Here is a 119,858-nt window from a genome sequence, read left to right on the forward strand (position 1 = left end):
TATGTGTAAGATTCTACAATATCTTTTAAAAAGTTTCATAGTTGTAAATGTATTACTTGGAGAACAAAGATTTCTCTCTCTCTTACACTATGTTTAGATAAGCGAAATAATCTTGGAATTTGGCTAAAAGTCAGAATTTATAATTGACATACATCAATTCCCTTGTTTCAATTCATAAACTTAGAAATTTAAAATTTTCGCATGAAAAAAAAAAAACTTGAAATTTGAGACCTTCAATTCTCAAGTTTAAATTCGATGTAAATATGTGTTATTTTCCAATTTTTACTATTGAGGCTTAAAAAGGGAAGCGACTTCCACGCCTTTGGCCACGCCTCTGGCTTCCACTCTCTCGTTCTCTCCCTTTCTCTCTCTAAGTCGTCGCCTCCCTCTCCCTCTCTCTAAATGCTGTGAGAAATAAGTGAGAGAAAGTGTGGAAATGGAGAAGTACTTGAAGGACTTCGAGGTGGAGAACAAGAATCCGTCGGAGGAGACTATAAGGAGATGGAGAAACGCCGTCGCGCTCGTCAAAAACCCTCGCAGAAGGTTCCGATTCGTCGCCGATCTCGCCAAACGATCTGAAGCCGAGAAGAAGAAGCTTCAAATCCAGGTCTCTCCCTCTCTAAGTATTTTTTTACTCTTCTCTTTTACGAAACGAAAAATTGAAAACGAAGCGTTTTGAAGATCTGTTTGGTAGCCTGGTTGTTTGGTTGCCGAGAAAATATGGTCGGAAAACGAAAGAAACTGAAACGATTTTCTGCATTTTGCTTTTGCCTGATATTATTATTCCTGTTTGATTTGCTAATTTTGACCGATCGTTAGTCTTAAACACGTAGTTTCTGAATTAAATCGTCATGGTGAACCGAACGGCTGAGATTTAGGATAGCATTTGGAGGACTCGGAGTTTCTTAATTTCTTTGATTTTCTCGGCTCCCAAATAGGTTGGGGAGCTATGGATTTCTTTGGGCCTTGTTGGCATCACATGCTTGAACAAATTTGTGACAGTAGAAAGCTCCGGCTCACAATGCGCTAAGCGTAGGTGGTCCCACATGCATTAGTCCAAGAGTGATGTTTTGATCCCCTTCCGTTTTGCGAACCCATCCCTATTGGTATTTCCCCGCCACGCCTGGTGGGGCCCACATTCGTCTGAGTGTGGCAAAAGTTCTTGGATGCTCCGGAGTATCTAGGACTCCGGCTGTTTTAACTATTAGTTCTTAATTTTTGTATTTTTAAACAAATATGTAACAGTCAAGATATTTGGATTACCCCTAAGAAAGTTCGGTATTGAACCACATTATTGCTAACTCATTGTAAGGCTAACCAATGTCCCTCTCCTTATTGTAGACAATATCGTTTGTTAAAAAACAAAAATGGAGAAACAGATCAGCCTGCATTCAAAGTTTTCGAACTTCAGAAACCTACCATCGTTGAAGAAAAAATTTCTTTTGAGAAACAGAAGGGGAGGCTAACTTTATTGGTGATGCTGGTATTTTGCTAGGCCGTTTGGTCTCATTCGATTCCATTATCCGTTGACACATTCTTTTCATTTTGGTCCATTTGGTGGGTGTTGCATGGATTTTTCTCGTTCATTAGTTTCGTTTTCCTTTTTGGTTAAATGAAAATTATTATAGAACAAAAGAGAAGACGCACTCGATTGCTGGTAGATATAATAAAGCGACTTTCTGAGTCCATCTTCCAATAACGGCAACGCAGGAAATTTCTGGGAACTTTCGTGAGGAACTAAATGTACTTCAATTGAAAAGATGACTTAAGGGTAGGGGCAACAACAATGGTTGTTGACCGTGGAAATAGTTGGTGGTAGCTATCGAATAAGATTGGCTTTCTCTCTGTCCATTTTTTATCCTTAGAAAGTGGGGTATCATCACGGGCTCATTTTCCTACCCCTCAAATTACGTAGTGACAGACCCACTTCCCAATTTTTTTTTTTTGATGCTATTCACCCACTTGGACACCCTATATATTACGATAAGATTTGTTTATGTCGGATGACGTGTACTTGGTCATCTTCTAATTATTATATAATAATTGATATGTTAATTCATTTTGTTATTGAGTGTAAACTTGCATCGCGATAATTTTTTCATTGTGACTAGAACACGGATAGTACGCTACGTGTTTTTATATAAGTGGTGAAAAATTGTATGTTTTAAGTTATTAAGTTTTTAGCATACATATCCCACCATTTATATAGTGACACGGGATGTACTATCCTGTGTTCCGGTTACATTGAAAAATCTCTCTTACATCACGATGTGAGTTGAACTCCATCGACTTCTTAATATAATATCTAATCTAACAAATCTACCGTTTAATAAAAAGTACAAGACATTCCAAATGTGGGTTTGTTAGTTGGCCAAGGTAGAATGGGCCGTTGCCTTATATTCGGAGTTTCAATTTTTCTCTTGATAGACTATAATGATTTAGAATATCGCAAGATTAAAAGGCTTATTTATAACACCGGCCTCTAAAACTTGACATTGGTCTCACTCAATGTCGTTGTAACATTGAGTTTTAGTAGCAATTATATTAGTTCATTCTTTGACATTTCGATTGATAACTAAACTAAAATATTAGTAGTCACAAGGTTCTAAAAGATATTAGGCGCTAAACGGGCGACGGGCTTGGGTCTAGTGCCTAGGCGGATTTAAGTAAATCTATTGTATTTTGTGTAAATAAGTGTTTGTTTATACTTAAAATATATATAATTTCATTATAAACTAGAAAATAGAATGACGTATATATTATGAAGTATTGGAACATAATGAAAACATGGGGAGCAAACATATAATGTGTGTTTGTTTAAGTGTTTAATAAGTTTCTTACAATTTATTGGAAACAATAAAATGCAAAAGGAAAGTTATCTATTTTCTATCTAAGCGAGTTGCAACCTAGACAGTCTAGGCGGGCGCCTCAGTAGGTCTAGGTGCCCTTTCTTGATTTTCAAACGCCTAAGCATTAATCGGGACGGTGGCCAACCGCCTAGCGCCTAGACGGCGCTAGGTGGGGATTTTTAGAACAGTGAGAAGTCATAATTAAAAGGTATTTAATTTTAGAGCTCCCAAACATTTTCTCTTTCTGTAGTGAGGAATCACATGCATACCATGTATATTTCCAATTTTATGTACTTTTTTTTTTAGTCAATAGAAATTGTATGTACTTGTTATGACTAATTGTGTTAATTTTGAATGGGACAGTTATACTTTTTCTTCTGTTGTCACGTGCTGTCCTTCATATTAAATTCCTAAAAGTAATTGTTTTCACATTAAGGTCGTGTGTAATTATAACCGTAAAACGGGTTGCAAGTGTTGGGTCATGCTCAACTATTATTTTGTTCAAATTTCAGGAAGATAATGGTTTTCACACAAACACGCTGCAGACACTGCTTTGGTAGTTTTAGTACTGAATAATAGATTGTCGGCATCTACATGTTAAAAAACAATACTTGAAACCAACATGAAATTAACATATTACGGTTGACTATTACTTGACACAAAACTTGTATGTAATGCGACCTGCCAACATGGATTATTTTGACATGACATTCTTCTCACTACAATGTAGAAAGAAATGTTCAATTTTTTTTCATTTCTAATACGTATTGTATGAATCCCTGTAGAAGAACAGATCATTTCTGATTGATTTGTTAGTAGCAAGGCAAACAGATTTACTTATTTACAATGTATTGCTTGGTTTGGTTTAAAATTATAGTAACTTAGTTTTGTTCTAGTTCTCAACAGTTGATCTCCATTTGGTGATATCAATTTTTTTTTCATACTTCTGTCAATGTTTGTGTTCGCAGACCTGACAACAAGTTTTATTACCCAGTATACAAAAAATTTCTCATAAGTTCCTTAAAGGAGGTTATGTTTCTCATGTATAGACAGCTGAGTTGCATTGAGAGTAGCCATATATGATTTAACAACTGCTAGTGTGACTTCGTTGACGATTTTATTTAAGGACCATATGAGAGAAATAACTGCATATAATGTGTGTAGAACTGCAGACACACACATGTAGTTATAAGCTATGTATTTTTGAAGATTACTAATTTATATATCTATGTAGGTATACAGCTGCCGGTTACTATTCTTGTCCGTTGAAATTTTTGGTCTTTTAATTGTTCCTACAAATATAGCTCTGAATGACATGATTATCATTACTTTTTTTGACTTTTTTGTTCTAATTTGATTTACCAGGAAAAGATTCGAGTTGCTCTTTATGTTCAAAAAGCAGCACTGCAGTTCATTGATGGTATCATCCTTAAATTTAGAGGTCAAGTGAAAATTGATTGTGTGTGTGCTGATCTCTTGTATTGAATACTCTTTGTCTCTTTGTTTTGTGATGTTGTGAAGCTGTTGATCGTGGAGCTGATGCAAAGCCAGGTCTGCATGAATTCAAGCTGTCAGAAGATGCCAGAATGGCAGGTTTCAGCATTCACCCAGATGAACTTGCATCTATTACACGTGCCCATGATATTAAGGCCTTGAAAAGCCATGGTGGAATTCATGGGATTTTAAGGAAAGTCTCTGTCTCGGTAGATGAAGGTGTCAAAGATAGTAATATAGCAATCAGGCAAAATGTTTATGGCTTAAACCGTTACAAGGAGAAACCTCCTCGAACTTTTTTGGTGTTTGTATGGGAAGCACTACAGGACTTAACATTAATGATCCTTATGGTCTGTGCTGTGGTTTCAATTGGAGTTGGAATTGCCACTGAAGGCTGGCCCAAAGGCACGTACGATGGTCTGGGAATTTTAATTAGTATAATTTTAGTGGTTACAGTTACCGCCATTAGTGACTACAAGCAGTCTTTGCAATTCAAGGATTTGGACAGGGAGAAGAAAAAGATTTCTGTTCAGGTCACTAGGGATGGAAAAAGACAAAAAGTTTCCATTCACGACTTGGTTGTTGGAGATATTGTGCATTTGTCGGTTGGGGATGTAGTTCCAGCTGATGGACTTTTCATATCAGGGTACAGTTTGCTGATTGATGAGTCAAGCTTGTCAGGTGAGAGTGAGCCGGTGAATATATATGAAGAGAAGCCTTTTCTTCTTTCCGGAACTACAGTGCAGGATGGATCAGGTAAAATGCTAGTGACTGCAGTTGGTATGAGGACTGAATGGGGAAAATTGATGGAAACACTGAGCGAAGGAGGAGAAGATGAGACCCCACTGCAGGTGAAGCTTAATGGTGTTGCTACAATTATTGGTAAAATTGGTTTGACTTTTGCAGTGTTGACATTTTTGGTATTGACGGTAAGATTTTTGGTGACAAAAGGACTTAACAACGAGATCACTGATTGGTCTTCAACTGACGCCGTAACACTTTTGAACTACTTTGCTATTGCGGTAACTATAATTGTTGTTGCAGTTCCCGAAGGATTACCATTGGCAGTGACGCTGAGTCTTGCTTTTGCAATGAAAAAATTGATGAATGATAGGGCACTTGTAAGGCATCTCTCAGCATGTGAGACAATGGGTTCTGCTGGTTGTATTTGCACAGATAAAACAGGAACATTAACTACAAATCATATGGTAGTTACCAAAGTATGGATATGTGAAAAATCTGTAGATGTTAAAGAAAATGACAGTAAAGAAACATTGACATCAGAAATATCTGGAGCATCAAGCATCCTTTTGCAGGTTATATTTCAAAATACAAGTTCTGAGGTTATTAAGGATGATGGAAAGACCTCTATTTTGGGAACACCAACGGAGTCAGCATTGCTAGAGTTTGGTTTACTTTTAGGTGGCGATTTTGATGCCCTGCGCAGAGAGGTAAGGATTCTTAAGATTGAACCTTTTAATTCTGTCAGGAAGAAAATGTCTGTTCTTGTAGCTCATCCTCATGGTGGAAAACGAGCGTTTTGCAAAGGTGCATCAGAACTAGTACTGGGAATATGTAACAAGTACATTGACTCTAATGGAGAGCCTGTTCATCTCTCCGAAGAAATGGTAAAGAATATCACGAATGTCATAAATACTTTTGCCTGTGAAGCTTTGAGAACTCTCTGCTTAGCTTTCAAGGATATAGATGACTCTTCCATCGAAAGTGGCATCCCAGATGACGGCTATACATTGGTAGCAGTTGTTGGTATTAAGGATCCTGTGCGCCCGGGGGTCAAGGAGGCAGTTGAGACTTGTTTAGCTGCTGGAATCACTGTACGTATGGTAACTGGTGATAATATAAATACAGCTAAAGCCATTGCTAAAGAATGTGGCATACTCACAGAGGGTGGTATAGCCATAGAAGGACCTGCGTTTCGTAGCATGTCTCTTGAGCAGATGAAAACTGTGATACCGAAGATTCAGGTTAGTAAACAATTGCATTGAAAATTTTGACCCTCAATATATATCCAAGGATGCTTCAAATTTTCTAAATGTTCCGTGTGGATACAGGTAATGGCCCGGTCTTTACCTTTGGATAAGCACACATTGGTAAAAACTTTGAGGGATGAATTTGGTGAGGTAGTTGCAGTGACTGGTGATGGGACTAATGACGCTCCTGCTTTGAAAGAGTCAGACATTGGACTTGCTATGGGCATAGCAGGAACAGAGGTTTGTATTCTGCCACATGAGATTTTTTTTCTTCAATTCTGTGATGTTTTGCTTCTAATTATTTCTTTTTATGTTACCTCTTATCATTTCCACATCCATTTACATGTAGTTCAGAGAGCTTAGTCTGGACTAAATATACTGATAGTTATTGTGGGTGCGTGAGCTACTAATAATTAAAAATCTCCAATCTTTCGAAAAATGCTCTTATTTTACCTGTTACTGTATCGTTTTCACTAAATATTAATGGGGTTTTACTGAATACTAGAAGTGCATAATATTAACTTCCATTTTGTGTCATTTTGCATCATTTGAGCTTTAGAATTTATGTTCTGTCACATTGCTTGATAATTGAATGTTTTCAATTCTAAATTATTCATGGATATGTTGCAGGTTGCCAAAGAAAGTGCCGATGTCATCATATTGGATGACAATTTTAAAACTATAGTAAATGTGGCCAGATGGGGACGTTCAGTATACATAAACATTCAGAAGTTTGTGCAGTTCCAGTTAACTGTTAACGTTGTTGCTCTAATAATCAATTTTGTTTCTGCATGTGTCTCAGGTTTGTTGTGCAGCAGATTTTTCTTATATGAAATTCCGTTATATTTGTTTGGAGGTGAACTGACATGAAATAATGACAAATTCCACATCTCTTTCAGGATCTACTCCCCTTACAGCAGTGCAACTGCTTTGGGTGAACATGATTATGGACACTCTTGGTGCTTTGGCACTGGCAACAGAGCCTCCAAATGATGGACTTATGAAAAGGCCCCCAGTTGGGAGGGGTACAAGCTTCATCACCAAGGCTATGTGGAGGAATATCATTGGTCAGAGTATCTATCAACTGGCTGTCCTTGGAGTTCTTGATTTCTCTGGGAAGAAGCTACTAGGACTTACTGGTTCAGATGCAACTGAGGTTCTTAACACTGTGATATTCAACGCATTTGTGTTTTGCCAGGTACATTTTACTGGTTTGACCAGTACCCTAGTTTTCTCCGTGCATCTTCCACTTGGTTACGTTTAATACTTACCGGCATATAACTTCTAGTTTTGATTTTATTATTCCTAATTAATACACACACGCACACACACACAAAATTTTGGTGTCAATGTCAGTTATATTGTGGTTAGGAAATTAAGCAGATGGTATCGGGCCTGTGTTTGTTATTTCCTGTCGTGTTTGTTTTCTGAGGTTGAACTAATGCTTCTCAAAAGCTTGTAGTAGAAATACTCAAATCCCACATATGTATGATCTTGCTTTTCTTTTGTTCTAACAGGTGTTTAATCAGATAAACAGTCGTGACATAGAGAGGATAAACATATTCCGTGGAATGTTTGATAGCTGGATATTCCTAGGCGTCATGGTTTGCACAGTGGTCTTCCAGGCTATCATAGTAGAGTTCTTGGGAGATTTTGCTAGCACTGTACCACTAAGCTGGCAACTATGGGTACTCAGCGTTTTACTTGGATCTGTTAGCATGCTTGTTGCAGTTGTGCTCAAATTAATACCTGTCGAAAGAACAATTAAGCACCATGACGGATATGAAGCACTTCCTTCTGGTCCTCCGGAGGGCATAGTATGAATAGGGCCGTGTGAAATGCCCTTTTTTCCTTGGAACTTGCTGAGGTTGATGACTTGTACTGCTGAATCTAGCACAACGTCTTGGGTTGGTCAAAAGGCCAATTTTTGAAGGTGAAGAACTTAAGACGGTTCGGTGAAATACTCAACAGATCTGATTGGTATTTTGTTTTTGTTTTCCAAAAGCGAGAAAGGGTTGGTTCAGTCAGCAGATTGGTAGCATCTTTCCTTATACGAGTTCCCCACTCGCGGAGTAATTTGAAGCACATTGTGATGCTTGAAATGAATCTTCAAAGTCATGTATTGAGAATCTTTGGTTATCTGATTGAACCTCGGTATAGTTGGTTAGAAAGAGAGATTTATGCTGTTCTTAAACATACATCAGCAGTATCTGCATGTCATTTGCCTTGTGATTTGGTATTTCAGTGAAGGTTATAAATTGAAATTGCTGATCTAAGAGAATTATAATTTTGTGAATCTGTTCTATTTCACTGCGTTAGCTGCTGATTACACCTTTAGATTGGCAAGGCAACAGTTGTTTCACATGCGGTTAAGTTTCACTAGAAAAACAGAAATTATGTGTTACTTTCTCAACAAAAAGAACATGCCTGGTTCATTTCAAAAACTTATTCTCAACTACTAAAAATAACATTAGGCTCGACTCACAAACATAAATTTTAACTAATTGAAAGCTTCAAAAATTCAATGCAGTTATTCAAATCCATAAAAAGAGGGAGTTGAAATGTTTGAAATAACTTTGAAATTTCCAATAGGAAAATTTTATTGGAACTCAACATTTCTCTTTCTAAACTCAACTTATGATTTTATTTTGAAATTCCTGTTTTACCCCATATACTAAATGAGTTTAGAAAGAAAAAGCCAAAAGAAATCCCATTAGTGAAAGTACCCCCGATCACCCCATCTCCACCCCTCCACGAAAACATCCTCGACTGCCTAAACCTTTTGTCATTCCTATTGAATGATTTAAACTCGTTGAGTTTCAATCTCAAATTGGTTTTATCACAAACTAGTCGAATTTTTGTGAAAATGAAGAATGAAGAACTAGAATTCAGCACACATACTCATTGAACTAGTTTTAATGGTTCAGATTAAACAAATTGGCTTAATTAGATGTTATCTCTTAATTGATTTATCATTATGGTGATGAAGTATTGCTTCTATATTATGGTGGATGAGATGGAAGGGAAATTATGAGATTTAATTGGGATTTCTAGTGACTAGCATGCATATACAATTCTAAATTTATATACATAAGCAACGGAAACATATTATCACATATTATCAAAGTAATAGTCATGCAAATCCCATTCAAGAAGCATAGGTTGCATCAAACAAAATATTGAAGAACAAAGTGAAGGTTGAGTTTTATACCTCTTGATCTAGACTTTAGACCAATGATGGACCACCTCCAAGCTCCTTGTTCTTGGAACTCCTTAAGTCTAACCTCCCTCCTTGTTTCCTCTACCTTGATAGATTTGGAACTCATTTGATTCTCCTCTAGTCTCTAAAGTAGAAGACCTCTAAAGATCCACAGCCACTAGTATAGTGAGATGGATGTTGGAATAACCAAAAGGAGAAGAGATGATTAGCTATATCCCCTCTTGGTGGCCGGCTATGAATGTGTGAAGAGAGAGAGACTTGTTTTTCTCTTGTTGAAAAGAACACACAAAAAAGCCCTAATGAAACTTTTTCATCTCTTTATAAAGGTAAAAGAAGTCAACTAATTGACTCTTTCTCTCTCTTCTTTCCTCATCTTTGGCCGGCCCCTTAGTGTAGGTTTGGATTTTGGTTTTTTATCATTTCAAGTCATCCTATGCTTGAATAAAAAATCCAATGGGCCCGAATGAACCCGAACTTTGTTCTTTAAGCCCGAAACGATCTTTCATCGCTTCTATGATTTCTTTAGACTTTCTAATTAATCATAGCACTTAATTAATCCAATTAATTAATTCAATCATCCTTTAGTTGTCTCACCACAAGAGTGTATTGGTGTACAATCATTTTAGGTTCTAATTAGTGAGGCAATGAAGTGATTGGTACCAATCCAATTGATTAGTATTTATCCAATCATTCAGTGAATTAAAGCTTACTTTTAATTCTTCTTCTTCTTTGAAGACTACTTATTTAATCATCTAGAAGAACCCACAAGCCATGAGTGACATCTAACCATATATCATGGCTACCCAAGCTAATGTAGAATTTGGTCAGAGAACCTATTCAGTTGGAATTACAATGTAATTCGATCATTCTCTAATACAATACTCACAATCACATTACTAGGATATGGATACTTAATGTCAAACCCCTAATGTGATTATACCAAGTTATATGATTCAATTGAGTAGTATAGGAACGCATTCCATCATTACGCTTGATACTTCGGCCGAAGATTCCCGAATCATATCTAAGAGTATTCTTCCTCTTATAACGAGGATTAGAGATCCCTTGTTGATCATTCACATGCCTCTGAGAATAAATCACTGACCCCAACAATGCATAGAACACATCTAAGATGAGATGTGGTCATGTCTCATTATCAAATGATCAGCAACGTATCCCCAAGACAACTATGATGTCTCAGGTCAAAGGATTACTTACATTATTCCAACCAGTAGAGTTACTTGCTTGACATGTGAGTAAACCTCCATGCAAGTACTTTCGTTTGATTGTGTTCAGTGAACTCATTCCCTTAATGAGCACTTACATACTTGTCTTAGTGTCACTACACGAATGACTTGAGACTTTCCATCCTTCCCATTTGAAGGGGACATAGTATGTACTGGTCTATGTATTATCAGTATCCCTCTGACAATCCTATAACCTGGAACCTTTTGGACATTATGGTTATGTGAAAAAGGTCTTTGCTGTCTAACATCATTAGATTACTTTTTCCATCAATCCATTGTCCATGGATTCACTATTTTGGATGTATATCATTTTATTGAGGTATTCCTAATGAGTGACTTTGCCTTTTTGTTGTATTAGAGTTATCTACGCATATAGACATTGTCTTGAAATGTTTCTTCCAAAGATTGACTTTCAGGGCATATCTCCAACATGAGATTTGGATATTTGATTGTGGGTGGTAAGGGAGGTGCAAGTGGCGTGGCTGGGTGGTTGGTAAGGGGTGATGAACATTCAGTTCTCGTTTGGCAGCCAGTATAAAGGATCAGATAGGATAAGTAATACATTCCCGAGTGTTTGGTGTGATTATGTACTAAATAGTACTAGTATAATTTATTTGGTCTCATATTTTTAGTCCAATTCACACCCGTTTATTTATCCATTCTAAAGGCTCGGTATAATTAGTCGGGCCAATGATACGCTCTCTTTACCTTCCTTCGTGTCTCTCGTTATCTCTATTTCCTTCTCCAGTTTGTCTTCTGCGCATCAGAAACGCAAACAATCAGCTACCCACCTTACCTCGCAGGTGACTGCGAGAGTACCATCCTCTATCTTTCTCCATCAGCCTAACCCCGACTTCTCCCATCCTGAGATCTACTCTCTCAAACTCTTCACACATCGACGTCGGCTATGAATCAAACCCATTCTTCCTCATCTCTCTAACTGTGTTCTTTATCATCTACCATTCATGGTGTTCTTGTTAACCCATCAGCAACAATCCGACAAGAGATGTGGGTAAAAGGATTTCCTCTTTTCAGATCTGCTTTGAGTTTTGAGTTTCAATTCTTGGTAAAGATTGAGCAATTGTAATTTTTGGTTGTATTTGAGTGGAGGTTGATGAGTTGGGTTTGGATTTGGCTGGGTGAAAAGCAAAGGTGCTGCGAGGAAGATGAAGAATTTTTGGCTTTTCTATGTGAGAAGTAAAGGTCTAGGCAAATCTAGAAGTATCATGACAAAGTTTTTGTTTTGGGTGAAATTAATGAAAGTTGAGGCACCCAAATTTCTATCTAAAATTAGTTTTATAATTACAGTATGATGATCGGTACAATATCAAACTTAGTACTAAATAGTCAATGTTTTAATCCGGTAGAGTACCAAACATCTAACTAATTTAGTCAGTACTATTCGGTGACTAATTATCTTATCCGATGGAAATAGTCACTACAATCCGAGTTGCCAAATGAGGATGTCTTTTTGTATGGAAAGGTAGGGGTGGATGTTAGACGTGACTTTGGCTGGGTTTCTATTTCTTTCTCTTCTTTTTCTTTCCAAACCCATTTTGTATGTGTGATAAAATAGAGATTTCAAAGTAAAAGACTTATAAGTTTGGTTTAGAAAGAATTTTTTTGGGTCTGAATCAAATTTCACTTTCCGAAATAATCTTGAAGGGGAGGGGAATTGAAATGTTCAAAACAACCTTGAAAATAAGTAATGTGTAAGCCACATAACTTATTTTGAATGGAAACTTAATGAAGTAACAGTGAGATGACAAATTAATGATTTAGAAAAAATAAAATGACAAATTACTTAAAATTGTAGTTTAGATGACAAATTGAAAAGAATTACAAAAGTTTGTATGACATTTAAAAAAAAATTCCGAGTCTAATCAGTAGTTTGGGCTATGAATCAAGTTGGGAAGACTAGTGCTACATTCCTTCAAGCCTAATCACAGCATGGCAATGCAGCTATATGAATTCGACAACGCCCACTGCAGGATATGCCCAAATGAAATTGGACACAAAAAGCCCCTATGGTGACATTATTTAAACATGGCTCAAATTTTAAATAGATTATTTAGTTGTATTCTTCTTCACTTATAAGTGAGATATTTGAGATTTGAATTTCGTTAATGACGAGTTTAATATCGACTTATTCCCCACTTTTAATGTAAATGTATTTTTATCAAAAAAAATAAAATAAAATAAAAACTATTTTTTCACAAGGGCGTTGTGTGAAGTGAATAAGTATCCCGGGGATCTTTCAATCACATCCGTTCATCGTATATCATGCGGTAAAAAATCATTGTAATTTTTTAATTTAAAATGAAATATAAACAGTACATAACGAAAACTAGCCGCACGATGTATGATGAACGAATGTGATTGAAGGATCCCTGAGATCCTCGTTCATGTGAAGTGGATTTAACTAATTGATGGTCAAGACCATAAGACTTTTGTAGGTTGGGTTCATAAAAACAGTTTTATTACTAACATTATTTATTGCCACTCAGTACTATGGTTTGGTGATATTTCTTTTCACTTGTAAGTGAAAGGTCTTAAGCTCGAATCTCGTGGATGATGAAGTCGTTACTGGATTAGGTTACCCATTGTGTGGCTTAGCCAAACTCCCCTTTTATTTAATATAACATATATCATTATACTAACAAAAAAAAAATATCTTTAGCATATCCTAATTCCACATCAATTTTTATCTTCTTTTAAATTGATCTTGAGCATAAAACATAAGAACTATTACTTATAGGTGGAGAAAAATACACCATAATGCTAGGGACAGACTTATAAATTATGCATCACCATCCTTCACCAACCTACATACAATTCAATTGGACAGGCGGCCTTCTTATTAGGTACCTATTTATGGATCACCCCCACAAAATATTAATTGGCACTATTTAATTAGGGTAGTGTTATTCACATTCACTTGAATTTTTTACTTCTCACACCCTCTTGTTAAACTTTGTTCATTGATCTTCTTCAATTCATTCTTTCCGACGGTCGAAAATTAAGAGTGAGTATGAGAGGTAAAATTGAGTGTGTGGATAACACCACCCTTTAGTTATTTAACTATGACCAAATAAATTGACAAATAAAGTATTATGTGCATGTACTGTAGGACATCCCTAGTGGAGAAATACACATTCGAGATTATAAAACCACATTTACATCTCGTTTTGCATTTCTGAAAGATTTGATGTGAATACTACTATAATGGAGGAAATGTAAATTTGATATTTCATTTACTTCTCTCTATAACTCACAGGCCACACCTTCAAAAGATGTAGATGTATATTTACATTTTTATTTTCATTTCTAACGAAAATAAATACTTCTTTAAATCTTTCCATTGGCCTGCTTCCGGCCAACTAAAACTATAAAATGTCCATTTCAAAGCATTTTGCATTGAAGAAGATCTTATGATAACCAAATGCTCTTAATAATCTTAAATAGAGATTTAAACCCTTATTTTTTGTCAAAGAGATTTATAACTTAGGCAGTCCTAAGCATGAGCCCCAACAATACCACACTTCGGAGTGGCCATGCGATCCTTCCACTCTCAAAAGGGGATCCCTCTCAACAAGGGAATACATTAATACCATCATGCAAGTTTTAGGCACAAAATAATATCCCCAACAATCATATTTGCAACTGTAATACGATCATGTGGTATTATCAGTTGACTAAAAAAAGAGCATTTTTAATAATACTGCATGTGAGATGAAAAATTAAAAATAATCATTTGACTCGTATCTGCGTCAGCTTATATATCCCATGTCAGATTTAATTATTTTTTATGAATTTATTATATTTTTGGTTTGCCTATATTACCCTTAGGTACAATTGTTTTAACGTTTTGGCATTATTTACTACTCACTTCTCAAATTTATCTGTTACAATACAGGTTTCTCCATTCGGGCATTAATGAAGTTTTTTCATTAACTGGTGATTAGCTCATACTAATCTTTTTGTCGTTCGGGTTTTAAATCCCAATTCCAACCAATCCATCCATTCTGAGGTAAGTTATGCAAAATTGTAAAAATGTCAGTTCTTTATTAGGTCCGTGTTATATGCGGCTTAGATTGTGGTTAGAAAATTAAGCAGTTGGTATTAGGCCCGTGTTTCTTATTTCCCCTCGTGTCATTTTTCTGAGATCGAGCTAATGCTTCTCAAAAGCTTGTAGTAGAAATACTCAAATCCCACATACGTATGATCTTGCTTTTCTTTTGTTCTAACAGGTGTTTAATCAGGTAAACAGTCGTGACATAGAGAAGATAAACATATTCTGCGGAATGTTTGACAGCTGGATATTCCTAGGCGTCATGGTTTGCACAGCGGCTTTCCAGGTTATCATAGTAGAGTTCTTGGGAGCGTTTGCTAGTACTGTTCCACTAAGCTGGCAACTATGGTTACTCAGCATTTTACTTGGATCAGTTAGCATGCTTGTTGCAGTTGTGCTCAAATTAATACCTGTCGAAGGGACAATTAAGCGCCATGACGGATATGAAGCACTTCCTTCTGGTCCTCCAGAGGGCATAGTTTGAATAGGACCGTGTCAAACGCCCTTTTTTCCTTGGAACTTCCTGAGGTGGACGACTTGTAGTGCTGAATCTAGCACAACGTCTTGAGGTTGCGTCTTCGGTTATCTGATTGAACGTCGGTGTAGTTGGTTAGAAAGAGAAATTTATGCTGTTCTTAAACATACATCAGTAATATCTGCATATATATCATTTGCGTTGTGATTTTGTATTTCAGTGAAGATTATAAATTGAAATTGTGTTCATCTAAGAGAATTGATTGTGTTGGTATAATTTTGTGAATCTGTTCGATTTCACTGCGTTAGCTGCTGATTGTCTACTTTTTGATTGGCAAAATTTGTTTCAGATGCAGTGGAGTTATGAAGTTTCACTAGAAAAAACTGAAATTGTGTGTATTTTCTCTACAAAACTTAAATTATTGGTTTGTGTATTGAAAAGGTTAGGGAATTAATTCTCCCACTCTCATTTTTCTTCCCTTCACACTTTGTTGATTTCTAGCATTTAAATTGGATAACTTAGAGAAAAGTGTGAGACACAAATAAACGAGGGTGTGCAGAATCATTTCCTAAATTATTATTCAAAAATGCTTTTGTTGATGTAATAACGGAATATCCTTTTCGAAAAAGAAAAAAAAGTATAACGGAATCTCTTTGGACTTTACACATATGAAATGTCGTATGAACTTATTCATTTTTTTTAATTGTCATGTGAATTAAAAATTTTGGCTAGTACAAACCGAAACTTCTGGCTGGTAAAAAGAACATGCGTAGTTCTTTTCAAAAAACTTATTGTCAACTACTAAAAATGCCATTAGGCTCACAAACATGAATTTTAACTAATCGCAAGATTTGAGAATTCAACAGTGTCATTCATGTCCCTAAAGAGAGAGAGTTGAGATGTCTGAAATAACTTTGAACTTTTCAAAAGAAAATTTTTATTTGAACCCAACATTTCTCTTTCTAAACACAACTTATAATACTTTTTATTTTGAAATCCCTGTTTTACCCCATATACTAAATGAGTTTAGAAAGAAATGGCCGAAAAAATCCCATTAGTGAAAGTATCTCTAATTACCTCATCCCCCCTCCACGAAAACACCCTCGACCGCCTAAACCTTTTGTCATTCCTATTGAATGATTTAAACTCATTGAGTTTCAACCTCAAATTGGTTTATCACAAAATAGTTGAATTTTGTGAAAAGGAAGAATGAAGAATTAGGATTCTGCACACATACTCATTGAACTAGTTTTAATGGTTATTAGATGATATCTCTTAATTGATTTATCATTATGGTGCTGAAGTATTGCCTCTATATTATAGTGGATGAGATTTGGGTTTGTGAGTGGTGGGGAGGTGCGAGTGGCGTGGCTGGGTTGTTGGTAAGGGGGTGAAGAACATTGGACGTTTTGGGTTTGGAGAGGTAGGGGTGGTGTGGGATGACTTTGGCTGGGTTTCTTTTTCGTTTTCTTCTTTTTCATTCTAAACCCATTTTCTATGGAAGTAAAACAAAGATTTCAAAGTAAAAAAGTTACAAGTTTGGTTTAGAAAGAAAATTTTGGGTCCAAATTAAATTTCACTTTCCAAAATAATCTTGAAGGGGATATGAATTGAAATGTCCAAAATAACCTTGAAAATAAGTCATGTGCAAAGTAATGTCATATGACTTATTTTGGATGAAAAACTTAATGGAGTTATAGTGAAATAACAAATTAATGATTTAGAAAAATTGATATACCAAATCTCGTGAATTGTAGTTCATATGACAAACTGAAGAAAATATATAACTTCATATGACATTTTTAAAATTTTCCCTAGTCTAATTAGTAGTTTGGGCTTTGAATCAAGTTGGGAAGGATATCCCTAAATGAAATTGGACACGTAAGCTCCTATTGTGACATTTATTTAACATGACTTGAATTTTAAATAACTTATTTAACGGTATTCTTCTTCACTTATAAATGAAAAAAAGATAAAGACACTTAGACAATATTTTCAGGTCTTATTTTTTTACTGTGTGAATGTGAAATGTAAAAAACTATATTTACATCTCATTTTGCGTTTCCGAGAGAAGTGAATGTGGATTCTACTCTAATGGAGGAAATGTAAATTTGATATCTCATTATTTTTCTCTGTATAACTCAAGGAGCTCACCTTCTAAGAGCAACTCCACCCCCACTAAGGTAATTACTGCTTGGGCTATTAAGCAAATACAATTACTGTTTTAGTGAACAGTAACTGCTCTAGTGCATCTCCACCCTTAAAAAGTAGTAGGATTCTTTCCCCTCACATTCTCTCCCTTTCTCTCTTACTTTCGTCTTTGACTCTCTTTGTGTGTAAAGAAGTCAACACAAAATGTTGATGTGGTTTAATTATGATCATTCAAATAGGAGGAGAGGAAATAGGAGGGGAATTTAGACTACCTACGTTAGAGAGGAGAGAATCCTACTCTTGTAAAAATAAAAAAAAATAAAAAAAAGATGTTTATTTTACATTTTTATTTACATTTCTAATGAGAATAAATATTTTACATCTTTTCATTTGAACAACTTCCGGCCAACCAAAACTATAAAATGTCCATGTAAAAGCATTTTGCGTTGAAGATGCTCTTAATGATAACGAAATGCTCTTAATGATCTTAGATAGAGATGTAAACCTTTATTGTTTGTCAATGAGATTTATAACTTAGGCGGTCCTAAGCATGAACCCCCACACTACCACATTTCGAAGTGGCCCCAACAATGTAATCCTATGCACTACGACATTTCGGAGTGGCCCCAACAATGTGATCCTTCCACTCTTTTTAAAAGGGGTCCCAAACAATAGGCTTGGCAATTCCTGACACGACCTGATAACCCGACACGACCTGACATGAAATTAATAAGTGTTCGGGTCGACACGATAACGAATCGAATCATTATCGGGTAACTCAATAAGCACCTGTTAAGATAACGAGTTGGTTCGGGTTTACACATGGGTAACACGATACACGATAAGCAAAATATTAATTTTATAATTTTATAACACTAAAAAAATACTATAATAATTATATATATATATATATATATTAAATTAAATATTAAAAATTGGTGACCATTGGATCGGCTTAAAAATACATACCATTCAATTTCTTAAGTGTTATATGTACAAAATAAATACATTTAAATCTACATAATATATATATATATATATATACTATTGAACTTGATGGGATACGAATTTTATGAAACTAATTTCAATGATCCAACCGTCAAACTTATTTGTATATGCTTCGAGATTGCATCAGCAAAAAATCGCAAAAAACCGCAAAAAACAAACATTCAGAGATCAAGTAACGGGACAAACTTTTCGACGGTTATCAACGAAAAATCACTATTTAACGGTTATTTTAACTCTGATTTTGATGATTTTTTATAGCTACACTCATTGACCCTATATGAATACAATGAATTAACTCGATCTTCAATTTAAAATATTTACATTAGTGGATACCACAAAATCTTATGTTATACTTAATGAAAGTTTGAATAAACTCTCAAGTGTTAGTTCATCTATTGTTTAGATGAGATACGCATTATACGAAACTAGTTTCAACGATCCAACCGTCAAACATGTTTGTATATACTTTGAGATTGCATACGCCAAAAATTGGAAAAAATAAATATTCAGAGATCAAGTAACAGGACAAAACTTTTCGACGGTTATCAACGGAAAATCATAATTTAACGGTTATTTTAACTCTGATTTTGATGATTTTTTACAGCTATACTCATTGACCTTATATGAATACAATGAATGAACTCGATCTTCAATTTAAAATATATACATTGGTGGATACCACAAAATCTTATGTTATACTTAATGAAAGTTTGAATAAACTCTCAAGTGTTAGTTCATCTATTGTTTAGATGTGATACGCATTATACGAAACTAGTTTCAACGATCCAACCGTCAAACATGTTTGTATATACTTTGAGATCGCATACACCAAAAATTGCAAAAAATCAATATTCAGAGATCAAGTAACAGGACAAAACTTTTCGACGGTTATCAACGGAAAATCACAATTTAACGGTTATTTTAACTCTGATTTTGATGATTTTTTACAGCTATACTCCTTGACCTTATATGAATACAATAAATGAATTCGATCTTCAATTTAAAATATTAACACTAGTGGATACCACAAAATCTTATGTTATACTTAATGAAAGTATAAATAAACTTCAAGTGTTAGTGAATCTATTGTTTTGATGGGAAACGCATTCTACAAAACTAGTTTCAACGATCCAACCGTCAAACATGTTTGTATATACTTCGAGATCGCATACGACAAAATTTGCAGAAAACAAACATTTAGAAATCAAGTAATGGGACAAAACTTTTCGATGGTTATCAACGAAAAATCACTATTTAACGGTTATTTTAACTCCGATTTTGATGATTTTTTTATAGTTACACTCCTTGACCCTATATGAATACAATGAATGAACTCGAGCTTCAATTTAAAATATTTATACTAGTAAATACCACAAAATCTTATGTTATACTTAATGAAAGTATGAATAAACTCGTAAGTGTTAGTGAATCTATTGTTTTGATGGGAAACGCATTCTACGAAACTAGTTTTAATGATCTAACCGTCAAATATGTTTGTATATACTTCGAGATCGCATACGCCAAAAATTGCAAAAAACAAACATTCAGAGATCAAGTAACGGGACAAAACTTTTTGACGGTTATCAACGAAAAATCACAATTTAACGGTTATTTTAACTTCGATTTTGATGATTTTTTTACAGCTACACTTCTTGATCCTATATGAATACAACGAATGAATTCGATCTTCAATTTAAAATATTTACACTAGTGAATACCATAAAATCTTATGTTATACTTAATGAAAGTATAAATAAACTCAAGTGTTAGTGAATCTATCGTTTTGATGGGATACGCATTCTACGAAACTAATTTCAACGATCCAATTGTCAAATTTGTTTGTATATGCTTCAAGATCGTATATGTAAAAAATCGCAAAAACAAACATTCATAGATCAAGTACCGGGACAAAACTTTTCTACAGCTATCAACTAAATATCATGATTTAACGATTATTTTAACTCCGGTTTTGATGATTTTTTTTACAGCTACACTCTTTGACCCTATATGAATACAATGAATGAATTCGATCTTCAATTTAAAATATTTACATTATTGGATACCACAAAATCTTATGTCATGATGATTGATGAAAATTAAGGATTTTGTAAAAGGAATAACATGCAAGCTTTGAGTTCCATTGGTAAGGTTTAAACTTTTGAGAAAGACTTCACAACATTGAAAACAAAAGCTCTTTCATTTTGCATGTCCTTACATATTTAATATTTTGTAATAGATTAGTAGTGTATGGATGTTTGTTTATTAGGCTCTTATTTTCGAGTGTGGATGTAGTACTTAAACGACAACTGTGTTTTAATGTTTTGAAGTAATATTTATGTGGCAATGTGTGGTATGTGCAAATTTAAGAAAACAAAATATTTTTCTTAATGGGTCGGGTCACTTTACCTGTCACATCCCGGCTCAAGGTGGACCACTTCCCGGGCCTGCTTCACCACCGTAGCACGATATTGTCTGCTTTGGGTCCCGTCCACGCCCTCACGGTTTTGTTTTTGGGAACTCACGAGCAACATCCCAGTGGGTCACCCATCATGGGAGTGCCCTAACCCCCTTCTCGCTTAACTTTGGAGTTCCAACGGAACCCAAAGCCAGTGAGCTCCCAAAAGGTCTCGTGCTGCTAGGTAGGGATGAAAAAATACATTTAAGGATCACTCCCTTGGGCGATGTGGGATGTCACATTACCCGTTGGATAAAGTGACCCGACCTGTTAAGGACCCGTTAAGATAACGAGTGTGACACGACACGACCCGTTTGCCAGGCTTACCTCTCAACAAGGGAAAACATTAATACCATCATCCAATTTTTTTTTTTTAACAAATGATATTATCTACACTAAGGGAAAAGGGATGAGCTTAGCTTCACAATGAGTTAGCAATAATGTGGTTTAAATTTGTTTTCGGTGAAAATCGAGCCGAAGACCTCTCACTTACGAGTGAAGAAGAATATCACTAGACTGTAGTACTAAGTGACACCATTATCCAAGTTTTAAGCACAAACTAATATTCCCAACATTCATCTGTGCAACCACAACAAATGGTCCAGTAGTAAGGGTCCAAACTGCGGCTCCCTAATAAACAAAAAAAATGTAGGAGGTCTCGGGTTTGATGTTCCCAGCTGGTGAGTCTGCTTAACTGTGGCCATGAGCAGGGTGAAATTCCCTATAGCCTCTCTGAGCCTGGAAGGGGTGGATAATTGTGATTTGCCACTAGTTGTCCCTTTTAATAAAAAAACAACAAAAACATTCATTTGTGCAACTGTGACACAGTCATGTAGTATTATCAGTTGACTTTATATTACAACAGGTGTATACAAACTCTATTTTAATCCCTAAAAAAATCACTTTTTTAATAATATTGTATGTAAGATGAAAAACTAAAAATAGTCATTTGACTTGTATCCACGTCAACTTATATATTCCAAGTCAAATTTGATTTTGATTTTTTTTTTTATGAATTTAGGGTAAATTACACAGTAGCCCCTCAGGTTTTGAGATTTATTACAACCCCATACAACAACTTTAAAACATTTCACTTTCATACCTCAAGTACTATTTTATTTCAATATAATACATCCGTTAGATTTTCCATCCATTAATCCGTTAAATGTTGACGTGGCTGCCACATTTGTGCCACATGGCTACCAAATATCTGCCATGTGGCAAAAAAAAATAATTTTTTCATTTTTTTAAAAAAACCTGAATTTTCTCAACCAAAAAAAAAAAAAAAATGAAACCCACATCTGCAACCAGTGATCAAAAGGAGGAAAAGAAGGAGAAGAAGGAGGAAAAGAAAGAAAAAAAAAAATTTTGTCCCTCCCCCAACGACCAGAAGAAGAAGAAGAAGAAGAAGAAGAAGAAGAAAGAAGAAGAACCCCCTCCCGTCCCCCCCTCGTGCCCAGCGACCCTCCCCCCACCCCAACCCAGCTCCCTTCCTCCCTCTTTTTCTTCTTCTTCTTCTTGCAGATCTGGGTTTTTTTTTTTTTTTTTTTTTATTTTCTTCCTCCGACGACCCTCCTCCTGTCCCCCCCGGGGCCCAGCGACCCTCCCCCCACCTCGACCCAGCTCCCTTCCTCCCTCTTCTTCTTCTTCTTCTTCTTGTAGATCTGGGTTTCTATTTTTTTTTCTTCCTCCGACGACCTTCCTCCCGTCTCCCCCCCCCCTCCCGCGCCCAGCGACCCTCCCCCCACCCCGATCTCTTCTTCCTCTTCTTCTTCTTCCTCTTCCTCTTCTTCTTGCAGTGGGTTTCTATTTTTTTTTCTTTTTCTTTCTTCCTCCCTCCTCTTCTTCTTCTTGCAGATGTGGGTTTCAAATTTTTTTTTGTTGAGAAAATTCAGGTTTTTTAAAAAAATTTAAAAATTATTTTATTTGCCATGTGGCAGACATTTGGCAGCCACGTGACATATATGTGGCAGCCATGTCAGCATTTAACATATCAATTGATGGAAAATGTAACAGATGTATTATTTTGAAATAAAATAGTACTTAATGTATGAAAGTGAAATGTTTTAAAGATGTTGTAAGGAATTGAAATAGACCCTAAACCTGAGGTATGAAAATGTAATTTACCCATGAATTTATTATATGTTTAGTTTGCCTATATACCCTTAGGTACAATTATTTTAATGTTTCGACATTATTTACTATTCACTTCTCAAATTTATCGGTTACAATACAAGTTTCTCCATTCCGGCATTAATGAAGTTTTTTCATTAACTGGCGATTAGTTCATACAATCTTTTTGTCCTTCGGGTCTTCAGTAAACCAATCCATCCATTCTGAGGTAAGTTATGCAAAATTGTAAAAATAATAATTCTTTATTAGGGATGGACGCACACCTTAATATCGTTTTGGCCATTTCCAAATATTGGCAGGCCTGATATTGATGGAGCTGAAGAAATTGGAGTTGAAGAGATTGCTGTGGAACCGCTATTGGCCGAAAAACAATCTAGGAGGCCAAAGTCTAAGAGGATGAAATCACTTGGCCAACAATCAAGGCCGATAACATTTGGAAGGTGTCATCGACTTGGTCGGCATAATTCCCTCACATGTGAAATCCAAATTTGAGAGTTTATATTTTTAATTCATCTTGGCGCTAACATATATATATATTTTTTTAAGTAATCTTAGAACTAGTTTGAGATTGTTTAATTTTTTTTTAAAAGAAGCTTTTTAAAAAGTTGGGCCATAAATTGTGTTCAATAAATAAAATAAAAAGTCCTTTTTTTTTTCTTTTAAAATTATGGGTCAAAATAGCAGAAAGCAAAAGCAGGTTTACCCCGATTTAGTTTTCAATGAAATGGTGTTTCATTTTGGTCATCTAAACCTATTGAACTGTACCTACAAAAGTATATTATCAACTCGTACCAAATTTATCGGACCTAAACTACATAACGTATTTAATAGAAATCATAGTCTAATTGATTGTACGAAACTAACTGTAGATATCGAAATTTCAGTGAAATAAATGTTGACCAATGCATTAAAATTACAACCTTTATTCATTTCACCTACAACCTCCACTCATTTCACCAACATCATACACTCACTTCACCTACAACATCCACTTACTTCACCAAAAAAATGGATGGTGATTCATTCTCAAAGCTTATAAATAGGCTTCTCCATCAAGGGATAGAAAACGAGGAGAGATCACACTAAAACCTTGAAGCTTTGAAACTCTAAAGCTCTAAAGCTCTAAAGCAAATCCTGAAGGATCAAGAAAGCCTTCTTCGTTCTTCGTCAAATCCTCCTTCAAGATCAAGCCCTAACGGCCCTTAAGGAACTTCCACCAAATCCTCCTTCAAGATCAAGCCCCAATGACCATTGAAGAACTTTCACCAATTCAAAGTCAAGCCCCAACGGCTCCTTGAAGAAAGTGTTCATCGTTCATCACATGTTCATCATAAGATCAAGCCTCAAAGGCCCTGGGATCAACATCACAATGCATAAATTTACACATTACGAAGATCGAATCAGAGGCTAAGTTTGTAGAGGAGATTGTAACCCTTAAATCATTAATACAAATATTATTTTGTACACGTGTTCTTGTCTCATTCATTGCAGGAATTTCTGTGTTTACACTAACATACCTAATTGAATACATACTCAATTGAAATTAGAGCCTAATTGATTGTACAATACTAACATACTTAATTGAAATTAGAGCCTAATTTACCGTATTAAAACTGGCGGACCTAAACTAATACAGGATACCTAATTGTTATTTACAACACATAACCAAACGTATTGAATCAACCGAGCCTAACCGACCGTGCCAAAAAGTCAAAAGAGTGCTTCACCAACATATATTATGATGCTGAAAGTGAAAGGTGCCTGGAGATCTCAAGAATGGAATTGCATCCTCTCCTAGATCAAGATTCTCCTGATCCAATAACACGGGATTTTGATCCAACGGTTACAAAGGGGGTCTCTTTGAAAGTTATAATAATTGTAGTTGTTGGATCAAAATCTAATGGCTCGTGTTAGTGGGTCAGGAAGATCCTAATCTCCTGCTCATGAGAGGATCCAATTCCCTCAAAAATGATTATTATTATTTATAGGTGTGCTATTTACACGCATTTTTTATTTCATACCAATCTTCTTAATTTTTGGTCGTCGGATCGACTGAATTAAAGAAGATCAAAAGATAAAATTAACAAGAGACGAGTGAGAAGTAAAAATGAATGTATAGAAAACACACCCTATTATTTAATAAGAGGATTACTCAGGGAACGAAAATATGAAAATTATTTTTAGGAATTAATCAACTGAAAAGAGAAAAAAAAAGAATTTTCCAGAAACTGCGAAAATTTGTAAAAGAAAAAGGGAAAGTTGATTAAGGTACAATCACATAATTGAGTTCCCGCTTTTACGTTCGCATGTTTTGAATTATGGGTGATAATAAATTTATCTTTACGTTTTTTACATTTTGATGATAGAGGTTACATTGTAGAAAATAAAGATGACATTTCTTATTAATAGTGATAAAATATCTGGTATTGTTACAAATGATATGTCATAGTGTATTAAAATAAAGAATTTTTCTAGATATGGAAAACCGTTCAGGTTATATTTTAAACATAATCTTATTTACATCCTGATATCTAAAAGTCCCTTATTAATATTACATCTAACACCAACTGATATTATAACACGTGAATTAGTAACACTATAATAAACATGTGAATTAGCAACGTCGTACCATAATTTGTATCAACCTTTTAAAGCTCTCTTCCACGATCCTTCAAGCAAAATATAAACGGGAAAATAAATATCGTTTAGTCATTTAATTATAACAAAAACGTAAGGTGAAAAATAAGTAAAGGGGGAAGGTAGACATTTCTCGTTTATCAAATTTCACATCGACTGTCACCGAGAAGTTTGTATAAAAATGCAAATCTTGCAAAGCACTTTCCACAGCACGGTTAACCTGATTTCATCAAACCTCAAATAAACTTCACTTTCAGTCGACAATATCTGGACTAAACCAGTAATAACCACCGCGGTTCGAAGAGTTTTACTTCGAACGAACCGGATAGACCGGAAATACATTGGTTCTATGAATAATTAGGATAGATTCTGGTACAAAGAAGTTGCTTGAATACATAATAATACACCACCACAGTGGATTCTCTTTCTTTCTCTAATACAACACCACAATGAATTCTCTCTCTCTCTCTCTCTCTCTCTCTCTCTCTCTCTCCCCCCTAAAACAATAACAATATTCACTAAGAATCTATGCGCACATAATCTCACTAACTACTTGAGCCTTCAAAGACGAAGAATTTGGTAAATGCCAAGGATCACTTATCGGAACCTCCGTTTTGCTTCTCCATAGGCGACGACCCCCATAACAGTTACCATGTAACCACCAATGCCGACAACAGTCACAGGGTTCTTGAACAAAAGAATTGAGATAACAACAGCCACAGCGCCTTTTGCATTGCCTAATACCTGGTTGTAACATAATTTCCATCGAAGAAATTATATGAAAGTCCAAGAACAAGAGCTAAAAATAAATAAGCATGTTCACCTACAAAACATTGATTCAACTGCATTCGGAGTGTGTTTGTACTGCATTTAAGGCTTGAATAGTTCAATGATTATGTGCAGACACAATTGCCATATGACTGGCCCTTTATACTTTAGGCTTAGAGTCATAACTAGCTTCGACCGACAGCAGTTTAATCAATGTTTTGATACTATTCCCAATAGAGTTGATACTTTAGCGGTGTACAATCACACTAGGAGTTGGATTTGGGGTTCTGATTACTGGGGTTTGGGGTAGACAGTGTTTTCCTATAAGATGAAATATATAATTTCTAAATTAGCGGATATTTGTGAAGATGTCCCTTGAAGGACCTATGATATAGACCGTTCTGAATTGTGAAGTAGCTTCTAGGGTGAATGTTTGTATTCTTTTCTAAAATGAGTAATCTGGTCACAATTCATAAATCAAGAAATGTTCTTATGCTGCAAGATTGTCAATCTGGACCACACATTCAAAAGAAACAAAAAACCAACCTGATCAATGGGGTGTGTGTGTGTTGGGTTTTTATACACTAAATTAGAACAATCAACACAGTAATTCGAGAAAGAATTAGCTAAGGCAATATGAATTAGGAAAATCAAGGTGAAAGAAGTCCAAACCTGAAGCGTTAATGCACTTGTATGTTTGGTAACCAAAAAATTTGACAAATTAGCAGAATATGCCATTACTGAATTAACCAAAACAAGTAACCACATGAATTTATGCTCCCGTCCAAGTGACAGAGTGACATCTACGACATTGGGTTCCATTATAAGTGCAGCAGGCAACAACACTAGAATAGCAATCGGAGACATGTACAGCAGCAAATTCATTGAGTTCAACTTCTCCCTGTTAAGCAGCAGACAGAGAAACAGAAGAAGTAGTAAGAAAACACCAGAGCCAGACAAGAGTAATTTAATTTGGCTTGAGATAAAGATGGCATTGAGACGTAGAGACATACAAATTGAACATATATCACAACTATTTCGAAAATTATAGGTTTGACTGCAGAATGTCCATTGTTTGCCAATCAAATAAAGCAAGGGGAGCATATCTAAATGCATATCAAAGAAAAAGTTAAGAAACAAGAAATAGAAGAACTGCCTTCAAACTTAAAGAGAACGTATGTAACACGTGTGTGTAGGCTCTAGTAACTAGTAAGTAACGAAACTAAATAAGCAATTAGGAATACAACACTTAATGGCCGATATTCAAACACCCATTAGTCCTCAGGGTCCTAATTTTAAAAGCGTTCAGATGACAGATTATACAGTGAAAAGCTTTAAAGTTTTACCCTTCGGAAGAAAGTAGAATACCCTGAAGAACAGACTTAAAGGCCCTTGCAGCAGTTGCACTAATGCACATAACAAATCCAAAGAAGTGAAAACTTGGCTCGCCCTGCCACCAACCGAGAGATTTCAGTCATTCCACTAAACTAGAAAAACACAGAGTACAATGTAGGCCATAGCAGTAAACTAGAAAAACAGGCTGTTGCATTCTTAAAATTCTTCAGAAACATTTATCATATGCCAACACGAACTTTAAACACCAGCTTTGCATCATAACTACATTATCCATACATGGTATTGATTCGTTGTTTCTCAAACTGTTTACTTCAGCCATGAAAGAGGTAGCATTATCCATTACCAATTACAAGTTACACTGTTTTAAAAGAACGACGCTTCTCCAGTAATTGTAATCGTCTATACCAAATCTCGAGCCAAATGCATTTCTGATTTCAAGTATAAACCAGATAGAATATCTAGAACAAGCCATCACTGGTTAACCCTTGCAGCTGATTACAGATCTGGATCAGTAAGTACCATATCTTAACTATATTTTCGACCGAACACTATTGAAACCAGCTAAATCAATCAATCTCATACAAAATTCAGCAAATTCACAGCAATATAAACCCGGAAATTAACAGCATTGTACAGATATCAAATCAAAATTATCCGAAAAACTAAACTCCTCAGAAGCAGATAAAAAACAATGTTAAACAATTAAATTGCGATTAAAATCCATGATCCAATGAACAAAAACAAGCATTACCCCGCTAGCAATCACCACCCCAGCAACAACAGGCACAAGAGCAGCATAGGTAACCCAGGCCTCCCTCTTCAAGGTCGCCAAATACGCAAACAGGGCGGTGAAAAACGGCGTCGTCGCACCCACAGCCTGATTGAAAGACACAGCAAGGTACCTGAGAGAAATGTTGCCCCCCACAACCGACCCACAAAAGACAACGCTCAAAGTGGCAATCTTGACGAACTGGGACTTAGATTTGATGGTCTGGAGAGGCACAATCTTGAGGAAGACGATGGAGAAATAGCTGAGAATTGCGCAGGCGGCCATGTGGCACATTGTGAGGAAGATGGGGAACCGAAAGCCATAGTTGGAGAGTAAGAACTTGTTGAGTAGGAGGACGCCGATGTTGGATGAGTACCAGAGGATTACGAGGGATGATATGAAAATGGCTTGCTTCTTTGACGACATTGTCCAAATGGGTTGAAGGAGGAGGAGAGATTTTAGGTGGAACAGGTGCTTGGATTTGTTTGGAGAAGCTCTCGTCTGAGCTTCAATGGAAAATTATTATTATTTCTGCAACTCTTGCTCTTTGGGTTTTTGTTTTTTTTTTTTTAATATTTATTTATAATTTGTGTACGTGGGTTTGTGCAGGGAACAATTATTGTGTTGACGCGTAGGTGGAAGGAACATGCAATCGTGGCAAGAAACAAAAACCACACCCAGTGTTTTTTTTTTTTTTTTTTTAATTTTTTTTTTATGTATTTTGTTTGTGAATAATTTTGATCTCCTGCTTCAAGTGATGATGATTCTTATTATTTTATTAAATATCATTGAATGATTTAAATTTCAAAATTTGTATAGTGAATAGACATAAATTTTCAAATTAAACACATTCAATAATAATAAATAAAGTGATGGGCATTACCAACACTTGAGGCTAGTGAGCAAAAATATAACCGCTTAGTCGAAACAACCACGAGGTTCGGCTGACAATTTGTGATCCACAAAATAAATCATTTTATTTAAAAAAAATTAACCATTGATTTAAGAAGTAGGATTTTCTTTCCTTTTTTTTCCCTCCCTTCTCCCCTCTTATTTAAATGATCACGATTAAATCACGTCAATATCTTATATTAATTTTTTTATAGAGAGAAAAAGATAAAATCGAAAGTATGAGAGGAGGGAAAGAAAAGGAAGAGAATCTTACTCCTTGATTTGAGGATTTATATCCTCTTCGGATCCCTGCACTAGGGATTCTAGATATCAATGCATAATAACTGTTCATCAAAGATCGCGTGATCATAATTTTTTTAAAAATATTTTTTACGTAAAATGAGACTGCTTTACTTTTAAAAATATAAAAAAATTATTTAATTGTGGCCGCATGATTTTTGATGAACTGTTGTGATGCATTGATCTCTGGGATTCCCAATGAGGGGATCCAGAGACCATCGTAAACAAGTGTCAAACGCCTAGGCGATCGACTAATATTATTCAAGACATTTGTTGCCTTTCAGCATGTATATATTTGGGACAAGGATTGTCTGCCCTCCACTTCCGGTGCCCTCCCTGTGCCCTCCTATTTGTGTGGTCACGGTTAAGCCACGTCAACATTTTATATTACTATTCATTTTTATTTTATTATATCTATAAAAAAATAATATAAAATGTTGACGTGGCTTAACCGTGACCACACAAAATAAGAGGGCACGGAGAAGGCACCGGAAGTGGAGGGCAGACAATCCTTGTCCATATATTTGATCTCCTAGAGTCTTTTTTTTTATAGAGGCAAAATTTCTCAATTATGATGTTAGCGTGACGTTGTAGTTTAATAATGTAATAAATAATAGGAAGTGTTATTGACACTTCAAAAATCTCGTTCTACACTTTTTATAAGTGTATTAATATAGAAAGTTTGAAATGTAGAAAGAGATTTTTAAATGTTAATAACAATTCCTTAAACAATAATACAAATGTCATATCCTTATTACAAAATCTCACGTCATATTAGTGACTTCATTTACTTCAGTACGTACACTCAAGAATAATTTTTGAAGTTTGAACTACAGGTTCATTTATTTAACGTTATTTAATGGTACTCAAAAAGGAAATTTGTCTCTTTCCATTTACTTGACCATTTTACATTTTTGTCATGATTATGTATAGCCTTGATGATGATGATATGAGTAGTTACTGTAATCAAAATTATTGATTATCAATTTGTGACCCAATAATTCCCATTTTGCATGTGTATACGTAATATATATATCTCATTGTTTGAGTAACACAGTTCATTTGAGGCTTTCATTGTCACTATTAGACTATCTCTAATGATGGGCTAAAACTTAAAATTTCTCTTTTTCCCCCTCTAAAATCCACTCCAACCCATGACCTAAAATTAACCTAAAACCTAAAACCCAAATGGAGGGCAAATACCGGCCCAATTTTAGGCCACAAAGCAAAATGGGCCCCACCAACTGAGATTGAAACCGGGGCTGTGAAGCCCATTGCCCAGTCCCTACTTGCCTACGCGTTGCACGCGCTAGGCTTTCTCAAAATTTTGTACCAACCCACGTGGGGTTGTTCCCCCACTGTCAGACCATCAAGTAGCCGTTGGGCTACTTTTCTTCATCCAACGGTTCCATTTAAATGGGTTGTTGGTTAATCCAACGGTCCAAGTTCAAATTAATTTTTTTTTAGTTTTATATTTATATATTTATTAAATCCAATAGCTTAGATCGAATATAATCAAATCTAACGGTAAAAAAAAAAATCTAAGTTTATGTGGTTTATTAAATGTCGTTTGTATTAAGTTTATGTGGTTTATCATGATTTTCATGTATTGATTTAGTGATTTTTCAAAATTTATCGGAATTTAAATATTTTTAGGTTAAAATATTCATATAATCAATTTAGGATAGTCTACCTAATTTTTTTAAAAAGTTAATTTAAAAAAAAAATTAGCCTTAATTCATTCTTTGATAATTTCGGGCTAAAATTTTAGGCTAGAAGGGTTGGAGCAAGAAAGCTATTTCTGGGCTAAAACCTAAATTTTCTGGGTTAAATATTTTTAGGTTTTAGGTCACCATTGAAGATAGTCTTAAATCATCTCCAACCCTGACCTAAAACCTAAAAATATTTAGCCTAGAAAATTTAGGTTTTAGCCCAGAAACAGCTTTTCTACTCCAACCCTTTTGGCCTAAAATTTGAGCCCCAGATTATCAAAAAATGAATTAAGGCTATTTTTTTTAAATCAATTTTTAAAAAAAAAAAAATTATGTAGACTATCCTAAATTAATTTTATGAACATTTTAACCTAAAAATATTTAAATTCCGATAAATTTTGAAAAATCACTAAATCAATACATGAAAATCATGATAAACCACATAAACTTAAAAAAAAAAAAGACAATTAATAAACCACATAAACTTAATACAATCGAAAACTCATAGACTACATAAACCTAATAATGATATCCATCATCTTGACTTGGTGGTGGACTTGGGTGATAGTCTTGAGATGAATCATCATCTTGAAATATACTTCTTGTGGCATTCCTTCGTAAAATTTCTTTTTGCTTACCACGTAAGTATCTCTTCCTCTCTGGAGTGTATTTATCGAGGTCCTCCATTATCAAATTAGTTTCGTACCTTTCTTGCTCCCTATCCCCTTCTTGCTTCATGGCCAAAAACCTTTGGGCCGATTCTTCTTGCCGACGACACTGGTTTTCATTCATTCTTGCCATTTCGCTAACAAATTGTGCATGTATCGGATCTTGGGACTTCCCTTTTCTCTTTGCTTCCTTTTGCTTATCTCTACCCGAGGGCCTTGGCAAAGAAGAAGTTGGGCTAATTTGGTCGATACCTTCATTGTCGGCAAAATTCACAGCTTCATTGACATCATTTGGAGGTGGGGCTTCATTATGAAATAATCTTCCACATTGTTGATTTGCATCGGTTCTCCACCTCGGACAATCCTTGAGGATGTTCCAAGCATGATGCAACTTAAAAGCTTGATTTTTTGGTGTAGTTCTTGTTTTGTAAATTGCCATTGCTTTGTCACCCTATGCAACAAATACATAAAAATAATTAGTTGCAAAATACTATTATGTACATGACAAGTAAAATATCAACAAAGAAACTCACAATTTCTGAGGCGCCCCTTCCACTAGGCATGTCAACCATGGCTCTCTCCAAGCTTCCCTTCCACAAAGTGCACGCTTTGTTGATAATCTTCCACCGATCATAAACACCACCAACTTCCCTTCGACCGGTGTTGGAGTTTTCATGGAACTTATCAACGATTTTACCCCACAAATCCTTTCTATTTTGATTGGTGCCGACGGCACCATCTTCACTAACAGAAATCCATGCCAAACATAAAGCTACTTCATCAAAGGTCCAATTACGACCTCTAACATGCTCTTTTGCCATCTTGAAAATTTTGGAAATGAGAAGAAATGGTAGAAAGAAAAATTGGAAGAATTGTAGGAGAAAAATGAGTTTTGTGTGGATGTTTGAACAAATACATAGGTATTTATAGAGTTTTTGGTTGAATTTTAAGTTAAATAATTTTTTTTAATTATTTTAGCCGTTAGATTTAAATTTGGACCGTTAGATATTTTTTTTACCGTTAGATTTGATTATATTGGATCTAAACCGTTGAATTCAATAAATAAATAAATATAAAACTAAAAAAAATTAAATTTGAACCTGGACCGTTGGATTAACCAACGGCCCATTTAAACCTGCCGTTAGATTACAAAAAGTAGCCGTTGGGCTACTTATTGCCCAGACAGCGCCTGACAGGCAGGGGAACACCCCCACGTGGGCCTGTTGGCTTTCTGAAAATGCCTAGCGCGTGAAGCGCGTAGGCGAGTTGGGAAAGGGAACTGGGCTTCACAGCCCCGGTTTCAGTCTCAGTTGATGGGGCCCATTTTGCTTTGTGGCCTAAAATTGGGCTGGTATTTGACCCTCAAATGAGTTTTAGGTTTTAGGTTAATTTTGGGTCATGGGTTGGAGTGGATTTTGGGGAGAAAAAAAGGGGAAATTTTAGGTTATAGGGCAGGGTTGGAGATGGTCTTACAAGTTCAAAGTTTGGAACATATAAGTCTGGCATTCATCAAGCATGCAACAAATTAGTTATTATAGTCACATATAAATCGTGTATAATTTGGATGAAACAAAAGTAGATGTATCAATGCCAATTCATGATGTTCTTAAATATTATCATTTCCCCCTAACAATCATTTAGAGAGAAAGTATTTATTACAACATATCCAACCGACTACAAATGAGAGGGAAAATATATTTATACAAGGTATTTTGAAGACTACTTAATTCTAAAGCTATCGCTGACATGGCAATTGCCTACGTGACATGTATATCCAATATAATTCACCTATTCACAACCCACTTCTCCCCGTCAACTCATCATTGTAAGATGCATGACGCACCACAACTGTTCTTATGCATGAACTCCATGCCCCAAAAAAATTTCGACTTGCTCTAGAACCAAATCATGGTTCAATTTCAGTTGATTGACTTATGAGTTGCTTGGAAAAAGTTATTCTAGGCTTATTTCTTCTTTTTTGGGAGGGGATGCAGAAAGGTTTTGAATGAAGTTTGAGTTATGTGAAACTATTTCGTATAACGGACAACAATAAATCATGGACTGAGTGAAATTATCTTGGTTACTATCAGACACGGTAGATTCAGATAGTGGATTTAATGGACAGAGTTAAAGAGAGCAGAGTAGTAGAGTACAAACCTGAAGGAACGAGAGCAAGAAGAGAGTGAAGTTCTGATTGCTGTGCAGTGCAGATTCAGATTCAGAAACTAGAGTGCAGTGCAAAAGAGAGTTGATCGATGTCGACGCCGTAAGGAACGAGAGCGGACCTTGTTGTGTGAAGGATTTGGTAACGAGAACGAAGAGAGTTGAACGATTTGGTAAAGTGAAGTTCTAAACTTCTGATTGCTGTGTGAAGGGGCTGTCTGAGGGTTCTCACGTGAGTGAGTAGTGAGGTTTTAAATTTTTTTTAATGACTTGGCTCAAAACAACGTCGTTTTGGCCAAGTCATTTTAAAAAAAAAATTGGCTTTCTTCTTCCTCATTCTGAAATGCACAGCGACCAGAGCAGCCATGGCTGCTGTTCTTCTCCATCATTGCCCAGACTTGGGTGGTCCTTGAAGATCCTCACAGCCATTTTTCCAAGCTTTGGGTGGTCCCGGACCACCCTGGTCCCTTAATAGATCCGCCCCTGACTGTAGGTGTCCACAACTTCATCGCTACTTGCACTTGTGCTACATTCCGCTCGTTTACTTCTCTCGCCGCTCCACTTAATTCCATGACCACAATAAAAAACATGGCTGCTCCCTCCACTCTGATTGCTACATTCCGTAGCTCTTTGAACCAAAACAATTGCCAAGTGAAGCTGATTGCCATTAGCCCTGAATGACCAAACCTGGATTACATCACCAGCAACCAGCTTGTTCTTCTTAACAACCTTACCCCAACTAGTTTTCAACGCATAGGATTTTCTGTCTGAGTTCGACAGCGTCCACAGACTCAAGTTGATCCCTTTCTTTTCTTTAAGCTTGAGCCTTGGATCGATAAATGGAATATTAAGGAAACCCAGATCACGACTTTTCTGACTCCGCTTCGGATTAAGGGTTTCAATCTCATTAGATGTGAGGAAACTGCCGGACAAAACTTGAAGCGGAGGCAAAGACAACCTGTTATGGTTGGGGTTGACGTCAGTGGGGTACAACTTCTTCTGTATGAGCAGGGTCAACTCTGTCCCGTTCATCTTGCCGATGATCAATTTCTTGTATTCTTCCGGCAAATCAGGCGGAGGACAGAGATAACTAGTCTTGTTGTTCTTGGTGTACACCCTCTTCTTCGTCTTCGTCTTCTTCTTGGAAGCAGACCAATCTTCATCACCATCATATTTTCTTTTCAACGTCGAATCAATATTACTCTTCAGATCAACATATTCATGAGTAGCAGTAGCGGTAGTAGGGTTCTGCCCAAAACTAGATTTTGACCTTGGTTTCTTAGGGTTACCCTGCAGCGCCCAATTGAAATTGAAACTGGACTGTCGGATCTCGTTCTTCTGTTGCTTCTTATGATCAAAACCCAGATTGAAACATTTGCACTGCGGCAGTATGCCAGGGAGCTGAAAAGGGGCAGCATTTGAACAAGAAGAAGAAGCAACATCTGTTGGTGTTGAACTTGAGGGTTTGATCCTTTTTCCGGCAATGCCATCCTTCAGTTGTTTCTCTCGCTCGTTTTTCCGAATACGAACGCAAAGAACCTCGCACAGACGATCGATGGAGGACAAAGAACGATGAAAATCGTCATTAAAGTCCCTGCCCTTGAAGTCCTCCATCGTCAGAAACCCCACAACCATCTTCTCTTCTTCTGCTCTTTTTCTTGAGAGATTGAAAGAAGCGAGTGGAGAAGCCATCGACGTAACAAAATGACCAAGAACTGAAAAGGGTCGTTAGGGTTTGGCTAGAAAGGGATGAGTTTGAACGAATTGACAGAGATCTGAAGAGGGGTTTTAGGGTTTTGGAACCCTTTTCCTTCTCTGTCTGAGCGCCAGAGAGAGAGCTCTTGGGCTTCAAGCTTATTTAGTTCCCAACGGTAACTAGAGAATGAATGCGGATTCGGGTCAAATATCTAATTGACCCGTTAAAGGTGGCTTTTTGATGCATACAATTATTATGTAATTAATATGTAATTTACCAAAAAGGATTTGGTATTACATTTATTTTCCAAAATAAAGAATAATTACTTAACAATTTAACTAAAAAATATAGGGATAATATTTGGGAAATTTTATTTGAACTCATATAACTTTTTTTTACACCTAACTTACTCTTTATACCTATATTATTTTTAACCAAACTATCAATATCTCTTTAAACCCTATTTAGAAAATGAAAACCCAAAATCAGTGTTGTGAAACTCATTCAAGACGTAAAGAGAGCCGTATTTCTCACATATTTGTCTCATGCTTAATCCTTTTTTGGCTGAGTTTGCTTAATTCTATATATGTTTTCATTAATCCTTTATCTCTTGATTTCGCTTAATCATGATTAAAAAATTTCAAAAATTTAAATCCCTTTTTTTTATTTTTTATTTTTGTTCAAGCCAAAATTCAGTATGTTTTTTTGCAAATGATCGAAAATTGGATCATCAAATCCCTCCAACATTTAGTACAAAATCCAAAAATTTTACACGGTCCGTTGGATCAACTTTTCATTCATGTGATCTGAAGTTTGAACAATCCTTGGTTACTTCGAATCCATAAATAATAACATAAGCATGTAAAAACTCAAAAATAACATCGAGCTAGTACAATCATAATATTGCTGCACCAAAGGCTTATGCATTTTCAAGGAAGGTAAGATTGCGTGATGGTAGGGTTTGATTATTGGTTGTGGGTTTAATGATAAATTTTGGTTTTATTGTTCATTTTATCTTGTACTTGACGGTAATTAGGCAATAGGGTAAAAAAGACACTTCACCTTTAAAATTTAAATTGGGTGTAGAAAAAAGTTATATGAGTTCAAATAAATTTCCCATAATAGTTAGGTACTCATTATTGAGTACTTTATTTACTCGTTTTTAGACCCAACCCAGTGATATTTTAATACATGTTTTATTGTTTTAAACAATGGGGCATATATTATTTAAATTTTCTTGGACTTTTAAAAATAACTAACACGTGTCATGTTTTGATTAAAACAAATCAGAAAGTAAGTATATAAGATACTCACTAACGAGTACTTAAGTATTATTCAAATTCAAACTCATCTCCATGTAATTTAAATTAAATTAGAACATCGTTGGATCCTCTGTTCATAATTTGGAGCATCCCAAAATAAGTTGGGAATTCATGCATCATTTTTTCAACCATTTTCTCTAGTTACCATATTATAGGGATAAAGATTTTGTGAATAATCATATATATTTTTTTACTAAACGATATTATCTATACTAAAGGGAGAGAGGATGAGTTTAGCCTCATAATGGGCTAGCAATAATGTAGTTCATATTTATCTTTGGTGAGAATCGAACCTAAAACCTCTCACTTACAAGTGAAGAGGAATACCACTAAACCGTAGTACTAACTGACATAATTGTGGATGCAATTTTCCGCCTTCTTCTTGGACGAAAATGCATATGCAAAACAATTAACACCTTAGGTCAAGATCAAAAGCCTTACTCGCCCACGATGAATTAGGGGGGGGGCACTTTGGCCAAAAAACCTCTGATGCCAAAGTTAGAATTTGAGGGAATATTGTTGATAGAAATTTGGATAATTTTAGAAGAGAATTGGACTTAGGTTTTTTGGAGAAATGAGGGCCATTTATAGTGGTGTGGCCGGCCCTATTTGGAGAAAAGGGGTATGGTGACTTATGTTGGTTTTTTGCTCTAATTGCAAGATAGTATGTCAAAATAATATCTTGCAATCAATTAGTAAATTAATTAGGAAATTAATCAATTAAATTTGGTAATCAATCCTAATTTGAAAGAATGATTGGGGGTTGGATTTGATGAGGATAGATAAAATATGTTTTGAATAAATACCTATTTTGATCACATTGACCTTGATTGAGCTGTTATTATCCACTGCTTGCGCGTGGGAGTTCCGGTGTGCCTCGAGGGTAATTTTGTCTTTTTCACCTAAAAATCCACGTGTCGCCTTCATATTCTTGATTATTTTTTGCTCCACAATAATCATACTTATAAAAACAAGTATGGAGATAGCTCAACCGATGGGATAGTAGGTCGTGTATGGAGCTCAATTGGCATATACCCACCATAAGCGTACTTGTTGTTGGCAGCCATATGCCACAAAAAATTATTGTGCGTGATGGTAACACGGCATGGAACTAGGGATAGCAACGGTTCGGTTTGAAGACGGAAATCCTATATCCATCCACATAACCACGAAAATTAACCATATTCATAACCGCAAATTAACCATTGGGGATTATCCATAACCATATCCACCGGTTAACGGATTTTCAATCGGTTATCGGTTATATCCATTTTCGTCAAAAAATTAAAAAAAAATTATATTCATCCAATTGATGCACTATAAATTTTAGTAGATACTAATTCCATCATTAAATAACAACATCCAATTACAAAGACATAACAATATATTTGAAGTTGTTTATGATAAGCCAATATGATAAATTGGTCCAATAAAAAAAAAAAGAGGACAAAAGCAAATATGAAAGGAAGACAAAACAAATTGATTTAATGAATTAATTTCTTGACAATGAGACTTTTGAAGAGAGATGAATCTGATAAACTTGGAACATTTGATAATTGATATATAAAATGATTCAATGAATTAATTTGGTTAAGTATAACAATAAGAGTATTGAATTGATGAGGTTGTTGGTATGCCCCATGCATGATGTTTGGTGCATAATAAAAATAGTATAGGGTTTGATGCATGCATAATGAATTAGTATAGGGAGGGTTTGATAAATAAATAAATAAATATATATATATACACACACAATATATTCGGGTTGGATTTGGGGATGGATATGAATTGGGGACCCCTATAACCATATCCAAAACCATAACCAAATAAAGTTCACGGTTTTTCCCCATATCCATACCATATCCGAATTTTCATAACCAAATCCAATCTATTCGGGCGGTTATCCACGATTATCGGGTTTAACGGTTAGAATTGCCATCCCTACATGGAACCGATAATGACCAACGCTCAGATACCGATATGGTATTAATAGCTCACTCAAATTTTAACATGTTGGGTTTAGATTGATTACCACATCAGTCGATTGCACATCACAAACTTTGCTTAGTAGTATGTATATCCACCACCAGTAGCAGCAGCTGCAAGCTTTTTCTGCAGCAAGTCAGTATCAAAAGTAACATTTTCCCTCTGGCCGATGTGGGATTCAACAGTAACATTTTCCAGGCATGCATGTGAAACGTTCATCTTGTATTTTGACCTTCACCGTGCATCAATTCAACGACAATATCACGCAGTGGAATTTGGCAAGAACAGAACTTATGTCAGTGTTCCTAACAAATACACATTGGCTGACTAAATTTTAGCTAAGCCTACTTACTACTTGACATCATTTCGTTTCATCACAATTCACAGCTGAATTCCCCTGCGGTGGAAAATGAAATCATCAGTCTGCATCATTTGATTCGTATAAAAGGGGTAGTATCAAGGGGCAATACAGGTGGTTGTATAGAGAAACTTACTTTCATCTCCTCACTCCTGGAAGAGATACACGAAACAGGTAGGAGTTGTCACATTCTCCAATGTCAATGAGCCCTATTGTTGGTCTCACCTTTGCCATTGCCGCACTCCCAGTCAATGCAAATCCATCTCTGGTGGAAGCTACAGTATTGGACAACTCTTTTTTTAGTTGGAAGAGAAGGAAGAAAAATCATAGCACGATCAAGTTTCTCCACAGGACCAGAGTCATTTTTATTCATCTGCAGGGACCTATAACAATGCAGCATAGGAGTACCACTATCTGGAACAGTACTGATAGGTGCCTCAACATGCATAGGTTTCAACTTTCAAAGGATCCTTCAATTCCATGAGATCCTCTAAATGGATTGGCAAGAACTGATAGGTGCCTCAACATGCATAGGTTTCAACTTTCACAGGATCCTTCAATTCCATGAGATCCTCTAAATGGAGTGGCAAGAACTGATAGGTGCCTCAACATGCATAGGTTTCAACTTTCACAGGATCCTTCAATTCCATGAGATCCTCTAAATGGATTGGCAAGAACTAGCGGGAGGTGACTTACCATTGGACTTCGGCTCCTGCTCTGACACATTATGTAAAACACTTCCATCATGAACAGTATGCAGCCTTGCAGCATCTCTGTCCAGAAGAAAATCCTCCAGCCCAGTAAGCCTCTTAAATTTGTTTGAGTGGCTTCTGAAAAGCATCAGTGAAAAACCTGACGGTGAATTTCTACATCATATATACAGAATGAAGAAATCGACATGCAGATCCCAAAGCAGCATTTCATATCAGGCTAAGCCGGTGCAGTAAGAGCGGCAAGATATACAGAGTTGCACATACACAATTCATCAAACACTTATCATGTTTTCACATGCAAAACCATCACAACAATTTCCATTACTTTTCACCGAAACTGCAGCAAAAGCAACTTGTTTTTAACCAAGTAAACAAATTATCGAAATAAAACCCAGGAATTATTAAACCCAATTGGTCTCCAGCCATTCCGGAATCATGGAAATTGAATTAAATTGCTAGATTAGATCACCTAAAAATTGTGAAACAGGACAAATGTTTGTATGAACAGAAGTGATAAGGTGTTTTATTACTAAGATTAACCAAATACAAGCGGTGCCAGATGGGTACATATTTCCTTTAGTGACCAATTTCTCGATCCAAAGATACAAATAGTTTTAAACCCCTATATCACCACTTTATCTTGCAGTCGGAAACTAGTCAAAGGCTGTCCGAGGAGGGAAGGCCTATAGAAGACATGGCTCTGTGCAATCTCAATGCGTTCCCTGGGATCGTTCAAGTTTTCATCCCTCAACGCTTGAAGAATAGCTTGCGATGATTGCTTCCTGGGGATAAAACAACACACATGGCAAAGAATTGATATACATACCAAACATATTATACAAAGTAATGCCAAACATGATCCGGGTCGTACTAAGCATTATCTTTCGAATTATAAGTTTACGGGAAATTACCGTGTTATCAGTATTTTATATAGCGTCTTCAAGATGGGGCAGAGCTCTACAGGAGCAACAGGCTTGTTTTCTTCTGGATGCAACACATTTAAGCTCGACTGACTGAGAAGTTCATAAAATGCTTTGACTGCAGAGACACCCTAGAAGCAAAGGGGTCAGAGCATTATATATAGATCGGTAACAAGTTAGAAGAAATGGATTACAAGGGCACGTTTTAGCTGGACACCCCTAGAAGCAAAAAAATTCCTCAATGGAATGACAAGGGCACGTTTTAGCGGGACTAGATCTTTGCTAGTGCTGTTATGGAGGAGTAATCATATTCTTCACACATTCTTCTTACACTTTAATACAATGTCACACATCTTCAATCCTTATTTAGATGTGCCTCGTCTGATGATTTGATAACTAAAATGTTTACTTGATTGCACATACTTTTACCGGTCAATCATTTCTCTTTTAAATTAATTACTGAGGTATAATTGTGACTTGAAATGAATATATCTTGTAAGGGATTGAAAACGAAAATAACTAATACCTGAATCATTCCTTTGCCACTGATGTTTTCACCCATATCCCGGTTTAGTTCCCCTTTGGCTAACATTTGCCCATACCATGCATTGCGACCTTTCAACAGGGTTACATATGTGTCAGCCAACAAAGGCCCTGCAAGTTTCTCGGGCTCTTCCGTCAACAAATGAGTGATAAATATCATCTCTGAGGTACAATGTGCAAAGTATACGGATTTGCTAGTAGCACTCTCCTTTGTGAGGGCTGCTACCATCCCTGAGAAAATTAAAAGGAAAAATGGCCATTACATCATCCAATATTTATAGCTATAGAACTGAATTGGTTTTCCATTCTTCCGAGAAGCTTCCCTAAGCAATGCCGGGCAACTACAGTTCATATACAACAAATTTCATGTTTGTCCGGGCAGGAATTTTCTGACAGTTCTTGAACAGTCAGTTGTGAATTATTCCATTTGAAACAGTAATGTCAGCTCGTAAATAAGGGAACAGGATAGCCTGTGATTTTAATGAAAACATATCCCTCTTAGCATGGTTCGGAGCTTCATACATCTGATACCTTGAGGACAGAATTGAAGAGTAGTGTTTTCGTAAAAACAGGACTCTAAATCATATAAAAGCATCAAAATACTTCTCTTCAAATCTGTCCTCATTAACACGGTATCAGGTGTACGTAGCTCAGAAATTTAATGAAGTGGAACAAAAATTACAAGAACTCAAATGAAGGTGAACAACAATAACCAAGCAGAAAACTTGATTTCTCATTCACTGTATTCCATTTTCATGTTTATGAAAAAGGACATCGGAAGTCAAGATGATTGGTATCCGAAGTTGTTCCTTGTAATTAAATTCTTGAACACCTAAAAGTTCATTTCTTTTTACTGGAGTCCACCTTTATCGTATGAGATATGTCTGTCAGAATGAACTTCAGATTTACCTGCTCCAATGGCATAGACATTCTTTAAGCCACCCATGACTTCATGTGTAACAAGATCGCTATTGTCCCAGACAATAAAATGGGGTTGCCTTAAGAACTTTGCGAGAGGTTTTCTCCACTTTTCAGCTCCGCATATTCGAGCATTAGCATATTCTTTGTTGTAGATTTCTGAGGCAATGTTTGGGCCACCCAGATAAAGTATGTTCTCTATAGGTACACCGGCTGCGAGTCATACAGAAAAGAATGAACAGAAATTGAGAAGTGGCAATAACAATATACGACAGTTACTTTAGCTTTACTCACTTCAGTAGCATATTTCTAATTGAACTTTAAAGTTAAAACCCAACATACTGAAGGTTCACAGTCAAATTAAAAGAAGAGAAACATACTCGCTTGATGAATCATTTGCGTGGGAGTTATGATACGCGGGAGAGGCTCAAGTGCGGCCTCGATACCTTTTGCCAAAGAGATGATAATAGGATCTGTGATTCTTTCCTTCCAATAATTACTAATCTCTTCAAACACCTCTTTTGTTTCCGTTGATGGCAAGCCATTCACCACAATATCAGCATCCCAAACTGCCTCCTGCAAACTAGTCACAACCTTCAAAGGGCACAGCGGCGTCTCAACCATGTTCAAACAAAACCCATCTTTCAAAATCTCATCGGCATAAAGTGTTCGATCCCCTAGCCTTGCCTCCACATATTTCAAATACGCACATCGCCTGATCAACCTCCTCAACACATCTTCCCTCGAATTGATCACTTCAAAAATATGTTCAGCGGTGGCTCTATCAACAGCTCTTCCCGGTCTTCTCCATATCCTTATTTGAACCTTGTCTCGAAATTGACCATAGCTATCTTGCAACACAGCAGCAAAAACACTGCCCCAAGCACCCGCCCCGACACCAACAATTCTCAAAGGGTCACCATTAGCCTTCCCAAGGCGGCTCCGGAGCTCGTCAAGCTTCTCCTCCAATGCATTAAAGTTCTGAACAGACCCGTTCGAGTACAAATTACGATTCATAGCTTCAATGCTCCCCACCATCTAAATCCAGGCAAAATAAGACCATCAACAATAACACACAAAACTGAAAAAACTCCCCAACTACTTGCTTATGCAGGTTTTTCTATAATTCCAACTGATCTTGAAAGTTTCTAACCAAGTCAGAATTTAAGAACAACCCACCTTTTATATTTATATGATCGCTCTCCCAATACACAATATTGAAATGTATGATATTTTTAATCAGATTTTACGACCCACCAATCAAGATTTGTTGCTAAACAAATCCGGCAGAAACTGATACAAACAAGAAAAAGGACAAGACTTCATCCTATGCATGCAATGCAAGTCTCTTCCTTTTTATTTAAGAATTCCAAAGAGTATGCCAAAAAAAAAAATAAAACCCAAATATTCAAATTATATTGTTATCTCCGCCTGAAGTTGTTCATCTACCAAACCATATACTTCAAAAACACTTTGTCAAAGCTCAGAAATTAAAGAACAAGAAGAAGAAAAAATCAACAAAAAATACCAACCTTGTCGGAAATTACAAAGCTTTTTTGGTCAAAGTTGTGTTGGGTTGTTCACTCAAATTCCTGTCAGCTCAGAGACCCGCCCGCACTGGCTGTGGATATAATGCTGAAAAATTGAAGCCGGACGGAAAGACGCCAAAAAGTGCGATGGAGATGACAAAAATGTAACTAACATGAAGAAGCTCAGGCTGAGGAGGAACAAAAAAAGCCATAAAAGGCATTAATGGGTGCAGTTGAGGTTGAGTTGGGTGCCAAAGTCATTAATAGGTTTTAGATTCTGCCAACTTCACCCACGGTCATTAATATTGGATTATTTTGGTCGGTGTTCGATCACGGGTGCTAAAACCCCATTGTAACATATAATATTTGTATCAAAAGCTGAACTAAACTCAAGTGTGAAAATCTAAAGTCTAGATTATTTAACCAATACACAAAAAATCCACATCCTGAACTTCCTTCTTTTTTTTTTCTTTTTAACAAACGATATAATCTACACTAAGAAGTGGAGAGTGGAAAGTGGGCTAAACCTCACAATGCGCTAGTAATAATGTGATTCAAATTCACTTTTAACTAATAATAATGTGGTTTAAATTCACCTTTAACGAGAATCAAACATATAACCTCACTTACAACTGAAGAGAAATATTTGGAAATTTATCGTCAAAGACCTCTGATAGAGAGAAAATTTAGAGAAAAGCAATAGTACTCATGACTCATCTAAGTAGAGAAAAGCTTTTTTTTTTCTTGGAAAGAAAATAGAGTTATACATTCAAAATAGAGAAAACAAAACACTACATCCGCTAGTTGTAGCCGTGAATTTGCATGATTGTGGTCATGGGTAAGGTGCTATTCTCAATTAACCTTCTTCGAGCTCGAAAATAATGAATAATCGTGATTTACTACTAGTTGTCTTTCTTTTCATGAGGGGAAAAAACATTACACTTGCTCTCTTCCTACACTCATCCAAAGCCAAGAATGTGTCAAAACTTCGAGGGCTTCTTCATTTTGAGCCTAAGAGGAGGAGCTATACAAGGTGGTTTCAAGCTTTGAAAGGAGTTGGTGTTACATTGGATTTAAAGCACGCTCCAAGGATAAGTAACATTCAGATTTCTTCTACTTTGATCCTTGAAACAAATAAGTACAATGACCCTAGGATTAAAGATCTTAAAGGGGGTTTATTTGGAAAAAGAGTTGAAGTTCCATCATACAATTATTTGGCAATATAAGTAGTTCAATTACTTAGAGGATCTCCAATAGAGACCCTAAATGAAGTTCATACAACCGTATAATCCCTAAATATAGAGACAGAAGGATTCCAATGAACCGAAATTGAAGTCCTCAAAGTATCTCTATATATAGAGACTTGTTGGATACTCCATAGAAATTCTCAAATATAGAAACTATATATAGGAACTCAAAGAGTGGATTCCATATTAATTTTGACTTTTGAGTGTCAATGGTGCCGCTTTTTTTTTTTTTTTTTTGAACCCACCCACATGGGATAGCTTCTCGTTTGATTTATTTTTATTTTTATAACTCTTGAAAAGTCATTAGTAGAGATAGTTTTATTACTTTTTATCAAAGGTCATAATATGCCAACGAAATGAATAATAATTTTTAAATTTTTTAGTCACTATATTTATGGATTATAATTAAGGACTTGTTGTAGACATAATTTACTGAATAATTATGGAGGCCTTAGAGAGAGGGGTGCGGCAATAGGTAGAGAGAATGAGAGAGATGTGTAATTGTGGGTGTGTTCTATTTCACCCCATTGTGCCTTTATTTATATTAGTAGGGAAGGTTAATTCCTTACCCTTTAGGATTACAACATTTAATAGGTAATCTACTCCTAATAGGAATATAAGAGATATTCCAATATATACTAGGATTTACACAATCACATTCATAATCTAATAGGACTGCAACACTCCCCCTTGAGTGTGTAAATACTCAAGTAAATGGCGCATCATGTTTTCAGTGATGAAGTAAGTACAGTTGATGAAGTTGTCGGCACAATGAGTGAATGTGAGTCTCAAATCAATGGAAGAATGCATAAAAAGTAAAACTCACAAAACCTTGCTATGGTAAAACCCAAGGTGGGAGAAAAACCCATAGTCTAAGGAGAAAAGTGAGAAGTTGCATTAAGTTAAAACTATACATCTTTTGGACGCAAGTAGAAGAGCTCGCAAGGGTATGATCAGCTCAGAATGGGTGCCTCGTTAAAACCTAGTTAGGTAGCAAAAACCCAGTGGGAAAAATGCTCCTAATCGTAGGGGAAAAAAGTACATTAAGATCAAGTGAGTATACTTCTGGATACTTCTCCTGAGTTTGACATAACTTCCAAATGAAAACTACAAGCATTGCATCTGACTAGTTAAGCATACCAATTCCTCGGACAAGCTTCTAGAAGGTTAATTTTGGCAGTGACGTCGTGTAGAGGTCGGCAAGGTTATCTGAGATCGGCTTGCATGACTTTAATCTCCTGATGCTTTGTTGATGTAGATGTAGACGCAATATGTCTTAGTGTTGACTTTGTTGGTGTATCATGGCTTAGTTGGGTTGATACATGCGGCATAACCTTCATAGATCGTCGTTGGGACTCAACGATGGATGAAAACACAACAAGTACTTCGAATATGCTCAACAAGAACTCTTAACCATGTCTTACTTGTGGCGTAGTGAAGTGAGGTAAGTCTTGGAACGATTCAAAGATTTGACAACTAAGGTTATATCATGGACCTCCAAGATATTGCAATATCCCTAGCGGTAAAGACATAACTATTTTGGGATTTTGCCTTGTGCGGGTTTGATAAGTAACCTGCTTCAGTATAACAAACAAGGCAATCATCATTTTGAGGATCAAGGGGGTTGGATCCACTCGAGATGCGTTGGGATTTACCCTCGTAGTACCTTCCGGGTATGTCTTTAATACTAATTCAGTGGTTGCGTGTAGGTGTGGTGCTGCATCTTTACCAAGATCAACAGCGAAGGAGATGTCTTGTCTAAATACAATGAGCTAAGTACAACGAAGCGCAAAGTTGAACTTCAGATATGGAACTTCGAATTCCATAACCTCTTCAAGGGTCTCATTTGCATATAATGTACGGATGATCAAAGGTATACTTAAATGTGACACATTCAGAACAATGCTCGAACTTCAGGTCAAAGCATAAATGAGTTTTTCTAAGATCCTTCATCTCAAATTCCATCTTCAGGTGCGAGGCAGTTTTCTCAAGCTCTTCCGGAGTCTTAGTGAGATTCGTGTCAATGACATAAACTGTAACTCTAGAAATTTGGAATAAGACTTCATAGTTTAACATGCAAGGGCATAATTCATTCCTAACTGATCAAATAATCACTTAAACGGGTATACCACATCCGTTGGATTGTAAGTGAACGCCTCAAGCAAGTTAAGATGGTGTTCCGTGGTTTTGGAACTATTTGAACCAGTCCATGTAATTCTTCAAGAACTTACATGTAAATCTCCGTATCTATATCCCCATGGAGAAACACTAACAACATTTCATAATGTTGCTATTAATCACATGACGTTTTGAGAGAAACCTTGCACCGTATGACGTGCATCATATCGCATTATTTCATTCATCTCAATACACTTCCTTTCCCATTTGTAACACAACAGGGTTACCTTGGGCAGTGTAGGAACAACAGGTCCAATACACACTTTGGTAAAGAATTTGACTGGATTGTAACTTTAGTTGTCCAATCAGTTCTACGTTGTAACTTAATCAACGGAACACGGTTCGATATCGTCACTTTTCATTTATGTCAGTAGCTACCATATAAGTGAAAACATCATCGATGGTAATCTCAATTCAATTCCATTTTCTCATCCAAACTAATATACTGGACCAAGAACTTTTAAGTCTAGGGAGAAATCTGGATTAATCTCATGAGATGGAAATGATTTGAGATAATGATCAAGTTTAGATTCATTGTTGTGTCGTATCTTCCTCTTCTAGGGAAGTGAATCCTATGAACCGAATGATCTGTTGTGCTCCAGGCCAAGACAAATTGATTGGCTATCCGCCAGTGTACTGGACCGTCCAACAGGGGCGGCACACCCTCTAGGGATGTTGACTCAATGCCCATTAAGTACATCTATCCTTGCAGGCATGTTTGCAGCTGGTATATGATCTTGTCACTTTAGTTAGATCAAAGGAATACGTCTGGAACAACATTCTAAAATCTAGAATTTTTCGTACTTGCTTATCATATTTGTGCGGTATGGGGATTAAGATGAGACATAATGGGTAACGTCCATGCAAATTCATGTCGTTCTACAGGAACGTTGAAGTTCTTATCTCCCCTTAACGGCGGGAAGACTATCTCATTTAAGTGACAACCCGCAAATGAGCGGTAAAGAGATCGCATGTAAGGGCTATAAGAGAGCTAATGTGAAAGAGAATCATGATCGACAAAAGATACACATCCTTCTTTGAGGACCTATGGTGGTACGTTGCGGCGGCGCAAACCCATGGTAGTACGTTGCGGCAGTGCAACTTGGCACATTGAATGCACACCCAAATGCGTAAATACGAAAATCGTTAGGTTCGTACCTAGTAACCAACTGTAATGTTATATAGGTTGGGTGGCAATGGGCTTCAAGGTGAACCAACATAACTGCGTACAAGGATTGCATAGCCCTAGGCAGAAACCGAAAACTTGGTACATTTACCAAAATTCGGGCGATCATTTAAATTGCGCTTTATGATCACTAGGTGAGGCTCTTTTGGGGTGAACATGGGAATTCAATGTTCAATTATAAACCTAAAATACATGCAATACTTTATCGAAAACCGTCGATATAAACTCTCTGACATTATCTAGTCTCCCAGACCTTAAGGGATAAGTAGGGTGGTGAACCCTTAATCGACCATAAGGTTTAGCAGTAATGTTTGTGGATAAACATGTGACCAGTTTGTCAATTCATCAACCAAAACCATAAGTATTTATATGGTCCACATTTTGGTTGGATTAGTCCACATATATTCCCTTGAATCCACTGTGAAAAAGTGGTGATTTCGTATCTTTGCGAGGGATAATATAGAAAATCGATTTCCCTAATGAGCAGGCTTGGCAAAGTGTGCTTGTAGGCACAAGATCCTTACTTTGGGTAAGGATATGCATCATAGCATCATTGTTCGACCTAAGTGTCCCAAAGAGTCGTACTAAAACAAGTGAACTACTCAATCACCCAGCTTTAGGCCGGCCACATGTGGTGTGTTCCCAGTTGGGAGATAACCCATTGGCCCTAAATCAAAGTTCCAAGCTCATTTTTGGAGGTGGTGCAAAGATATTTCACTCTATTTTCTTCAGTGATTTCATTTATGATCATTGTCATCTCGAATATCCTTAAAAACTTAACGTCAGGGAGAATTTAAGGTCCCTTAAATGGTGATGCAGTACCATTCATACAACAAGGAGCGTGCCAAATGCTCTTAATCAGGTTGGATAGACCAGAAGTCGTTGTTAGAGATGTGATTTAGGTGTAAAGTTAGTGTGCGTAGTACGCATTCATCCAGACAACTAACCTTCCCACATTCCTACTTAATCACGTGTTTAATTGAATCGGTCACATATATTAAGAAACATGATTCAATTAACTCATATTCGAGGACAATATCAATAAGATTATCCATAAGTAAAACATACACTAAACTTGAATCCAAGAACATAGAAAAATGTTCAGAAAGTAAATGGTTTACGAAGGGGATTCGGCCAACAAGGCTATCAATGTCAAAATTCTGCTCTATTGACTACTAGAATGGTACTCCTCAACGACATTGGTAGGGACACGAATAGGTGCATAACCAACAATCTATTCCATCGAGACGGAAGTAGATTCTGTAGGGTTGAGGTTAGGGAATATTATCCTTTATTCTTGAAGTTTTAGGTTTTAGGTACCAAGGATCACGCTTCGGGCATGATGCTACACCTTGGCAGGTCCTGATTCTACCATATGTTTGTGGTAGTAATCAGATCCGAGAATTTGGTAAACTTCTGCTTTCTAAACTGCTGCTTCAGGGGTGAGTTAGAAACAAGGAAGGATTAGAAAAGTATTCTCCAATCAAAATTCGATCGGATTTATAACCTTCAGAATTGTACTCATTCATGGACATAATCATAGTGGGCTTCACGCAATGTCTTTCATGATTAGATAGTCCGTAGGAGCGAGCCAAAAAGCCATGAAATCCTCGATCTGGAGGTATTTCTATTTGTAATGCTTTAAGCATAAGTCTTCGAATGAAGATCATGGAGGAAGCTTATTCAACTCTTCTATGCAATTGTTGGCTTCAATGTTTCTCAACTTCTTGATAGTCAAGTGGAGATTTACGTCTTGTACCCCACATAAAGTGGTTTCTATTAGAAACGTCCAAATAGGAAAATCAAACTTTTGACGATTCGACAATCCACTGAATTGGAGGGAACAATATTATGATTGGTGCTATGTGAATGAATCATCCATAAGCATCAAAGTTAGAACATTTGAGTTCTAAGACATGGTTTTCATGAAAAAACGTCGGGTTTTCATGGGTGTATTGTTTTATGAAAACTTCAGGTTTCAAAGGCACTAAATTTGAAACTACAGGTTCAATTTAGTTTATGAACGTTTAGTTCATAAAAGAGAGGTTCCTGCAAGAACATAGAATGCAATACACAACTAAGTGTAGTGGATTTGAGTTTCTTTAGGAACTCAAGTGTGAGCTCTTCGGGACTACGAAAGTGAGTCAACGGTTCAAAGAAAAGAAATAAAATATTGAATCGTTAACGTCCAAAAGTGGGCTTCAGACCAATAATTTTGGATTAATTATCAGATTAATGGACTGCATGTCACTTTTAATTAATTCAATAGATCGGGACCATTCAGGGTCGATCGTAGAAGCAAAATAATAAAATTTGTCTAGGCCCATTTATTATTTAATGTTGGCTACAGGCCACACAAATAAATTATAAGGTCTAAATTGGGCTCGAGTTAAATAAATAATAACCCTAGCAAACTGGGTTGTGAGCCATGACAAAAAGGAAGCCTAACCTAGGCTTGGGTTGTAATATAAGGCAGCCCAACGAACTGCTAGAGTTTTTCACTCTGCGGACTAGTGGTCCATACTACCAAAGTCCTAGGAAGAAGAAAGGCAACCCAGTCAGCGTGTGCAAGCTGCAGGTTTGCAATAGGAAAGTGGGCCATGTGAGGCTTCTGCAGGCAGCCCGACAAATTGCAAAAGTAAGCTTGCAGGCTTACTGCAATCACGGGTCGAGGAAAATGAGAGTAGCCCAGCAGCATTAGGCTATTGGCCGTGCAACCCAGGACTGGCTGGTATGCGGGCCAAAACAAAAGGAAAAAAATCAGAAGTAGCAGGCTTGTGATATGCGGGCCGAAGGCTGCAAGTTTGTCAGATAAGAAAAGCCCAGCGTGTGGGCTTTAGTTCCGTGCACAGAAAAACCCAAAAAAAAAAAGTGAGTTGCTGTCTTGGCTTGGCTTCAGACCAGCTAGGCGCAGCTCAATAATTTTCCTTTTTTTTCTTTTTTTTTTCTTCAAAATCTAGGGTTTGAAAAACCCCAAAATCTAGGGTTTGAAAAACCCTAATTGCTTCTATTTTATTTCGATTCTTTGACTCACAAATTCCACACAGCGATTTAATTACGTAATGCATGAAACAAATATATGAACATATACAATATATATATATATATATATATATATATCGGAAGGAAAATATAAACATAGGGGGGTTCATGCATCATGGGGAATGTTTTCATGCTTCATGGTCGTTTCAAATATCCTTCTTTATTTTAAGCGTACCTGATTGGCAGAAAACAATAAGAGCCTTTGAATTTGTAGAAGATCCTTCTCATGAAGCCGAAATTGCATCTCCAATGCGTTGTATCACGTTCAACACAGAAAAATTAAATTGAATGAATAACATGTAGATCAATTCAAAACAATAAATTAATCATAAAAGAATGATTAAAACGTAATACTCCCCTGATTGAAGAATAAACTCTCTTTAGCACAGCGTTTAGAGCATGTTGATAACGTGTTGTAGACATAATTTACTGAACAATTATAGAGGCCTTAGAGAGAGGGGTGCAGCAATAGGTAGAGAGAATGACAGAGATGTGTAATTGTGAGTGTGTTCTATTTCATTACATTGTGCCTTTATTTATAGTAGTATAGAAGGTTAATTCCTTACCCTCTAGGATTATAACATTTAATAGGTAATCTACTCCTAATAGGAATATAAGAGATATTCCAAGATATACTAGGATTTACATAATCACATTCCTAATCTAATAGGACTGCAACAAGACTTTTTTTTACAGATAATATTTTTTTTTTAAAATTCGAATATTAATATAAAGCCATTAAATGAGTCATCAAAGTTAGTGGTGGGAGTCCCTAAATAGGGACTCTCATTGGAGACTCTTATAAGCCTATGCAATGTACCTCTTCATTAATGTGAAATTCATTCTCAACATGCCCCCTGTGTAGTCGATGAGTTTCTAGGGCACAATTCCAATAATTTTTCACTTAAGTCAATTAATGATTATATTGACTTAAACCCACACCCTACAGGTGTCGACCAAGAATGTTTTTGTGTCATCGCCTTGGTAAATGGATTCACGTTTTTGGCAAAGTTAATGCCTCCTTGTTACCACCATACTACAATAGTAGTAATTAAATGGTAAGAAAAACCAAGTTTAATAATGAACTTTTTGATGCAAACAACCTTTCAACTAGCATATGAAGCATGTTATTTTTAAAAGCCGCTATTTCGAGTCATCGTTTTAAAATAAGTAAAATATTTTATTTTTATCCAATGCTTTTTTATTGTTTAACTTTAAAGTTAGAACTTTAGTTGAAGAACGCAATATCAAAGTTTATGTCATAATACTTTGTGACTTTAAGTACTAAAATATAAAATTTTAAAAGATACGGACCCAATTGTTAAATAGACAAAAACACAAGGGTGTAAAATGCAATTACCAAAACAATAAAATTGACACCCGGAGGCTTCGAGACCGAACAAAAACTTCACTCACTGCTGAAGTAGAGAGAAGAGAGAAGAGAGAAGAGAGAAGAAATGGAGACGAAGCCAAGTGAGATGAGCAGCTCCAAGATGTTCGGAGGGTACAACAAGAGGTACAAGCATTTCAGCCCTACGCTCGGCTGCTCCATGACCTTCCACATCTACTTCCCTCCTTCCCCTTCCCCTTCCCACCGATTCCCTGTAACTCCTCTCTCTCTCTCTCTCTTACCTATTTACAACTTCTTTTGAAATTACATCCCCCAGTGAAATTGCTATCTGGGTTTTATCTAATTTTTGACATCCTAGGGATATGTGGCTGAAATCTGTTGCTTTTTGTGAATATATGGCGTAAATTGATAAGGGTTTTGCTATACTTGCTTGAGAAATTTGGAATTTAATTTCCCTCGATTCAGTGTGCTGATCCGCCCGACAGCCCGGATCTTGATAGGGCAGACTAGTCACCGAATTCATCGAAACTATAATTAGTTAGATGGTGCTCACATACACCATTACAGTTGCAAACTCAGTCATCTCCTAGTACTGTCATAGACAAAGAATTTAAGTTGGGGAAAAGGAAGCTTCCTCGATTTATTTTTTGAACCGATTGTTTTGCATCACTGTCTTAAAATCTATGAACGGAAAGAATGAGGAGATGTTTGCCTTATTGAGAATTAAAAGTAGCTACAATGGTTGATGTTTGCAGTAGTACTTGAGTTAATTTTACATCATCATTTGCGCTGGGCGCAAATAATTTTAAGCTCAAAAGTTTTCATAACATTTTGGCTGGAACCTTGTATAGCTGAAACGATTCGCATAACTTTTCTCTTGGCATTGTTTATTTAGCATTTTGGAAACTACTTTCCCGTGCTTCTTCTTCTTGTTGAGTTTGATTTTCCAATTTTCTTCTGTCCATACGATGCTATAAAAGTTTGTATTTTGAAATGTATGATAATCAATTTTTTTATTTTATGAGAAGGTACTTTACTGGCTCTCTGGCCTGACCTGCACGGATGAAAATTTTATAACCAAGTCAGGAGCTCAACGCGTTGCCTCAAGTGAGGGTGTTGCTCTGATCGCCCTTGATACTTCTCCAAGTTAGTGGGCAGCCCTTGTTGCTTTTAACTTCGAAGTGATTATTGTGTCTCTGGTGCTAGCTTTAATTGCTTTTTGTGAAGTAGGACTGATGTTAGTTTGTAACATTTCCAACAACTTGTCTAGTGACCATTGTCGGCAGCTGCTTGGGTCATGTATTCAAATGTTGTAGAATGTGACATAACCAAGTAATCTATCTAATATCTATGGCATTTTGCCATTCTGAGCGGTTGACATCCAAAAATAACATAAATTGTTAGCTTAATGTGAATTGATTGGAGCTGTAAGTTTAATGGCACTTTTTGTTGTTAGTTTTCCATGGATGGTAAGGACCATTAAACTTTTTTATATCATAAATGTTCACCTTTTGTTGCAGATATAGTAGGGCTGGACCTTGTTTCATGTTGTGTGTTCTGAAAAGTAGCCAAAGTCCCTCCAAACATCAACCAAATTTGTCTAATCACTATAAGTTAATTACAGCCACTTCCCACAGACACAGAAACACAAAGGATAAACAAAATAAAAAATGACATTGAAAACTGTCACTACCAGTGAAATGCAAAAAACTGGGGATGACGTTTGGAGGGACATCTACATCTGCTGTTAGTAGCTAACCCATTATTTCTTTATGGTTACTCATGCATTTTCTTATGATAGGCTGTCCTTTTAATTATATGTTCCATTCTATACCACCATATATCTTGTGTTATTATGCTCTTATTGTGCTCGCTACTTGTTCATGTAAACTCTTAATAGGAGGCTTGTCTATAGAAGGAGAGGCGGATAGCTGGGATTTTGGTGTAGGTACGCAACATTGGACTTTTATATTTCATTTTATGGAGTATTACTGCAAAATTTGCCTTACATTGTATGAAATTTGCAAATCTATCACTTTATTCAAGACAGATAACCTTAAACCTTGCAATTGTATTTTAAATTGTTAAGACAGAGTCACTAATAGTTTTATAATTTGGAAAGGGAAATAGAATGGTCAACTGTATTTTAAAGGTGGAGGGAGAGTAAACAGGGATCCCTTTGAGGTGTATAAGCAGTAATATTGGAAAAGTATGTGGTAGTCGTTACAAGATAGAGTATTCTCAATTGAGGATGAGATAGGTTTTATTGTAACAACAAAAAATATTAGAGGATCAGATTGGATAGGATCTTTAAGATGGTTTGTTCATGTACAAGGTGGATATAAAAATTATAGGTTCTGAAGGCGGAGAACTTAGAGTTCTGTTCCTGCAAATTTTCTGATTTCTTGAGAGTTTCCATGCAAAAGGTTATATATATATAGTTTTTATTACAAATGGTCTTTGAAGTTGATCCCACCCCAGCAGAATGGTATCTGAAATTGAAAGTCAATCAACGTAGTCCGTGAATAGGGAGCCGCAAATCAATGTGGTCCTGCCGTTAGAGCTTTGTAAAAAAATTGTTATGTTCTGATGTGTTATATATGTGGGTTCACAAGTCTAACTAAATATTGCTATGTATCTCCTCAAACAGGTGCTGGGTTTTATCTCAATGCTACTGAAGAGAAATGGAAGAACTGGCGCATGTACGATTATGTTGTCAAGGAGCTGCCACAACTTCTGAATGACAACTTTTCACAGCTTGATACATCGCGAGCATCTATATCTGGTCATTCTATGGGTGGGCACGGTGCTTTGACAATCTACCTGAAAAACCTGGATAAATATAAGGTATATAAATATTCAACCACAATTTAGCTTGGTTTTTTTTTTTTTTTAAGAAGTTGACTTTTATTTAACAACTATGGAAAGTTCGGTTTTCCTATAAAAGTTACTGGGTTGCAGGGGAGCTTTATGCAATTATTGGATTAGATCTTCCTAGGAGAAATTATGTTGAATCTAACTCCTTTATGTAATTTTTTCACTCATTTTCCAGTCAGTATCTGCCTTTGCACCCATTGTGAATCCTATTAACTGTCCATGGGGCCAGAAAGCTTTCTCAAATTATCTAGGTGGCAATAAAACTGATTGGGAAGTAAGATCAGAAATCTAATTGTCTCAGTTATTATCCATACTCTTTTGGTTCCTAGTTTGTAACAAATTGAATGCAACAATGCAGGAATATGATGCCACTTCCCTAATTAAGAAGTTTAATGATGTTTCAGGTACCATTTTAATTGATCAGGTAAGATTTGATGTCATCTAATCTTCATCTTTGTTGTTGTAACAATTGTTAAGGTTTTGTTGTTTACCAACTATTTTATTTTTTAATAGGCCACTCTCTTTTTGGTCCTCTCTCCATGACTGGATTGCCCGACACATGGAATTCATCATAAATTTAGAGGTTTCAGCGTCATTGTTGATTGGAAATGATTTCTGCTAACTCCCTCCACCCCTGTTTATTTATGGCCTTTGTTTAGAATAAATCAAAGGAAGAAAGAATCAAGGGACAGAGATGAATAGGGGTGTGCAGAAATCATTTTCCTTGTTGATTTAGTATGAAGAAACTTGTGGAGAAGGAACTGTAATGTCGTTGCATGTTAATCTTTAAACATGCATTTTTTCAATAATTTTAGTCCAGTGTCCCCATCAGTGAATATTTATAACATGTCCTCTCACGTACACTTTAACTGCCTTTGTTTGCATTCGGTAGTTAATTACTGCTGCTGTTGTGTAGGGGGAGGATGACAAATTCTTGCATGATCAGTTGATGCCACACAAGTTTGAAGAGGCATGTCAGAATGCTAAAGTTCCACTCCTTCTGCGACTGCAGCCCGGTTATGATCACTCATACTTTTTCATTTCCACCTTCATCGATGATCACATCCGTCACCATGCTCAAGCCCTTAATCTACCGTGAATATTCTGTTGCTTGTGAATCCAGAACTTAGAATCCTTAATGCACGTTGTATGAACTTGGGATCATATCTGCTCCCATATGCTCGCAATTTCGGTTTTTCGTATTATGACTGAGTAAACATGTTGATCCTAGGATATATAAAATAAACTTCCATGACATGATCTGTGTTTGTGCAAGTTTCCAGTGATCCAACGAGCAACCGATGTTGCACTTCAGGTAACTTGTTTCTAAACTCTCTGCAAGTTTCCAGGACTGTAAGACTTGATTCTGAAATTTGTCATGTTTTATATGAAATAACATTAGCCTTTCATAGAATAGGGCTCCCATGCAGGAGAGCAACTTACATAGAATGAATTCACCGCCACCTTAACATTTTAGTTCAATAATGCATTGTCGTGCGAGTAAAAAGAAGAAACTTATAGTGCGTGAAAATTGTTGCTCTAATTAGAGGCCTGGTAAAATTTAGCTGAGAGAGAATTTAACCCATTCGTTTTTAACACAATGACAGATTCACACTACGGATGGTGGGATTTGGATTAAACCGCTTATTAAACTCGCCATCCACAATATCTGAGTCTAAAATTTTCCACTTACAAGTGGGAAAGAAATACTAAATGGTAGCACTGATATTAACCCAAAATTAAACATCAAATAATATTAAAACTCGCTTTTTGCACTCTTTTCCCTACATGCCATGTTAAAAAATACCAATAAAACGTTCGCATTTATTTACATAGTGCAGTTGGGAGATGCTAAATCGAAAGGACAAAATTATAGATATTGTTCTTGCAATTGCTCTAACAATTTACTTTTTTCTACACCTAAGAACTTTTTATTTTCTTATTTTTTTTTATAACAAACGATATTATTTACACTAAAGGGTGAGGGAGTGGGCTAAGCCTTACAATGGGTTTGCTATAATAATGTGGTTCAACTTTGCTTTTGACCAGAATCGAACCTAAAACCTGTCACTTACATTTGTATATAAATTACTTCCTTAATGTGTATCTCGCTGCCTAAACTAAGAGGTGGTTCTATTAGAACTCAACAAATGAGTTCACCGTAGAAAGTCCAACAGTGTTTTTTTTTTTTCCAGACGTTTTTGGGCTAGTTTTGTATTGTTGTACTGTTACAATTTTTTTTTTGTTCCATTGTAAGAACAAATGGCTATGAAATATGGTGAACTATCACGCATGTGCTAAACGTCAAGTTTAGGGTTGATTTTTTTAGATGGATAGGATCGGAAACAAGGTTTCCTTGGCGGTTTTCAGTTAAAAAAAAAAAATATGTGGTATTGACAATGTTTAGTTATAGAAATAGTGTTAGTGTTCAGTTAGAGAACATTATAGTATCAATGTTCAGTTTAAAAAATAGTATAGTACCCGTGTTTAGTCTAAGAAATAGTATAGTACCTATGTTCAGTTCTAAAAATAGTCAATGTTCAATTCTAGTAATTACCAGTGTTCAGTTATAGAAATAATCAGTTTTTTAGTTCTAAAAATATCCAGCATTCAGTTCTAGAAACAATGGTATTCAATTTTAGAAATAATGATATAGTGTTCAGTTCTAAAAAAAAAAGGTTGTACAAAGGTTGTAAAAGGAATGAGATTGTACGTATAACTTGCATACATATTCATAAGTATACAAAAAAATAAAAATAAATAATGAAGCTAACATCTAGACTCGGTAGTTTCTGACACTACACAAAAACGACGCAAAAATAACGGGTTTCGGATCAACACGACAACTAATCGGGTCATTATCGGGTGACCCATTAAAAACCCATTAATAACAGGTTCTTAATGGGTATACACGCGGGTAACACGTGGATAACCCGTTAAGAAAAAAATTATTTTGGTAATTTTAAAGTTTAATTACTAAAATATTTATTATAAAATACAATAGCCATATTAATATATACAATATATTCTAGATTAAATATATAGTTTTGTATTATTATTCTATATAAGTTAAAAAAAGAAGTTTTAGTCATTACTTATTTTTATTATGAGAGTTCCTTATTATCATTACTGCTAGGATAAATTTTACTTAACATGTTGTTGTCCAAAATTAAAATAAACTAGTATAGTATTTGTATAGGCAAGAACTAAGAAGACATACATTCAAGTATGAAAAATGTGAAAGAATATATAAACACTCGTGATTCATCATTATTCCTATACGAGTATATAATGGTTACACTTATATTATCGTTTAGATTTTTAAAATCCTCCAAACCCTCATGAATAATGTTTTTTATTTGAGGGCAAAATTAATAATAATTATTGTAGAAGTGTAAAAAAAATATACAATCACTCATAGTGACAAGCTTTACAACTTTCATGAAGGGGTTAGTGACACACCCCGACCCAGGATGTCCACTAGAACTCCGAATCGAGCTGTGCTGGCCGACACCTGGAAGGTGATGAAGCCATAAAGTATGATGATGTGGAAAAATGTGAATAAATTTAAACCTAAGAGTGCCTAAAAATCAGAGTGCGCTGGTGAGCGGGAATGAACCCATTTCACACGTGACGTTAGAGTATAAGTAAGTACAATAGAGTGGATTAAGAATCATACCCTCAAAAGAAATCTCCAATACTAAGATTTGTCACGAATCCTCGACAATAAGAAAGCTCAGCTAATAAAACTTGGAGGGTGAAAACAAAACAAGGGTGAGTGGCCCTAGAAATAAAATTTTTAATAGAAGCCTTCTAAAACGTTATAACCCCTCGATGCATCACCTGTATAGTTTCCAAAAAATCATATCATGTATCAATGTGAAATCAAAATATATCAACAGTAATTCCATAAATATACCCGACACAGCAACTCATCAGCAATATAAACAATCATGTGCTCAATAATCTATATTAGCACGCAAGTCGGAGTCACCTAATGTGACATGTGGTATCGTTTGGTATGCAGATGGGACGGGACAAGACGGGACGAAACGGAGAGGGAGCAAAGATGCCATCGGATGGAAACAAGGAGGAAGAAGAAGGAGATAGAGATGTTATAATTTTGTGTTCCACATATGTGGAACTAGTCATTCCAGGGGGTGAAGCATAATGAAAATTCACCCAAAACTCGTCCCGTGGAACAGCGCATTCCACCCATTTTAGGAGCACCAAACGCGGGATTGAATGTCTCGTCCCACTCCGTTCCGTCCCGTCCCACGTATCAAACGGTACCTATACGACTGCACCCATATCTCATCAATCAACACTAGCACATAAGTTGGAGTCACCTATAGTAACTTGTACGACTTATCCATATCTCATCAATCAATGCTAGCTCATAAGTCAGAGTCACCTATAGTGACCTATACGACTTATCCATATCTCATCAATCAATGCTAGCTCATAAATCGGAGTCACCTATAGTGACCTGTACGATTTATGAGCTCTAACTGCATCTATCGTAACATATACAACTCATGGGCAACCTGTACGACAGTGTCGGAGTTACCTATCATTGCAACTTGTACAACAAAGTCGGAGTTGCCTAAAACATACATGTAGTCATGCCATAAATCCATCATTTCAACTAATACCATAAACTCACCTAAACTTACATGGGTGTCCTGCGTTCACCTTTGCACTTTAAGCGTTCACAATAATTATGTGCAGGTAAAATACATAGAGATAAACCATGATGCAATCTAATACTCAACCATGTTTACATATATATATATATATATAATATGGCATAAAAATGTATAAGCTGTAACGCCCTACTCTCGAATTATTTATTTTCGGGAATAATTATTGGTTATAAGCCCAATTAGACATTAGTTTAATTAACTATCATTACTTACGTTTCCTTACTTCAAATTCTTGATTCTTCAAACATTGATTTATGACCAACATTTAACCACCAAATCATAAGGTTAACTATCATGTTTTCCACCAATGTCCCTCACATTACTCAATTCCCTAAACAAGGCTATTGCCTCAATTATTTAATCTCACTTCTTGTATGGCTGCATCTAACGTCTCGTTAGGCTGCCTACGTATCCTAAACAGGGATCAAGCCAGTCGTAATTCACGTTAGTACTTCAAGGCATTCACAGTAATTATATGCAATAATTAATTTATAAACGTTTGTGGAATTGTCAATCATATATATATATATATATATATAATATACAATAGAAAGGAAAAGACCCACTCACCTGAGGTCCGCGCTATGACTCCCTAGCATGAATATCTAGACGTCACGAACCATCGTCGCCTAGAACAATTATCAAATCACGTCTCAGAGTTCTTACCGATAGAATACATAATTTATATAAAACACATCCCTACGTAGTTCGATTCGGAAGATCCGTATCACGGATTTCCGCCAATTGCCAAAACCAAGTGGTGGTTAACATTTTATTTTAAGAACTTAAAAATCCAATTCAGGAAGATCCATATCTCGGATTCACAATTCGTAAGTTCCTATGCTCTTGAAATATTACGTACTATAACGTATTAAAGTTTGGTGACGATCAAACGGTCGGATCGTCCATCTTTACCAAGTAACGTATCTTAATGAATTTAAATCCAAACGATCAACCTATGTTATACAATTACCAAAACTGAAATCAAGACATCTAATTTAGCCTAAGAATAACGTTGACGGTCCCCTGGCCACGCGCCGTCACGTGTGGCGGTCGGCCGTCTCGACTCGTCGGAAAATCCAACTATTTCCAAAAGTTACCAAAATTTACAGGAATGAAGATCTCAATGAGTAGAGTAACTTTCATACCTATAACCAAGGCCAAATAGGCTGGGAAGAGCTTCAATTTCATTAAAACCCGTCGGAAACCCTATACTTAAGTGTGCTCAATTCGACCTCCAAATTTGCTCTGACGCCTCCACCACTGCTTGGGCTTTGTTCCTGGGTTCTAGGGGAGCCTATTGGTCATGGTAATTGGTTGATTTAGCTTCACGATTTGTGGATTGTCGCCAACACCCACACGCATCACCAGTGCATTTCCCGCGAATCTAAGGCCAAATTGTATGAATTTAGGGATATAAATGGTAGAGGGAAGGCTAGGGAGGTGTTTCCAGGTGATGACTTGGCTTAAATCGTCGGAATTTGGCCTGAAAAACCATCGAAATCCATTGGGTTTCACTGCTCCATGGGTCGGGTCGCAAAGAACCAGGAAGGGATCCATGATCCCATTCTTCCTTTCCCTTTCCCTTTTCCTCCCTTCTTCTTTCTCCATTGTTCATCATCTTCCTCTCTCCTCTTCTAATTCATCCCTCTCCCTCCTTACTCTCTCCTGCTTCCTTTTTTCCTTCGTTTCCTCATTTCTTCCCTTTTTCTTCTTTTTTTTTTCATTTTTTTTTCATTATGATTGGTCAACCCTTCTTTTTATGATTGGTCCCTTTCCTTCCCTTAAAAACCGATTGGTTACCACTCCCACAAGATGGAAGTTAAATTTAATTTATAATTAAACTTTGAATAACCAATTTCAAACATCCATAACTATACTGATAAAATCCGAACTCACAAACGGCTTTTGCCTATGCGTTCGTACCAACGAATACTACATAATTACACCAAAAGAATAAGTTATACATTCCTCTAGATGATGGTCAACAGAAATCAAAATCCTTGCTTCTAGGCATTTTCGTCAATTCCCTCGATTAAAATAAATAAAACGAATTTTTAGGGACAGGTTGTCACAGTTAGCTTCGAAATCCAACACTATAATCCATAAACCTTAAATTTATATTTAACTGTCAATTGTCATTTACGCTTTATTTTTCTTACTGAATTTCATTTCTTTAAATTTTCTTTTTTGAAAACAAGATCATTTGGCAGATGTAACAAGATGAATGGTTCAGATCTTTAATATCACGTTTCGATATTTACAGTTAACTGAAATATGAGTCGATGTCATATAGTTTGTAGAAACTTTATAAACATCAAGCAATATTTTCACTAACCGTAAAACTCTGAACATAATATAAACGATCCAAACCGTTCATCTTCCTACATCCTCTAATAAATCATGTTTTCAAAAAAGAAAATCCGAAAAAACAAAATTTGATGAAAAAAATGAAGCGTAAATGTAAACAAAAATCAACGGTTAAATTTTGATCTATGATTTTTTCAAAGTTAAGCACTTCATGAAAGTTGTAAATTTTGTTAGTACGAGCGCTTATATATTTTTTCTATATTTTTTTCACTTCTACATTAATTAAAAAACTATTAAAGACTTTACTTAAATAACAGCCGTAAGATAAATGAGAGTAATTTGTATCGTTGGATTCTATTTCACTTATATTATTAGAACTTTTTTTGCACAAAAAAACCCCTTCTCTATTCCATTATTTTCCAATTTTACCATTTGATCAAAACTAAAGCCCTAATCCCTTTCTCTTTCCCCAATCTTGTAACCCTCTCTCCTGATCTCGCCATCTGTTTTTCCTAGCCCTTCTCTCCCACCGTATGTTCAGTTCTTCAAGTAGCCTCTCTCAGTCTTTCTTTTCTCCTCCCTCGTGCAGTGGACAAGGCTCTTGCTGTAGTTGAAGCATTGGAAGGAAAGGTGAGTTCTTATTTTGTTGAAATACGTTGATTGTTTGTTTCTTGGACCTATCTGGATCGATTAGTTACAAATCTTGTGCTGATTTTTCAATTTAATGTTGGGTATTTAACTATTTATTTCTATTTTATTGATAGATATTCCTTTATACAAAGATTTTCATTTTTCTTAACCATGAATTTAGTGGATTCAGTACTTTGTTTCTAATTTCTAAACTCTTCTGGTTCTGCAGAGTTTGCATTCATTTTATTATTATTTTGTATGTAAGTTAAGCACGCAACACCAGTTCAGTTTATAGATTGATATCTTATTATCTGTTTCCATTTCTTTGTATGCAATGTTTAAGGAAGAGTTGATTATTTTTATCTCTGAAGGTTACCCATCATTAAACGAGGCAGTTGAAAGCTTGGAATGTTTAATTTTTGCGGAAAGTTTTTGTTTAGCTGCAATTATTATAATTCTTATCTTTTCTTATCTGCCCGATACATCTTATATATTTTGGGATGTGACAATATGGTATGTATATACTTATTTAATATTATATTTTTCATTTGATTATTTATTGGTTTAAAATATATTTTCCTTAACTGGTAACGGATCAGATCATATTATCTGTTAATATTATTAGGTCGATTTTGGATCGGATCATTTTACTGGTTTATTCTCTTACCAGCATTTGTATTTTATATGTTTTCTATTTATCCACGTGGTCAGTCTATAGCTTTCGATGTGATCTCAGTAGACAAATAATGGCGTCTTCAATTCTTTTATTTGGGAACAAATTCGGCGAAGGGGGGATTTCATTATTCAAAGTACATGCACATTGTGCCACTTGCTAAACAGGCTAGTAACAGGAAAGCTAGCATGCACCAGGGATGAGAAAAAAATTGAAGGTGGTTGTTGACGGAGAGAACGAAAAAACTAAACGTTATTTTTTATGCTAAAGAAAAAGAGTGGGTTTAACCTAATAATGTGTTAATAATATTGTGGTTCAAATTTATTTTTGCCGATAATCTAACTTAAAATCTCTTATTTACAAGTGAAGATGAATACTATTACACTGTAATACTAAGTGGCTACAAGATCTTATTTTTATAACAAGTTTTTCTGATGAAATTGAACTGACAGAACGGGGCTTCAAACAGGGGCATTGGCTGGAAAAAAAAAAAAGTTTTGCACGTGGCTTTGTTTCCTACTCATGAGGCTCTAGTTTTTGTCTTTATTATATTGTAGTTTGTTATTTTCATTAAATTTCAACCTGTTTACATTAAATAAAGTTATTAGATGATTTTTTATTAAAAAAATTTAAGTCAAGCTTTTTTCATTAAAATTCTCTAAATTAAAAACTAATCCGTATTTTTGTGCGAACAAAAAAAACTAAGATCACTTAGGTATAGATAAATAAAGGGTAGTTGGTCATTTAAGTGGAGTGGTTTTTCCATAGGCTTTTGCACCAAATCCACAACTTGCTCATTTTCTAAAAAATAAAAAAAAGAATAAGAGATAGGAATTTCTAGGCAATGGCAAAACGTCAACCAACTCTAGTTGCTAATATACAAGCCTTCCGAAAATTGAATATGCAATAATTATATAATTTCACATGCACGATCTTAGTCAACTTTTAAATTTTTATTATGTTAATTTGATATTTACAAATATTTTTTATTTAATATGCCATTTATGTGCATAGCATGGTCTAATCATGCAACAGATTATACGGGTCAACGGCCTTTTTTTTCCATTGGCTGAACAAGTCAATGGCGTTTAGATCAAAGAAAAAGTTATTTGACCGACGATGGACATCGCATTCTGAGTTCAACTTGTAATTCTAGAATTTTTGTGATTATCTTCAATTTAGAGTGAAACGTCAATTTTCTTCATTATTTTTACACTTCACAATTTGATCGTGTGGTTTCTTCGAGGACAAGAGTTTAGACCAAAAATAATTGCAAGACAAGACTTTATTTACCCCGAGTAGTCATATCACTTGTAATTTGATCTCATTTTTAAGATTTTGCAATTGAAAAGAATTTGGTCTGCCAAACACATAACTATGATGATTATTTTGTTAAAAATTAAATAAAAATAGGGTTCAGTGTAAGATTTATTGATGTTATGTTAAGCCTCAGTGTCCCATCTTAGAAGAAGAAAAAAAAGAAAAAAAAAAGCATGTTTTGAAATAGCTTGAGACTAACAGGACACTTTATAAGTCAACTTTTTGGGATTTTTTTCGTGTACTTGTTAATATATACAGTCTTGCAAACTTAAGATATAAATATAGTCACACTTGTATTTGGTTACCGTTCGTTTAAAAAAAAAAACATATATATATAAAAGAGAAAATAGTCTACTCCTCATTTTTAGGGGTCAAATCAATAGTTTCAAAGATTTATTTTTAGCTATACTTTATAGAACTTCATTTTAATCTAACTTTGTCGCCTATAACTTAAAGTCACAATTTTACTTCTTGAAACTTAAAATTCGTTTCATTTTGACTTGTAGATTCTTTCTTCTCCCTGAAATTTACAAGTCGCCTCCTAAAACATATATGAGACCCAACACCCAATAAAACTATGTCACATGTAATAAATTTGAGGCTTATTTTTAGCTACGCCCTTAGAACTCAATTTTAATCTCATTTTGCTCTCTGTAATTCAAAAGTTGCAACTTTACTCCCTAAAACTCAAAATTCGCTCCATTTTGCCTCCTGAAACTTGAAAGTTATCTCTATAAAACTCAAAAGTCGATCTGCATTACCTTAGATCTGTTAATTTCTTATGTGGGTTTGATTGGGTGCGAAAGGCTAATTAATTTTTGTTTTTTTATCTTTTTCATCTCTTCAATTTCTTTTAAACTTAATATTCTCTGATTGTTGAATGTTAACACATAATGGAGATTTACAACCAAATTTATTGCACATGTGGCATAGTCTTATCGGGTGTTATGTCCACATATGTTTCCGAAAGCGACCATAAATTTCAAGGAGAAGTGAGAGTTCACAATTCAAAGTGGAACGAATTGTAAGTTTCAGGGAGTAAAGTGATAACTTTGAGTTACAGGAGGCAAAGTGAAATCAAAATGGAGTTCTAGGAGCGTAGCTAAAAATAAGCCTAAATTTGATTCTGAATCTACATTATGCATCAACATAAACAATTAGAGAATATTAAGTTTAAAAGAAATTGAAGAGATAAAAAAAAAATTGATTAGTCTGGCTCACCCAAATCAAGCCACATAAGAAATTAATAGATCTAGGCAATGTAGAGCGAATTTTGAGTTTTATTAATATAGACGACTTTCAAGTTTCAGGGGGCAAACTGGGATCAAAATCGAGTTCCGAAGGGCAAAATAAAGCAAATTTTGGGTTTTAGGTAGTAAAGTGACGACTTTTGAGTGATAGGGAGCAAAGTGAGATTAAATCGAGTTCCAGGGGGTGTAACTAAAATTTTTGACTGGAGTGACTATTGTTTTTCCTATTAAACTGTGTTCTAGGCTAAAATTTGTGAACTAAATGATGTGTCACTAATTTAATTTATATGGTGTAGAATGTGTCCCATCAATCAAATTTATATGATATAAAATATGTCATGTCATATAGTGCACAAAATTGATGTATGTTGCATCACCCAACAAAATTAGTTTTGCATTTCCAAAGAGAGTTAAGCAAATTTTACCTCTAAAAGTGTCATTTGCTAACCTACATGGCACTTATATGTTACTCTAAAAATAGTCTTAATGACAAGAAAACTTATCTATAAGTTTTTCGATGAAATTTCTTATGAGAGACTTCTTATTAGTTGGTTAATCCCAATTAGTTATTTCTTAAAATAAACCTAAAAAGAATGGCAGCACTGTGATTACCTAGCCTTCCCAGGTCCGATCTTGAAACTAGAATCCTATATATACATGCGTCCCCATCAGTTTGAAAAATCTGCAAACATACCCAAACCAAATTTTCAGACCACTAAAAGAACAATAAAAAAAATGTCAGGCTACCCACACCTTCCTCCCGGCTCCGGCTATGGAAGTGCTCCGCCAGGTCAACCCTACGGCGCGCCGCCCCAAGGGCAGCACCAACACCAGACAGCTCAACCCTACGGTGCTCCGTCTGCACCGTACGGCGCTCCAGCAGCACCGTACGGCGCGCCCTATGCTCCAGACAAGCCGTACAATCCAGACAAGCCTCACAAGAATCAAGGTGGCGGAGGCGGATATCCGGCTCCTGCTCCGGGATATGGCAGCCCGTTCGCGGCTTTGGTTCCGTCGGTGTTCCCGCCGGGCACGGACCCGAACGTCATAGCTTGCTTTCAGCTGGCGGATCAGGACGGCAGCGGCTTCATCGACGACAAGGAGATGCAGAGAGCTCTGTCGTCGTACAATCAGAGCTTCAGCTTGAGGACTGTTCATCTTCTCATGTACCTCTTCACCCAGACCAACACCAGGAAGATCGGTAACAATTTACAAACCTCATCACTCCATGTTTGCAGATCTTTGTAATTTTTTGATCGGCGCACTGAACGGTGTCGCCTGCGCCGAGTCAGTGATCTGACACTGAGTCGCGGTTAGAAACTTAGAATCAGTGAATGTCCATCATGCCCTTAACGCCTATCGGATATAATCCATAGAATGCGTATGTGGTAGTCGTGGTCAGTTGACCGTTGAATCTTTATGACATCATGCGTTATGCTTATCCACAAAAAGATAATATGAGACTAAGTTTTGGTTTACAAAATTCACATTGGAAATTTGGTCTTTTTAGTATTTAGCTTTTCTAAAATTACCGAGATGGAAACAGATCGTTGCCGTCTTGGCAATTTAGTCCATCATGTCATGCTTATGTTTTTTTATTTACGTGGCGTGATATTTTATTAGTGGACTGGACACCACTATGGCGGTGAACCCTTTATATGCAACTTGCTCTCGAGTATTTGCTAATTTGGTACAGTTTATCTTTGTAAATAATGATATTTATTGTGTGTGTGTGGGTAAATTGTGAAAACAGGGCCCAAGGAATTCGCTGCACTGTTCTACAGTCTTCAAAGTTGGAGGGTAATCCCAATAATTTTCTTTTTTTTTTCCTCTTTTATAATCATTTTGTTTTTAATTTTAATCTTCTTCTAAAAACTGAAATCTTATTTGGTTTCATTTTTTGCTTCTTAGTTTTCATTTTTTTGAAAATTGAAAAAAAAATGCAGTTACCAAACAAGATTTCAATTTTTAGTTAAAAAAATCAAAAGCTAAAAATCAAAACAAAAAACTGAAAACGAAATGGTTATTAAACATCTCATAAGATTTTGTCTTTTAATTTTTGTGAGAAATTAACTGTTTTGTAATTGGTGTGGTTGATCAGGGAGTGTTTGAGAGGTTCGACCGGGACAGAAGTGGGTTCATTGATGCAAATGAGTTGAGAGATGCACTGCTGAGTCTGGGATTTGCTGTCTCACCTGTAGTTTTAGAACTGCTGGTCTCTAAATTCGACAAGACTGGAGGCAAAAAGAGGGCCATTGAATATGACAATTTCATCGAGTATGTTTCCTTTTCCTTTTTTTCTATCATTCTTTTTTGGGATTGGTTTGAGGATCAAATCCTTACGCATTAGATACTTACAGCATTTCATTGTGGTATATTTTATATTATGTTTTCTTATCGATATCTGATGATTCCTTGTTCGTTTGTTTTGATTAAATGCAGGTGCTGTCTGACTGTTAAGGTGAGTTCGATTTTCCCTAAGGCTTATATTTTGTGCACTTAATTTATAGTGTTAATTGGGGAAACCTAGCGTTGGCTTGAAAGTTGATTCTGATTTATGCATAGTTTGTACGGTTGAGTATTCAAAACTCTAAAATCATTGTTCATCACTGAATCATATAGTTTCCACAAAAATGGATGTTCATTATCTCAAGAGGACAAGCTGTGGGTTAACAGCTAGACTGTCGATGCTTAAGGGAGCGTTTTCTTTTGTGATGCTTGTGTCTTGCAGGGATTAACCGAGAAGTTTAAGGAGAAGGACAAAGCGTACAATGGTATGGGAACTTTCAGTTACGAGGAGTTCATGTTGACTGTCCTGCCATTCCTCATTGCGTAGGTTGTGTGTTGCTAAAGGCTTTATGAATTCGGTTCCGCGTCTTCCAGTGTTTTGTAATATCTAGTTCTTTCTTTCCTGTTTCTTAGTGGAGTGGAGTGCAATAGCTGTATTTTCTCACTGTATAGCTTTCATGTAACGAGGCTTCAGAGTCTGGTTTTACCATGTTTTTTACTTTTGCATCATTTTCCTATTAAAGGTTGGTGTCGTTGGAAATAAAATTTTGGGAAATTTTATTTAAATCCATCTAACCTATTTATACATCCAACTTACTCTTTGCATCCATTTGATTTTTAACTAAACTATTAATATCTCTTTAAACCCAAATTTAATATCTAATATACCCTATAAACCCAATTCAATATGTGCATTTATTTTTACACCTATTGAATTTTTAACTCAAAAGCTGCCGCTATGCCACTTGACTTTTGATGGTAAAGGGTTTACCTCCTCCTTAAACTTCTCCTCCTCTTCGTAACTGGACAAAGCAACTACTTCTACCTTCATATTAACAAATGAAGTACCAGAGACAATAGGCTTTGATTAATAAGAACATTATACAAAGCAAACATGATCAGAGAGTAGAGAAGAATAACTTATATTCTTAGTCCTAGTATTGAGGAAACAACTAAGCAAGATAATGCAAGGGAATCATGGTCACTGGGTCCTTTCACACCGAACATTTTTTCATCATACGTAAGCAGTAATTCAAAAGCAGGTTTAATGTATAAACATATGGGAAGAAGGATTGGTAGGATATTCTCCAGACCACTAGGGTTGGACTTGAAAGCAAGAAATCACTAGAATTTCAGTATTGATTCTGGAATTTGGGGCAGCAACTGCTTCATAATTTTTTTTTTGTGTCATGGCGATTAAGCCAAAGGCTATCAAAAAAATCTGAGGAGTAAACATATGCTTTCGTTGTTGTTTGTTTTACCCAGAAGGTAGGATGCTTTTGTTGTATTTGTTGAAAAAAATTACAGTAAAGTAACTTCTACACTCTAAAAAATTTAAAATCAAACGAACAAAAAATTCATAAATTGAGTCATACCTTGGTTGGAGGATTCAAAACTTCAAAATCACTATCCATCAATAAAAAAAAACTTATTTTTCTCTATGAGAGCTATTAGGGTTTTAGTCAGAATGAACGTAGGATAAACAAAGAGTGATCGTAGGGTTTAATTATAGTGTTTGGGTTTATTGATAAATTTGAGTTTTATTATTAATTTCATTTTGTACTTAATAGTAATTATGCAATAGGATAAAATAGACAATTAACATTTGAAATTTAAATTAGGTGTAAAAAAGATTAAATGGGTTTAAATAAAATTTCCTCAAAATTTTCTTTGGCTAAGAAGTGAGATGACTTTGACATCATTTTCCTATGTAATTTTTTTATTTTAGCAAAAAAAAAAATTAATAATAAATAAATTGGACATCTCCACATTTATTTTAGGGGTCAATAATTCCAAAACGAAAGCCCTTAATCCAGGCAGGCACATAGTATCTTCTAAATTTATTATGCAGTGACCATTGTTTTTCCTATGAAATTGTTTTCCATGTCAACAAGGCACGCTTACCAAATTTATGCATTGAATGTATGTCATCAATCGAATTTATATGGTGTAAAATATGACACATCAATTAAGTTTATAGGGTGTAGATGGGTCACATTATTTGGTGCACAAATTTCGTGCACGAATTTGGTGTATGTAGCACCACCCAACACAATAAGTTTTACATCTCCAAGGGAGATAGCCAATTTTATATGTGAAAGTGTTATTTGCTAACTACGTGGTACTTATATGCTACTATCAATTTTTTTTCTTCCAATTACTTTTAACCCAACTCTTCAAATTTTATTCTCTATCTTAAAATATTAGGATTAAGTACTTAAAACCTGAACCTTGTATTGTCATTCCAAATTAGTCTCAACATTTTTAAACATTCCAAATAAGTACCTAATCTATTGAAAGTCATATATGTTAAGTCTCAGTTAATTTTTTCGTTAAATGTACACGTGACAACAATGGATCCCATTGATTTGCTTATTTGGATACTAAAATAATAACAAAAGTAACTTCAAAAAAAAGACATGAAGATGCATAAAAAATATAAATAAAAAATTCACAAATAAAATGGAAAACAAAAATGAAGATTGAGAAATCTCCTAACAAAGAAAGAAGAGGTTAAGAATTCATATAAGGTTTCAAAGAGCTTATTTCTACTTATGTGATTTCCTCATTCGCCAATTTTTTGCTAGTAAAGCCTCGAGTTCTTCTTTATGGGTGGTGAAGATGGTGGGGGCCACATCATGGCAGTCCATACCGTTTCAGCAACCTCCATGACCTTCTTCTAGATATTGGCTGCTTGAGTTGTAGGGTAAAGTTTGTGGTGGTGCATTGGGTTTGGAGGTAAGTGGTGGTGACTGTTACTTGATGGAGGCCATGCTTCCATAACCTTCTATTGATGTTGGAGACAAAGTAAACCCTAATTAATTTAACAAAAAAAATTAATTAGGTCTTGACAGATGTGACATTTTCAATAAATTAGATACTTGTTTGGAATGTTTAAAAAGGTTGAGCCCAATTTGGAATAACACTAAAAAGTTGGAGAGTTTTAGGTATTTAATCCAAAATATTATTATATCATGTTTGTTTTTTGGGGCCCAAATTTGGAATATATCGCCGCACACGATTTACTAGTTGAAGAAGTAGCAAGTAATCTTATAAATATACAAGATCAATTGCTACTTATTAATTTACTAATTAGGTTGCTACCTATGTTGAAGATGCATGTTTCCTACTTGAGGTAGCAAATTTAACTTTGCTACTCAATTGCTACCTCTCTTAGACCATTTTCAACCCTTGGGTTAAAACCAAAACTTTTTAACCCAGAAAATGTAGGTTTTAACACAGAAACAATTTTTGTCACATGGGCCTGGGCCCCCACCACATCCCCGGCTCGACTCCGCCATAACACGATATTGTCCGCTTTGGGCCCCAACCATGCCCTCACGGTTTTGTTTCTGGGAACTCACACGAGAACTTCCCAGTGGTTCACTCATCATGGGATTGCTCTCACATGAACTTGCTTAACTTCAGAGTTCAGATGAAACCTGAAGCCAGTGAGCTCTCAAAAGGCCTCGTGTTAGGTAGAGATGGCAATATACATATAAGGTTTATAAGATCCACTCCCCTGGGCAATGTGGGATGTAACAATCCACCCTTTTAGGGATCGACGTCCTCGTCGGCACACTTCTGGCCAAAGATTGGCTCTGATACCAAATTGTCATATCCCGGCCCGGGCCTCATGATTTGTAGCATCCCACATCATCCAGGAGAGTGGATCCCGTAAGCATTATATGTATATTTCCATCTCTACCTAGCACGAGGCATTTTGGGAGCACACTGGCTTCGGGTTCCATCGGAACTTCGAAGTTAAGTGAGTTCGCGTGAGAGCAATCCCATGATGGGTGACCCACTGGAAAGTTCTCGTGTGAGTTCCCAGAAACAAAACCGTAAGGGCATGGTCTGGGACCAAAGCGGACAATATCGTGTTACGACGGAGTTGAACCTGGGATGTAGTGGGGGCCCGGGCTGGGGTGTGACAATTTGGTATCAGAGCTAATCCTTTGCCAGAAGTGTGCCGACGAGGACGTTGGGTCCCTAAGGGGGGATGAATTGTAGCATCCCACATTGCCCAGGGGAGTGGATCCTATAAGCCTTATATGTATATTCCCATCTCTACCTAGCACGAGGCCTTTTGGGAGCTCACTAGCTTCAGGTTCCATCAGAACTCCAAAGTTCAGCGAGTTCATGCGAGAGCAATCCCATGATGGGTGACCTATTGGGAAGTTCTCGTGTGAGTTCCCAGAAACAAAATCGTGAGGGCGTGGTCGGGGCCCAAAGCAGACAACATCATGCTACGGCGGAGTTGAGCTCGGGATATGGTGGGGGTTCGGGCCAGGATGTAACAGTTTTTTTGCTTCAATAATTATGGGTTAAAATTTTAGCATGAGATTAATAAAGAATGAATTTAAGCTAATTTTTTTTCCAGTAACTTTGTCCTAAACAAACATTATGTGGATTATCATAATTTATTTTTATGAACATTTTAATCTAAAAATAATTAGAATTTGAGAAAAGTTGAAAATTAACTAAACTGACCCTATGAAACATGTATTTATAGAGTTTTTTTTTTGGTGAATTTTGATTTAAATATTCTTTTAATTGTTTTTGACACACCTTGACCCAGAATATCCACTTGGACTCCCAATCGAGCTGTGCTGGTTAACACCAGGAGGGTGATGAAGCCATAAAGAGTAGTGATGTGGAAAATGTGAGTAACTTTAAACCTAAAAGTGCCTAAATGCAAGAGTGCGCATGTGAGTGGGAATGAACTCATTTCACACGTGATGTCAAATCATAAGTAAAGTACAGTGAAATTAGAATAAGAACTATACCATCGAAATTAGTATCCGATATCAGCGTTTGCTAAAAATCATCGTCGACATGAACACTGCTACTAAATCCTGGAGGGACGAAAAACAAGGGTAAGTGGGTCTAAAAACAAAACTTTATAAAACCTTTTTGAAAATGTAATAAACCATCTTCGGAAAACAATTATAGTTTCCAAATATAACATAATGCATATAGTATGAAATTACTTATCATAGTTTACAGAATGGACAAAACGCAACATGTACACTAAGGTCTGGATAGTTCGTTCAGACTGGCCGTTAGTCTGAGGGTGAAATGTGGTACTGGACAGACAACTCATAGCCTTTAAGAAGGCTTCCAAAGACTTGGAAGTAAATCATGCATCACAGTGAGATACAGTAGTGATGTGTACACCATGTAGCCGAACAATGTAGTTCACAACGCTTTAGCGAGCATATTCATATTGAATTTCTCTTGGATTTAGCAAAAAACTATCTCGATAAGGCTAAAAGAACACTCAGGAATTTGAGGGTCAAAACAAGTCCATCAAATCTAGAATACAAGGTAATTGGAATGAATGCAGGACATCTCGCTACAATGGTAGCTTTCAGAAGATTCAATCACCAACAGTAAAGATTCATTTAGTAGAGTATTTGTTAGGTGATTAAGAGGTTAGCGGTCACAACTAAAATTTTAATGTCAGCGATTCTTCTAGACAATCTATCTGCCTAAAAAACAATACGAAGTGCAGTAAGGTAGACACGTACCTAAAATTGACTAGGATGTCTTCCAATACAAGCAGGTGACTATGGAATCATGGTTAAGTAGATGTCAATCAAAACGCCAGAAAATCTAAAATGTTTTTAAGAATGAGTAATTTTGCCAAGTGGTCTAAAACGTAGTCCCTCTGACCAACGGAAAGTGAGTTGATAGTTGGTCAATGATCACCAAAACGTCATCATAATCTCCACATGTACAAGATACCACGTACAGGGAGCTTATGGTGATATTCCCCATCTCTATTTAAATATAGGAAGTGATTATAACCACTCGAACGATTTCTTGATGATTTGTAAGTAACATCATATCAATACTTGTGAATTCCAGCTGAAATGGGATAGGATAGGCTAAAAGTGTTCAAGGGTAGATATATCTTTTGTTGCGGTAAACAGTGATTACGTTTGCACAACCGTGGTAATACACAATAGTGCGATTGTAGATGTTGGTTTGGTTTCTCTATCACCAATGTCAGAAATTTAGTTCCTTTCAAATGAAAATGCATTTGTTGAAGGAATTATTTTGTAAAACATGTTCATTTGAGCAACATCATATAGCATGCAATTAACAATTAAAGGCGGAATCATGCTTACATGCACTCAAAAACAAAACATTTACCCATGAAATTCAAAGCCTAGTAGATTGGTGAACCAATAATCAACTCAAAAATAAGTGAGTTGAAATTAATACCTTTGTAGATTCCTCTTTGCATAAGCAAAGGCTAATCACCCAAAGAGATAGGGGCCTTCATTCCTTGCTTCTTAGATCCATGGATTTGTATGGAAGAATAGGTTCTCCAAGTTCCCAAAATTGAGAACCTCTAAGTCTCTACACCAAGGAGAGATTGGATGATGAATGAGTGACCTTGGAGGATTAGATGACTAGCTAATCACCTCCAAGGTGTTGGCCTCTTTAGAGAGAAAATGGAGAGACAATTCTCACCAATTTTCCCCAAAAATAAACCCTTATTTCACTTAATGAATATTTAGTTATAAAGTCATTTATATAGTCACTTCTTTAAGTGACCTAAATAACCAAACAACCCTAATTCATCTTCATGGCCGGCCATATAGGGATTTATGGGCTTTTGGGCTTTAATGAATCTTTATTCATTAAATTGTCATACAACTTAAGTTAATGGGCTTGACGTTCGAAGCCCATTGGGCCTTAAGGTCCAAAATTATCCCGTGGTCTTTAACGAACTTATTCGTTTGATTAATTAACATATTAATTAATCCTTGCCATAAATAATTAAACCATTCAATTAATCTTACTCATTTCATTTATTTCGTCCATCTCTACCTTACACGGTGTACGATCCATTAGGTTCCTTTTAGCGAGGTAGTGGGCGATTAAAACCATTTTACATCGATTGTGAATTGAAACTATTTTCAATTCTCCCTTTAGTGATTACACACGTTTAGGGCTTCCACAAACCATGAGTGACACCTAGCCGTATGTCATGGTTACCCAAGCTAATCAGAAGAGGTGGAGAACCTATTCAGTCTGGGATTACAAATGCAATACGGTCATTCTCTAATCTAATACTCTTGACCACATTGTTTGGTTTGATAGTTTATTTTCTCATGTCTACTATCCAATGTGTGTCTTGTGCTTATATGATTACCTTGAATGTGATTAGGAACACATTCCCAAATCTCATTCATACTCTGGCCAGAGATTCAAATCATATCAGAGAGTATTCTCCCTCAAACGGTTTGAAGGTTAGAGATCCCTTGTTGCGCATTCACTTGTCTCCATAGCTAAGCGGCTTGACCCCAACGATGCCGTGGACACCCTCCTGGTGGGATGACTTTGACATAATCAAAGATCAAGGTCTTAACCACAAGACAACTATGATGCCTCAGGTCAAAGGACTACTTTGCATTATCCCAACCATGAGTTCTCATGTGACATGGAATATGAGAACTCTTCGTTGATCGCGTTCAGTGAACTCATTCTCTATTGAGCACCTACCGTACTTGTCTTGATGTCACACACACCAATGATTCGAGACTAATCACTCTCCCTGAGAGAAGACATAGTACGTACCGATCTTGACGGACTGTCAATGCCCAATTGGCAATCCTATGATCAGGAACGTTTAGGATGTGTCTACGAAAGAATGGTCTCAAGAATCTAACTTCATTAGATTACATTCTCCCAATCACATATTCCTTGGACTTTATCGTTTAAGCATATAACATTTATATGAGACGGCTCAAACAATAATCTATGCCCTTTATATGTTAAACTAGATTAGTTTAACATGTGAAATGTCCGTAAAGTATCATCACATGATTGGCTTTAGGGCACATTTCCAACAATCTCCCACTTGCACTAGAGCCAATCAGCTTGATCATCAATGATGATATCTCTTCTGTAGTCATTTCATAAATGGCTTAATAGTAGGCCTAGACAGTGGATATCTATATGTGTTATCCATAGAAGCAACCTTGAGAATACCGACGTCACCATTATACATGATTCTCAATCATGTGGTTCAGTCTCTCATTTGTGTTCGGATCTTGATGAGACCTTGATTCCCAGGCTTGAGCTATCGCCCCATTAGTGTCATACACTTTCTGGTTGGAACCGAATAGAGAGTTCATAAATGAACTTTCCCATCCAAACAACATTGTTGTAAACTTCTATATGGCAATATATCTTGCATTCATAATGGAACACACTAAAGTCATTACTTTAATGTTTCCATCCAAATATCTCTTTAGTCATAATAAAGAGATATTCGTTTATCTCTTCATTCATAATGAAGAAACATCCAATGATGGATTAGATTCATAATCTAATACATTTACGCTTCCATTACGTTACTTTGATTCTTCCTCGATCTTTGAGGAATTTATCCTTTAGTATTTCTTAAATACTTAAGGACTCACTTGACAGTTGCCATGGTTCTGATCCTGGGCTTGCACTGATATCATCTTATACCGTTCTAGGTACAACTCATATCAATGTTTTTCATACAATATGAAATACATAAATCACCTTTGTGCATATGCATAAAGGATTCTATTTACGCATTATTTCTTTGGGAGTCAAAGGGGTACATTCCCTTTGAGAAGGGCAACTTGCTAGTCTCACTAGAATCGTCCTTTCTTATTGAAGTTTATCATCATATGAGAAACTTCCTAGCATCCATTGTCTATTATTAGGCATTGATATAATCCAATTATATCATGAAATATATCATTATAGATTTCCATCCCATGTATATAGACTATATCTCCCATATACATTCTATCGTTTATAGAATGCTTAAAGTCATAACTTTAACGAAGAAGTATTCTTTTCATTTCCAAAATTAATATATCATATATATTTAAATTTTAGGAACATGATTAACTCCCACTAATCTTTTGTAAAACTAGTAAACAAAAGATTCATTTATATCTTTATGAGAAATCAAACGATTTGAACCTTTTCTCATAAAATGCAAATAGCTCCCACTAACTTGCTAAGATCCATGATGGATGGATCTCTACAACTTACATGTCTTGTGATTTATAGTTTTAGACATATATTATCAAGACTATCTTAATAATGGTTTCAGAAACCCATATTATGTCAAAACATTGAATCACCATTTAGTTGTAGCTAGCAATCTTCGAATTTATTGAAACTAAGACTACGTCAAAAATGGTTCCTTTAAAGTCAACCATTCTATTTGATTGTAGTCATCTTAAGCTACCAATTAGCTTTGAAGGTTTCATTATTTCGAGTCAAATGGTACTTTACCATTTCCTTGAGTATATATCGTATATGCACTCAATCTAGTCATAAGGATTTTCATTCTTATTTCTTTCGAATTAAGAGGTGCAACTCTATGACATAGTCATAAAGTTCAAAACCATTCAACTGAGATGGATTATAAATCCTTATCGACTACCTTGGAGCTTGTGGTATAGGAACTAGGTTGTTATATTTGTTGATTACTTTCTTGTCTCTCAAAGAACCCATTCTTTGAGTTCTATCTCTCGTTCATTTGCTTTTAGGCAAATCACATTGTAGAATTACAATGAACTACCCAACAAAACAACATTTGTTAGTTGGTTTATAGAAGCGATATCCAAAAGTTATTTTAAGGATATCCTACAAGATTATTATCAAACAAATATTGCTTGTTAGCACACAACCCCAAATCTTTAACATGCTTAAGATTTGTCTTTCTTTCCAACTACATCTTATGGAGTCATGAAAATATTGGAAGATCTTCTCATTGACAATCATATTGTTTTAGAAGTATATATCCTATATATGGGTAATAGATAACATCTAACGAACTAAATCTTATTCAAGTTCGTTCTTCTCCTAATGGAGAAATACATTATCTTATGATGCTATTTCCTTGATATCTTTCAAGGAAACTTATCTAAAGTGTTACCTTTCCTTGGATCAAATCTAAGGAGGTAAATACTTTAGATGTCTTACTCATCAACTTACATTTCTTGAATTCTTTGAAACATTTTTCAAAGTATTCGGACTTGTGTTTATTCAAAATAAACTATAGTCCAACCGAGAGTGATCTTCGGTGAATGTTATCCAACATGAGTAGTATTATGTTTGTGGACAAGTGCCACTAACATTTAAGTGAATTAACCTCAACAACTTTGTGATTCTTTCTTCTTTCCAAAAGAATAAAGATTCGAACATTTCGCCTCTATACAATTTTAACAAGAAGGTATTGGATCCGGATCTAACGATCCAAAGCGTCCATTTATGACCAACTCGTAATTTATGTTTTAGAGGTATCACAACTTTAGTTGGGATTAGTCACTACCCTGCAACCTTTTGGGTTTTAAGCATCATTATTTTCTAAACAGTTAACACCACCATATTATCTCTACTATAAAGATAATTAATTAGATTACCATAATCTAATCATTGATTAATAAAGAACATTGTTTTGTCAAACAAAACATTTATCCATTTCACATAGTGACAGAATTTAGTTCCTTAAAATTGGAATATAAAGACAATCTATGTTTTTCCAATTTCTTTGGTAGTTCATATGAGGAAGTAAGTACCATCTGCTTTCGCAGAGATCTACATTTGATTCACGCTTCGAATGTGAAGTACTTTCTCTTCTCTCATTAATCTTCTACTTCTTATTAGCCACACTTTTACAACGATTGTAAAACATAGTCACTAATACGGAATCAAGCATTCAAGTAGAAGAACCAACTGTTTTGAACTTTTCAAGAACAATTTACAACACCTTCGAAAAGTGTGTTCTTGACACTTGCAAGACATTTCTTGCAAATACCCCTTCCAATGTCCATCCTTTCATAAAGAAAGTTTGTTCCCTTGGAGTTATTTATCTTCTTTATTTGACTTTCACCTTTGACTACATTAGTCATGGTCCCTAAACTCTCACTATCTCTCTTGAAACCTTTTTCAATTGTGTTATACACATCAAACAATTTTGGAGAGCATGTGGTTTATTGTTCACTATATAGTTTACAATAAACTTAGTGAACGATTAGGATAGGGAAACAAAGGTGAAGTCCTTGCCTAGTTTCCGTCTCGTTAAGTGGTTTATCACTTCAACACTTAATGATTCAAAATCATCATAAGTCCATGTTAATGGACTATTTTTGTCAACCAACCATTATGTTCTAAACATAATTACAAACCTTCAAGAGTTGTACAAGGCAACTCTCATTTCTTCATACAACAATTTGTAAGTGAAGAAACATGGCACATAAAGTGTTCATGCCTTTGTGCTTTCTTCTCAAGTTCTTTGTTCATTTAACAAAGAAACAAGCACTAAGTGTTTGCATTGACTAAGAGTTGTTCAAAGCAACTCCTATTTCTTCATACAACAAATTGTAATTGAAGAATTATGACATTAAAAGTGTTGTCCTCTTTATGATAGACATTTTCTAACATATTCTTCTAATGATACATTATCAATAGTAAGATTGTGAGGAAGAGACTACTTAGATACATTTACAATCCTTTTAAGACATTCTTTGGGATTGTGGTACCAAGTCCGGAAACTAAAACATTCGGTTTTGTCAAGTGTTGGATAGCGTTTGCAAATATATTGGTAATCAAATACATAACGAATATAAATTGATTGATTTTAAGCCATTTGATTTGGGTCTTTAAATCAAATAGCACCACCCACTATTTTTGGCAAATTCCATATCCCTCATAGGAATTCGAGAGTTTTGGATGAAACTCCTAGTAGGTTATGGGAGGCTCACTATTACCAAGCCCACCTCACGATGATACGATATATGGCTAGCAACAATAATAATGAGAGAGTACGCTTACTCATTTGCAACTCATGCAAGTACCCATCTTATTTGGCCTCTAGAGAATGTAACCTCACAATGATATGATATTGGTTCCATTGCACTTAGTTAAGTTCTTCCCACCATGCTTAGTGTGTGAAGGGGTTCAAGAATAGCCTCACGATGATACGATATATAGCTATCCTCGTTGCCTACACTCACCTCATCATATGTATATGGATTCCTCCTGAGTATAAGCATGCACTGTGTACTCCCCCATGATAGGGTGAAGCCGGTGTACAAGTCATAAACGATTGGATCCCACCACGGTGGAAGGCCACGAAGAGATATTCTAAACATCTCTCGCTTATCAACTTAATATTGGTTTGGTTGAGGGTTTTAGGTCTCATCACATATAAACATACATTTTAATCTCTATTAAAACTATTTTGGTCCTATTACAACTATTGTTCCATCTCATTGTTTTAGTTGTACATAATACTCCCACTATGCTTTTAAAACGGTTTTTAAAGCAAGAGTATATGATACTACTAACATAAACTTTGCATTCATTTGATGGACTACATAGTTGTCTTAGGGCCTAAGGATGATTATGAACCTTTGTTTAGATTCAACACGAGCCTTGTGTTGAACCTCGGTCTAGGAATGAAGATTGATTTTAGTTACGCGTTTAATCACATTAAGGCGTGTTGTCTTATGGGCGTTGGACCCAACTACTTCATTTTCATGCATATCGTATAAAGCAAGAAAGAAGTACTTCAAAGTAAAGGTGAGCTTATGCTCATTACAACATTTGCATATAACAAATTACTTTAAAGTAAAGAAGAGCTTAAGCCCTTTTACAACATTTGATCAAATCAAATTACAACCAAAATCTAATCTACACATTCCCATGGTTCAAACAAATTTGAAACGCCTTTCACATAGCTCAATTATATTAGGCTTAGGTTCATAATCACCCTTTAATTAATTAACACTTTAACTAATTAATGAATGCAACATTTTCATTTGGTTTTTGTATCCATAAAATTGATTTAAATGGAGCTAAACAAAATGAAAATCCAATTCTCATTTAAAGAGACAAAACAATTTTGTTCTCATCCTATTTGGGCCATCATGCAATTAACCTCAACTTTTGGGCCATATTGCAATAACAAAAACTTTTGGGGTCACTTTGTATAATACACAAAAGTCACAACTTCATGTAAATACAACTAGAACCCAAACTTTTAATAATGCAAAAACATCATTAAAGGATCAAAACAATTTGTCCTTTAGCGTTTTTGGACCTAAACGTAAAAACGTAAACTTTTGGGCCAAAGTGCAAATACACAAAAGTATCAAAACTTTATGTAATTGCATAAAAGCCCCAAAAGTACTCCCTTTGAGGGAGTGGCCTGTTTTAGGGAGAGGATAAGAGTGGTGTGTGTGTTGATTTGTAAGTTTTGTCAAAAAACATGCAAGTGTATGTAAGATAAGTTTTTGAAATAATTCAATCACAATTATTTCAATCATCATTTATACAAATATCTAACACTTTAAATACATAATAAATCATTTAAAAACATATCACATATACTTTATGAAATAATTCAAAACTTTGAATCAATACACCAAACCTTTTTGTTCTTGGCAAGAACATCAAGAACAATGAAGAACATTCATGAAAAACCCAAATTTTTCCATGAACTTTTTCCACCCAAAAACATTCCAAAACCATTCTTACTTAAGGGAAATAACATCTAACCAAACTAGGGTACTTAGGGGTTCCAAAGAACACATTAAAACACTTTTCACAAGTCAAACAAGAACCCAAAAATTCACCCTTTGATTTTGGCCGAATTTTCCCAAAAGCATGGCACCAAATTTTAGCTCCAATATTCATGCTCATATGAACAACATCTACAACATTTGAGATAGCAAATTTTCCAACAAAATTTACTTTCAAAGAAGCAAGAATAAAGCTTGTAACAATTACAACTTTTAGATCACAAACTTATGAACTACAAAACACAAAAGGATTCACCAACTACTAGACCTAGGCTCTGATACCACTTGAAGGAATTATTTTGTAAAACATGTTCATTTGAGCAACATCATATAGCATGCAATTAACAATTAAAGGCGGAATCATGCTTACATGCACTCAAAAACAAAACATTTACCCATGAAATTCAAAGCCTAGTAGATTGGTGAACCAATAATCAACTCAAAAATAAGTGAGTTGAAATTAATACCTTTGTAGATTCCTCTTTGCATAAGCAAAGGCTAATCACCCAAAGAGATAGGGGCCTTCATTCCTTGCTTCTTAGATCCATGGATTTGTATGGAAGAATAGGTTCTCCAAGTTCCCAAAATTGAGAACCTCTAAGTCTCTACACCAAGGAGAGATTGGATGATGAATGAGTGACCTTGGAGGATTAGATGACTAGCTAATCACCTCCAAGGTGTTGGCCTCTTTAGAGAGAAAATGGAGAGACAATTCTCACCAATTTTCCCCAAAAATAAACCCTTATTTCACTTAATGAATATTTAGTTATAAAGTCATTTATATAGTCACTTCTTTAAGTGACCTAAATAACCAAACAACCCTAATTCATCTTCATGGCCGGCCATATAGGGATTTATGGGCTTTTGGGCTTTAATGAATCTTTATTCATTAAATTGTCATACAACTTAAGTTAATGGGCTTGACGTTCGAAGCCCATTGGGCCTTAAGGTCCAAAATTATCCCGTGGTCTTTAACGAACTTATTCGTTTGATTAATTAACATATTAATTAATCCTTGCCATAAATAATTAAACCATTCAATTAATCTTACTCATTTCATTTATTTCGTCCATCTCTACCTTACACGGTGTACGATCCATTAGGTTCCTTTTAGCGAGGTAGTGGGCGATTAAAACCATTTTACATCGATTGTGAATTGAAACTATTTTCAATTCTCCCTTTAGTGATTACACACGTTTAGGGCTTCCACAAACCATGAGTGACACCTAGCCGTATGTCATGGTTACCCAAGCTAATCAGAAGAGGTGGAGAACCTATTCAGTCTGGGATTACAAATGCAATACGGTCCTTCTCTAATCTAATACTCTTGACCACATTGTTTGGTTTGATAGTTTATTTTCTCATGTCTACTATCCAATGTGTGTCTTGTGCTTATATGATTACCTTGAATGTGATTAGGAACACATTCCCAAATCTCATTCATACTCTGGCCAGAGATTCAAATCATATCAGAGAGTATTCTCCCTCAAACGGTTTGAAGGTTAGAGATCCCTTGTTGCGCATTCACTTGTCTCCATAGCTAAGCGGCTTGACCCCAACGATGCCGTGGACACCCTCCTGGTGGGATGACTTTGACATAATCAAAGATCAAGGTCTTAACCACAAGACAACTATGATGCCTCAGGTCAAAGGACTACTTTGCATTATCCCAACCATGAGTTCTCATGTGACATGGAATATGAGAACTCTTCGTTGATCGCGTTCAGTGAACTCATTCTCTATTGAGCACCTACCGTACTTGTCTTGATGTCACACACACCAATGATTCGAGACTAATCACTCTCCCTGAGAGAAGACATAGTACGTACCGATCTTGACGGACTGTCAATGCCCAATTGGCAATCCTATGATCAGGAACGTTTAGGATGTGTCTACGAAAGAATGGTCTCAAGAATCTAACTTCATTAGATTACATTCTCCCAATCACATATTCCTTGGACTTTATCGTTTAAGCATATAACATTTATATGAGACGGCTCAAACAATAATCTATGCCCTTTATATGTTAAACTAGATTAGTTTAACATGTGAAATGTCCGTAAAGTATCATCACATGATTGGCTTTAGGGCACATTTCCAACATTTGTGAAGTCTAAGGTTGGTAAAGATTTTGGACAAGTTTCTCCACAGAGAAGTGTCATCCGATTTTCAAGTAAAGATGATAACTGTTGGCTCTAAGTCATGAGTAAGATGGTTCATTTCATACGGTTCTAACTATTGGGAAACATAACCAATACTCTGTCATGCTGCATCAGCACGCAACCAATACATTCAGAAAAATGTCATCGTGGATTTCAAAATTGTCTATGTCACCAAAATGTGTAGGAATAGGGAAGAGACAACACTTTGCTTGTCAGAAATTTTATTCACATTTAACATCTAAAACTAAACTAACTTTCCTTGGTCAACAAGTGAGGTAAAAAATAACACTATAGCTGAAAAATCGCTAATAAATCGCCAATAGAAATCGATCAAACCAAGGATATCTCGTATTTCACAACACTTAGTGAGGATTTCAACTTTCTTCCGCTACTACCTTTTGGGGAAATGAAACGAATATTGTCTGCTAAGATCACGTCTCCTAAGAAAAGTACTAATCAAAACAAATGTAACATTTGAAGAATTTGGTATAAAGTTGACTGTCGGTGTTTGGAAATTTTGATTTTGTTGTTGGAGTATGTGAGAAAGTCGTCGATAAGACTACTATGAATCCGTTAGGCTACAGAAGAAAACTTGGGCTCCAAAAATTGGTCAGGTAAACCATCAATTCGAAGTATAGGTTAACGGTTTTAATCATCACCCGACTGAGTTGCTAAAATCTAGGTACAATCCTAAGGTTTAGTCTTTCACCTTCGTGGTTAGGTTTGAGGCTCTCCAGATAAAGTGTTGGGTTTGTTTTTTAATGATGCAGGAGTCCTTCATTTCACGCCGTGGCGGTATCTTAGATAAATTTTAAGAAGTGACGCCAGTTATAATTCCTCGAACCGTACCATACTACCTTCTTTCTCCACCACACAGAATAATAGGCCACACTACTTTTTCAATATTCATTTCGCCTTTATGGCGGGAAGAATAACTCGTACATCAATTTTTAATATTTGCTTATAGAAGTGACCATAGGGATGACTAGTAGTCAAAAAATGACAATTTTCGATCAATGCTTTACCAAAGGGATAATTACGATGTCGTCAATTCATATATTGGATGACGTGGAAATCCACGATATCCAATGAAATGGATTAACGGGCATCATTAGATTGGTAAAAAGAAAAGTGCATCCACCGTATCTGCACGGGACAAGACAAACTTTGCCTCGTGGCATTAGGATTCCCAAAACTTACCCGGCTAGGGTACCAGGTGATTGAAATATTTGAATAGTTAAAGCTGATATGATGAATTGAATGGTACCCAAATCAAACAAAATTCCTAACGAGAGGGTCAACACAACTATAAGTTTACTGTCATCCAAAAAGGCTTGCTCCTAAATTTTCACGATTTAATTTCTTCGGCTCAGGTAGTCATTGTTAATTAGTCCAACAATCGCACAACTAATTAACGCATTTATGATATTTTAGTATTTTTTGTTACCTTTAAATTGTGAACCGGTGTTTTGGCACAAAGGTATCACTCCCAGATACTAGCATGTGCCCGGTATCAGAAATCATACTGCCTGAATATTCGTTGACAACTCTTAGATATCAGACAATATCATCAATTAGTAGCATCACCGTAGGTTAATTACAAGTTTGAGTGGATAGTTTCAGTTGAATGTAGAGGAAATTGATTACTGCTAATCAAAGGTATAATGATTCGTACTGCCATGCCTATACCCATCGCAATGACGACTATATCATCAAAAGAAATTATGGAAATTAGTTTTGGTTGAAGTGTTCTAAGGTTAGAGAAATGAATTTGCTAATAACCTACTTTAGAATAGACTTGAATGAAAATCGATCTTCCTCCTGAAGATTCGGAATTATCACTATGTTCGAAAAATTTGTATTATCGGGGACCAAAAGTGGTTGTCCCTTAGATGTTCTTCTGTCGAGTGCTACCATTTTAGCACCAGATTGTTGCTTAGGACATTTCTGGAAATCTCGACAAAAGTAAAACTTCGTAGGAATTGTGATAGATGGTACGTATACTAACAGGTGCTGCCAAGGAATCAAAACTATTTATGGGTTCCTAACTCGAAAAGGTTGGTAATGACGACGAGATAATAGTAGTGGGATTATTAGGTAAATCTCCGGTGGTGTGTAACTACCGATGCCAACAATTTATCTATACTCTAAATCTTTCCTTGGCAAGGAAATCATCACTTAAAGTCTGATGGCGTTTGCTAAAACAATTTTCTAGAATGTCAATAAGTCACCTAATCCACCCAAAACTTAGGAAAAGCTAACACGTTTTTGGTATTCGACGAGGTGGCAAGATTCGACATTAGGGTAAAAAATTGAGAACTTACATCACGTGTGTGATGAACGCAATACTGCCCAAACTTATGCTCTAATACCAAACTGATACACCCTAACCCGGAATGTCCACCTGGACTCCCAATCGAGTTGTGTTGTCTTACACCAGGGAGGCCATGAAGCCATAAAGTGTAGTGATGTAGAAAATGTGAGTAAATTAAACCTAAAAGTGCCTAAATGAAAGAGTGCGCATGTGAGCGGGAATGAACCCATTTTACACGTAATGTCAGAGTATAAGTAAAGTACAGTAAAATTAGAATAAGAACCATAACATCAAAAGTAGTCTCCAATATCAGCGTTTGCCAGAAATCCTTGTAGACACGAACACATCCACTAATACTGGAGGAGCAAAAAACAAGGGTGAGTGGGCCTAAAAATAAAACTTTATAAAAACCTTTTCGAAAATGTAATAACTCCTCACCATAAAACAAGTATAGTTTCCAAAAATAACATACATATAATATGAAATTAGTTAGCATAGTCAGCAGTATCTCAAGAATGCAAAACGTCACAAACCTTTGTAAATAAACACATGACGACCGCAATCACATAATCTTGCATAAGCAAACACATCATATCAAGTGCTCATCGACACATGCTGACACATTAGTTCATGCAGAGGTATTCTGATATGAACAAGACTGGGTATAATAATGATTTACGCTTTAATACTACAATCAGGTGAAGACTGGCGCTATACGTATCACATACGAGTCCTAATTGCCTATAACAATTTAGGACAGGACTGGCACCTACAATGGATCCAAAGTGAGCATAAGGTGCGATGTGAACATACACGTGAAAGACTGGCCCCATCCCTGGACGAGTACTAACACCAGTCCAGTACATGATGAGCAAATAAGGTAAATATAAACATGCCATAGTGATTCAATAATTTGATAATTCTAAACATGCCACACGTGAAAGACTATACAAAATTGAGGCTTAACGGAGGCTGGAGACGGTTGTAAAAGGGGTCTGAAAATGGCCCAACAGCTACGGTTCCACTTCCCAGAAATCTAGGAAAAACTTCCCCAAAACACATGTATAAACTCGGACTTGTATCCAGAAGTCCAAACTAGGGTGAATTAGGTTGATTTCTAAACTCACCATCATTGAAAGCCAAGGGTGGTGGTGGTCCCATACGATTCTTCCACCATGAAAATGGTGATGGTATGGTGATTTGGATCGTCGGCATAAACGAGCTGGAGTGGTGGCTCGATTTGTTTTGGGTGTCGCTGCCTCTGTGTTTACAGAGAGGGCGATATAGTTTTGAGAAGAGAGCTGAAATGAGTTGAGAGAGAAGAGAAACGATGAAGGTTCGAGAGAAAGTGAGATGTGATATGGCATGATGGTTTTCTTCAATGGACATGGAGGCTTCACCGCTGGTCATTTCTACGGTTGCAGACGAGAGGTGTTGGAGAGCTGGGAGAAATGAAGGGGAAGAAAGAAAGTGAAACAAGTTAGAGAAAGAGGGATCCGAGTTAAAGGAAGAAAGGGGACATGGGAGTGAGGGAAAAGAGTAGGGTGTGGGCCCCACTAGCTCACACTCCAATCCCATAAAAGACAAACACCGAAAAAAAATCTCCGTGACATGAAAATACCGAAGTGCCCCTTGCATTCGTAGTTTCATAAAATTTTCGTCGTAGCTCCGAATTCGATTTCGCTTGCGCCTACATGTTCGTACTGTCGAGTACTTCGAGAATATAGCAAAATAATAGCTCGTATGCATCTCGACATAACGATAAATGAAAGTCAACAATCTCGCCTCTAGGGGCATTTTGGTCAAATCACACATTTAAACTTAATAAAATCATAAAATTAGGGACGGATTGTTACAGTTTTATCCATAAAGTTTTAGGCTATCAAATCATATTCGAACTTAGCCATTGAATTTAATACATTTGAAAATATAAAATTGCCCAAGTTTTAGGTTTTAACCCAAAATTTATTTTGGACCCAACTATTGAAGAAGAATAATGTTAGTTTAAAATCTAAATTTTGATGGGCCAACTTTTTAACCCTGGCCTAAATTCTAGGTTAACAATTGGCCCAAATTTTAGATTTTAACCTAAAACTATTTTGGACCCAGCCATTTGAGAATTATTGGATTTATTTAAAACCTAAATTTTATGTTTTAACCCAAAGTGTTCGAGATAGTCTTAGAGATGCTCTTAACCCACTAGAAAAGAAAAGAAAACCTTCACATTTGAAATCAAAGTAATTATAAAAGTCAATAAAAAGTCCTCTCGAAAGTGTAATGTTTCAAAAAAATTTAGACAATTATTTATCATCAAGGGCACCTCTTCTTATTATTAAGGATATTTTTTTATTCTTAAGAAAAATATTTTTAATTCATGGAAGTGAGATCCTTTTTTATTTTTATTTTTAGAAAGCCAGAACTCTACTTCGAGTCACAACTACAAAACAAAGTGTCATTAGCGAGGGTCAAATACTGTTGGAAAAGGCATTTTGCCATCGCAACTACTTATTTCCAATGGGAAAAAGCCCTCGTTGAGCGTCGGAAATTGTCCCATTGGAAATACTTTTGTTTCGACCAGCCGTTGGAATTAATGCATTTTCAACACACATGATTCGTTGTTAATAATTATATTTATGTTGGAAATGAATGTTCAAAATGGCAAACTTATTTTATTTTCAACATGGAATTTTGGTCGCAAATACTTATAGAGTTGTTGGAATTACTTTTCAAGTGACGACATGTCACAACCCGTCCCAGAATTACTAAATACCGAGGACGTGAAATTACAAAAACGCCCTTAAACGGGATTAAGGTGCGTAATTTTGGTGTTTGTTTTATTTTAAGATCCTAAACTAGGGTTAGATTATATTCGTATGTGTTAAATTATATTTGGACTTAGGTGGGAGCCCCACCTCCTGAAATCCTTCCCCCTTTCCCGTTTTGTTGTCTCTCTCTTCCTCAGCTCTCCTTAGTCACACTCTCTCTCTTATTCTTCAGAAAACACTCTCTCACTCTCTCTCTTACTCTCGAACTCACTCGAACTCACGGCAAACACCAAGCATAACCACAATCCTACACCAACGTCCAATCTAAGATCACCATCGTGATCTAGGGAACTTCACGAGCACGGGGGTATAAGTTTCAGGTGAGTTCACTTCGAGAAACCCTAGTTTTTAAAGCCCCGTGATTTTGTACTGTTCACAAACTTAAGTATGGTTATGTTTTAGGTTAAAACAAGATCACCACGAGTCTTAGGAAGTTCCAAGGAGGCTCGGAATGCCTCGTTTGAACAAAATGGACGTCGGGATCGTTGGGTTCGAGTTTGGCCGAATTTGAGGAATTTTGGAAGGTATGATCTTGTTGTTTTTGGACCTTAAAAACCTTTCAACGTGATAGTAGGTGTTAAATGCTTCATTTTGGTATAAAATGCGAAGAAATTGGACGAAAAACGAGTGAGATTAGTGGAATTGAAATTTTACCCAGTTTCCGGCGCCGGCGACGGTCGCCGGAGCTGAAGGTTGAAGGTGACGGAATATTCCGTCAAGTTTGACGGAATATTCTGACGCCGTTAGTTAGTTTTAACGGTAACCGTTAGTTTTTAACGGAATATACTAAGATTTGACGGAATATTCCCTAACGCCGTTCACTGTAGCCGTCAGTATGCATGTCACGTGGCCGCGCGTGGGGGGCGCGTAGGTCCGTGCCACGTCAGGAGCGTGGGGGCGCGTGAGACCTCCAAAAATTATTTTAAAAATATGGGGATGATCCTGAGGTTGTGTAGGTCACGGTGGTATATTCATATACCCAATTTGAGCAATATATGAGGAGTTATTAACTAAGATTTGGGTTAGGCGTTAAATAACGTCAAAATGGTTACTTTTGTATAGGTGAGGTTTATGCGGGCATCGGGCATGGCCAAGGGATGCTCAGGGACTTACGAGACGTCGATGTAATCTGTGAGTGGGCAGTTTTGTTTTCCGTATATATATATACTTGACGTTTCCCAGAAATTGAATTGAAATGAAAATATGTTTAAAATGAAATGCATATGAGTTATGTGGAAAAACGGGAAGTGAAATACCATGCATAGAATTGATATGAAAAGTATATAGAAATGTGAGTTGAAATGCCATGCATGAATTAATATATGATGCATATGTATGAATTGGTGCGGTGGACGCACAGGTAAGAATTGATTTATGATGCATATGTATGAATTGGTGCGGTGGACGCACAGGTAAGAATTGATTTATGATGCATATGTATGAAATGGTGCGGTGGACGCACAGATGAGTATTTAATTACTGTTATGATGATGATGATATATATTGAGCTCAAATCCTGCACCATGGTTTAGTGCTTATAGTATTCACCGCATCGCACGCTCGCCTTGGATCCAAGTAGATGCTAGTCGTACAGTCCACGCGGAGTGGGTACGACAGACCAGTCGCGAGAGTGTTAGTGAGATTCCGACTGGTGGGTGACCTTAGATTATGTGCACAGATGATTTATGAGAAGCACTAGAGCGTAACTTGTGTGCAGAAGGCCGGACGGGTCACAGAGGTGACTCCGGTAGAGTGATAATGATAGATTTTGAGCTCTAGGTTCAACCGTATAGGGCTATTAGAGGGCCCACGGTTGATTACTTTCTTGCACCTGATATGATTATGTTGATGCATTCATACCTTATTACTGTTGAGATGATGTGGCATGGCATAATTAATATGAGAAATGTTGAGATGACATGGCATGGCATGATTGATAAAGAGATAATGTTGAGATAGTAAAAATGAAGTTTTGAGAATATATATGTATATTTATATTTTACATTTCTGGGAAAGTATACAGGTTTTACGGAGAGGGGTTACAACGTTTTGAGAAATGTTTGGATTTGGAAAAGGATTGTTTTACTGACCCACTCAATTTTGGTTTTGCGCCCCTCCAGGTTCAGGAATCACAAAGGTGTGGTGACTACGAGGAATTCGACGGTGTTCTGACAGATTGGACAAAATTAGGACTCACCTTCGGGTGTATCAATTTAAATTGTATCTTAAAGCTTCCGTACTGTGCAAATGGTTACGTCACTCTCACGTGACGGCCAGCATGCCCTCTTTCGGGACGGGGTGTGTCAGTTGGTATCAGAGCATGGTTGCAATCTTGGACATCTTGAGAAGTTTCTAGTGAATTCTGTCAGAACTACACCGCCTTGTAGCAAACCACGTAGTTAGAGGAACTTAGTCTCCTTGATTAGCGGGTTAGGGGAAACTATTCTTATGGTGATTCAGTATATTAGAAAAATGGACATTTTAAGACGGGTTATGAGTTGAATTTGAATCACTTAAGAGAAATGATGAACCTGAGGGAACAAAGTGACGGATTAACCAATTGGAAAAGATGTTTCGGAATATGCAAGTCAAAGGAATCTTCCTTCTGACAAGGGGTCGAGACGACTACCTGGTTTTGGTTATGAATTTGTATCCTGGTGGAAACAGGAGTATGAATTGTTGTCACCAGAGGAATCAGTCGATTGAGAATTGGTTAAGGACTTGTTTAAAGGAAAAGTTTATCCCTCCGGCATTTATCGATGGTAGTAAACAAGTGTTTACAAATATGAGACAAGGAAGGTGATGATCGAGGGATATTATAGAAAGTTTTCAGACTTGCCTCGTTCCATCCAGATATTGTTGTTAATTTGGTGGAGGTGTTATGTTGTTTTAAGCTGGGTGACAAAAAGGGAAGTGGTAATTTGGGTGACCACTATCCATTGTACTTCTTACCAGGAATATACGAGATGCTGTTGAGTCTTGAGGACTCTGAGAACATGAGCAACGAGAATAAAGAAGAATAAGAAATGAATGGGAATTAAAAGAAGACGATAAAGTTAATGATTCGTCATATCAAGGATATAGAAAGATTCAGAGCTTCGAAAGAAGTGAAGCTAGAGTTAATTCTTCCAGCTGAGGTTTTAATGTCGCTGGTCAGAGTAAAAGTGATGGATATACTGGTAATCCCAGATATTTGAGACAAGGTGTCTCGAGTAAAGGAAATGTACTTTGTGCAGCAGGTACAAAATTAACACTTTGGGAAGTGTGAAATTAATGAATGTGTTTATGTGAACAGAGGGGACACAGAATTGTGAATCGTCCCTAGAATCAGTTGTACCCAACAGTTTTCTATGACATCGTAGTGTCGATTCAGCAAGTTTATGAACTTAGTAGTTTGGTCGGATTGACCGTGGGTACAGAGAGATTTGATGAGTTATATGTTCAGCCGTACAGACCATGAGAGGTGGATCTGGCTGACGCATGAGAAATTGGTGAGTTATAGGCTCGGCCGTACCGACCACGCGGAGTGGATTCGGCCGACGTATTATTGAGATAAGAGTTGAATCAGCCGTATTGGTCATTCTAGTTGACTTCGGCTGATATATTTCTTATTATGTATGTTATTACCTAGAGAGTAGTAAATAAATGTAGTAGAGACGAGTGTATGTATTTTGTATTGAGTGACAAAATAGTAATGTTATATCTTTGAGAGTGGTTGCCTACTTATCGAGACAACGATGATTTATCAGTATTGCGGGCTGCAGACCGTAATATTAATAACTCATTTGTGGATTCGTTAAGCAAGCAAACCGGTAGGTTATTTTATGTTAGTGTTGTACTTATTCAGAATGCTTAGTAGTAATAAAGTATGTATTGTATCAGTTAATTCTGTTCCATTAGATTGGTTGGTTATAATTGTGACTAGATGGATTGTTACGGGAAACCAGTCACTTTCCATCGATCTGGATGATCAGAGGTTACCTTAATGAGTGGGCATGCAAAGTGAAGTGAGTTCAGCCATTATTTATGCTGTGAAAGCAAAGAGATTGTTTTGAAAGGCTGCCCAAAAATACTTAGTTCATGTGGTACTAAAGGATGTTGCTCGGAGAAGTGTGAAAAAATGAAAAAGGGGTTAGACTTTTCTTGATGTCTTCCTTGAAAGTATACCTGGATTGCCTTCAGGCAGAGATATGAGGTTCACTATTGAATTGTTGCCAGGTATAAATTTATATTGGAGATTGGTTCAGGATGAGTTAAGGGAATTGGAAATTCAGTTGAAAGAATTGGTTGATAAAAGTTTTATTCAACCTAGTACAACGCTTTGGGGGAACCCCAGTTCGTTGGTGAGGAAGAAAATGGATTTTTAAGGCTATCCATTGATTATAGACAATGGAGTCGGGTAACGATTGAGAACCGTTATCCATGGTGATGTACTGATGTTTATTTAACCAGCTCAGAAGTAAATTGCGAAGATTCAAAGATTGAATTGAGATCTGGTTACTACCAATTGAATATTTTAAGTGACGTTGATCATAAGATGGTTTTCTGGACTTGTTATAGTCTTTATGAAGTTTGGTGATGCTATATGGATACTCATGCTGTTTATGAGTTGATGGATGAAGTATTCCAATAATGCCTTGATAAATTGATATCATTTTCATTGAAGATATTCTGAGCCAGAGTAGAGCATGTAAACGTATTAAGTCGATGAAGCAAAGATTGAGAGAACGTTGGTTGTATGCTAAGTTTAGCAAAGGCTAAAGTTAAATGAATCAAGTGGCATTCTGAGAATTGTTATATATTCTTAAGGTATTCAAGTGAATCCTTAAAAGATAGCAGAAATTGAGAATTTGGAACAACCACGAGTCGTAATTGAGATTTGGAATTTCTTAACTTACCAGGCTATCTTGGATGGTTGTGAAAGATTTTTCAGTCATTGCTTTGTCATTGACGAGACTGTTGAGAAAAGAGGTTATGTATGAGTGGGAAGAAAATTGTGAGCAAAGGATTCAACAACTGAAGTATTTCCTCACTCATGCACGTATTTTGGTATTCCCAGAGAATAGTGGTAATCATAAATTTTTAGTGATGTTTCTTGAATGGTATTGGAGGCATGTTGATGCAAATGTTAGGGTGATTGTATATGTTTCACGACAAATGGAATCTCATGAGATGAATTACCCTACTGGTGATTTGGAAGTCACGATTATCATCCTTGCTGTGAAGTTATGGAGACATTATATGTTGATAAGAATGCAAGATTTTACAAATCAAAAGAGTCTCCAATATTTGTTTACTCGGAAGGATTTTGATATGAGGCAACAAAGGTGGATTGAATTACTTAGTGATTATGATTGTACGATCAGGGTGATCGTGAATTGTTGTAGCTGAAGCACTTGATGAGAAGACTCCAGTAAGAATTAATGCTTGGTACGCTTGCCAAGATTATCTTCTTGTGGATTGGAAATCAACTGAAGTAAAGTTGAGAATTGGAGATCGAGAAGAAGCTCTACTTGCTAAGTTTCAAGTTAGGCCTTTTGGTAAGGTCGTACTCGAGACTCAAATGGTTAACGAAGAAATTTAAGAATTAACTAAGGCAAGGAAAGAAAGGAAAAAGAATGAGTACATGATTCGTGAATCGGATGGTATGTGAATACAAGCAAACGAGAAGTATGTGCCTAATGCTGTGGGTTTAAAATAAGCAATTTTGGACAAAGTACATTGTTTAACTTCTGCAATATTCCAAAAGTAATAAGATTTATCATACCATTCGACAGTTTTATTTGGTCAGCAGATTGAGGCAGAAAGAGATAAACCTTTGGATTGAGATAATTATTTTCTGTTTCGCAGTGGAAATGGAAAGATATTACTTTGGATTATGTGTACAAGCTTCCTTGTACACAAGATGGTTATGATCGAATTTGAAGTGATAGTTGGTCAATGTAACAAGTTAGTATATTTACTCCAGTGTTGAGTAATAACTTTTTCCCAGACAGGACAACGGTACTTATTTGTTTTATGGAAAGAGAATTGGATTACGGAACTGCTGAGTTTCTTAAGTATGTTGGGTGCACAGTTTCCGAAATAACGCCATAGGGTCCCTGAAGCGTGTCGTGTGAATGAAATGCTTCTGAATAGAGAAAGATTCAATCAAGAAAGAGTTTTAGTAGACCTTGAGACTATGGATGAGTCTACTCAAAGTATTCAGGTGATTAAGTTAACCTGAAGTAACCAGGAATGGCAAAAGAGATCAACATATAGATATGCCACTAATCGAGTATATAAGGTAAATGGTTTTATATTTTCGAAGTGTTCACCATAGAAAAGTATAATTCGGGTTGGAAAGGAAGGCAAGTTAAATCCTAAATGAATCGGACTTAGCGTGATCATCGAAAGGTTAGTGAAGTTGATTATAGAATTGAATGGCCTCCAGAGTTGTCTAAGGTACATAATGTGTCTCATGTCTCGATGCTTCGGCATTATGTTTCAGATCCTTCACATGTGATTCCTCCTCAACTTTTGGAAATTAATCCGGATTTGACGTATGATGAGGAACCAGTGACTATACTGGATTGGAAAGATAAGACTCTAAGGAATAAGACCGTGAGCTTGGTAAAAGTATTGTGGAGAAACCATTCAACTGAAGAAGCTACTTGGGAGACAGAAGAACGGATGAGAAATATGTATCCGAGGCTATTCTATGAGTTTTGATGTTCTGGTTGATGACTGGAATTTCGGGGACGAACTTCTATAAGGAGGGGAGATTGTCACAACCCGTCCCAGAATTACTAAATACCGAGGACGTGAAATTACAAAAACGCCCTTAAACGGGATTAAGGTGCGTAATTTTGGTGTTTGTTTTATTTTAAGATCCTAAACTAGGGTTAGATTATATTCGTATGTGTTAAATTATATTTGGACTTAGGTGGGAGCCCCACCTCCTGAAATCCTTCCCCCTTTCCCGTTTTGTTGTCTCTCTCTTCCTCAGCTCTCCTTAGTCACTCTCTCTCTCTTATTCTTCAGAAAACACTCTCTCACTCTCTCTCTTACTCTCGAACTCACTCGAACTCACGGCAAACACCAAGCATAACCACAATCCTACACCAACGTCCAATCTAAGATCACCATCGTGATCTAGGGAACTTCACGAGCACGGGGGTATAAGTTTCAGGTGAGTTCACTTCGAGAAACCCTAGTTTTTAAAGCCCCGTGATTTTGTACTGTTCACAAACTTAAGTATGGTTATGTTTTAGGTTAAAACAAGATCACCACGAGTCTTAGGAAGTTCCAAGGAGGCTCGGAATGCCTCGTTTGAACAAAATGGACGTCGGGATCGTTGGGTTCGAGTTTGGCCGAATTTGAGGAATTTTGGAAGGTATGATCTTGTTGTTTTTGGACCTTAAAAACCTTTCAACGTGATAGTAGGTGTTAAATGCTTCATTTTGGTATAAAATGCGAAGAAATTGGACGAAAAACGAGTGAGATTAGTGGAATTGAAATTTTACCCAGTTTCCGGCGCCGGCGACGGTCGCCGGAGCTGAAGGTTGAAGGTGACGGAATATTCCGTCAAGTTTGACGGAATATTCTGACGCCGTTAGTTAGTTTTAACGGTAACCGTTAGTTTTTAACGGAATATACTAAGATTTGACGGAATATTCCCTAACGCCGTTCACTGTAGCCGTCAGTATGCATGTCACGTGGCCGCGCGTGGGGGGCGCGTAGGTCCGTGCCACGTCAGGAGCGTGGGGGCGCGTGAGACCTCCAAAAATTATTTTAAAAATATGGGGATGATCCTGAGGTTGTGTAGGTCACGGTGGTATATTCATATACCCAATTTGAGCAATATATGAGGAGTTATTAACTAAGATTTGGGTTAGGCGTTAAATAACGTCAAAATGGTTACTTTTGTATAGGTGAGGTTTATGCGGGCATCGGGCATGGCCAAGGGATGCTCAGGGACTTACGAGACGTCGATGTAATCTGTGAGTGGGCAGTTTTGTTTTCCGTATATATATATACTTGACGTTTCCCAGAAATTGAATTGAAATGAAAATATGTTTAAAATGAAATGCATATGAGTTATGTGGAAAAACGGGAAGTGAAATACCATGCATAGAATTGATATGAAAAGTATATAGAAATGTGAGTTGAAATGCCATGCATGAATTATTATATGATGCATATGTATGAATTGGTGCGGTGGACGCACAGGTAAGAATTGATTTATGATGCATATGTATGAATTGGTGCGGTGGACGCACAGGTAAGAATTGATTTATGATGCATATGTATGAAATGGTGCGGTGGACGCACAGATGAGTATTTAATTACTGTTATGATGATGATGATATATATTGAGCTCAAATCCTGCACCATGGTTTAGTGCTTATAGTATTCACCGCATCGCACGCTCGCCTTGGATCCAAGTAGATGCTAGTCGTACAGTCCACGCGGAGTGGGTACGACAGACCAGTCGCGAGAGTGTTAGTGAGATTCCGACTGGTGGGTGACCTTAGATTATGTGCACAGATGATTTATGAGAAGCACTAGAGCGTAACTTGTGTGCAGAAGGCCGGACGGGTCACAGAGGTGACTCCGGTAGAGTGATAATGATAGATTTTGAGCTCTAGGTTCAACCGTATAGGGCTATTAGAGGGCCCACGGTTGATTACTTTCTTGCACCTGATATGATTATGTTGATGCATTCATACCTTATTACTGTTGAGATGATGTGGCATGGCATAATTAATATGAGAAATGTTGAGATGACATGGCATGGCATGATTGATAAAGAGATAATGTTGAGATAGTAAAAATGAAGTTTTGAGAATATATATGTATATTTATATTTTACATTTCTGGGAAAGTATACAGGTTTTACGGAGAGGGGTTACAACGTTTTGAGAAATGTTTGGATTTGGAAAAGGATTGTTTTACTGACCCACTCAATTTTGGTTTTGCGCCCCTCCAGGTTCAGGAATCACAAAGGTGTGGTGACTACGAGGAATTCGACGGTGTTCTGACAGATTGGACAAAATTAGGACTCACCTTCGGGTGTATCAATTTAAATTGTATCTTAAAGCTTCCGTACTGTGCAAATGGTTACGTCACTCTCACGTGACGGCCAGCATGCCCTCTTTCGGGACGGGGTGTGTCAGTTGGTATCAGAGCATGGTTGCAATCTTGGACATCTTGAGAAGTTTCTAGTGAATTCTGTCAGAACTACACCGCCTTGTAGCAAACCACGTAGTTAGAGGAACTTAGTCTCCTTGATTAGCGGGTTAGGGGAAACTATTCTTATGGTGATTCAGTATATTAGAAAAATGGACATTTTAAGACGGGTTATGAGTTGAATTTGAATCACTTAAGAGAAATGATGAACCTGAGGGAACAAAGTGACAGATTAACCAATTGGAAAAGATGTTTCGGAATATGCAAGTCAAAGGAATCTTCCTTCTGACAAGGGGTCGAGACGACTACCTGGTTTTGGTTATGAATTTGTATCCTGGTGGAAACAGGAGTATGAATTGTTGTCACCAGAGGAATCAGTCGATTGAGAATTGGTTAAGGACTTGTTTAAAGGAAAAGTTTATCCCTCCGGCATTTATCGATGGTAGTAAACAAGTGTTTACAAATATGAGACAAGGAAGGTGATGATCGAGGGATATTATAGAAAGTTTTCAGACTTGCCTCGTTCCATCCAGATATTGTTGTTAATTTGGTGGAGGTGTTATGTTGTTTTAAGCTGGGTGACAAAAAGGGAAGTGGTAATTTGGGTGACCACTATCCATTGTACTTCTTACCAGGAATATACGAGATGCTGTTGAGTCTTGAGGACTCTGAGAACATGAGCAACGAGAATAAAGAAGAATAAGAAATGAATGGGAATTAAAAGAAGACGATAAAGTTAATGATTCGTCATATCAAGGATATAGAAAGATTCAGAGCTTCGAAAGAAGTGAAGCTAGAGTTAATTCTTCCAGCTGAGGTTTTAATGTCGCTGGTCAGAGTAAAAGTGATGGATATACTGGTAATCCCAGATATTTGAGACAAGGTGTCTCGAGTAAAGGAAATGTACTTTGTGCAGCAGGTACAAAATTAACACTTTGGGAAGTGTGAAATTAATGAATGTGTTTATGTGAACAGAGGGGACACAGAATTGTGAATCGTCCCTAGAATCAGTTGTACCCAACAGTTTTCTATGACATCGTAGTGTCGATTCAGCAAGTTTATGAACTTAGTAGTTTGGTCGGATTGACCGTGGGTACAGAGAGATTTGATGAGTTATATGTTCAGCCGTACAGACCATGAGAGGTGGATCTGGCTGACGCATGAGAAATTGGTGAGTTATAGGCTCGGCCGTACCGACCACGCGGAGTGGATTCGGCCGACGTATTATTGAGATAAGAGTTGAATCAGCCGTATTGGTCATTCTAGTTGACTTCGGCTGATATATTTCTTATTATGTATGTTATTACCTAGAGAGTAGTAAATAAATGTAGTAGAGACGAGTGTATGTATTTTGTATTGAGTGACAAAATAGTAATGTTATATCTTTGAGAGTGGTTGCCTACTTATCGAGACAACGATGATTTATCAGTATTGCGGGCTGCAGACCGTAATATTAATAACTCATTTGTGGATTCGTTAAGCAAGCAAACCGGTAGGTTATTTTATGTTAGTGTTGTACTTATTCAGAATGCTTAGTAGTAATAAAGTATGTATTGTATCAGTTAATTCTGTTCCATTAGATTGGTTGGTTATAATTGTGACTAGATGGATTGTTACGGGAAACCAGTCACTTTCCATCGATCTGGATGATCAGAGGTTACCTTAATGAGTGGGCATGCAAAGTGAAGTGAGTTCAGCCATTATTTATGCTGTGAAAGCAAAGAGATTGTTTTGAAAGGCTGCCCAAAAATACTTAGTTCATGTGGTACTAAAGGATGTTGCTCGGAGAAGTGTGAAAAAATGAAAAAGGGGTTAGACTTTTCTTGATGTCTTCCTTGAAAGTATACCTGGATTGCCTTCAGGCAGAGATATAAGGTTCACTATTGAATTGTTGCCAGGTATAAATTTATATTGGAGATTGGTTCAGGATGAGTTAAGGGAATTGGAAATTCAGTTGAAAGAATTGGTTGATAAAAGTTTTATTCAACCTAGTACAACGCTTTGGGGGAACCCCAGTTCGTTGGTGAGGAAGAAAATGGATTTTTAAGGCTATCCATTGATTATAGACAATGGAGTCGGGTAACGATTGAGAACCGTTATCCATGGTGATGTACTGATGTTTATTTAACCAGCTCAGAAGTAAATTGCGAAGATTCAAAGATTGAATTGAGATCTGGTTACTACCAATTGAATATTTTAAGTGACGTTGATCATAAGATGGTTTTCTGGACTTTTTATAGTCTTTATGAAGTTTGGTGATGCTATATGGATACTCATGCTGTTTATGAGTTGATGGATGAAGTATTCCAATAATGCCTTGATAAATTGATATCATTTTCATTGAAGATATTCTGAGCCAGAGTAGAGCATGTAAACGTATTAAGTCGATGAAGCAAAGATTGAGAGAACGTTGGTTGTATGCTAAGTTTAGCAAAGGCTAAAGTTAAATGAATCAAGTGGCATTCTGAGAATTGTTATATATTCTTAAGGTATTCAAGTGAATACTAAAGCCAACACCTACACCAAGAGGACGACCATGACTTAGGCCACCAATCACCTCCTTGTATATAACCCAATCATTTACTTCATTTTGTTCTTCCATAGCAGTATTCTTTTTGTTGTCCATTTTTTCCTTCAATAAAATTGTAATATGTAAGCATAGGTAATACACACAATATCATGTAAAAAAAAGATTGAAATTATGGTAACATACATAAAGTTCTTTAGCCTTTTCACTTACCCAAGTTTCTTCACCTTCACTCTTACGCTTACTGACATGGAATTTTTTGAAACAATCAATCGGGCTAGGTTCAATTCCACTACGATCAAGCTATTAAGATTAAAAAAAAAAAGTTCGTTAAATAAATTTTAAATATGCAAGAATGACGGTATGGAAACAAAGCATAAACATAGTATTTTTACCTCATCTTTTCTATACTTTGCCATTGGAACTGAACCTGTGGTGTGCACAATTGTGGACTGCTCCCTATTGCATGCATTTTGCACACTTTGTTTCTGCATGAAAAAGAAAGCAAAATTAAAACCCAATCATCTCACAGTAAGCATATACATGTACGAAAAATAATATATTAACCATCATAAGAAGATATTTCTTATATTAAACTTTTACCTTCTATTCAGGTTTCTCTCACTTTTCAACCATTTTACACCAAACATCTTTAGATACATTTGATGGGCAGTTAATGTATCTCTCCCCAGTAGTCTTGTACTTGTGAAAAACCGAATTCCTTAATGTGCTCATCCAATCGGCTTATCTTGTTTTAATATGTAGTTCAAAAGCAGCCCTCATCTCTTCTTCAGAACACGTGTATGTGTATCTAGTTCCCTTAAAACGATCATACAATTCATCCATTGTTCTTTTGGATAATCTTTGAATGTAATCCAAGGCCCTTTAATAACTTGATTAAAGAGCACCCCTATAGTTCTTGTAGCATTTGTGGTTACAATCCTATGAAATTAAAATTAGATTAAAACACTCACATATCTAAATAGTTAACTATTTGACATTCATGCTTTTAGTGACTTGTGCTCATTACCTGCTATCATGTATTACAATCGGAGTGCCATTCCCATCTTTACCCTTAGCCTTCCCTCTACCTTTCTTTTTGGTAGGACCTAATCAATAAAAATAATAATGAGCATGTATGTTTAATAAATAACCAATTACAAAAATGCACATTTTCAAACCGATATAAATAAGGTACCTTGGACACTTGAAGGTTGATTCTCAATAGATGTTTGTTGTGTCTCATGTATTTTGCTACCATGTGATGGTTGGGTAACACCAAGTTGGTCTGAAGAGGGTGTAGGTGAATGAGTAGTAGTGTGCGGTGCTCTATTTTGACTCATTCCTCTTGTTGCCGTGGCTACAATTTTACAAAGAAAACACAAAGCTAAATAAGACATAATTATGAGAGAATTAGTTTCTTTTAGCATAGGACAAAGTTTATAAAACAAACAACAACATTTGAATCATGAAATTAAGCAAACGAAATATCACTCTCTTCTATCTTCAAGTATACTTTGAAGTTAAACTATACATTCCAATTTAATAATTGGTTTTATATCTAACCGCTCAACACTAGTTTGATATAATTTTTTTTAAGGATATATTATTAAAAATCGAACCAAATTAAACTGAATTTGTGCATATATTGTTTTTTTTTTTCATCATGATTTTAATAAGTGTAGAGGTCGCACTTGGTGCAATGGCAAGTGCCTTCGCCCATGAGCGGTAGGTCTCGGGTTCGAGACTTGGGAGCAGCCTCTCCATAAAATGGGGGTAAGGCTAGCCGACATTCACCTCTCCCAGACCCTGCGTAAAACGGGATCCTTGTGCACTGGGTACGACCTTTTATGATTTTAATAAGTGTGAGGCAAACGGGGTTAGTTAATTTAAACTGCAAAAAAATTAGTTTTTAATCAAGTGCATGGCAAACATGGTTGGATTGTTTTTAGCCTAACATCAAGATTTAAGAGTTGGCCTACTTGAAATTGACCTATTTATTTTGTTAACCAAAGAATAAAGTTTTCAACTGAGCATATGATTTACTTGTTTTTAATTTCTATCAAGCTTATTTGAACTCGGGGATGGGAGAAAAAAATTGGAGACGAATCATCTAGTCCTCTTAGTTGATCTTCCTTTGTCTTCAGGTATTTGATTATAAATTTTATGATCAAACCCATACATTTTTTATTTTAATTTCATGATGCGTGTTATCAAACACAAAAATTGTTAGAAATTAGAATGATTCAAACTAATCCATCATATATATCATGGAAAAACTACAAGTTTGATCGTCTAGTCATAGACCTAAAAACTACCAAATAAAAAAAACTACAAGTTTGATCGTCTAGTCATAGACCTAAAAAGCTACAAGTTTGATCGTCTAGTCATGGAAAAGCTACAAGTCTGATGGCCAAGAACCCAGACTTGATTAGGCAAAGACAAAATCCCATTGTAGCCTTTCTTTTTGTACATATAAATTAAAAATCCACATATAAAATTACCTTGTATATTTGCATGTTGGGTCTCTTGCATTTCATTGTCATGTAGTTCAGTGGTGGTATCATGTTGGTTTAAAGAGAGTCTAGATGACAGACGACGTGTGCTTGATGAATTTTTTTGGCTCCTTCCCTTTTTTGCCATATCTATCAATCATACAAATACAAGAAAATTAGATGCCAATAGTACCGAAAGATAGAAAAATGAAAAAACGAAACCATGAAAGCTAAAATAAAATCGACTAGAATTAGGGTTTCAATGGCAGAAGGCAAAATATATACATAAACCCTAATTGTTAGAAAATCCCAGCAGCCATGAAAAATGAATAAAATTGAAATTTAATATATACATAAACCCTAAACTTAAAATTGGCACAAGGAGAACTCATTGTCACAAAACCTAAACTGGACGAACTAGACAAACAAGATGACTTTAGGGTTACCTGTATGCTCACGGTTGTGCACTTCAAATATTGATTATGGAGAGTTTTTGTTCCCTCCTTTGAAGGTTGGAGGCATTAATATAAATAATGGCATAGATGCAACCCTAATCTAATCAAGAGTGTAGTTTCCCTCCTTTTTTTTTTGGCTGTGGGCGGAACAAATTTTATGAAACATTTTGGAAATTGGGGGAGAAAAGGGAGGGACATGCCAAAACCCTAATTAATTTGGAAAAAAAGCCAAACTGCTTAAATTGCATAAAAACAAGAGTTTGGGAATTGTGGGAAAAAGAAGAGGGAAGCCAAATTTATTTTTGAGAAACGGCAAAACACTAAATTCTACAAACATTTTTTTTAAATATAAAATAATATTGTTCCATACCATTCATTTAAGGAAAAAAGCCAAAACCCTGAACATTATCAAAAATTAATATTTGCAGTATGGAAAATTAATTTGAATGATCTAACAGTCAAATTTGTTCTATATGCTTCAAGATCGCATACATAAAAAATTGCAAAAAACGGACATTCAGATATTAGGTAACGAGACGAGACATTTTGACGGTTATAAACGCAAACTCACGATTTAATTGTGATCTTAACTCCGATTTTGATGATTTTTTACAAATACACTCCTCAACCCTATAAGACTATGATGAATGAATTTGATCATCAATTTAAAATATTTGCACTAATGGATACCACAAATTATTATGTTCAACTTAATGAAAGTATAAAATAAACTCCAAGTGTTTTTTGAATCTGTCGTTTTGAAGGAATACACATTCTACAAAACTAGTTTCAACGATCCAACCGTCAAACTTATTGGTATATGCTTCAAGATCGCATCCATAAAAAATTGCAAAAAACAGACATTCAGATATTAGGTAACGAGACGAAACCTTTTGACGGTTATAAACGCAAACTCACGATTTAACGGTGATCTTAACTCCGATTTTGATGATTTTTTACAAATACACTCATCAACCCTATAAGACTATGATGAATGAATTTGATCTTCAATTTAAAATATTTGCAGTACTGGATACCACCAATTATTATGTTCAACTTAATGAAAGTATAAAATAAACTCCAAGTATTTGTTGAATCTGTTGTTTTGAAGGAATACACATTCTGCAAAACTAGTTTCAACGATCCAACCGTCAAACTTATTGGTATATGCTTCAAGATCGTATTCGTAAAAAATTGCAAAAAACAGACATTCAGATATTAGGTAATGAGATGAGACCTTTTGACGGTTATAAACGCAAACTCACGATTTAACGGTGATCTTAACTCCGATTTTGATGATTTTTTACAAATACACTCCTCAACCCTATAAGACTATGATGAATGAATTTGATCTTCAATTTAAAATATTTGCACTACTGGATACCACAAATTATTATGTTACACTGAATGAAAATATAAAATAACCTCCAAGTGTTGTTGAATCTATCGTTTTGAAGGAATACACATTCTACAAAACTAGTTTCAACGATCCAACCGTCTTGGTATATGCTTCAAGATCGCATACATAAAAAATTGCAAAAAACAAACATGCAAATATTAGGTAACGGGACGAAACCTTTCAATGGTTATAAACGAAAACTCACGATTTAACGGTTATTTTAACCCCAGCTGATTTTTACAACTACACTCCTAAGCCCTATAAGAGTGTGACGAACGAATTCGATCTTCAATTTAATATTTGCACTAATGGATAATACTATTTTAATATGATTTTGTGTTTTTTTTTTGTCGAAAATACGGTTTTATTGTTGCGTCTATGTAATATTTTAATACCCAAATTAATGTATACAATCCCTCCACTTTAGTACTGCTTAATTATACCCAAAATAAACCTACGTATAATTTTAGTTGGGATAAACAACTCTTGGATTTGTGAACTCCAATTCCTCCGTTTTATGGTTTGGGCATTCTTGACTTTCTCCCTCCATTCCGTCGGACGTCTGAAATCGCACGGGTTGGAACGCTGCTATTCTCTTCCTCCGCTGAGAAGTTTGTGAAATCACACGGGTTGGAACGCTGCTATTGGTTTGGGTATGCTCTCTGTGACTCCACTTTTGCTTGATTCTATTTTCCTTTCTTATTTGGATCAATGGAATTTTGGGTTTTCTTTTTTATGTTTAATTTTCTATAATTTTATTTGGCTCTGTTTGCGGTTGAGGGTAGTTGGAAGAAAAGCATGTATTCTGTAATCCATTGCAAACCCAAATGGACCGAGGATGCAGAGGAGATTCGGTTCCCTTTTTTTTGCTTCTAAAAGCATATTTACTTTTGGTTGTATTGGACTCTCTGAGATTCTTAGGAGAAGAATGTTTGCTTCTAAAAGCATATTTACTTTTGGTTGTATTGGACTCTCTGAGATTCGGTTCCCTTTTTTTTTCTTCTAAATTCAATCTTTTAGACAAGCTTTTAAGTTTGGAGTGCGCAGGCTAGGCAGCTCAATGTTTTGCTTTTTGAATTGTTTCGTCCTATGTAGTCCATTTATAAAGTGTAAAATCTCCAAGCACAGTTTTTGTTTTTTTAAACAATTATTCTCTGCGGTGTTTCGTGTGTGAGGACACATGCTTATTCTCAGTGGTATTCTAATTTGTTTAGTTGGCTATAGAATAAGTTTTTTTTAATCAATTATCCTGAAATAAACTCTCCAACAAGTGATGTATGAAATGAATTGGTGTATTATTTTATATGGAATGACATGAAGACTGAATTGGAGTTATGTAATTTGTGATTTTTGTTGTTCGTCTTGCTGAGATTTTTGTTAATTTTGTACCACTCTGTGTTGCAGCGGTATCACCATTGCCACCCAACAGACCCAATTGGCTGTAGTTCAATTATTGTTCTTGGAGGGAGGTAAAGCTATTATCTTTTTGTTCAAAGTGTTGGTTTTTTTTATTTGGCTGATATATTTTGTGTTTTTTTCTTTGTTGGTTTAGCCTATATCGAATTCTGCTATGTCTTAGTGTTCACGTATGCCCTATAAGTGGTGATTTTTTCAGTGTGACTGTCTATAACATTACATGGTGTTCACATGCCATCGTTTTGTTATTGGTATTTTGTATTTGTTGTTGCGTTTCATTCCGCTTTGATAGTGTTTAATAGATAACACTAAAATTCTGCCAATTATGTTGGTTCACCGTAAGTTCTATGCTTTACAATAAACTGAACACTTGCAGTAAAAATGTTGATTATCTTACATAATTGCACAGTGGATTTATGGGTATGCATCATGTGTGTTCAATACAGAGAGTTTGTTTCTTTTTTGTTTTTCTTTGAGGCACAAAAAAGGCAATCTGTTTTGCCTTTTTTTTTCTTTTTTCTTTTCTCTTTCACTTTTTATTGGTTCAAATAATAAAGTTACGATTGAAAATACCTTATTTTGATTATTCTTCATCAAACTTAACCATGTCAACCCCTCATATTGCTTACGTTAGTAGAAGAAGTTTTGCCCTCTTTTCTCATTTTTAAACACGTAAAAAGAAAATGTCTTTGTGTTTTTTCTTTTTTTCATTAGCTTTGCACTGAATGGTGTTTTTTCTTTTTTTTCCTTTGTTTTGCACTGAAAGGAAAAGAGTGGCTCAGTGATTTGGTTAGCGTTTGAACGCTTATAGGGATCAAATATAGAGTCAAGGGATTTCAATGCAGTGTTTTGGTTTGCTATTATTTTCTATTATGTAATTAAAATATCATGTCCTGCTGAAAAAATGATACTGACGTTAATACTGAGAAACGCAATACGTTTATAGCATTCGATAAAGACTGTTCGGTTCTTGCGCGTGTGTGTCCCCCCAATTAGACACTATGTGTGAACTTTGTTCCATGCAGGGAAAAATGCCAATCGATAAATGTTGGATGCAATCTGGGAGGTCATCCAAAGATTATTTTAACGGAGTTGAAACTTTTCTTGATTATGCATACAACCATCTTCAGCTGGACGATGCTAAAATTTTATGTCCTTGCGTCAAGTGTAGTAATAGATACAAAAAAGTTAAGGTTGAAGTACAACAACATCTTCTTTATAATGGAATTATCAAAAATTATACTAGATGGTATTTGCATGGGGAGGATGAGAATGACGAGACTGATGAAAGCAACAGTGACAGTGATAGTGATGGTAATGAGAATGATGTGATCAATATGGAACAAGATGATGATATGCATGGTTTAGTAGAAGAAGGCTGTCCACAGGACCCAAATAGAGATGCAGAAAAGTTTTACAAATTGTTAAAAGAGGCAGAGCAGCCATTGTACGATGGTTGTAAGTCGTATTCCAACTTGTCCTTTGTTGTCAACTTGTTGCATATCAAGAGTACTGGTACTATGAGCAACAAAGTTTTTGGTGCATTGCTAAAATTGTTGAAGGATGCCTTTTCTTTCTGTGAAAAGTTACCTACAAGCAACGATGGTGCAAAGAAAATTGTTGCAGAATTAGGTCTTCATTATGAAAAGATTGATGCATGCAAGAATGATTGCATTATTTATTATAAGGAGCATGCAAATGCAACGCAATGTCCTACATGTAAGCTTTCGAGGTGGAGAACACAAGAAAAGGGTAACAAAAAGAAAGGTAAAAAGGTTCCTTGGAAGATTCTGAGATATTTTCCACTCACGTCAAGGCTTCAGAGATTGTATATGTCATCAAAGACAGCTGCAGATATGAGATGGCATTCTAAAGATCGTGTGAAAGATGGTGTATTGAGACATCCAGCAGATTCTGAGCAGTGGAAATCTTTCGATCAAATTCATGAGTCATTAGGTATTGAACCTCGAAATGTACGGCTTGGTTTGGCAACAGATGGATTTAACTCTTTTGGGAAGATGAATCTTCGCCATAGTACTTGGCTAGTTCTCCTATTCCCGTACAATCTTCCTCCGTGGATGTGTATGAAAGAGCCTTATACTTTCATGTCCTTACTTATGCCTGGAACAACAAGTCCAGGTAATGACATAGATGTATATTTGAGGCCATTGATTGATGAGTTGCAAACACTATGGGAAAATGGTGTGGAAACGTATGATATATCTACAAGGCAAAATTTTCAAATGAAAGCTGCACTTATGTGGACTATCAATGATTATCCGGCATATGCTTACATGTTAGGTTGGAGCACTCAAGGAAGATTGGCATGCCCATATTGTGCCTCTAAGACTTCACATCGCAGGTTATCTATGGGTCAAAAATGTGTTATATGGGTCATAGACGATTTTTACCGTCTAACCACTCATGGCGCAAGCAAAAAAGTAAGTTCAACAATACAAGAGAGAAAACGGTTGCACCCAGTAGACCATTTGGTGATGATGTTATACAAGAACTGGATGAATTAAGAAAAATAACTCATGGCAAGCAGAACAAGCAGACGATACCGGGGTTTGGAAGGAGGCATAATTGGAAAAAACATTCTATATTTTTTCAATTACCTTATTGGAAAACACTTTTGGTGCGTCATAACTTAGATGTTATGCACATCGAGAAAAATGTATTTGAGAGTGTGATTGGCACAATGATGAGCATTGATGGTAAGACAAAGGATTCTTTAAATGCTCGCCTTGATCTTCGCGAAATGGGTATAAGGGAAAGATATCATCCAAAAGTAAGAGAAGATGGTAAGCTTGATTTCCTCCCAGGTGACTATACATTGTCAGACGATGATAATAGAGTTTTAAGTAAATGGTTATCTGAATTACAAGTTCCAGATGGATATTCTGGAAATTTATCTCGATGTGTGGCTACTGGAGAACGTAGTATTTCTGGTATGAAGACCCATGATTGTCACATTTTCTTGGAAAGATTACTTCCCTTTATAGCTCGAGAGTTATTGCCTAAAGACGTTTGTGAGCCCCTTATTGAGCTTTCTTATTTTTTCAAGGAATTGTGTGCTAAAGTGTTGAGAGAAGAAGATTTGAATGTTCTTGAAAATCAAATTGCTATTACATTATGCAAGATGGAACAAATATTCCCTCATGCCTTCTTTGACATCATGATTCATCTAACTTGCCATTTAGCATGGGAGGCAAAAATGGCGGGTCCAGTGCAACATAGGTGGATGTATCCTGTAGAAAGGTAATGTCAATTTTCAAATATTATTATTACATAACATTTTATTTGATATTAAGTTATATTCTCTAATTTCAATTTTTTACTATTTGGTTAGGTATTTACATAAACTAAAAAGTTATGTTCGTAATAAGGCTCGTCCAGAAGGATCTATTGCGGAAGGCTACTTGGGAGATGAATGCATAACATTTTGCTCTCGTTATTTGCATCGAGTTGAAACTAAGTTTAATCAAAGGGATAGAAATGACGATGGAGGTCAATCGTTATCTAATACATCTCGATTACCTATTTTTTCAACACCAGGTAAATCTTTTGGGAAAGGTGTACTTGAAGAGATAGGTATCGAACTCCTTGAGGCTGCCAAGTTTTATGTCCTACAAAATTGTGATGAATGTTTACCTTTTGTTCAGTAAGAAATCTCTCATTACCATACGAACTTTCAACATTCGATCTTTTACTACTTATTTTTAGTATTACAATATTTTAATATATTAATTTAACTAACTCCTTGTTATATGGTGTTAGGAATGTGGAGGAGTCACATAGGCTTCAATTTTCAAATTGGTTTCATGAGAGGGTATGTATACTATATTATGTGAAAACTGTTGATTATTAGATATATTGTTTCTACAATATTTTTCTTTCTATATATGCAGATCAAACAACTATACTATGATAACAAAGTTGATAAGCAAATGCTTTCGTTGGCTCTCGGTCCGGAAAGGCGAGTAAAATATTATCCTGGTTACTATATGAGTGGGTTTAGATTTCATACATTGCAACGTGATGAGAATAAAAAAACACAAAATTGTGGAGTTATGGTTAAGGGGGAGAATCAGATTGATAGTGTGCCTTGGTATGGAGTATTAAAAGACGTGGTTGAGCTTCGTTACACAGAAGGCAATAAAGTTGTATTGTTCAATTGTGAGTGGTATGACATTGTGCGAAAAGGAACAGGTTATAAGATAGATCGTTACGGAATAATTAGTATTAATACAACTCGCAAGTTGAATACTAAAGAGCCATTTGTGTTGGCAAACCAAGCAACCCAAGCTTTTTATGTGAGAGAGATTAAAACTAAGGCTTGGAGTTACGTGGTGGAAACGAAGCCTAGAAATGTTTATGAGATGCCTAATGTGGATGATGATGATGAGCCATACCAAGAAGAAGAGGCGCATAGGGGTATTCAAGCCAACCAAAATGATGACGAAGATGATGAAATTGTGGGATAAACTCTCATTCTGATTGTGTTTTTTTTTTTTTTTTTATCTAAAAATTTAGTTGCGGAAGTGATGTGGTTATACTTTGTTCAATGTCAATGACAAATGTTATGATTTAACAAAGGCATGCAAATTATTTCTTTATCATAGAATACTAAATTAAGTTATACACTTTTTTACTCAATGGTTTTATTTTTAATTTAATGGTCCAATTTTCTCCATATGTATTCTAAGTTATATGATCTATTTATTGTAGAATTTAAATTAAGCATCAAACTTATTTCAAGAATATTCAAATGACACATGTGACCTTAAGTAAATAATTGATTCCAACAAAACCATATGCCTTAAAATTTATTCTGACAAAGAAAAAATCTTGTCGGAAAAATATGATTACTTTCGACAACAACTAATCACCCTCGAAAATATAAAAGCATTACCGAGAGGACTTTTTTTTCCCTCAAAATTATAAAAACATTACCAAGAGGACTTTTTTTCCCTCAAAAATACTAAATCAATTTCGTCAACATGAGTAAACCTTCGGAAATAACCCTTCTATTTCCGATAAGAACTTTACTTGTTGTTAATACAACTGGCGCCAATTCTTCCCCCCAAACAAAAGTGCAATTCCGACGAAACTTGAGACTTGTTCCGAGGATATCATGTGCGTTGGTAATACAAATTTGTTTCATGCCATGTTACCGACGACTCATATTTTATGGTCGTAAAATGTGCTTTTTACGACGGTTTTTTTGGGCCCTCGAAAAATCTTCGTCGGTAATGACTACTTTTTTTGTAGTAGGCTTCACAAAAGAATAATGGGACAAAAAGTCCCTAAAACAATAAAATTCAAAACTGGCCAAAAATAATACAAACAAATTCAGAGAGATAATTTTGTCATAAAATGAAAAATTTGAAAAAAAAAATAGGATTAAGTAGACCTGGCAATTTTTACACAACACGTTATCGAGTCACACAATAAGAACCCGTTAATAACAGGTCTTTAACAGGTTTACAAAAGTGTGACACGGGTAACCTATTTTGAGATGTTAAGAAAAAAGTCATTTTGATAATTTTAATTTTTTTAACTACTAAAAAAACTTACCATAAAATACAATAGTCATAGTGTATATGTATATATTGTATATTACTATATCATTGTATTATTATTTTATATAAATTTCAAAATTTAGGTTTTGTTAATTTATTTATTTTTATATTATACTATGGACAAAGAGTGAGATTAAAAAAAGGGAGTTTTAACGAAAAGGGCCTGGAACTATTCATTCTTAATCATAAGGACAATTTGTGTATGAAAGGTCCATAATGGATCAAGTACTTTTCTTTATTTACTCTTATGCCATTACAGCGGGGTCCACAAAGATGTTGACATTTCTGTCTGGGAATACATTATTTTACATTATGCTATTAAACTTATGCTAATTTTACAGCTAGCTCTTCAGGCTTCCATCATGTTGTCGATGTTATGTAGCTCTTCTTCTGACAAATTATTCAAATATTGTTCATCGCCTTCTACTAGCTCCGCATCTCTTTCTTTATCTTCTTTCACCTTGTAATATATTTCTGCTGTTTCTTCTTTGAAATTTTGGGGCTTCCAATAAGGCTGATGATTGATTCTTGTCTTGCTGTAAATATACATCTCTTCTTCTTCTGCTACTAGTACCATGTCATACCTAAAATCTTCAAACTCATCTAAAGCAAACATTTGGATCCCTCTAAATTTTAAAATATCTTTGTATGAAGGAGTCCACCTATGTGAGGAGATAGAGTTTAGTCTAAAGGACTCTTCATTGATCATGGCTATATGTGTAGCTTTCTCCTTATGCATATGTACATACCAATCTGGAGGACTACTAATAAAACTTATGCAAATTTCCTTCCATCTTTCTAGATAATCTTCTGCTACTTTTATAAGTTTTTCAGGAAATGATTCTAGCTGAGAAATATGGTTAATAAATATTTTATCGAGATAACCAAACTCTAATAGTAAGGCAGGGGTAACTTCTACCACATTATGCTTTTCCTGATGCTCATAACTAAAATGCCATGATTTAAAATCTCTCATGTTAATCCTGGCCACAGCTACGCTAACCTCTGGTTTACAAATACAATTCTCTGTACTATCACAAAGACATGGAGGATACATCTTTGTAATAATATCCATCCCTGGTTTTAGATCAAAGATGGACTGATACAAGGCGCATTGTAATTGTAATTGTAACTCTTTCATGGACTGTGATGCTCTGCTCAGGATCTCATTTTGCATATCTGTTGGCATTATTCTTAGTTTCGCCTTTGAAATTTCTTCAAATAAGACATCATCTAATATTAAGTCTGAAGATATATTCCTAAGAAAACTTTCATATTTTTCTTGTTTTTCTTTGTCACTCAGAACCTGATGCTGATCATTACTTTGATGTTGCTCCATTTCAACGTCTTCTTCTAAGAGCTCAATCTTAATTTCTTCTATGGGCTCATTAGCCTCTTGTTCTATGGGTTCAATAACCTCTTTTTCCTTTATTCTTATGATGATCAGTTTCTAAACCTATTTTTAATTCTCTTTTCAAGGTGTCACTTGCCTTTTGCTGCATTCTAAGAGATTGGAGTTCTTGGTTCATTTTGTTAAACTTACCAAGTAATGACTCATGGTCCCTAGAAATGGCTTGAAGGTTGTGTTCAAGAGAATGAATATGCTGCTGGTTTTGGTGGAAATTAAAATTAAAGCTATCAAACTCTTGTTCCAAGGCTCTAATTAATTTTTCATGACCTAATCTCATGCTTGGCTGCTTAATTTGGATATTCCAGAAATTATCTAAGAGAACCTGCTGCCTATCAGAAAGCCCTGGTACCCTTGACCTATATCTCAGAGTTGGATTTCTGATTCCTTCAACAATATTGCCATTAAAGCTAAACGTTGGTACTGGTGGTGATGCTGGTCTGCTCATGCTATTTTGAAATCCACTGAATGGTGGAGGTTGATGGTGCATCATCATGCCATTGAAAGAAACTCTTCTGCCTTGCAGCCTTGTGCTATTTGCTGATGATGGTCCACGATATTCCATACCTGTTCAACAAATTAATCTTGATAAGATATCAGCTAATGTATTGTCATTACCTTTTATATGTTCAAAAATTGGTTTAAAACCATTTCCTGTAATTGAATCAACAAAATTAACCCATCTTCGGGCTGCCTGTTTATTAGCATGTATCTTGTTATAATGAGAAACTATATTTTGACAATCTGTTCTAATCGTAAATACTTCATTATGTAAAAATAAAGAAAATTCTTCAAGTGAATTAATTATCCCTAGAATTTCTAAATCTATTGATGGTAATCTTGACTGGATATCACTAAACTTTCCTGAGGAATATCTACAAACTTGTTCGTCAGACTTTGGAGACTCCCTATGCTTTTTCTGGTATAGTATACCTGCCCATCCTAATGATGAAGCATTTGTTTCAACTATCTTGTAACTATTATCTAGTGGTAATGTTAATGGCTTAAGTTTAGTAATTTCTTGTTTTATTTTTTGAACTAATTTAATATCTTCACTATTAAAATATCTTTGTCCTATTTTGCTAGTTTTACTATGTAATCCTGCTATTTTTCTTCCTAAATTAGGGATAAAATTTCTTGCATAATTTAGCAATCCTAAAAACGCTTGTAACTGTTTCTTATCTTCTAATTTATCTGGAAAATCTAACACCTTTTTAGTTATATGATCTTGTAATTGTATTGTACCTGACTTGATATACATTCCTAAAAATTCTATATCTTGCTTTTCTAATGCTATTTTATTTTTGCTAATCACAATTCCATTATTGATAAATTCTTGTAATACTATCTCTAAATGCTTCCTATGTTCATTTTTATTTTACTATGTACTAAAATATCATCTATATAAACACTACAAAAATTATCATATTTCTTGAAAATTTGTCCATCTTTCTTTGAAAGATCGATGGAGCATTTTTAAGTCCAAATGGCATAACGAGCCACTCAAAATGTCCTTCTGGACAAGTAAAAGCTGTCCACTCAATTGATTCTTCTGCTAATCTTATTTGCCAAAAACCTGATTTACAATCAAATTTGCTAAAATATTTACTCTCTTGAATTTTATTTATAAGCTCATCCTTATTTGGTAATTTATAACTATCTTCGTATGTATTATCATTTAATCTCTTGTAATTATAAATTATACTAGCCTTACCTCTTTTTAGTTCCGAATGTTTTCTTACAATAAATGCTGCTGATCTATGTCTAGACTTAGATGGTCTAATTACTTTTAAATTTAACAACTCTTTTATTTGCTGCTCAAACTCTTGTTTATCTATTAGACTACAAGGCATATCAGCCGTCGTAATGGTTAAATCTGGGTTAATTATATCTAATTTTGCTAGTATTTTATTTTTACTCCAATGTAACTGCGGGTCTTCTCCTATAATCCTAGTTTGTTCTGCTAATTGTAACAATTCTTCTAAACTTTTTGGTCTATCTAACTGTAATATTTCTATACAGGTTCCTTCTTCTAAAATCAGGTATTCATGTTCAAAAATGTCTTCATCAAACTCTTCTACTTTATTATGCTCATCATTTTCTTTTGAGTTTTCCAAATGATAACTATCTTGGCCACTAGGCTTTTCTATACTTATGTTTTTGTATGCTTCTACAATATTACTTTAGTCAGTTATTGTAATGCCTCTTTTGAAAAATGTTATTGTAGACATCGAAATTTCGGTAAAATAAATGTTGATCAATAATTAAAATTTCAACGTTTATGTGTCACATAAATTTTACACATAGCATGTGACTAAACGAAAAATCAAAATAAATCGGAAAAGTCATCAAACAGGACACGTGTCAACACCTGGCAGAAATGATTTATTTCATCTAATTATTTAAATCCAAAAAATCAAGTTTTGGAAGTCTATAAATAGGAGGTCAAGGCATTCATTTTGGGGACCAATTCATAACCAATTCACCTCACACCACAACCTTGAAGCTTTGAAACTCCAAAGCTCCCAAGCAAATCCCAAAGGATCAAGAAATCTCTCTTCGTTCTTCGTCAAATCCTCATTCAAAATCAAGCCCCAACGGCCCTTGAAGAACTTCCACTAATTCAAGATCGAGCCCCGACGGCCCTTGAAGAAAGTATCCATCATTCATCATTTGTTCATCCCTAGATCAAGCCCCGACGGCCCTTTGGATCAACAACGTCAACAAATCCGCACAACTGTTTATCCCAAGATCAAGCCCCAACGGCCCTTTAGACCAACAACATCAAATCCACCCATTACAAAGATAGAATCAGAGGCTAAATTTGTAAAAGAGATTGTAACCCCTAAATCATCAATACAAATATTATTTTGTACACGTGTTCTTGTCTCGTTCATCGCAGGAATTTCCGTGTTTACAAATTTGGCACGCCCAGTGGGACCATCTCTACCTCTCATCTCTATCTTTTAATCCGCAAAAAGCACAAATGGCATCAAAGAAGGCTCAAGTTGTTCTCGCAGCCAATGCAAGGAACAAGAACGTCATCACCGCAGACGGTGTCACTTCGGGCGTCATAACTCGAAGCAAGGCAATAGCTCTTTCTGCCGCCTCTTCTACCCCTACATCAACTCTGCCAAAGGAACAAGAGCACCCGAGGCACGAACCTGTGATCACCCTGGCCTCGCTAAGGGCGCCAAGGAAGGAAAGCCCAATGAAGTACTCTGGTTCCACTCTTTCTGATGTCGACTCAAGCGGCAGCTCAGCCATGCAAGTCATGACTACTGGAGCTACTTTAATAGATGAGCAGCTGGCTTATGTGAATGAAGCGATCGCAAGGCTAACACGGATTGTGGAAGAAAAAGACCAGCAAATCGCTGCACTCGTCAACCAATTAGATGTAAAGCCCGATGTGAAAATCGAGCAAGGGGATGATTCAGTAAAGAAGGAAAACGACGAGGATGAAGAGCCTCCGGTGGAGAAAATCGATGTGAAGCCGGAACCAGGCCAAGCAGCGGCACTCACAGGATCTCTTTCTATCCAACAGCTGCAAGAGATGATCGCCAGCACCATCAAGGCACAGTACGAAGGAAGTTTACATGACTCCGTACTATACTCAAAACCCTACTCCAAGAAAATTGACACTTTGAAGATGCTAAGGGGTTATCAGCCACCAAAGTTCATGCAGTTCGATGGAAAGGGAAACCCGAACAACATGTCGCCCATTTCATTGAGACTTGCAACAACGCGGGGACAGAAGGAGATTACCTCGCTAAGCAGTTTGTACGCTCGCTGAAAGGAAATGCCTTTGAATGGTACACGGACCTAGAGCTTGAATCCATAAACAGTTGGGAGTAATTGGAAAAGGAATTCCTCAACCGCTTTTACAGCACTCGCTGCACCGTGAGCATGCTAGAGCTGACAAGCACGAAGCAATTGAAGGATGAGCCAGTCGTGGACTACATCAACCAATGGCGCAATCTAAGCCTCGACTGCAAGAACCGGCTCTCGAAGATCTCTGCGATCGAGATGTGCGTCCAAGGCATGCAATGGGGGTTACACTATATCCTTCAAGGCATCAAACCACGGACATTTGAAGAGTTAGCCACCCGTGCCCACGACATGGAGCTAAGTATTGCCCATCACGGGAAGAAAGAGTCGATCACTAACTTCAAGAAGGATAAGGTGTTCTCCCCAAATGTAGACAAGACTGGGAAGAAGCCCTCCAAGGAAGCGTTCATCGTCAGCACTGTGCCCGTCAAGACCGCCTCCGCGCCTATCAAGATCTCCTCCAAAACCAACGTAAAGGAGATAAAAAGAAGTGAGCCTCCTCGCACCCAAGAAAGGTACAAAAACACCTTGAGGGAATTGGAGCAGAAGGCGTACCCTTTTCCTGACTCAGACATGGATGCAATGTTAGACGACTTGCTGGAAAAGAAGGTAATCGAGCTATCCGAATGCAAGTGGTCTGAAGAAATGAATCGCATAAACGATCCTAAATACTGCAAGTACCATCGAATCGTAAGCCATCCTGTGGGTAAATGTTTCGTCGTCAAAGAGCTCATCATAAAGCTAGCACAATAAGGGCGAATCGAGCTAGACCTCGAAGACATAGCCGCAACACATACTACTACAATTGCATTTGGATCTTTCGATCCCGTACCTCTCCAAGCAACACTTGACCATTCCTATTAATGCTCAAGTTGCACGATACCTTCTGCGCAACCATCGCCGGGGGTAAACGGACAGGATGCACATATCGATGATGAAGAAGGATGGACATTGGTGACCTACAAAAAATAATGAAACCAAAACCACAAGCCACAAGACCAAAGGTGGAACAAGTGAGAAAGCACTGTCGCCGCAACAGTAGGAAGCCCAAAA

General features: G+C 36.1%; 7 protein-coding genes and 1 long non-coding RNA gene across 11 annotated transcripts; 4 read left to right on the forward strand and 4 right to left on the reverse strand.

Annotated features, from left to right (window-relative positions):
- The first annotated feature begins 277 nt into the window (after window positions 1–277).
- LOC103454276 (putative calcium-transporting ATPase 11, plasma membrane-type) lies at window positions 278–8,615 on the forward strand. Its single transcript, XM_008393876.4, has 7 exons — window positions 278–607; window positions 4,215–4,269; window positions 4,371–6,328; window positions 6,416–6,574; window positions 6,965–7,136; window positions 7,234–7,532; window positions 7,852–8,615. Exons 1-7 carry the CDS (start codon window positions 437–439, stop codon window positions 8,155–8,157), a joined length of 3,120 nt encoding a protein of 1,039 aa, XP_008392098.1. The 5' UTR covers window positions 278–436; the 3' UTR covers window positions 8,158–8,615.
- Window positions 8,616–14,703: 6,088 nt separating this feature from the next.
- Window positions 14,704–15,606, forward strand: LOC108175317 (uncharacterized). Its single transcript, XR_001792206.3, has 2 exons — window positions 14,704–14,831; window positions 15,052–15,606. It is a non-coding gene; the product is annotated as an uncharacterized lncRNA (long non-coding RNA).
- Window positions 15,607–26,000: 10,394 nt separating this feature from the next.
- Window positions 26,001–29,214, reverse strand: LOC103454480 (UDP-URONIC ACID TRANSPORTER 1). Its single transcript, XM_008394066.4, has 4 exons — window positions 28,608–29,214; window positions 27,847–27,950; window positions 27,173–27,401; window positions 26,001–26,476 (listed from the first exon to the last, which is right to left on the reverse strand). The coding sequence occupies exons 1-4, from the start codon at window positions 29,049–29,051 to the stop codon at window positions 26,330–26,332; spliced, it is 924 nt and encodes a 307-aa protein (XP_008392288.2). The 5' UTR covers window positions 29,052–29,214; the 3' UTR covers window positions 26,001–26,329.
- Window positions 29,215–31,920: 2,706 nt separating this feature from the next.
- Window positions 31,921–33,666, reverse strand: LOC139191341 (uncharacterized). Its single transcript, XM_070812081.1, has 2 exons — window positions 32,730–33,666; window positions 31,921–32,647 (listed from the first exon to the last, which is right to left on the reverse strand). The coding sequence occupies exons 1-2, from the start codon at window positions 33,015–33,017 to the stop codon at window positions 32,048–32,050; spliced, it is 888 nt and encodes a 295-aa protein (XP_070668182.1). The 5' UTR covers window positions 33,018–33,666; the 3' UTR covers window positions 31,921–32,047.
- Window positions 33,667–34,697: 1,031 nt separating this feature from the next.
- Window positions 34,698–36,164, reverse strand: LOC114821110 (putative B3 domain-containing protein At2g27410). Its single transcript, XM_029092994.2, has one exon. The coding sequence runs from the start codon at window positions 36,049–36,051 to the stop codon at window positions 34,828–34,830; it is 1,224 nt and encodes a 407-aa protein (XP_028948827.1). The 5' UTR covers window positions 36,052–36,164; the 3' UTR covers window positions 34,698–34,827.
- A 4,765-nt stretch (window positions 36,165–40,929) lies between these two features.
- On the reverse strand, window positions 40,930–44,579 carry LOC103454484 (glycerol-3-phosphate dehydrogenase [NAD(+)] GPDHC1, cytosolic). Its single transcript, XM_008394071.4, has 6 exons — window positions 44,348–44,579; window positions 43,196–43,853; window positions 42,807–43,028; window positions 41,881–42,128; window positions 41,346–41,485; window positions 40,930–41,216 (listed from the first exon to the last, which is right to left on the reverse strand). Exons 2-6 carry the CDS (start codon window positions 43,851–43,853, stop codon window positions 41,057–41,059), a joined length of 1,428 nt encoding a protein of 475 aa, XP_008392293.1. The 5' UTR covers window positions 44,348–44,579; the 3' UTR covers window positions 40,930–41,056.
- An 8,772-nt stretch (window positions 44,580–53,351) lies between these two features.
- On the forward strand, window positions 53,352–57,480 carry LOC103454483 (S-formylglutathione hydrolase). 2 transcript variants are annotated; one of them, XM_008394068.4, is made up of 7 exons: window positions 53,352–53,601; window positions 54,377–54,494; window positions 55,249–55,296; window positions 55,999–56,195; window positions 56,401–56,499; window positions 56,584–56,649; window positions 57,142–57,480. In XM_008394068.4, the coding sequence occupies exons 1-7, from the start codon at window positions 53,455–53,457 to the stop codon at window positions 57,322–57,324; spliced, it is 858 nt and encodes a 285-aa protein (XP_008392290.1). In that variant the 5' UTR covers window positions 53,352–53,454; the 3' UTR covers window positions 57,325–57,480. The 2 variants fall into 2 exon arrangements, with proteins under 2 accessions (XP_008392290.1, XP_008392291.1); XM_008394069.4 differs by lacking the exon at window positions 56,401–56,499 and having other exon boundaries at window positions 53,388–53,601.
- Window positions 57,481–66,952: 9,472 nt separating this feature from the next.
- Window positions 66,953–72,321, forward strand: LOC103415031 (calcium-binding protein CBP). Of its 3 annotated transcripts, none has more exons than XM_070812568.1 (5): window positions 66,953–68,315; window positions 68,868–68,914; window positions 69,216–69,391; window positions 69,557–69,575; window positions 72,216–72,321. In XM_070812568.1, exons 1-5 carry the CDS (start codon window positions 67,772–67,774, stop codon window positions 72,240–72,242), a joined length of 813 nt encoding a protein of 270 aa, XP_070668669.1. In that variant the 5' UTR covers window positions 66,953–67,771; the 3' UTR covers window positions 72,243–72,321. The 3 variants fall into 3 exon arrangements, with proteins under 3 accessions (XP_070668669.1, XP_028948432.2, XP_008351617.4); XM_029092599.2 differs by lacking the exon at window positions 72,216–72,321 and adding an exon at window positions 69,737–70,189; XM_008353395.4 differs by lacking the exon at window positions 72,216–72,321 and adding an exon at window positions 69,846–70,189.
- The last annotated feature ends 47,537 nt before the right edge of the window (window positions 72,322–119,858 follow it).

Source organism: Malus domestica, chromosome 14, assembly GCF_042453785.1.
Source record: "Malus domestica chromosome 14, GDT2T_hap1".
NCBI lineage: Eukaryota > Viridiplantae > Streptophyta > Magnoliopsida > Rosales > Rosaceae > Malus > Malus domestica.

What these genes read in the sequence shown, in the direction of transcription:
- LOC103454276 (XM_008393876.4), top strand. Translation starts at nt 437, where the DNA reads ATGGAGAAGTACTTGAAGGACTTCGAGGTGGAGAACAAGAATCCGTCG. An exon ending in AGCACTGCAGTTCATTGATG is followed by an intron (nt 4,270 to 4,370) that starts GTATCATCCTTA and finishes GATGTTGTGAAG; the next exon opens with CTGTTGATCGTGGAGCTGAT. An exon ending in TGTTTCTGCATGTGTCTCAG is followed by an intron (nt 7,137 to 7,233) that starts GTTTGTTGTGCA and finishes CATCTCTTTCAG; the next exon opens with GATCTACTCCCCTTACAGCA.
- LOC103454480 (XM_008394066.4), bottom strand. Translation starts at nt 29,051, where the DNA reads ATGTCGTCAAAGAAGCAAGCCATTTTCATATCATCCCTCGTAATCCTC. An exon ending in GGGTGGTGATTGCTAGCGGG is followed by an intron (nt 27,951 to 28,607) that starts GTAATGCTTGTT and finishes GGTTGGTGGCAG; the next exon opens with GGCGAGCCAAGTTTTCACTT. An exon ending in CAAGTGCATTAACGCTTCAG is followed by an intron (nt 26,477 to 27,172) that starts GTTTGGACTTCT and finishes TGTTACAACCAG; the next exon opens with GTATTAGGCAATGCAAAAGG.
- LOC139191341 (XM_070812081.1), bottom strand. Translation starts at nt 33,017, where the DNA reads ATGGCAAAAGAGCATGTTAGAGGTCGTAATTGGACCTTTGATGAAGTA. An exon ending in GAAGGGGCGCCTCAGAAATT is followed by an intron (nt 32,648 to 32,729) that starts GTGAGTTTCTTT and finishes TTTGTTGCATAG; the next exon opens with GGTGACAAAGCAATGGCAAT.
- LOC114821110 (XM_029092994.2), bottom strand. Translation starts at nt 36,051, where the DNA reads ATGGCTTCTCCACTCGCTTCTTTCAATCTCTCAAGAAAAAGAGCAGAA.
- LOC103454484 (XM_008394071.4), bottom strand. Translation starts at nt 43,853, where the DNA reads ATGGTGGGGAGCATTGAAGCTATGAATCGTAATTTGTACTCGAACGGG. An exon ending in GCAAATGATTCATCAAGCGA is followed by an intron (nt 43,029 to 43,195) that starts GTATGTTTCTCT and finishes TATGACTCGCAG; the next exon opens with CCGGTGTACCTATAGAGAAC. An exon ending in TGTCTATGCCATTGGAGCAG is followed by an intron (nt 42,129 to 42,806) that starts GTAAATCTGAAG and finishes TAATTTTCTCAG; the next exon opens with GGATGGTAGCAGCCCTCACA.
- LOC103454483 (XM_008394068.4), top strand. Translation starts at nt 53,455, where the DNA reads ATGGAGACGAAGCCAAGTGAGATGAGCAGCTCCAAGATGTTCGGAGGG. An exon ending in CGCCCTTGATACTTCTCCAA is followed by an intron (nt 54,495 to 55,248) that starts GTTAGTGGGCAG and finishes AACTCTTAATAG; the next exon opens with GAGGCTTGTCTATAGAAGGA. An exon ending in GTACCATTTTAATTGATCAG is followed by an intron (nt 56,650 to 57,141) that starts GTAAGATTTGAT and finishes GCTGTTGTGTAG; the next exon opens with GGGGAGGATGACAAATTCTT.
- LOC103415031 (XM_008353395.4), top strand. Translation starts at nt 67,772, where the DNA reads ATGCGTCCCCATCAGTTTGAAAAATCTGCAAACATACCCAAACCAAAT. An exon ending in GACCAACACCAGGAAGATCG is followed by an intron (nt 68,316 to 68,867) that starts GTAACAATTTAC and finishes TTGTGAAAACAG; the next exon opens with GGCCCAAGGAATTCGCTGCA. An exon ending in ACAGTCTTCAAAGTTGGAGG is followed by an intron (nt 68,915 to 69,215) that starts GTAATCCCAATA and finishes GTGGTTGATCAG; the next exon opens with GGAGTGTTTGAGAGGTTCGA.